Here is a 144179-nt window from a genome sequence, read left to right on the forward strand (position 1 = left end):
ATCTTCTTGGGGGCTACTGTGAATGGTATTGATTTGGTTATTTCCTCTTCGGTGTTCTTTTTGTTGATGTAGAGGAATCCAAGTGATTTTTGTATGTTTATTTTATAACCTGAGACTCTGCCAAACTCTTCTATTAGTTTCAGTAGTTTTCTGCAGGATTCCTTAGGGTTTTCTGTGTATAAGATCATGTCATCTGCAAATAGTGATAACTTTACTTCCTCCTTGCCAATCTGGATACCCTTTATTTCTTTGTCTAGCCTAATTGCTCTGGCTAGGACTTCTAGTACGATGTTGAATAAGAGCGGTGATAAAGGGCATCCTTGTCTGGTTCCCGTTCTCAAGGGAAATGCTTTCAGGTTCTCTCCATTTACAGTGATATTGGCTGTTGGCTTTGCATAGATGCCCTTTATTATGTTGAGGAATTTTCCTTCAATTCCTATTTTGGTAAGAGTTTTTATCATAAATGGGTGTTGAACTTTGTCAAATGCCTTTTCTGCATCTATTGATAAGATCATGTGGTTTTTATCTTTTGTTTTATTTATGTGATGGATTACCTTAATGGTTTTTCTGATATTACACCAGCCTTGCATACCTGGTATAAATCCCACTTGATCAGGGTGAATTATTTTTTTGATGTGTTGTTGGATTCTATTGGCTAGAATTTTGTTGAGGATTTTTGCATCTATGTTCATGAGGGATATAGGTCTGTAATTTTCTTTTTCTGTAATGTCTTTACCTGGTTTTGGTATCAGGGAGATGGTAGCTTCATAGAATGAGTTGGATAGTATTCCGTCTTTTTCTATGCTTTGAAATACCTTCAGTAGTAGTGGTGTTAAGTCTTCTCTGAAGGTTTGGTAGAACTCTGCAGTGAAGCCATCTGGGCCAGGACTTTTTTTTGTTGGAAGTTTTTTGATTACCGTTTCAATCTCTTTTTTTGTTATGGGTCTATTTAGTTGTTCTACTTCTGAATGTGTTTAGGTAGGTAGTATTGTTCCAAGAATTTATCCATTTCTTCTAGGTTTTCAAATTTGTTAGAGTACAATTTTACATAGTAATCTGAAATGATTCTTTTAATTTCATTTGGCTCTGTTGTGATGTGGTCCTTCTCGTTTCTTATTTGGGTTATTTGTTTCCTTTCCTGTTTTTCTTTAGTCAGTCTAGCCAATGGTTTATCAATTTTGTTAATTTTTTCAAAGAACCAGCTTTTGGCTATGTTAATTCTTTCAATTGTTTTCCTGTTCTCTAGTTCAGCTCTAATTTTTATTATTTGTTTTCTTCTGGTGCCTGATGGATTCTTTTTTGCTCACTTTCTATTTCTTCAAGTTGTCGGGACAGTTCTCTGCTTTTGGCTCTTTCTTCTTTTTGTATGTGTGCATTTATCGATATAAATTGGCCTCTGAGCACTGCTTTTGCTGTGTCCCAGAGATTTTGATAGGAAGTATTTTCATTCTCGTTGCTTTCTAAGAATTTCCTTATTCCCTCCTTGATGTCTTCTATAACCCAGTCTTTTTTCAGGAGGGTATTGTTCATTTTCCAAGTATTTGATTTCTTTTCCCTAGTTTTTCTGTTATTGATTTCTATTTTTATTGCCTTGTGGTCTGAGAAGATGCTTTGTAATATTTCGATGGTTTGGACTCTGCAAAGATTTGTTTTATGACCTAATATGTGGTCTATTCTAGAGAATGTTCCATGTGCACTAGAAAAAAAAGTATATTTTGCAGCAGTTGGGTGGAGAGTTCTGTATAAGTCAATGAGGTCAAGTTGGTTGATTGTTGCAAGTAGGTCTTCCGTGTCTCTATTGAGCTTCTTACTGGATGTCCTGTCGTTCTCCGAAAGTGGTGTGTTGAAGTCTCCTACTATAAATGTGGAGGTGCCTATCCCACTTTTCAATTCTGTTAAAATTTGATTTATGTATCTTGCAGCCCTGTCATTGGGTGCATAAATATTTAATACGGTTATGTCTTCCTGATCAATTGTCCCTTTTATCATTATATAGTGTCCTTCTTTATCCTTTGTGGTGGATTTAAGTCTAAAGTCTATTTTGTCAGAAATTAATATTGCTACTCTTCTTTTTTGCTTATTATTTGCTTGATATATTTTTTTCCATCCTTTGAGTTTTTGTTTGTGTCTCTAAGTCTAAGGTGTGTCTCTTGTAGGCAGCATATAGATGGATCGTGTTTCTTTATCCAGTCCGCGACTCTCTGTCTCTTTATTGGTGCATTTAGTCCATTTACATTCAGTGTAATTATAGATAAATAAGTTTTTAGTGCTGTCATTTTGATGCCTTTTCATGTGTGTTGGCCATTTCATTTTTCCACATACTTTTTTGTGCTGAGACGTTTTTCTTAGTAGATTGTGAGATCCTCATTTTCATAATGTTTAACTTTATGTTAGTTGAGTCGTTACGTTTTTCTTGGCTTTTTTCTTGAGTTATGGAATTGATATTCCTTTTTGTGGTTACCTTATTATTTACCCCTATTTTTCTAAGTAAAAACCTAACTTGTATCATTCTATATCGCCTTGTATCACTCTCCATCTGGCAGTTCAATGCCTCCTATATTTAGTCCCTCTTTTTTTTTTTGATTATTGTGATTGTTTATCTATTGATTTCCATGATTTCCTGTTATGTGTATTATTTTGTTTATTTATTATTTTTTAGAATTAATCTTAATTTGTTTGTTTTTATGCTTTCCCTATTTGAGTTGCATTGATATCAGGACGTTCTGTTTTGTGACCTTGTATTGTGCTGGTACCTGATATTATTGGTCATCAGGCCAAACAATCTCCTTTAGCATTTCTTGCAGTCTTGGTTTAGTTTTTGCAAATTCTCTAAACTTGCGTTTATCTGTAAATATCTTAATTTCTCCTTCATATTTCAGAGAGAGTTTTGCTGGATATATGATCCTTGGTTGGCAGTTTTTCTCCTTCAGTGCTCTGTATATGTCGTCCCATTCCCTTCTTGCCTGCATGGTTTCTGCTGAGTAGTCTGAACTTATTCTTATTGATTCTTCCTTGAAGGAAACCTTTCTTTTCTCCCTGGCTGCTTTTAAAATTTTCTGTTTGTCTTTGGTTTTGGCAAGTTTGATGATAATATGTCTTGGTGTTTTTCTTTTTGGATCAATCTTAAATGGGGTTCAATGAGCGTCTTGGCTAGATATCCTTTCGTCTTTCATGATGTCAGGGAAGTTTTGTGTCAGGAGTTCTTCAACTATTTTCTCTGTGTTTTCTGTCCCCCCTCCCTGTTCTGGGACTCCAATCACCCACAGGTTATCCTTCTTGATAGAGTCCCACATGATTCCTAGGGTTTCTTCATTTTTTTTAATTCTTTTATCTTATTTTTTTTCAGCTATGTTGGTGTTGATTCCCTGGTCCTCCAGAAGTCCCAGTCTACATTCTAATTGCTCGAGTCTGCTCCTCTGACTTCCTATTGCGTTGTCTAATTCTGTAATTTTATTGTTAATCTTTTGGATTTCTACATGTTGTCTCTCTATGGATTCTTGCAACTTATTAATTTTTCCACTATGTTCTTGAATAATCTTTTTGAGTTCTTCAACTGTTTTATCAGTGTGTTCCTTGGCTTTTTCTGCAGTTAGCCTAATTTCATTTGTGATGTCTTTAAGCATTCTGTAAATTAGTTTTTTATATTCTGTATCTCATAATTCCAGGATTGTATCTTCATTTGGGAAAGATTTTGATTCTTTTGTTTGGGGGGTTGGAGAAGCTGTCATGGTCTGCTTCTTTATGTGGTTTGATATGGACTGCTGTCCCTGAGTCATCACTGGGAAACAAGTTTTTCCAGGTAATCAGCTAAAAAAAATGCAGTCAGATCCCTATCTGAATTCTCCCTCTGGCTCAGGCTATTCGGATGTTAATGGAGCCGCCTGGGGAGGGTGGGGGAGGGATCAGAGAGCTAGGAGTGTAGCACCTCAGAATACAGAGCTGATTCCCGCATTCACGCTCCACCCGCCCCCGCCAAAATCCCGGCGGGATGGCTCCCCGTCTGGGACGCTGCTCTCCCCGCTCTAAGACCAGTCACTTCCTCTCGGGGACTTCTCCCTCCGGCGCGCCGCTCCGCTCGCACGAACTGGGTGGGCGTCGCCCTCACGAACGGCAGGGCCCGCCCCTGGGGTCAATTCAGGGAAATATAACTGGTCCCCGCGCTCATGCCCCGGCCGTTCCCACCAAAATCCCAGTGGGACGGCTCCCCGGCTGGGATGCTGCTCTCCGTACTCCGAGACCAGTCACTTCCTCCCGGGGACTTCTTCCTCTGGTGCGCCACTCCGCTCGTGCGAACTGGGTGGGCGTCTGCCGCACGAACGGCTGGGCCCGCCCCCGGGTTCAATTCAGGGGAGTATAACTGATCCCCACGCTCATGCCCCGCCCGCTCCCGCCAAAATCCCAGCGGGACAGCTCCCCGGCTAGGACGCTGCTCTCCCTGCTCCAAGACCAGTCACTTCCTCCCGGGGACTTCTCCCTCCGGTGCGTCGTGCTGCATGTGCGAACTGGGTGGGTGTCACCCTCATGAATGTCTGGGCCGCCCCCGGGGTCGCTTTAGGGAAATATAGCTGATCCCCATGCTTGCGCCACGCCCGCTTCCCTACAAACTCCCGGCGGGATGGCTCCCCGGCTGGGACGCTGCTCTCCCTGCTCCAAGATCAGTCACTGCTTCCCAGGTGCTTCTCCCACCGCCTGCGCCGCTATGCCGCCCGCACCAACCGGCTAGGCTCCCTCCCAGGATAAGTTCGGGGGGTAGGGCTGGGCCCCTTGTCTGTGCCGCCTGCCCCCCTGGGCTCTGCCCCAGATCATTCTCCGAAGGTCACCTGCCTGGTACGCTGGCTCCTGGTTCTGAAAACGATCGCTGTCTGCCCGTATTTGTTCGTTCTCCGTCTCTAAGTCTGTGTTTGTTGTTCAGAGTTCGTAGATTGTTTGTATGTGATCGATTCACTTGTTTTTCCGAGTCTTTGCTGCAAGAGGGATCCGTAGTAGCGTCCACCTAGTCCGCCATCTTGGCCCCGCCTCCACCTGGCTCTGCTGTTTTGACTAAGGCAGATCATTAAAATATCTCCTATATCTGCCCCCACTTTTTTTTTTACTTAGCCTTTTATTTTTCTTCTGTCACAACTGAGATTTTCCCCAGTTAACAATCTACAACTAAACTGCTCTAAAAATAAAAGAAGAAAATATTTCAAAAGTCTCCATTTATCTCAGTTTCCTCTGCTTAATTATGTTTGGGAGAAAGTATTCTCCTTGTGCATTCAGGTCTATTATGCTCATGGTTCTTTGAGCATCTTGGGTTCTTGTAATTCTCCTTTTTGTATTTGGCTTGCTTTTTTGTTTGTTTTGTTTTGTTTTTCAAGTAATAAAGTCCCTCAAGGTACACCACCATTCGAGGTCTTGCCAAAATTCAGTTAAATCTATGTAACTCATAGCACTGTGGCAGTGATGATCTGGTTATAGAACAAGAACACAAGAATATACACAGAATTCACCACAAGAAATAATGAAGCTCTTCTCTCACTTGGAACCACAGATCTGAACAAACTGAAATACCTCAATACCAGCTTCAGTGGAGTAACCATATAATTACCTCATCTTCACACCCACAAAATGCTAAGTGTCATAGCCAATGAAGGGCTTAAAGAAGAGAGGAGAGTTCTTTGATACCAAATTTGTAGCTAAGTCAAACTGCATACTGTGTACCTCTAGAAGAATAATAGGACTCCCAGGTGAACAGAGTTCTGTATACTGAAACTCCTCAAATTCCAGAAGAATCATATTGTAACCAGATGAATGGTTTTTCTAGACACTGAACTACTGTTTCTGATTTTCTTTTTTGTTTTTAATGATTAAGCTTTCCAATATATTAGGTGGAGTTTATAAAGAAATGTTTTTCAGCTTAACATGGGTAAAAATAGACAAGAAATAAGAAAGCAATATTTCTCTCTTGCAGGTACTGCTGTATACAAAAACAAAAAACAAACCCGTTGCCATCGAGTCAATTCCAACTCATGGTGACCCTACAGGACCGAGGAAAACTCCCCATAGGGTTTCCAAGGTGTGGCTGGTGGATTGGAACTACAGAGTTGAGCTCTTAACCATTATACAGAGCCTGGATTCTTATCCAATGTGGTCAATATAGGAAAATTCAATTCCTTGTTTACTAATTGTCTAACCTAGTTTCATTATCAACTTAGATATATGAAGTGATAGTAACTAGTAGTTGGAGGAAATTATTTAATATCAGTTATAAGTAATATCATATCATGGAATACTTTTCTCCAAAATAGTTATGTGATAAAACTATAATATGTATTAGGGAATACCTCTGCCCAACACAGATATGAAAAAAAAAAAAGGAAAAAGAAAAAAAATCTACACATACTTCTCAGGTACTATTAACCACGCCTGTATATGTGGCTGTACTGCCTTTTCCCCTTTTCATTTCATGGGCAAAGCAGAATTGATAGCTCAAAGACAACTACCAGAAAACCTAACAAAGACTAATAAAATTGGAGAGTGATTCCCTAGTTTTCCTTGAAACAAAGGAATTAAATGTTTTGCCCAAATTATATTTTTCTTTAAAAACTTCTTTTTTGTGTGTGAAAGATAGGTATGTACTAAATACTGGATCTGTTTTGCTTGCAAGTTACTGAAAACTCACATGAAATTGTCACTGAAAATCCCCCCAGTGGGACCCCTCCACTCAGTGACGTCCCCTGGCCAGGTCCCTCTCAGCCTTCAGCTCTGCTGTTTCCCATTTGGCTCCAGGTGATAGTAAGATGCCTGGAACAGCTCCAAATCTGTATTTTCCCAAGTTTAATTCTAACAGACAATAAAATGTGTCTCTCGCAAAAGCCTAAGCATTGTTACATTTGATTGTCTCTGATGTGGTCTCTTACCCATTCTAGTATTTGTGGCCAGACAGTTAAATGCTTTCATTAGCCAGAGGAGAATCACCTACCCAACGGTGAAGGTAGAGGTGATGTTAACCATAACCACAGGATATGGCCTGAAATTTGGGGGTGGAATTGATCCTACAGAAAAATGAGTCCATGTTAAGTGAAGCCAGGTGACTAGATGCTAAAGGTCCCAAAACAACAAGTATCCACTAAGCTTTATAAAGCAAATTGAGTGTTGTCTCCCCCAAAATATTTTAATTTTGTAAGTTTTTCTTTGGTAGAGATCTTTATACAGGTTTTATATCTCCTGATCTCAGATGAATGAATTATTCTAATAAAAAAGGGAATTTCCCCTGGTTTTTATCATCTTGGATTAATGACTATTTAGCCTATCACATTGGCCTACTTATCTTGTGTATATGTGGTTGTGCATGTTTATATGTGTAAAGGGATGTATGTGTATGTGTGTTTTTATAGAGTACACATGACAAAAATGGTTGAGTATATTTCCTTCTGCTTAAAAGTGAGATTTATCTTCAGGTTATAAGCCAATTTGAAAAAAAACAAAAAAAACAAAAAACCTCTTTGTATTGTTATGGAGAAATGGAGAACACTGATTACAGAATAGAATATTTGGAACATAAAGAAACAAAGACACAAAGCAAAACATAGCCGTTCTTGGGTAAACACGGAATTAGCAAACATTTTGCAGCGAATGTGAAGAGAAAATATACAAAATAATGATTTGCCATAGGCTTAATGATGAAAGAAATTGAGCTATATCGTTGGCATACACTGAGAATAACTTGAATCCATGGATAAAGTCCTTAACACAAGATGCAAAGATACTTTAAGCCCAGTACAAACAAATTTAAACAAGAGGAGCAACAGGATCTAAGTAGAAAGCTACTAGCCCAGATCATAACATGACAATTCCCTTAGCTATGTGAGCTAAGTATAACCACCAGGTCCTTAATGTGGACTGGTTTGAAGGTTAATTCAGGAGCTTGCATGCCCTCTTATTTGGGCCTTTGCCATCATTTCCAGAGCACACGAAACTTTGCTGAACATGGATTCTCTTGGGCTCACCAGCAATCTTCAATCCTTCCTGGAAATTCTATCTCTAACCCAGGGTACTCTGAGTAGTAGACACACAGATCGTAAAGCCCACAGCCTCAGTTTTCATCCAAGTGTCTCTCCCTCAGAACTACCCCCCAACCTGAAACACATGGAATAATCTGACAAAACAGGTGGTTTTCAAGAAATTTTTTTCCCTCAAAGAGGTACAAACATTACCAGAAGAAAAGGAGTACAATGGGATGTTGAAACACAATTTTGCCATCTGGAGCCCTGAATCCAGGCAAAATTATTATTTCAAATTCCCAGTCTGGTTATGTCATCTCCTGCTACCACATTTACACTTGGTCTGTCTCTCCAGCCTGACAGGCTTCCTTTTAGGACGTGGGGCTCCCTACAGCCCCGGGGGGCCCCTTGCACTAATTCACTCTGTATGTTGTGCTCTTGTATAATTCTTTCCAGAAAATGATTTCCTCTCAGCTTTCTGATCTCATTCTGAATTGCCATTTGCCAGGATGAAGGTGCAACATGAATCCAACTCATTTGTAGCACTAACAGTCACAATTACAGACTTACTTGATGATTTGATTTGTTTCAGTCTTCTCTTTGACTATAAGCCTCATGAGGGCAGCTAGTGTCTGTCTTGCCAATCTGGCATCCCGTATTTACTCCTTCTGTGTCTGATATATACAGTAGATAAGCTATCTCAATGTGTATTCCAGCTGCCTGCTAGTTTTCCTTTTTGGAATACTAAATGTACATTTTCTGGACTCTCTTACAGCTAGCCAGCGCTCCAGATGTGATTTAGATGCTGCGAAAAAGATCTGCTTAAGCAAGGTCTGGATTAGGGGCTGATTTAAGTGGCCAGAAGCATGAGGAAGTTGTAGAGCTGGCAGGTCCAGTTCTGTTGGTTGCTCCAACCTCCAGGTCATGGTAGCTAAGGTGGAGTGATCATGGAGCCAGCAGTAGGAGCAGTGGCATCCTGACCTCATGTTCTCCTGATGCTGTCAGAGGACACCCATCCTCAGTTAGGCCTACTTGGTGGTAATCTAAAAAACAAAGTAGGACTTATTTTGGTATGGCCAATATAGAGCCCATGTCTCCAATATTTTCAAAGCATGTAATTCCTTCTACTATATGGCTTTCTACTGTATCTATGTTCTGTTATCTACAACCAAATCCATTTATCTCTTGAATACTAAACAAATGAAAGAACAGATTCTTCTTGACTTTACATAAAATTTCTTATGCCTATAATAGATAAAATGAGGTAACTTGTCCCTTGTATTAAATTATGTCTTAGGATGTTCCACGTGTCCTTTGCGAGCTACATGAAATAAACAATGAGATGGACTACAGCATTTGAAAATTCATGCTGCCTACATCACAGAAAAAACACAAAATCCTTTTACCTCATTTTAAAAAAATATTAATTTATACTTCCATTACAACTGTTAAAACCAAAAAAGTGACTGAAATTGATTTTTTAAAAAAATGGATTACATGCTAGTAAGCAAAAAGTAGATAAGACAAATTTAAGGAGAAGGAATGCAAGAAGAATTCTTTATATGGTACAAGTCTGACTAATAAGTAGTGACTCATTCAAATATAAAGACTGGAAAACATTACAACTCTCTGGGAAGGATTCATTTAGATTTAAAAATTGTAAATCCAAATTTTCTTTTTTTCTCTTTATTGTCTATATAGGCAGAGGACACAGTACTACTTAGGAGACACTCAATTTTATGGTTGAAAAACATCATGTCAGCTATATTCACCCAAATTGCGCCAAATGTATAGTTTCTTTGGGAGGAATTGAATTAATTCTACCTGGTGTAAAGTAAGATAATTAATTTTAACTGGCGTAAGGTAGAATTAGTCTTGGAGTACAGACTCTGCCAGCTAATTATTTCTCCATATGCTACTGCTCCCCACACCTGCCTCATCTTGGCATTACAGATCACACATGTTACTGATCTTGCCCCGCGGTGCCAAGAACAATGGCACCACAATAACCGCCAACCTGCCTACAGTGCAAAGAGAACCACTAATGCAGTAGATTGGGAAATATATTTCAGATGTGATATTGGTTTGACTGTAACCAGGGAAACATCCTTGAAAACATATAATTTGAAATGACCATAAACAAAAAGTATTTATCCCACTCACTGTCCTCCCAAAAGTTTCACACACACACACACACACACACACACACACACTTCAATAATGTCAAATCAGACAGAAACTAATCATTTACAATTATTGCAATGGGTATTATGTGTATGCTGGGAACACTTGTGTTGATTTGTGGTTTTCCCAATTTTCATGCACATAAACATTAAGTAGGTACCTGTTTTTAAAAATATATATTCCTAGGTCCCAAGTTACATGTCTGCTAATTCAAAATCTTTATGTTCAGAAAGCACCCTATCTGGTACTGACAAGATTATGAGCCAACTTTAAGAAACATGGAGCTAGGAGATGAGAACATCTACTCAAAGCACACTGACTCTGTTTTTAAACTCCCTTTCTTCACCTGTAAAAGCAACCAAACACAGACAGAACAGCACAATTCTGGAATATACAAAAATAACTGAATATGACATATGAAACATGAATGTGACTTATAATTATTCTTTTGTTATTGACTGCCTATTCACTTTGCATTAAAACAGGACTATTGTCAAAGAAAAAGAAAATATGTGATGGAAAATTAAATCAAAATTATTTTTTAAAAAAACAGATGATTCTTGTTAGTTACTGGTGTACTGATGCTTCTTCTCCTCTGCTTTCCTAGAATTCAGAAAGAATTTGAAGGGTTGCCAAATGCTGTGGGGATTTGAATACCATTAAATTAAGCATAATAAAATGATGGAGAAACATAAAATAACGGCCAGGGGCAGAGAAAAATGAAATGAGAAATCTCTCAATTATGTCAATAGCCATATTAAATTTAACTGTGTGAATTAAAAAGAAATAAATTCAGCAAGTGGAAAGCATACATTAAGCTGTATCAAGAGCCAACAACCATTTTAGTGAAAATAAACTGAAATTCCAAAGAAATATTACTTTTTCCTCGTTAAGCCAAATTAGTGCCATTTATTTAAACCCAGTAACTATATTTTTTGGAAAAAATAATAGAATCATGGAATTTTGGTGCTGCGGGAATCTCAGCTTCTAGTCCAAATTCTTCTTTTAAAATTTTGCAAACTCAAGCACAAATAGTATCATTTGGCCAAAATCACTCACGTACAGGTAGCCCCTCATTTACAACGTAATCGAGTTATGACAAACCACACTTACAATGGTCTTTTTTTTTTTTTTTATCTTACTGTTAGTAATAGGTAGTATATTCAACGTTGCAGCGCATAGTGAAAGGATTAGCCTGAGTTTTTTCCGAACTAAATCAGGGGCTTCGGTTGTTTGAAAACATGGGCCCAAACACGGATCCCTTTGCTAACGTCGATAAGCAGATTCAGGAAGCAGTGACATGTTACCGCAAACTATATAGAGAGAAAAAAAGAAAAGGATCATAAGGACAACTCTCACTAATTTTCTGACTAGAAACACCATCCCGTTTCCAGTGATAAACCAGATGATCCAGAACCTTCCACAAGTGGAGTTACTACTGCAACTGACAAAATGTCAATGTTGTCCAAATCTTCACCAACACCAAAGTAAATTTTTATGAAATATGAATTTTTATGTATATATCTATGTATTGAAATATATATATGTTTATATGTTTCCAACCCATAAAGAAAATAAAGATCAGATTTATAAAGATAAAAAAAAAAAGATAAAATGCAATAATAATGAAAACTAAAAAAAAAAAAGGAGATATTCGACTTATTTCAGAACTGACTTAAGACACGGTCGTAGGAACAGAACCCCTTCACGAGTCGGGGGCTACCTGTATTGACTCTGCATCCAGGATAAGAACTTAATTCTTTCAGTTTCTAAATTCAGATCCCATTTCCCTGTTGTATATGAGTTGAACTACACATTGTCTAGGCACCATATTATATATGAGTTGAACTACATATTTACCAGACACCACTGTCATTGAAAAGGAGCCCGGCTGGCATGGTGGTTAAATGCTCAGCTGGTAATTTAAAGGTCAGAGGTCTAACCCACCAGCAGTTCTGGGAGAAAGATGTGGTGATTTGCTTCCATAAAGGTTAAATGAAACTTGTTGGATCAAGTCTATTCCAACTTATAGTAATGCTATATAACAGAGTAGGGTCGCTATGAGTTGGAACCGACTCAAGGGCACATAACAACAACTAGCAACAACACTGTTATTGAATAATATAACAAAACCAAACCCATTGCCATCAAGTCAATTCCTACTCATAGAGACCCAACAGGTCCAAGAAGAATTGCCCCACAGGATTTCCAAGGCTGTCATCTTTGCAGAAGTAGACTGCCACATCTTTCTCCCACAGAGCTGCTGGTGAGTTCCAACCAGCAACCTCTGGGTTAGCAGCCAACTGCTTAACCACTGTACTACCAGGGCTTCTTCAAATAGTATAAGAGCTACCACAAAATGGGTGAAGAGGATATTCAAGACCACTGTGCCAAATATGTTACATCCTTATAACAACCCTTGAGGTAAATGTTATTTTGTTCATTGTATTTTATAGTGGAGAAGATTTAAGTTCAGAAAAATTAAGATATTTTCCTACAACAAGGCAGTGAATTACAATTAGGGATTCAATTCCAAAAAGATAAAATAATAGCACTGAATTCAGTAGAATAAATTATAAAAGAAAAACTATTGATATTGTGGGTAGTATTCAAACGTGTGATTTCATGGGAAATTATATAACCATCCATTTCTTGTTCTAACTTAGTTACAACTATGCCTTCTGAAAATCAACAGAGCAGAAGAATATTTTGACTGCCCATAAAAACTTGTTGTTGTTAGGTACCAACAAGTTGGTTCCAGCTCACAGTGACCTTACGTACAACAGAATGAAACACTGATAGGCCCTATACCATCCTCACAATCATTGGTATGTTTGAGCCCATTGTTGCAGCCACTGTGTCAAGCCATCTCATTAACGCCTTCCCCTTTTTCACTGACCTTCTATCTTAAAAAGCATAATGTTCTTCAGGGATTAGTCTTTTCTAGTAACATGTCCAAAGTAAATGTGAAGAAGTCTCTCTATCCTTGCTTCTAAGGAGCACTCTGGCTGTTCTTTGCATAGTCAGTAAAACACAGGTAAACATCTTTCTGGCATTCACTGCTTTCAGCCAGGATCCATCTGACATCAGCAATGATATTCCTTGTTCCATGCCTTTTCAAATCTGGCTGGAATTTCTGGCAGTTCCCTGTGGATGTACTGCTGGAACCGCTTTTGAATGATCTTCAGCTAAATTTTCTTGTGCATGATATTAATGATATTGTTTGATAATTTCTGCATTCTGTTGGATCACCTTTCTTTGAAATGGGCACATATATGGATTTCTTCCAGTCTGTTGGGCAGGCAGCTGTCTTCCGAATTTCTTGGCATAGACAAACAAGTACCTCCAGTGCTACATCCACATAAAACGTGGCTCTCAATAAAACATCTCACCTCTGTAAGAATTACCTTTGCCAGGAACCTGTCTTGAGAAACCATATTGCCTTATCCGTAGAAGCACTTGTTTCCTTCCAAAATGATGCTGGCCATCAAAATGACCTTGGCCATGCCTCAGTACTCTTCATTGGACCATAGCAAGTTAATTCTGTTTATGTCTGATCTTTTGACAAGAAAAATCCAAAATTTTAGTATATCCTCTGAGAGAAAGTGAATGTTTCCTAGCTTGGTACTGGCAAATGTCTTGATAAACTGATTTTTTTTCCTATACTTCTAGCCCGTGATTAAAGGAATAATTGTTACCACAAAGGCCTTTTTTTTTTTTTGGTTAACTGGTTTTATCCTGAGCCGTAACATCTCAGAATATACAACACCCAGCTGTGTTTTTGTTAATTCATTGTATTCTTTGACATAGAATTTTTAAAAGCATGTTCATATTTTAATTTCATGGATTCCTTCACCTTAGTATTCTTGATCTCAAATTAATATATCAAAAGCCAAAACCAAATCCACCATCGTCAGTTCAAATTCCAACTCATAGCAACCCTGCAGGACAGAGTAGAATTGTTCCACAGGGTTTCCAAGGCTGAAAATCTTTATGGAAGAGACTGCTGCATCTTTCTCCCACAGGGCAGCTGGTGGGTTTGGCTAGCAGCAGAGTGATTAACCATTATGCCACCAGGGCTCCAAAATTAATATACGGTCATCATAAATATACTTCATATTCTAATACGGTGAAATACATGAAGACAGAAAAGCAGACCTCTGAATTTTAGTAATACACAGAGCTCTATCTGGAGCTTATCTGGAAACTCTGGTGGTACAGTGGTTAAACGCTGCACCTGCTAACCAAAAAGTCAGCAGCTCAAATTCACCAGGCGCTCCTTGGAAACCCTATGGGGCAGTTCTACGCTGTCCTATAGGATCCCTGTGAGTCAGAATCAACTCGACGAAAACAGGTTTGTTTTTTTGTTTTTTATCTAGAGCCTAGCGCTATTTTAGTGAAAAAAAAAAAAAGCAAAACTAAATTTCTAAAGAATTCCCATATTTTCCACATGAAATAAAATTACTGCCATTTATTCAAACCCAACAGATAAAATTTAGAAGGAAAAGAACACCATGGAATTTTGGAACTGAACACAGTTTTATATGAAAAGCAAGGAATTTATGAAGAATGAAAATCTAGGATGGGCAGCTGAGAGTGGGGTCAGTTAAGCAGAGAGTAACTAGGCTTCACTAGCTCCAAAGTTGCAGAGAAAGGAGTCTAGTGATTCAGCTCACAATGGAGACCAGATTTCAGGGAACTCTGAGGCCGAGCTGCTGTTCACCTGGTGCAGTTCTTGGTTTTACACTGAATCATCAAAGGAAACCCAAAGGCCCCATTGCTCATTGAAACAGATTTCAGGACTTGCCATAAGAAATGAGTGTGAGTCTGGCCTTGAATATCACCTCCCAATCATATTTAGTGGGGTGGCGTATGGTGCAGGTGGGTTAGTGTAGCATTTTACTTCCCTGGCCTCATTATGCCATATTTATTATTCCAAGATGGATTTAAAGCTATTTAAGTTATCTCTCAGGCCACTGAAGGAGCCCTGGTAGCACAACAGTTAGGGGCTTGACTGACAGAAATGTTGTCGGTTAGAATCTGCTCAGAGGCTCCGTGTAAAAATTACAGCCTGGAAAACCCTATGGGGCAGTTCTACTGTCACATAGGGCTGCTGTGGGTTGGAAGTGACTTCACAGCACTAACAAAACAGCTCAGGCTACTTTGGTATTTGAGATCTTAATCGTTGGTTTAGACTTTCCCTTTTCCTAATTATGCAACTGTTTTTGAGAATCACTTAAAATTTCTGACTTAGTATCTTCGTACATAAAATAGAAGTAACCATAATAATAGATGTCATAACTACTTACTGTGTCTATAAAAATTAAATAAGAGATGTATTTGCTAGTTATATCCATGAAAAAGTAAAATAAAATATGGTGGTTTCATTTGAGTTCACTTGAAATGCTAAAGTACTCCACAATTCTTAAGTGTTGTTAATCTTCTTTGCCTCATATGTGACACCTTTCTCAAATATTCTTAAATTTAATCTCATTTTTGAACAACTCTAATTAAGACATGCACAAATTTAACAAAAACTATGCTAGCTATAATTAGATTTCACTTTTATTTACCCTTTGACAGAACCCTTTCTGTATTAAATATTTGAATTTATTTGCCCTAAAAGTAAAGGGAAATGTTATAAAAGCAAATATTTTGATATGATGGGAAACATTCAGATTTCTCCTATCCTTACCATTCTTGATCTATAAAAAGGAATAAAAAGAAATTGATGCTATTTGAAGGGAAAATTGGTGTAATAGAATCTGGGTGGACACATTGTTGGCATACCCAAAAACCAAACCCACTGCCTTCAAATTAAATCCAACTCATAGTGACCCTAGAGGGAAGAGTAGAACTGGCCCATAACCTCTTCTGTAATTAAGTCATCTGATGAAGTAGGTTTAATCCATGTTCAATATGTTTGTTTTGACTTATTTAAACATTGTAATAAAAGACACCAAATAGAGAAGTAGTTTACTTTGGCTACGGTGTACTGGTGAGCAGAGACAAATTTTTTGATATTTTGTTATTTTTGACAGAAATTCCAATAAAAATTTGTAACAGGAATTGCAAGGTATGGGATTTTTTTCCCTTATTGTTTGTATTTTTTTTTTTATTTCCCTTGTGTTGTGACAGTATCTTAAGACCATTCTGAGAGGAACACCAAAAGGTGTTAAATCCTCAAGTCAGATGGAGCAGCGGTGAGGCACCACCAATCTGCCTGAGATTCAGTAACCTCAGGATTATGACTGTGGCTGGTAATTTCTCACTTTATTCTTACTGGGTCTCCACCAATGAACATGAGCAGAGGTGCTCCTGGATCCCTCAGGCTCCACCATATCAGTATTTCTAATCACATACACATACGTGACCATGAGTCCGACTTCCTGTTCCTATCGCAGCCACTGGTTTTTCATTTATTAGTTTTGTTTTTATTCTACCTCAGCTCTTAATCTCTTTGATTTTGATTCATGCATGGTGTCCAAGGCTCACTCCTTACTTCACCCTTAAAGAAAAAAATTTTTTTTCTTTTTTTTTTAATGTTTCTATTCCTAAATGGGAAACCCTGGTGGTGTAGTGGTTAAGTGCTACCGCTGCTAACCAAAAGGCTGGCAGTTCAAATCCACCAGTCACTTCTTGGAAACTCTGTGGGGCAGTTCTATTCTGTCCTGAATGCTACCCTGGAGCTGATGAATTCTGTTATATTGGCTTAGCAGAAATGATTCCCCGTAAAGCCATCCAAATCATCAAAACACCAAGAAATGTGTTGAAAAAATTAACTATCAATGGAGTTAAAATACATGATTATGATTTTTAAAGGCTAACAGTTTTCAATACAAAGCAAGACTGCTATAATAAGACCTTAAAAAATCAATTGGCCATATTTCTATAGGGATAAAGCTACTGTTAATATGCTTTTTATGTGAATCATATACTTTATTCATCCATATCTGTTGAATCTTCAAATCTTGATAAAATGGCATAAACAGGCTTAATGAAAATATATAGGCTAGAGCAGAGGTGAACAAATTTTAGAGGGTATCAGGTTCACCTGGAGAGCTTGTGAAAACAGATTCCTGGGCCCCACACCTGGAGTTTCTGATTCAGTAAGTCTAGGTAGAGTCTGAGAAATTGCATTTCTAACAAGCTTTCAGGTGATGCCAGTGCTGCTGGTACAGGCATCATATTTTGAGATACTGTAATTGTTACTTATTGAGTGAATAACATTAAGCAGAGCTTAAATGTTTTAACTTAAGTTTTCTTTTATATTTAATTTTACCACATCTATTCAATATTGTACTAGATGCTCTAGCTAGAGGAATTAGGCAAGGAAAAGAAATAAAAGGCATCCAAATAGTAAAGGAAGAGGTAAAACCATTGCTTTTAGCTGTAGACAAGGTATTATATAACAAAGATCCTAAGGAATCTACAAAAAGAAAAAAACTCTTAGAGCTAATAAATTCGGCAAATCTGCAGAATACAAGATCAACATAAAACTATCAGCTATATTTCTATACACTACCAATGAAGAATCCAAAGGAAATTTTAGAAACCATTCCATTTACAATAGAATCAAAGGAATAAAATACTTAGGAATAAATTTAACCAAGGAAGTGAAAGATGTGTACACTGAAAACTATAAAGCATTGCTGAAATAAAGAAAAGACTTAACTAAATGGCAAGACATCATGTGTTCATGGACTGGAAGACTTAAGATGTCACTATTCCCCAAAGTGATCTGCAGATTCAAAGCAATCCCTACCAAAACAGCAATTTTGCAGAAATCAGAAAGCTTATCCTCAAATTCATATAGAATTACAAGAGGTCCTGAATAGGCAAAACAATATTGAAAAAGAATAAAGTAGGAGGATTAAAGTTTGACAATTTCTTTGTAATACAGATAGAGTAAAAGCAATCTGTTAAAAATATAGTCACTGTGGATAGTCACCAGTTTAAGCATAAATTACCAATCATTACCTCATGCTTAGTGACTGCCAACCCAAGGACATATGTATATATTAAAACTTTGAAGTTTAGCGCCAGTTCAACACAATTACAACTTAAAGAATAATACACATTCACATATATATGTCTATAAATTCATGTGAGAGAGTAAAAAATAAACACACACATCAAACCAAAAACAAAACCCACTGCCATCGAGTCAATTCCGACTCACAGTGACTCTACAGGACAGAGTAGAACTCCCCATAGGGTTTCCAAGGAGCGACTGGTGGATTTGAACTGCTGACCTTTTGGTTGTACATTATGAAAGCAGCTGATCTAAAATGTCAAAAATTTATCTTTGTTTTAAATGGACATGGGATAAAATATAATTTATCTGATACACATGAGGGAGAATTTAAAGTATAATATAAATCTCCAATAACCTTAGGGGTCATGTTGACCTCTACATTTACCTCGTTGATAAAATAAAAGGGAGAATGTAAGAATTACAGATGAATCAAAAATAATGAAATTTAAATAATAGAAATGCAAGTATTAATGCATAAATTTATCCATTTGATGCATTTATGGGATGTGCCAAGAACTATAAAAAGGACTGAGATACTTTGTTTGCTTTTAACAATACTTGACAATATACCTACCCCTCACTTATCAATTATCTCATTATCCAACATTTTACATTTACAGTAGTAAAAAATCTATCCTATTTTGCATATTAGTGATGTATGTCCGGCAATAATGAACGCTGAGGTGCGAGGCAAGAGTAATGCTTGCTGGCTGTGAAAGTTATGTGTCACCTTGGCTGGGCCATGATTCTCAGTGGTTTGGCAGTTATGTAATGATGTAATTTGGCAGTTGTGTAATAATATAGTCATCCTCTTAGTCATCTAGTGCTGCTATAACAGAAATACCACAAGTGGCTGGCTTTAGTAAAAAGAAATTTATTCTCTCACAGTCTAGTAAGCTAGAAGTCCAAATTCAGGGCATCAGCTCCAGGGAAAGGCTTTCTCTCTCTGTCGGTCTGGAAGATGGTTCTTGTCATCAATCTTCCTCTAGACTAAGAGCTTCTCAGTGCAGGGGCACCAGGTTCAAAGGACACACTATACCCCTGGTGCTTCTTTCTTAGTGGTATGAGGTCCCCATGTCTCTCTGCTTGCTTCTCTCTTTTATATCTCAAAAGAGATTGGCTTAAGACACAATCTAGGATCTTGTAGATCTCATTAACATAGCTGCTGCTAATCCATCTCATTAACATCATAGTGATAGGATTTACAACACAAAGGAAAATCACATCAGATGACAAAATGGTAGACAATCACACAATACTGGCAATCAAGGCCTAGCCAATTTTGATACACATATTTTGGGGGACACGATTCAGTCTATGACATCCTCCATTTTGCGATCTGATGTGACAATCCTCCAATTTTGTATAACACTGATTTTCATATAACAACCTTGTCTTTGGAACCTAACCATGTTGTTAAGTGAGTGAGTGTATTTACTGTTTTAGTAAAGAAATGTGAAACTTCATCCTAAACTAATTTATTCCTAGAAATAAAGTTTATATACATAAAATCTTAATTTTGGACCTCTGGTTCAGTAGAGGAGACTTGGTGCGCAGTGGTTAAGAGCTCAGGCTGTTAACGAAAAGACTGGCAGTTCAAATCCACTAGCTGCTCCTTGGAAACTCTATAGGGCAGTTCTACCCCATCATAGAGGGTCGATATGAGTTGGAATCGATTTGATGGCAACGGATTTAATGGGGGTTCAGTGGAGAACCAAAAAACAGTAAGAAAAACATATCTTCTCCTATTTTAGAATTACATTTGTAAAAATTAATTGATTCTCTGTATGCATGAGTGTGTGTATTTGAGAGTGGGTGTGAGCAATCATATTAAGTTAGAGTAAATGTCACACTATTTTGGAGTATAGTGATTATTTCAACTCAGTGGAAAACTTTCCTGAGATCCCCTCCCTGGAACACTATAAACAGTCATTTAAACCTAACAGTCTGTATCTCCAGTACCTTCAGAAATTCTTGGACAAAAAAGATTGTTCAACTCAGCCCACATAATCCCTTTCACTTTTGTCAAAATTTATACAAAATCATGGGTGCAACCTAGGTTTTAAAAAATAACTGAATTATCAGTTTACAGAAGACACCCATGTGTAGCCTATTTTACTACAAACAAGTCATTGTTCAAAAATAATTTGAATTTGTATCAACAAAATATCACGGACTTCATATACAACAGGGTTAAATTTTCCCGTTTTTAAAAGTCTCTAGATAACAAATTTTTTATTAATAACTATATTAAAAATACAATTTCTAGTGTATTACAGGTAGCAAAGCTATGTAAGAGCAATTTAAAAAAGACATGAAATGACCCAATCTAATAACATCAAATTATGTTATTCTTGTATTAAGTTATTGCTATTTCACAACAGCAAAATAACAGATGTAATTATTATTTATCCCTAAATTATTTAACATTTTTATGAATAAAAGGGTTGGGAAGAAAATTAATGAATGAGGAAAACTTAACAAATCCAGAAGTCTGCATGCTAAACAACTAATATGGAAAAAAAAAATACGTATTTTGAAGCCAAAGTTACTAAACAAAATGAATGTAATGTCATTCCTTGAGTCTGGACCACTGTCAGGAAAGAAAATTCATTAGGAATTGACTTTGATGGCCTTTCAACCTTCAGATTAATTCATCATTTTCCTGAGACACATTAATTACCACCCTGTCACATTAACTTTCTGAAAGTGACCCATTATGTGACCTGAATGAATGGATTCAATTGCCAGAGTGATTTAAGAAAACAAGCTTCCAAAACATTTCACGAGGGGCATGTTGACTAGTTCATGGGGCTTTATCCAATAGAATATAGACAGCTTTTTTCAGTAACTTCTAATTTGGAAAAGTGTTTGTGATGGAAAACGCATATGTTACACATCAATAGCAGAGGGACTAATATTTTACAAACACAAGAATCTGGGCCATACATTGAATTAAACAAACTGGCATTTATAAAATAAATATCATTAAAAAAATAAATGGTTGCAAATGGATATTCTAGCTTTCTCCATTACAGAAAAATCGACTTATTTTGATAAATATTAGGTTATGTGTGTTTGTTCCTTGTTTGGTTAATATATCTTCTCACACTGCGGTGGGTACAAACTCCACTTTTCTTTTTCTCTCATTTATCTCCTCTTATTGTCAAAAAAAATTTTTTTTTTTATTGTCTGTCCTTCAGAAAGGTCATAGAAGTGAACAAAGGTAAGATAAAGTAAGAATACAGAAAGGGCTTAGAATCAGTGAAGTACTTACAGTTCTTATTTTCACTAGCCACCAGGGAAAATGTCATTTCTTAATCCCAGGATTACCTTTTAAATTGAAACCTCCTTCTCTCCTTGCCTCTCCTATACAAATTCCCACCTCTTAATATGTTAATTTTAGAAATTTGTTTATATTCATTTCTTGAGTCTCTAGCTCTCCCTCTCTTAAACGTGTATCTATGGAAAACTCAATCACCCTTAATTCCCTGGTAATATGATTCATGATTCCCATGGAGTTCCTGAGTAATGCAAATGGTAATGTGCTTGACTGTTAATGAAAGATTGGAGGATTGAGTCCACCCAGAGGTAACTTTGAAGTAAGGCCTAGAGATCTAATTCTGAAAAATCAGTTATTGAAAACCCTAATGGGCCCAGCTCTACTCAGACACACATGGGGTCACCATGAGGCAGAACTGACTCAAAGGTAGCTGTGTGTGTGTGTACAAATCATAATAAAATAAAAAAATAAGAAAGCATTTTCTAGTGGTTTCTTTCTACACCCAAGTGTAACATGTGCAATTTACTTTTGATTCTACTAGAAGTTGGAATACTCTTCAACTTTTTACTTTCCTTGACCTTGTGAATGAAAACTAAGAACAGTTTCTAACAAATATTTCAGATAATTGAATTCAAGTTTAATGAATGAAATAAAAGTATATACAAAATTTATTAAATTTTAACCAGTGTATTCACAATTATAGGTGAACTTTTTTTTAATCTTGGCTGGAAATATAGACTAATATGTTCAAGCATCACTGGTGTATAATTTACTATGGGCTGTGGAATCACAGCTTCAAATGTTGCTCCATTTTTCTCTTCTTTAAAACACACACTTTCATTGATTTATATTTTTACAAAGCTGGTTCTCAAATGTATTTGTCATCACTTAAAATGCAGGATTCATTCTGAGAAGAACACTCAATACTGCCACGGAAGATACTTTCCCTGATATCAGCTGTTTTGCCAATTATGCTGATTCAAGGAACCATGAAACAGTGCCACTACTGCCAAAAACAACAACCAACCAAAAGAACCACATGTGGAGGTTGTTCTAGAAAAGTCTATGATAGTATCTGATGGTTTTAAAACTATTTGTTACAACCACAGTACTAATTTTCCAAAGTAGCCATTAAAGTTCAGATGTATTGTTGTTTGTTTTTTAAGTTGTAAAAGATTGATACACACGTATGCTTAAATATACTACATAAGAGCAACTTCCAGATAGAGATTTATATGATGAGATCACTCATGTGAAGATCGGTCTTTGTCTCTGAATTAATAGTGCAATTTAAGTTGAAAGACATCTTCTTTAAAAACATATCCCCTGTCAATAAAGTACAAGAAAAATATGCAAAACTATGTCAAAAGTCCCCCCTTCTTGTGTAAGTTGAGAATAATTTTACTGAAAAATAAGATTATTTAAATCCAAGATATTAATAGCATCTACTGACATGAGGATTTCTATAAGTTGCAGGTAGTTACTACAAACATTTGCTAAAATAGATGTACATGTCATGTGGTAAAATCTTACATCTCTTTTAGAGGCTGATGATTTATATGGTGTTTAGAGTTGTGTCTGTTATATCCCAGCAACTATCCCCACTGTCTCATATGTCTAACTTAATGCTTATTGAAAATGTTAAACGATGTTAAAACTACAATCGGGTTTGGAGTTATGATAAAATCTACACTGTTCCATGGACTTTGGCATCTTCTGTACACCAACTCACATTCAGTTGGCACTTGGGGGCCTCTGAATCCTGATATTTTCAGCTTTTGTGGGGATCTTTATGGAACCAAGGAGTTTAACCTGAAGCTGCTCCATGATAAGTAATTATTTTAGTTCAAGTTAGAGATGCCTGAATCTCAGTGAAGAGGGTAAACATAGCCAATACCTTATCCCTCATGAAAATAATACACAGTCAAGGAATCTTAGTCTTCTGATGCTTGAGGACATGCACATATTTTGTCGGACCTTCTGGAATCCTCCCAGTTTCCACTGTGTCTAGTACTAGGCCAAGGAGCTACATTGGTCCCAAAGATCCCAGGTCTAGACTTGGTGTATCCTGTTGATGGGACACTTTAGTTGGCACTTATGCCAGCCCCAAACAGACCCAATAAGCCCTCATATTTCCCAATTTATGTACTTTATGTTATGACATTTTCATGTAACTATAAAGGTGTCAAACAGAACAAATTATTTTTTTTCATCTGTACTCCTATTCTACTCTATTCTTAGAAATTATTGCAATGAATCATTCATAATATTTTATGTCTCCCTGTGCAGACTCTAAGACCATGATGGTCAGGGAGAATGATTCATTAGTACTCATATCGTGAGCATCTGGAGCAGTGACTGACACAGAGTGTTATATAAGTAAATGTCCTGTTCCAGTGAATCAAATGGAAACAGCTATTTGGATAAGCAAACTGTGTTCCATAATTAGAGATATTTCTGTGCCTCCACAAGTAGAAATTGGCAAAAAATTCTCTACAGGTTTATCAAGTGTATATATGTCAGGGTCAAATACACCACAATAGATGGTTTATGAATCTATAAAATAGAAAATTATAATCAATGACTATAACATTTAACTTTAGATATCTGTATGGTCGAATCAGAAACCATTAATCTGTTTGCAATAAATCCCTAGGATCAAAAAAGTAATGAAAAGTGATATGGAATTATATTTTTCTTACCATTTAGTTTTTAGAGCTCAAAGGAATATGAACTAGTTCTAGAATTTAAAAAAATATGAACTTACCCAACTAACTTTTCACAACAGTTAACGGAATTGAGTGAAAAAACAATATTTTGTATTAAGATGCTACTGATAACTTTACTAGATAAAAAAAAGAAACAAGATGCATACTAACACTAAAATATATCCATTACAACTATAAAACTGTCACTAAGAGCAATATGAAAATCTGAAACCTATTTACCAAAAAAATCCTATCCATAACAGTAACTATGTCTATTGCCTTGAAGATAAAACAATTCCAAAACAAGCTAGATTTCCCAAAGTTGAATTTTGAATTTAAATCTGGTTTTAACGTTTATGCTGCAGCCTATAAAAGCTGTTTGTAATTAACTCAAAAATAATTGTTCTGAGACTGACTAAAAATAAACTAGAGAACAGTAAGCTTTGGCTAAATTTAAATGTTTGTGAGATATTTACCATAGTTACAGACGAAGTGCTTATTGTGTAATTGCTCAAGTTAATTAGGAAAGATACTTACTGAAAGTAAGATCCATTTCTTGGAAAACACTGAGACAAAAACCATAACAAGGAGCAAAAGCACAAAGGTCTGTCCTGTACTTCATTTTTTAGCTCCTTTCACAAAATTTTGAAACTGTCAGAAGATGTGTCATAATCTAACACTTCTAGCCGAAAGTTGTCACACTCTGTTTTGAAATGCATGAACGACATTATTTTATGTCACAGTGGGAGAAATAATGAGTTCTCAGATATTAGACAGCACAAAAGGAAATACGCAGGTCTGGAAGTGTGTAGAAGTTGAGGAAGCTCAGCAGCGGCCTGGGCATCAGGAAGAGAAGATACAGCTAAAAGAACACGCGCTCACAAGGGGAACCCATACCTCGGATTGTTCCTGCAGTTCGATTTCTGGTGTTTTGAAACCAGGATCTTGAGAGTTTGCGCTTAATTTATTTCTCCTGTCCAACAGTTCTTCCAGTTCTCTCACCTGGACCTTTAGCCTTCTATTTTCTCTCTCCAGTCCTTGTTTTTCTGTTTCAAGCATTTCCCTCTGGTCCCACTCTGAGGTATTTTCAGCCTGCAACCTCTCCAGCTAAACAAAGAACACAAAGAAGGAGTATGCAGCCTTCGTAACTGCCAAAGACAAGGCACCCAGCAAAGAGGCCCTGAACCAGAAAGGTTCGCAGATAATTCTATCTGTATTTTAAAAAGGACACTCTATTTGTTTGGAAAGTTAAGAATAACACAAAAGTCCTAAGACTAGGCTATCCTTTGATAAACGCACATATTTCCTCTTGGTCCATGTGAACTGTCCCCATAATTGCACTGACCATAGTTATGAAATAAGTGAGTTAAGTGAAATATTGCTGATTTTTTTCACCAACAATCTCCACTCAGTTGATGAACAGCTATCAGTTGAGAAGACATAAAATAATTTCTTGGCAGTTTTGACTGGATATAGTTCATTCATTTATTTACTCATTCATTTGTCTGGTTATCTGGGTTAGATAGGCAGGCAGACCAAGAGACAGACAGATAGAGGTAGAGATTTCTAATTCCAGATTTGATGCTAGCTTTTTTTTTTTTTTTTTAGACACTGTGGATAAAGTGGATAAAGACAAATGTAATACAATATTGTAAATTCTGTGATTAAAGTGAAAAAAAAAAAACTGCCTTCGAGTCGTGGAGTGATTAAAAAAAAAAAAAAGAATACTACAAAATAAAGCCATTCATATGAGTGGCTAATTTGATTTTCAGAGAACAGGGATTGTATTTTTTATGTGCTTTTATTTGTCCTACAAGCTAAGAATGGTTTTCGTATTTTTAAATCACTGAAAAAAATCAAATGAAGAACACTTTATGACACATGAACATTATATGAAATTAAAATTCCAGTGCCCATAAATAATACCTTCTTTGGACCACAGTCATGCTCACTTGTTTATGCATTTGTCTGACTGCTTTTACACTACAGTGGCAGAGTTGAGCACTTATGTTAAATCCATATGGCCAACAAAGCTGAAAATATTTACTTTCTGGCCCCTTACAGAAAAAATATGCCAACCTCTGCCCTAGACCCATGGTTTTCAACCAAGGCTGCATGTTAGATTCAGTTAGGGAGGTTTTCATAATTATCAGTGACCAGAACCCCCCTGTAGAAATTCTGATTTAATTGGTTTAGGTTCATTTTAATACTTCCTTTGATCAATTTTTATTATTTTATTTTTTTTATGTTTAAGTTTTAAAGAGGCAATATCAAATGTATTTATTTTCAACTTTTATTCTGTTTAAATGTTTGTTCATTACTATCTTGAGTTTGAATCATATTCGCCTTTTATATTTTTTTTTTCTGGACGTTGAAAGGAGAAATGATTATTAGCTTTTGGCTTTTAAGTCTAATCCTGGCCTCACCATTTATTTTCTAGATAATTTAGGTAACTTCATCTCCCCTATGTGGACAGTTTATTCTCTAATTTGACAAAGTTTGTAAGACGTAAAATTAAAATAATTGGAAAGCACTTTGCATAAGCAATGTACTTCCTAGAGAAGAAACAAGGAGACATTATCTCAGAAAAAGAATTATGCATGTCTAAAAAAAATTTTTTTTTTATCTCCCATATGGCCATATGTATATCCAAATGTCGAAGAAACTCATGGCATAAATCTGTGGATTGGAGCAACTCTTTGTAGTGAAAAACTATCATACTCTAATCCTGGGTCTGTCACTTGCTCATTCTCTGATTCTAACAAGCCACTTACTCTGTTATACTGTTTCCTCAGTTGTAAAATAAGGATGAGGATAGTAGCCCCCAAAATTTGTGGAGTTACTGTAAGGGATGAATAAGATCAATTATTCGGAATGCTTTCTAATCTGTGTAAGATGGCTAAAATAGAAGGTATTTTGAAAGTATCTGTTAAGGTTAAAAATTGGAAATTACTGATATTTTTTAATTGTTAATTTTGAATAGTATGATCACAAAGTATTGTATCATTGCTGTGTGCCCTCAAGTTGATCCCAACTCATAGGGACCTTACTGTATAGTATTATACTCTCAAGAACTTTTTTTTAATGCCATTTTTAATTCTAAATAAAAATCATCTTAGTCAACATTAAGAAAAATGTTAGAGTTCACTAATAGCCTTGGAAATGAAATTTGATATAAAATCTAAAAACGGCTTTTTTATATGCATGAAATCATACACTATTGTAGGAAATGTTCTTTTCCCAAATCTAAGAGACACGTTAGCTTCTAAAAAACAGGAAACCAAAATTGCATTCTTGGCATTAGACCTCATTTATCAATTAAATATAATAAACTTTAATGGATCAAATTTTAGATAATGTGGTTTGACATTTGGGGTGCCTGTTTGGGAATATGAGGTGAAAATAGTATTTCATAGTGCAATAAGTTCATGACATTTCTTTAATTATTCAGATGAATGCTGAAACATTTTGTCTATCATTGTAACACTTATCAGAATGGATATAACAAAGCTGCAACAAAAAGTCAGCAAGTTAGTGATGGAAAATTGATTTTAGGAGAATAAATATGTTTTTGGCCAATGACAAATATAATGATATCATGTCACAGCTTTATTAAATTGTAGACATTTAAAATAAATTGCTGAAGTCAAATAAATTGATAATATCAGATAACAGATAAAACAAGGCATTTAATGTTATAGTGTTAATGAATAAACTCTGTATCTTAAAAAGTAAATTTAAAAAGGAATGATTTCCAAAGTAGTAACAATAAAGATTAAATAACAGAGCCTGAGCTTTTATCATCTGCAGTTTTAACTGACATACCGATTAATGGATAAAATTATGTATGTGACAAACATAAAAAAATTAAAGCTCCTATACGAAAGTTGGAATATCATAAAAATTATAAGGAATTTTATTTTACTTTTCATTTTGCTAAATTATCCCTTATCAGATTGTTTTCTATGAATCGTATGAAGATCCATTACCTTAAAAATCATTCACTTGAATGTAAATTAAAGCAATAAGACAAAAACAAAGTAATATTTTAAATTTGGACAAAAGAAGTCTGCCAATAGAGTACTTGTGATGTGTTTCCAATTATATGAAGTTCTAGAATGGGCAAAATTAATCTATGGGGCCTCTGGGTTAGGGAGTTGACTGGGAAGGGGCATGAATAAACCTGGGAACTTGCTGCGGTGATGGAAATGTTCCGTACCTTGATAGGAGTGTGCATTATACAGATGCTCGCATTTTCCAAGACTCATTGACCAGTATCCTTTTATATTTATGCCTTAACTTGTGTGTAAATTATACCTTAGTAAAAAAGTTAATAAATATTTAATTCTAAATTTAAACTCGAAGTAGGGTTGTGGGTGTACCTATTTCTAGCTCTGTCTGCTGAAAGGACATGGAAGCAATCACATTGTCAGGGAAATAAGCATGCCTAACACTCAGGTAGGAAGGAGCCCTGCTGGCACAGTGGTGAAGCACTTGGTTGCTAACAAAAAGGTCAGTGCTTTGAACCCACCAGTCACTCCACGGGAGAAAGACATGGCAGTCTGATCCCATAAGGATTACAGCCTTGGAAGCCCTGTGGGGCAGATCTACTCTGTCCTGTTGGGTTGTTATATGAGTCAGAATCAATTCAGTGGCAAGTGTTTTTTCTTTTTTTTTGGAACACCCAGATCTTTCCAATAAGATAAACCAGCTATTTGCAGTAAAGCTTGATTGCAGACCTGGAGCAAGAAAAGTATTTGGCAATCCCAGAACATAATGGTGCCTGAAAACATGCTTTTCTTCTATATACTATGCATATTTAAGGATTTTTGAGGTGTTTCAATGCTTTTATTCACTTGGTAATGTTTAAAGTTTAAGATGTTTGACAAAAATATTATTTTGATAGCAATGTTGAAGGTGCGTTTAAGTGCAGCTTTACATTTGTACTTTGAGTTTTTTCTGCTGGAAGAGGAAAAATATTTTTCAAGGGCGAGTCAGTTAAAAGGATCAATTACTCAAATATGTCAGTGAGCCAAAGTCTAACATGAACACTTGTCCAAATTCAAAAACAAATGTCAACGCCTATGGATCGGTTATGTAAGAATCTTCAACTCACCTGACCTTTTTACTGAAGAATTCTTAGACATTTATGGTAGAGGAAAGAATCTCCCAAAAGGTTTTAAAAAGGTCAAAGTATAGACTTGAGTAGTATTTGAATTTAGTTTCCAGTAAGTTTTTATGAACAGAATTCAAAATCATTTGTGAAAAATATTTTAAGTGACTTTTATCTCTGAGGCAAATATCCTTTGGGTTCCCTGATACACACGTTTTCACCTCAACACTCCACCTCACCACCTCCATGAGGGATAAAGAGATTGGAGAAGGGTCTCTTTCCTTCTCTCACTAGCACAGGAGTAGTCACACTATCAAAGTGAAGGAGGAGTTCGGAAAGGTAAGGATTTCCATTAAACTTGAATTAATGGATACAGCCCACAAGAGGGGAAATCTGAGCGGAGGCCAAGGTTTTTGACTCCACAAAGAAGAAAAAATGTAGAACGAATGTAGGGAAGTTAAAGAAATCCAGAGGCTTTAAAAAAAAAAAAAATACAGGAACATAGGATAACCTTATAGGAATAACTGGGGGAAAAAAAATGTAATAGAGGCTTGAAACTTAAATGTCAGGAAAATTATCAGCTTCTAGCAAATGTTGCCTTCTACGGGCATAACTTATTTTATTGCGCTTCACAGATACTGCATTTTTTACAAATTGAAGGTTTGCGGCAACCCTGTGTCAAGCAAGTCCATCGGTGCCATTTTTTACAATAGCATGTGCTCACTTCGTGTCTCTATGTCACATTTCGGTAATTCTCGCAATACTTCAAACTTTTTCATTATTTTTATATCTGTTATAGTGATCTGTGATCAGTGATCTTTGATGTTACTGCTGTAATTGTTTTGGGGCAACACAAACCGCGCCCATATAAGATGGTGAACTTAATTGATAAATGTTGTGTGTGAGCCATTCTCTCTCCCTCTCCTCCTGCCTCCCTACTACTGAAGACACAGCAATATTGAAATTAGGCCAATTAATAACCCTATAACAGCCTCTGAATGTTCAAGTAAAAGGAAGAGCTGCATGTCTCTCACTTTAAATCAAAAGTTAGAAATAATTAAGCTCAGTGAGGAAGGCATGAAAGCCGAGATAGGCCAAAAACCAGGCCTCTTGGGTCAAAGAGCTAGCCAAGCTGTGAATGCAAAGGAAAAGCTTCTGAAGGAAATTAAAAGTGCTACTTCAGTGAACATATGAATGATAAGAAATCAAAACAGCCTTATTGCTGATGTACAGAAGGTTTTAGTAGTCTGGATAGAAGATGGAATCAGCCGCAACATTCCCTTAAGCCAAATCCTAATACAGAGCAAGGCTCTAACTCTCTCCAATTCTGTGAAGGCTGAGGGAGGTGAGCAAGCTGCAGAAGAAACATTTGAAGCTAGCAGCGGTTGGCTCATGAGGTTTAAGGAAAGAAGCCATCTCCATAACATAAAAGTGCAAGCTTAAGCAGCAGGTACAGCTGGAGAAGCTGCAGCAAGTTATCCAGGAGATCTCGCTAAGAAAACTGATGAAGGTGGCAACACTAAACAGCAAATTTTCAATGTAGATGAAACGGCTTTACATTGGAAGAAGATTCTATCTGGGACTTCCTTAGTTAGAGAGGAGAAGTCAATGCCTGGCTTCAAAGCGTCAAAGGACAGGCTGCCTCTCTTGTTAGGGGCTAATGCAGCTGCTGACTTCAGTTATGCTGAAGCCAATGTTCATTTACCATTCCCCAAATCCTAGGGCCCTTAAGAATTATGCTAAGTGTACTCTGCCTGTGCTCTACAAATGGAACAACAAAGCCTGGATGACAGCGCATTTGTTTACAACATGGTTTACTGAAGATTTTAAGCCTACTGTTGAGACCTACTGCTCAGGAAAAAAAGAAAAGATTCCTTTCAAAATATCATTGCTCACTGACAATGCACCTGGCCACCCAAGAACTCTCATGGAGTTGTATGAGGAGACTAGCATTGTCTCCATGACTGCCAACACAACATCCATTCTGCAGCCCACGGACCAAGGAGTAATTTTGACTTGCAAGTCTTATTATTTACAAAATACATTTTGTAAGGCTCTATCTGCCATGGATAGTAATTCCTCTGATGGATCTGGGCAAAGAAAATTGAAACCTTCTGGAAAGAATTTATCATTCTAGATGCCATTAAGAACATTTGTGATTTATGGGAGGAAGTCAAAATATTAATATTAATTTAAAAAAGGAGTTTGGAAAAAGCTGATTTCAACCCTCTTGGATGACTTTGAGAGGTTCAAGACTTCAGTGGAGAAAGTAACTTCGAATGCAGTGGAAACTGCAAGAGAACCAGAATTAGAAGCGGAGCCTGAGGATGTGACTGAATTGCTGCGATTTCATGATAAAACGTTAACAAATGAGGAGTTGCTTCTTATGGAGGAGCAAAGAAACTGGTTTCTTGAGATGGAATCTACTCCTGGGGAAGATGCTGTGAACACTGTTGAAATGACAACAAACGATTTTGAATATTACACAAACTTAGTTGATAAAACAGTGGCAAGCTTTGAGATGATTGATTCCACTTTTGAAAGAAGTTCTACTGTGAATAAAATGCTATCTTCACGAAATGAAGATCCAATTGATGCAGCAAACTTCATTGTTGTCTTATTTTAAGAAATTGCCACAGCCACTCCAACCTTCAGCAGCCACTTCCCTGGTCAGTCAGCAGCCATGAACACCGAGGCAAGATCCTCCACCAGCAAAACTATACAACTCACTGAAGGCTCAGATGATGGTTAGCAATTTTTAGCAATAAAGTGTTTTTTAATGTCTTTACATATAATGCTGTTGCACACTTAATAGACTACAATATAGTGTAAACGTAACTATTATATGCCCCTGGAACCCAAAACTTTATGTGATTCACTTTATTGCAATATTTGTTTTATGATGGTCTGGAGCCAAACCCACAATATCTCCGAAGTATGCTTGTCTATATTTTTGGCACAATAAAAAAAAAAAAAAGAGTATAGAGTCATTTTGCAGAAGTCCATGTGAAATGAGTGAATATCAAACTAGCTAAGAGGAATAAATATCTGCATCAATAAGCAGGGTAGATAAGGAAGCTGCTATTTGTAATACACAGCAAGTGACAGTCTATAAGTAACATAAACAACTTCTCCTTCAATGTTTATTAGCTACTTGGAACACTTTCTAGAACAAAAGTTTCTATAGACTGATAAAAAATGAATGCATTCACTATATTTGAAAAACAATCATTGAACATGTAAAATCGTTCAATCATATTTTAAAAATAAATTGGGAATAGCTTTTTTAAATCCTATAATATAATAATAATAATAATATAGGTCGCCATTAAACAAGGTTCAACTGAAGATTTTCTTCCTTAATTTTAATCCTAGATACATGGTCACTTATTTTGGTCAGTATTATGTTTTCAATATCCATTGTAAAATATGAGGGATATATCTTACATTTCCATTTTATAGGAAAAATTTCCCTGGTCACTTGCATGTACACTTGCCTATCATTGCTATTAATGAAGAAAGCAATTCTTTATTTATAGTTAATTACCAGTTCTAATGTTTCCCCCAATAAAATGAATAAAGAAAAGTAATTTTTTTCCAAAATAAATACATGATCCTTTAATGAAAATGTAATGTCTGTATACGATTTCTGGAATCATTATACTTCTCTTAATATGAAGACATAGCCTCTCTAGACCATAGCTGAGCATAAAATATGGCATTATGGTTTGTGCTCTGACTGTACTGTTTATTAATGGTGATTGCTAATATTTGTTAGCAATTTATATCCAATGGGATAGGCACTACTCTGATTTCCCTTCATTATTTCACATACTCCTCCCCAAAACTTATAGAACAGGTACTATTATTCATGTTTTCAGATGAAGAAAAAAGTACTCATTGGTTGGCTAATTTAATACCATGATTAAAGTCAGAATCCTAAACAAAACACTGGAAAATCCACAAACATCTGACTTAACAAGGTATATTCGTTACAAAACATATTGTGAACTGAAAGATAATGACAATTATGTCAACGAAAATTTGGCAAATACATACTATAACATTAAAATATGTAATATACTTGGAATTTTTTCTTAAAGCAGCCAACCAATTTAAAGACTTCACTCTCCCCACTTTTTTTCTCTTTATTAATACCAGAGTAAAAAGGTTGTTAAAACTAGCATACTACTCCATGGCACACACATGGGAGTAACACATTCTGAAATTAGTTAAGAAATGCAATTCAAGCACCATAAAAATATCCATAGCCTTAGAAACATTTTCTAGTTTCTTTTCAGTAATTCATCCAGAAGATCTAATTTAAAAAGAATTAGATATTAAAAAAAAAAAAAAAAATTCTTTTAAAGGTGATCTATAATAGTGAAGGGCTGAAAATTGACTAATTGACAACAGTAATGTTTATGGGATTTGATGCATTTTTAAAATAATAGTCAAAGAAGTTATAGGAGATATTAAAATTCTATCCATACGTTGAAACATGGCATAGTGGTTGGGAAATATCTGCAGTCTGGTTTCAAATCCCAGCTTCACATGTACTAGATTTGTGGCATTTGGAAAGCTCCCAAACATTTTTTGCCTCAGTTTCCTGGTAAAGTAACATAAAACTTACACATACAATTTTTGTTTTCCTCTGATAGAGTATATTTGTTATTAATGACTGACAAACAACACACTGCATCAGGCAAATCTGTTGCAAAAGACCTCTTTAAAGTGTTAAAAAGCAAAAATGTCACTTTGAGGACTAAGACACCTCTGACCCAGGCCATGGTATTTTCAATTACCTAATATGCATGCTGGTGGCATAGTAGTTGAGTGCTATGGCTGCTAGCCTACAGGTCGGCAGTTCGAATCTGCCTGGCGCTCCTTGGAAGCTCTACGGGGCAGTTCTACCCTGTCCTGTAGGATTGCTATGAGTCGGAATCGACTCGATGGCACTGGGTTTGGTTTTGTTTTTTTTTTTGGCTTAATATGCATGCGGAAACCCTAGTGGTGTAGTGGCTAAGAGCTACAGCTGCTAACCAAAAGGTCGGCTGTTCAAATCCACCAGGCACTCCTTGGAAACCCTATGGAGCAGTTCTGCTCTGTCCTATACGGTCACTATGAGTCAGAATCAACTCCACAGCAATGGATTTTAGGGGTTTAATATGCACTCAAAAGCTGAACAATGAATAAGGAAGATGGAAAAAGAATTGACGCATTTGAATTAGGGTGTTGGTGAAGACTACTGAATATGCCACGGACTTCCAGAAGAACGAACATATCGTCTTGGAAGAAGTACAGCCAGAATTCTCCTCAGAAGCGAGAATGATGAAATTTAATCTCACGTACTTTGGACATGTTATCAGGAGGGATCACTCCCTGGAGACGGACATCATGCTTTGTAAAGTAGAGGGTCAGTGAAACAGAGCAAGACCCTCAATGAAATTGACAGTGGCTGTAACAATGGGCTCAAACCTAACTACTATTGTGAGGATGGCACAGGACTGGGCAACATTTTCTTCTGTTATACATGGAGTTGTTATGAGTCAGAATCAACTCAAGGGCACATAACAACAATAATTTACTGGGTTTCTACTCTATTTCCAATCAAAAAAGGCTAAAAAATTATCTGCTTTAGGGTACCTGGGACTAGTTAGTTACCAGCCACTTAAGATATGGTTTGAACTAAATTTATTCTTGCAGGAATGATGAGAAAAGGTGAACAGAAATGGAAAGGCAGGGAAAGGAAAGGAAGGAGTTTACTCTGACTTGCCTTCAAAGCACTTACTTCCTATTAGGTATTCAGAGTTCCAATTTGTGCTCAATGAGCCAAGTTATTTTGAGCTCATTTATGTACAACTCTCTGTTGATGGAATGAGATTTCTCAGTCATCAGCTTAACCATTAGGCGGCTTAAAACTACTGAATTCTGCTATGTGTCACAGAACTTTCCAGATGTCAACTTTCTTATCTGTAAAGTTAAGGTCTTGAAAACTTGGGCTGGTTGATTTCTTTTTTTAGGGTTTTTCTTTTTTCAGTGTTCTCCTGTAACTTATCTATGGTATTTTATTTTTTTAGTAAAGTTATGTACATGTAAATATACATGCTTTTAAATGTCAAAATATTAATATTTAAACAAAAGCAGCATTTGGCTCCAGACTTGGCTGACTTCTGTTCCCCAGAAACTTTTGACTTTCCTAGTTTTTTTCCTCCTAAATGCATATGAACACTACTGTTTCCAGTTGTATATATTAGTTTTAAAATTCTACAGTGGAAGGTTTAGCTATTTTACACTGTTTCCCTCTCCCTGGTGCCCAAGTGGTACAACATTTAAGGGCTCAACTGCTAACCAAAAGGTCAGCAGTTCAAACTCATCCCGTGGCTCTGTAGGAGAAAGACCTGGCTATCTAGCTCCTTCCATAAAGATTCCAGCCATGGAAATCCTATGGCGCAGTTCTATTCTGTCACATAAGGTCACTAGAAGATGAAAATCGACTCAAGGCACCCAGCAACAGCAACACTGACATGAGGATTTCAACCTCTCCTTACCCCCCGTACACATACAAACTCTCCCAGCTTCTAAATACAGAACACAATAATATTCTGTCTTAATACTGTAAAAATAAATACATTTTATTTACAGCTGACTTATGCAGTATGCTATAACTGTATTTAAGGTATTATATATATTTTTGTGTTTCCTGGAGTTACTATGCGATTCACATTTTCTTTTGCTTAATTTTTCACATGCTTATCTCTAACCTGGAACATACTAACTTAAGCATAATTCTCCTGGAAATACTAACAAACACAGCAGATAATCTATGGAAATCACTTGTATTAAATTAATTTTTTTTTTAGAGATATCTTTTTACTATTCTTTGGTTGCAGTCTGGAATGGTTGTTCTACATGAATGAGGCACTACTATCAACCTGGCATCAACCTTCATCATAATCCTGGAAACTCTAGTCTAGCCTTTTCTAATTTAGTTCTCCTATTTTCTAACTGTACCTTTTTAGATAAGTTTGTAAGGTAGTGTCTTAGTCATCTAGCACTGTTACAACAGATATACAAGTGGATAGCTTTAACAAGGAGAAATTTATTCTCTCACAGTCAGTAGTTTACAAGTCCAAATCAAGGGCATCAGCTCCAGGGGAAGGCTTTTTCACTCTGTTGCCTTTGGAAGAAAGTATTTGTCCTCAGTCGTCCCCTGGTCGAGGAGCTTCTCAACCACAGTGACCCTAGGTCTAAAGGATGTGCTCTGGTCCTGGAGCTGCTTTCTTGGTGGTATGAGGTCCCCAACTCTCTGTTTGCTTCCCTTTTATCTCTTGAAAGATAAAGGGTGGTGCAGGCCACACCCCGGGGAAACTCCCTCCAAGTTGGATCAGGGAGGTGACCTGATTAAGGTGGTATTACCATCCCACTCTAATCCTCTTAACATGAAACTACAATTACAAAACGGAGGACAACCACACAACACTGGGAATCATGGCCTAACCAAGTTGATACACACATTTTTGGGGGGATATAATTCAACCCATGACAAGTAGTAACAGGTTACAACAATGACAATATTTTCATATTTTGCATGTGTTCAAATGCATTACTCTCAATTTATTGAAAATTGTTTACAAATAGGCTTCTAATATGTAAATCATTTCCCCCCCAATTTTTTTTCTTTTAAATTTTTACTGTGCTTTAAGTGAAAGTTTACAAATCAAGTCAGTCTCCCATTCAAAAATTTATATACACCTTGCTATATACTCCTAATTGGTCTCCCCCAGTGAGACAGACTGCTCCTTCCCTCCTCTCTCTCTTTTCATGTCCATTCCACCAGCTTCTGACCCCCTCTGCCCTCTCACCTCCTCTCCAGATAGGAGATGCCAACATAGGCTCAAGTGTCTACTTGATCCAAGAAGCTCATTCTTCACCAGCATGTTTTTTCTATCCCAGCGTCCAGTCCAATCCCTGTTGAAGAGTTGGCTTTGGGAATGGTTCCTGTCTTCGGCTAACATAAGGTCTGGGGTCCAGGACCACCGGGGTCCTTCTACTCTCAGTCAGATCATTAAGTCTGGTCATTTTACAAGAATTTGGGGTCTGCATCCCACTGCTCTCCTGCTCCCTCAGGGGTTCTCTGTTGTGTTCCCTGTCAGGGCAGTCATCACTTGTAGCTAGGCACCATCTAGTTGTTCTGGTCTCAGGCTGATGTAGTCTCTGGTTTTATGTGGCCCTTTCTGTCTCTTGGGCTCATAATTACCTTGGGTCTTTGGCATTCTTCATTCTCCTTTGATCCAGGTGGGTTGAGATCAATTGATGCATATTAGATGGCCGCTTGCTAGCATTTAAGGCCCCAGACACCACTCTCCAAAATGGAATGCAGAATGTTTTCTTAATAGATTTTATTATGTCAATTGACTTAGATGTCCCCTGAAACCATGGTCCCCAAATCCCCGCCCCTGCTATACTGGCTTTCAAAGTGTTCAGTTTATTCAGGAAACTTCTTTGCTTTTGGTTTAGTCCAGTTGTGCTGACCTTCCCCGGTATTGTGTGCTGTCTTTCCCTTCACCTAAAGTAGTTCTTAACTACTATCTAATTAGTGAATCCCCCTCTCCCTCTCCGTCCCCCCTCTTGTAACTATCAAAGAATATTCTCTGTTTAAACAATTCCTCGAGTTCTTATAATAGTGGTCTTATACAACATTTGTCCTTTTGCAACTGACTGATTTCACTCAGCATGATGCCTTCCAGATTCCTCCATGTTATGAAATGTTTCACAGATTCATCACTGTTCTTTACTGATGCATAGTATTCCATTGTGTGAATATACCATAATTTATTTATCCATTCATCTGCTGATGGGCACCTTGGTTGCTTCCACCTTTTCAGTATTGTAAAAAGTGCTTCAATGAACATGGGTGTGCATATATCTGTTCATGTAAAGGCTCTTATTTCTCTAGGATACATTCCAAGGAGTGGGACTGCTGGATCATATGGTAGTTCTAGTTCTAGCTTTTTAAGTAAGCGCCAAATCAATTTCCAAAGTGTTTGTACCATTTTACATTCCCACCAGCAGTGTATAAGTGTTCCAGTTTCTCCACAGCCTCTCCAACATTTATTATTTTGTGATTTTTGAATTTATGCCAGCCCTGTTGGAGTGAGATGGAATCTCATTGTAGTTTTGATTTGCATTTCTCTAATGGCTAATGATCGTGAGCATTTCCTCATGTATCTGTTAGCTACCTGAATGTCTTCTTTAGTGAAGTGTCTGTTCACATCTTTTGCCCATTTTTTAATTGGGTTGTCTTTTTGTAGTTGAGTTTTTTCAGTATCATGTAGATTTTAGAGATCAGGCACTGATCAGAAATGTCGTAGCTAAAACTTTTTCCCAGTCTATAGGTAATTTTTTTACTCTTTTGGTGAAGTCTTTGGATGAGCATGTTTGATTTTTAGGAATTCCCAGTTATCTAGTTTTTCTTCTGCATTGTTAGTAATGTTTTGTATACTGTTTATGCCATTAGGGCTCCTTATGTTGTCCCCATTTTTTCTTCTATGATCTTTTTTGTTTTAGACTTTATATTTAAGTCTTTGATCCATTTTGAGTTCATTTTTGTGCTTGGTGTGTGGCATGGGTCTTGTTTCATTTTTTTTGCAGATGGATATCCAGTTATGCCAGCACCATTTGTTAAAGACTGTCTTTTCCCCGTTTAACTGATTTGGAGACGTTACCAAATGTCAACTGCTCATATGTGGTCCCCCCAAATTTTGAAAATCTATTCTTCATTGTTTTCTAGGTTCTATAGTTGTTTATTGAGAAGTCTGATACTATTACGATTTCTGATCATCTCCACCAGTTGCCACTGAGTCCATTCTGACTCACACCAACCCTAGAGGACAGAGTACAACTGCCCCATAGGGCTTCCAAGGCTGTAATCTTTATGGAAGCATACTGCCACATCTTTCTCCCAGGGAGTGGCTGGTGAGTTGAAAGGACTAACCATTCAGTTAGAGTCTGAGGACTTAACCACTGCACCACCACGGATCCTTTGCTCATCTCTGTGTCTATTAATTTCTCCACAGTTGTTTTTAGGCACTTTGATTTATTCCTGTGTTCTCAAATTTTATGGAAATGGGCTTTGTTCTGTGTATTTTGTCTATTATTATGCTAAGTTCTTGGATAGATCTTTCTATCTGGAAACTATCTAGAATTCAAAGACTAAGTGAGTATAAAGTACATGGAACCTACAAAGCATTCATAAACACTAACAGTAAATACCTAGTGACACTCAATCTGAAAGAAATGTATTTAATAGATATTTATGCACCTTCCATTACTTGTCAATATTTAAAGTAAGGCTGCATGACTTGTCTTCTTCCTTTCTCTTTGTCTCCTTCCACCTCAGCTTTTCTTTAATTTCTGTGCCTGCTAATCTCCAAATGACAGCCTCTACTTTGTATAAGGCATACTCTTATTGATTGATAAATTAATTGAGAAGAATATTTGTCCTGGTTTTTCACCCGTCTGATTTATTTCTTTAGTAAATCAATTATTGTTGTGGTGATTACTAGAAAGCCTAAAATCAGAGACTTAAATATGAACTAAAGAGAATTTTTCTCTTTTTCCAGCGTAAGTGAATCTTTGCTAACTATACAGAAGAAAAAAAAAAAAAAAGCCTCAGGTTACAAGACTCAATTCCAGAACATCTGTTCTGAACCTGAAGTGTTTTAAAAAGATAAATACTGAAAATAAAAATCAATATGGTACATTACTGTTCAAAATAATTGTTCCAACAGCCACCTGTGCTTACCACAATTGAAAAATAAATAGAAGCAAAGTTTTACTTATTGAAAACTTATAGAAGCTACCTTATTATCAACATTCTCCACAGAATAATTTCTAATAATATTTGAGAGAAACATCTTCAGTACTTCATTAAAAAAAAAAAAAAAAATTTCAAAGGCCACAGAATTCCTTCAATTAACTCCTGAAAGTAGAGTTGTTATAAAATGGAGCTTATCTTTATGACTTAAGTGACCAGCCACTAGTTTTCTTGAAATTTTTGTCCCTTAAAACAATGCACCCAACAATCTATATTGATGGGCATTTATAAAGACTAATTGTTTTGAGTATATCAAAATCATATTCTAAATAAGTATAAACAGCTCCACAGTCACTCCATTTTGATTTTATATTTTCTTTCAACCTCATAATGGGAGGCTCTCTCTTCTACTTAATATGTGTTTTATCTTTCCCCTTATTTATTCAATCAGTAGCCACTTATTGAACACCTACTATGCGCTAGAAACTACTGCAGAATGAAGCTAAGAACTCTGTTTCACTGGATGTCTCTTTTTTAACCTTTTCATGATATTTATATTGATCAGGAATATGGGCAGAAAAAGAGAAGTGCAGTTGCTCATTTGGTTTAAGGCATCATGTTCCCAGAAGGCCTCTATTCGTGTTTCTAAGAGAAACATTTTCAGTATGATAATAAGAAAATTCTACAGCAAATGTCTCTAATGTAAAACAGAACAATTCTCTTCACTGGGGATTTGTATCCTTGTTAATCATAACTAGTGTCTAACAGTTCTAGTAAAGCAGTTTTTAATTCAGAACATTGAAAGTAAAGATGATATGTTAAATAAAAATTGTAAATAGCATATTAATATGAATTTGCTAAGTTTACCCAACCCCCCTTGGAAAGCAGTAAAAAAGATCCTGAAAGAATTGCACAGAACAAAGGGCCAGGAAAAGTCCCAAATGTATGTGTCTGTATCCCAAAGGTGACAAGACCTGTAGATGTAACAGCTGAGGTCTAAGTAGCCTGACGGCATTAAGGAAATACTAGATGCTACCACCTGTCGGTTCATCACACTGTGATGGCTTCTGCGTTGCTGTGATGGTGGAAGTTATGCCACCAGTATTTCAAGTACCAGCAGGGTCACGTATGGTGGACAGGTTTCACAGGAGCTTTCAGATTAAGACAGGCTAAAAACAGGCCTGGTGATCAACTTCTAAAAATTAGTCAATGAAATCCCTATGGATCACAACAGAATATTGTTTAATATTGTGCTGGAAGATATGCCTCTATGGCAGAAGGCACTCAAAATATACAGTGGCTTCAACAATGGACTAGAGCATACCGGTGGTCATAGAATGTGCAACATTTTGTTCTGTTGTACGTGGGGTCACCATGAGTAAGAGCCAACTTGATGACAACTAACAACAAAAGGTGTCTTTGGGGTTAGGACTAAAATGTGCAGGGATTTCTGATGAAGAGAGGTGAGGCAACTAACATTTAACAGTTTTAATTAATGGGGTCTCCTCTATCCCCTCTCACATAAAAATCTTCATTAGATGGTCCTCCATTCAAAAGAAGATAGTAAGAAAAACGTACTGTTAAAGAAAATAAACCTCAGATTGTAACTAAACTATCAACCTAAGTGACCTAGAAAGCTTTTCTGAAGAACCGGCCAGCAGGAAAAGCTACTACTGGTGGATTATCCTAACAGAGGAATTTGGATTTCTTCGTTTCATCCAAAATTTAATTCAAAACCTATTTTGAAGGATTTTTCTGTGACTCAAAGTACTCAGTACTTCCTGGATAACTGATCACAGGTTTTCGTCCGTTATTAAATTTTATTCTCATCAGACTTTTGTAAATGCAGGACAAGTGAGAGTTTTAGGCTTGGAAAATTAAAGCATTTAGACTTACATTTGTCTGAGTGATCAGAATAAAAATCTACCTGTGACAATCTGAATCACAGCTTTCCCAGGATGTTATTTTTCTCTACTGCCTTTACTGACATCAAATACCCTTTTATAGATTCTGTTTACCGAGTTTTGTCAATATGAACCCAGCGTATGCCAGAATGCTTACATAGATATCACTAACAGACTTCTCAGTTGACCTGCTTGCAGCCCCCAATATCATGTTTCAAAATTATATGACCATTTTTGATACATTCATAGTATTATCAGCCATCTAAATCTCTTTGTTAGAATGTGTAAAACCAATAAAAGCTGTTGAGACACACGAGATTTAAATCAATTCAATCAACATCTATCACGGCAATATCAGAAAATTTAATTATGATGCCACTGGATTTCTAAATACACTACACCCTTCCTAGTCAAAGATGATACTTTTAAACTATATCAGTAAGAAAATCTCAGATATCTCCTCTGAGTAGGTCAACCAACCCAAGCATGATGTACATCTGCTATGTAGCTCCCATATACTTGAAAACATGAACTTAACATTATGATTTTTGATGAATAGTGTCCCTAACTGAACACAGCTCTTAGAGGGCAGGTCCATTTCTACACTGCATACTATTAAAAACTAGGTTCTAGCACAATAAGAAGGAGCCTTGGTAGTGCAGTGGTTAAGCACTCAGATGCTCACCAAAAGGTTGGTGGTTCCAGCTGCTCCATGGGAAGAATGTGGCAGTCTGGTTCCATAAAGATTTACAGCCTTGGAAGCTCTATGGAGCAGTTCTATTCTATCTTAGAGGGTCACTAAGAGTTGGAATGAATTGGACAGCAACAGATTTGAGTTTTTTTTTTTTTTTTTTTTGGTAGCACAGTAGGTAATATACACTCAAAACGTTCACAGCTGAGAGACAGAACACATATATACCATTGACACTTGCCTGGGGGGACTCTCTTACTGTTTGGTGAAGATGGAATTTCCAGCTCCTCCTTGGCCTCTGCTGATATGTCCCTGGCTGAGAGGGATGTGAACATCTTGTAACTGCTCCCTGCGTAGGCTCCATTAACACCATGGGGAGGTGGTCTTGATATTATGGAGTGGTGGTGCAAGTCTGGACTCTCCACTGGGCCTCCTCTGACATCACTGTACTGGGAAGAGGGTGGGGGTGGAAATCCAGGCTCCCTACATGGTTTCCACTGACACTGTGGGAATTGGGGGCCTCATTATGGCCCAAAGGGGGAGAAGGTCCTGGCTCCTCTTCAACCTTCTCTGCCAAACTCTCAGCATTGAGGGTTGGGATCCTCTTCATAGCCTAGTGATGGAAAATATCAGATTCTGACTCATTCTCTGCTAGCTGGGATGGAGCTGGGGCTGTAATTGGCTGCATTAGAGCAGTTAATGTCTAAAAATTTCTTGGTAATTGGCTGGATTAGGGCAGTTATTGTCCGTGGTAATTGGCAAGATTGGAGGGTTTTTGTTTAGAAGTTTCTGTGTTGCTATTCTTCCCCTTTCCTAGTCCTTTGGCTAGAACAAGCAGGCTTTGGTCTGGGCTGTTTTTTGACCATGCCCAGAGGCATTTCCAGATTGCCAGCTTCTTCAACTCCAAGTCTGGGATATAGGAGGCAAAAAAAAAAAAAATACAGGGAGCTTGCCACCTTGTTGTTCCTTGAATCTCAATGTCCTAAGTCAGCTGGCCTTCTCTTCAACTTTCAGAGTCTTATGTTTGTTTTAAGGAGCCTTGGTGGCACAGTGGTTAAGAGCTCAGATGCTAACCAAAAGGTTGGAGTTTTGAACCCACCAGCTGTTCCATGGGAGAAAGAGGTGGCAGTTTGCTTCTGTAAAGATTACAGCCTTGGAAACCCTATTGGCAGTTCTACTCTGCCCTGTAGTGTCACTATGAGTAAGAATCACCTCAACGGCACACAGCAAATATTTGTTTTATACAAAATGTTCAGTTTTTGTTGCACTTAGTGGGTTACAGAGGGACAAGTATGTGTATTTCATCTTCCCAAAAGTGGAACAGGAATAGGATTTAAATATGTAGAAAAGCAAGAAGAAAGAACAATTGAGCTAAGAAAACAAATTTTGGAACTGAAATGTTGCTGATGTATTCTTGGAATAATACTAGAGAAAAGAATAGTTTTCCTTTGAAAAAGTTTATCCCATACTGTTTGGACTCTAAAAAAGGAGTGTTTCCTGATAATGAGTTTGCTTTTAAGCAGCCAGGCCAACTGTAAAAAGAAGTAATTATTTTCTGACTCAAATGTCCCTTGATTTCTATTCTAAATCAACTTCTCATTTCCAGTCCAAGGGGTCCTGATCTTAAATCTGCAGAAGAGATTAACTGTTACTGATACACATACGTATACACGCATAGACTGTGACATATGCATTTATCCAGCATCCTCAGAGTTCAGAGACCTCATCATTACACACGTGACAAAAGATTCAAAGGTTCTGGAGGCTTTTTTGTCAGGATCTACATTTTGAATGTCTTGGACTAATCTGATTCTCAAAGTAGGAAGATCATCAAACTACTTCTGAAAGAAACTGGGTAGATTAACTTATGTTTGAATGGCCAAGTGCTATCCCTGGCACGTATAGGCATACTTTGGAGATATTGTGGGTTCAGTTAAAGACCAGTGCAATGAAGAGAATATCATAATAAAGCGAGTCACACAAATTTTTTGGTTTCCAGTGCATATAAAAGTTATGTTTACACTATACTGTATTCTATTAAGTACATAATAACATTATGTCCAAAAAAAAGTACATATCTAAAATAAAAAATACTTTATTGCTAAAAATTGCTAACCATCATCTGAGCCTTCCGTAAGTCATAGTCTTTTTGCTGGTGCAGAGTCTTGCCTCAAAGTTGACGGATGCTGACTGATCAGGGTGGTGGCTGCTGAAGGTTGGAGTGGCTGTGGCAATTTCTTAAAATCAGACAACAAAGCAGTCTGCTGCATCAGTTGACCCTTCCTTTCACGAAAGGTTTCTCTGTAGCATGTGATGCTGTTGGATAGCATTTTACCCATGGTAGAACTTTCAAAATTGGAGTCAATCCTCCCAAACTCTGCCAGTGTTTTATCAAAATGGCTTACATAATATTCTAAATCCTCTGTGGTCATTTCAACAATGCTCACCGTATCTTCATCAGGAGTAGTTTCCATCGCAAGAAACCACTTTCTTTCCTCATCCCTGTGAAGCAACTCCTCATCCATTAAAGTTTTATCACAAGATTACAGCAGTTCAGTCACATCTTCAAGCTCCACTTCTAATTGTAGTTCTCTAGCTGTTTCCACCACTTCTGAACTTACTTCCTCCACTGAAGTATTGTAACCCTTAAAGTCGTCCATGAGGGTTGGAAGCAGCTTCTTCCAAAGGCCTGTTCATGTCGCTATTTTGACCTCCTCCCATGAATCGTGAATGGGATCTTTGCTAGATCTTCTGGATAACTTGCTGCAGCTTCTACATCTGTGCTTGCGGCTTCACCTTGCACTTTTATGTGACAGAGATAGCTTCTTCCCCTAAACCTCATGAACCAGTCTCTGCTAGCTTCAGACTTTAATTCTGTAGCTTCCTCACCTCTTTCAGCCTTCGCAGAATTGAAGAGAGTTAGGGCCTTGCTCTGTACTAGGCTTTGGCTTAAGGGAATGTTGTGGCTGATTTGATCTTCTATCCAGACCACTAAAACTTTCTCTGTATTAGCAATAAAGCTGTTTCACTTTCTTATCATTCGTATGTTCACTGAAGTAGCACTTTCAATTTTCTTCAAGAAGTTTTCCTTTGCATTCACAACTTGACTGGCTATTTGGCGCAAGAGGCCTAGCTTTTGGCCCATCTCAGCTTTCATGCCTTCCTCACTAAGCTTAATCATTTCTAACTTTTTGATTTAAAGCGAGAGACATGAAACTCTTCCTTTTACTTGAACACTTAAAGGCTATCATTGGGTTAATAATTGGCCTAATTTCAATATTGTCATGCCTTAAGGAATAGGGAGGCCTGAGGAGAGGGTGAGAGACGGGGAATGGCCAGTCAGTGGAGCAGTCAGAACACACACAAAATTTATCAGTTAAGTTCGTCATCTTATATGGGCATGGTTTGAGGCACCTCAAACAATTACAATAGTAGCATCAAAGATCACTGATCACAGATCACCATACCAAACACAATAATCATAAAAAAGTTTAAAATACTACAAGAATTACCAAAATGTGACATAGAGACACGAAGTGAGCATATGTTGTTAGAAAAATGGTGCTGACCGACTTGCTTGATACAGACTTGCCAGAAACCAATTTGGAAAAAATGCCATATCTGCACAATAAAATGAAGTGCAATAAAACGAGGCATGCAGCAGTAAGTTCTCAGTAAATGGCAGCTGTTATAATAAACATTATATCAAGTAGAAAATGTCAAAGGTCACCTAGAAAATTTGTAAGTTAAGATCAATCAAATGCAAATTAAAATGAGATATATTGGCTTATCAGCTAGGCAAATATTAAAAAGAATGATATCTAGTGTTAGCTATAGAATAATGAAATGTGCATGTTTACACACTAAAGGCAAGTGAGGCTGTAAACGGAAACAATTTTTCTAATGGACAATTTGGCAATGTGTATAAAAGGTTTAAAAACTAAACTTTTTCTTGACCAAGCCACACCATTTCTAGGAATTTACTTTATGCCAAAGATAAATGTCCAAAGATATACCTATATATGCATATTTATTGTAGTATTGATTATACACTAAATATAAAAGCTAACATTTTCAAAATTAGAGTTTTTTAATTAAATTATGTTATTATCACACAATGACTTTTACACAAACATAAATTATATATTTTAAATAGATACAGGTTGCAAAAAATTATATTTATATATAGTGTAAGTTGTATTTAAAAAATAAGTAGAAAACAATAATTGGGAAAAGAATATACCAAGATGTTAAAAAAATTAGAAGTGGTATTTTTTTTAATCTTTCCTTAGCTACAGTTTCTTATTATTTCTTCAATGAATTCCTATTACATATGTAAATTTTAAAAATCAATAAAATAAGAAAAAAAATAATATCCCTTTAGAAAGAAGTACTATCACAGGTAACTTATTTGGTCAAAAACTGTTAATTTTTAAATATATTACAAATCCTAAAATATTTGATGCCTATTGTTATGGATCAGAATTGACACAACAGCAACAGGTTTGGTTTTTTGGTATTACCTTATTACATATGTAACCTTAAAATCGCAAGCATTATAAGGAAATCCTTGATTTTTAATTATGTAATTGAGAAATAACAATATTGAAAGGAACTTGAATTGTCATCGAATCCAAGTAGCTCAATCCTACAAAGGCAAGAACTGAGACTTAGAGAAATTCAGTGACTTCCAACAAACCAAGCAATCGTGTCTAGAATCAAATAGCCAGGCTCCCAGCTGATGGCCCTATGAAAAAATTGCTTTTCAGAAATGTAAAGACCAGACGGCCCAAGATAGTGGCTTAGCCACATTCCCTGCTATCCCCCTACAGCAAAGACCTGAGAAATCAAGCAAAACAGATACAGATGACAATCCTGGAACCCTGAGCACCAAAAGGATACAGAATTAGATAGAACACCAATTAGAAGGAGAAACTGAACAAAAACAGTGAACAAGGAGAGGTCTGGATCAGAGGAACCCTTCCATTTGGCCCAGCACAGCATGTACATCTTGCAACAAAAGGAGCAGAAACCCCAGGTAAGGAGCAGTAAGACAACTTCACAGAATTCCCAACAGGAGACAGAAAAACTGTGTAGACAAATCTGGAGCGAAGCAAGGTGAATAGGACATGAACCAGATCTAAGATGGGAAAGTACAGGAAGCCAAATGAGAGTTCCAAGGATCTTGATGACCACAAAGCAGAAAGGGAGCCAGGAACCAGAGAAAGGACCACTTACTAGCAGCGGTGCCTGAAAATTAGGATGGTGGCACACAGAGAAAAGCAGATCTGTAGAGTATCAAAAGGAGGTCCCCCACCAGACAAGATCCAAGCAGCAGCTCATCCTCACATTTGGTCAGGGCCTGGTTATAATAAACATTATATCAAGTAGAAAATGTCAAAGGTCACCTAGAAAATTAAAGGCTATCATTGGGTTAATAATTGGCCTAATTTCAATATTGTCATGCCTTAAGGAATAGGGAGGCCTGAGGAGAGGGTGAGAGACGGGGAATGGCCAGTCAGTGGAGCAGTCAGAACACACACAAGGAGTGCCCTGGCATCCATGCCCAGAACTAGGAATTTACTGGGAATGGGAAGAACAAGTTCCCATTCCATCCCACTACCCTCCCAGTGATCAGTGCTTGGGCCACCCACCCCTGCCTTTCTGTCTGACTAGGCAGTAGAAGTCCCTTGCTCACTGCCCCACCCAGCCTGATCCCTCCCACAATCAATGAAGCATGTTTGCTCCTCCCACCGAGCAAGTGGCAGCGCATACTCCCACACTGCCAGGCCAACGATCGATGGCAGTGCACACCTGCCCATCTTCCCCTCATCACTCCATCCACCCGATGAATGGCAGCACGCATTCCCACGCCACCAGGCCACTGGTGGGGGTGTGTACCCGCTCTGCCAACCCCACACCATTGCTCTGCCCACTTGGTGACTGGGAGCAAGTGCCTGATCTGTCTGCCCCACCCCAGCCAATGCCACCCCACCAACTTGCAATAGGTGGCCAGCACTCCTTTGCCACCAGATTAGTGATCAGCAGAGCATGCCCACCCTCCCCATCCTGATATATCAAAACTAAACAAAAAAATCAGAACAAAACAAACATACAACCAATCAATAAATATATAAATAAATAACACCTTAACGTCTTAGATTAAGGTGTTACATCAGACAGTAACAAATCATATGAAGAAACAGGATCAGATGGCTCAAACAAGTGAACAAAGGAAAAGGAAAGAAAACCTTCCTGAGGAAGAAATGATGATAGAAATACATGATAAAGAATTCAAAAGACTTATATTTAGAATCCTCAAAGAGACTGAGGAAAACACAGAAAAAAAACCTAAAAGAATTCAGGAAAACAATACAAGAACAAAATGCCAGACTCAATAAACAACCATTGGGAGGAAAAAATTTTCAGAAGATTAACAATAAAATATCAAAATAGATAACAATGGAAAGACACAGAAGTAGAATCACAGGAAGAAAGAATCGGCGAGATACAGGACAAATCACTTGATACTAATTTGTTTGAGGAACAATCAGAATAAGGAATAAAGAAAGCCTAAGAGGTATGTGGGACAGCACCAAGAAGAATAATTTACATGTAATATGAATTCCAGAAGAGGAGGGAAAAAGGAAAAGTACAGAGAGGATTTTTGAAGATTTATTGGCAGAAAACTTCCCAAATATCATGAAAGACGAGATGGTTTCCATCCAAGAAGCTCAACGAATTCCATACAGAATAGACTCCAAAAGAAATTCACCAAGACATATCATAATCAAACTTTCCAAAACCAAAGAAAGAATTCTGAAGCAGTTCATGAAAAACAAAATATCATTTACAATGGGGCACCAATAAGACTAAGTGCTGATTTTTCAACAGAAATCACACAGGCAAAAAGGCAGTAGGATGACATATATAAAATCCTGAAAGAAAAGAATTTTCTACCAAGAATCACATATCCAGCAAAACTGGTTTTCAAAAACAATGGCAAAACTAAGACATACTCGGATAAATAGAAATCAAGGGATTTCATAAAAACCAGACCACCTGTTATGGACTGAATGGTGTCTTCCAAACACACTTATCAATTTGGTTAGGCCATGATTCCTAGTATTGTGTGATTGTCCACAATTTTGTCATCTGATGTGATTTTCCTATGGGTTGTAAATACTACCCTCCAAGACGTTAATCAGGTGGGATTAGCAGCAGTTATGTTAATGAGTCAGGACTCAATCTACAAGATCAGATTGTGTTTTATGCCAATTTCTTTTTAGATATAAAATAGAGAAGTGAGCAGAGAGACAAAGGGGACCTCACATCATCAAGAAGCAAGAGCCAGGAGAATAGTGCATCCTTTGGACCCAGGGTCCCTGCACTGAGAAGCTCCTCGGCTGGGGAACAACAACAATTGATAGGAAAAGAAAATCCATATACAAAAAAGAACTCAGCATAGAAAATTAAGAGAAACAAAGGAAACGTTACCATCACAAAAAAAAAGTATAACAAAGTTACAGCAAAGAATTCATACGTATTGTTAATCACACTGAATGTAAATAGATTAATTGTACCAGTCAAGAAACAGAGTAGAAGATACATTAAAAAAAAAAAATGACTCATCAATAGATTAACCGACAAGAGATACACCTTAGACACAAAGACATTAATAAGTTAAAACTCAAAGGATGGAAAATATATATATATATCAAACAAACAGTAACCAAAAAAGAAGAGTAGTAGCAATAATAACTTCAAATAAAATAGACTTTTAAGTCAAAATGCATTATAAGAGACAAAGAAGGGCATTATATAAGGATTAAAGGGTCAATTCACCAAGAAGACATAACAATATTCATTGTTTATGCACCCAATGACAGAGCTCCAAAATATATAAAACAAACGCTAAGAGAATTGAAAAAGAGAAACAGACAGTTCTACAGTAACGGTAGGAGACATTAACACACTACTTTGATGATGGACAGAACTACAAAGAAACTCAATAAACATACAGATCTAAACAATGCAATTAAACAACTCAACCTCGTTGACATATACAGAACACATACCACACAATAGTAGCACAGTACACATTCTTCTCCAAAGCCCATGGATCATTGTCCTAAACAGATTATATTCTAGGCCACAAAGCAAGCCTCAATAAATTGAAAAACACTGACATGATACAAAGTACCTTCTCTGATCATAACGTTATAAAACTAGAAATCAATAACAGAAAGAGCAAGGAAAAAATTAAATCCATGGAAACTAAACACCTTACTTTAAAACTATTGGGTCATGGAAGAAATTAAAAATGATATTAAAAATTCTTAGGATGAAATAAGAATGAAGACACAACACACTAAAACCCCTGGCACATAGCAAAAGCAGTGCTCAGAAGAAAATTTACAGCAAAAAATGCACACATCAAAAAAGAAGGGTCAAAATAAATAACTTAATCGGACAACTTGAACAAATAAAGAAGGACCAGAAAAAAAAGGTCCAGTCACCAGGAGAAAGGAAAATAAAGATCAGAGAGGAGAAATAAATGAAATGGAAAAACAATAGAATCAACAAAACTAGAAGTTGGTTCTTTGAAGGAGTCAATAAAATTGACAAACCATTGACCAAATTGATAAATGAAAAAAATGAGAAGAAGGAAATAACCAAAATAATAAATGAAATGGGCAACATTACAACAGAACCAACTGAGATAAAGAGGATAATAGTATATTATGAAAAATTGTACTGCAAAAAATTGAAAACCTAAAAGAAACGGACAAATTTCTAGAAACACACCACCTACCTAAACTAACAAATAGAGGTAGAAAATCTAAATAGACCCATAACAAAAGAAGAAATTAAAGATGTCATAAAAAAAACTTCCAACAAAAAAAGCCCCATCCCAGATAGCTTCACTGGAGAATTCTACCAAAGATTCAAAGAAGAGTTGACACCAATTCTACTCACACTATTCAAGTTCATAGAAAAGAAAGGAATACTCCTTAATCCATTCTATGAAGCCAGCATAACCCTGATACCAAAGCCAGGCAAAGACACCACAAAAAAAGAAAATTACAGGCCCATATCCCTCATGAATATCGACGTAAAAATTCTCAGTAAAATTCTACCCAACAGACTACAACAGCATATCAAGTATACATATATATATACATATATATATATATATATATATATAAAAATCATAATCAGGAAGGTTTCATACCAGGGATGTAAGGGTGGTTAAATATTAGAAAATCAATCAACGTAATTCACCGCATAAATAAAATAAAGAAAAATAATCACATGATCATCTTAATCAATGTAGAAAAGGCATCTGGTAAATTCCAAAACCTTTTCCTGATAAAAACTCACAGCAAAATAGGAATAGAAGGGAAATTGCTCAGTTTAATTAAAGGCATATATGTAAAACCAAACCAAACCCATTGCCATAGAGTCAATCCTGACTCATAGCAGCCCTAGGACAAAGTATAACTGCCCCATAGGGTTTCCATGGAGTGGCTGGTGGATTCGAACTGCTGACCTTTTGATTAGCAGCCAAGCTCTTAATCACTATGCCACCAGGGTTTCCTATGGAGCCCTGCTGGTGCAGTGGTTAAGAGCTCGGCTGCTAACCAAAAGGTTAGCAGTTCGAATCCACCAGGTGCTCCCTGGAAACCTTATGGAGCAGTTCTACCCTGTCCTAGGGCCACTATGAGTCAGGATCTACTCAACGACAAAGAGTAACAGGTATGTAAAACCAACAGGTAACATTATTCTCAATGGAGAGAGATTGAAAGCATTCCCCTTGAGAATGGGAATGAGACAAGGATGCCCATTATCACCACTCTTATTTAATATTGTGCTATAAGTCCTAGCCTGAGAAATAAGGCAAGAAAAGGAAATAAAGGGTATCCAAATTGGTAAACAAGAAGTAAAACTATCCTTATTCACAGATGACATAATTCTATGCATAGAAAATCCCAGAGATTCCACAAGAAAGTTACTGGAACTAATAGTAGGGTTCACCAAAGTAGCAGGGTACACGATCAACATACAAAAGTAGGTTCCATTACACTAACAAGGAGAACTCCGAAAAGGAAATTAAGAAAACAATACCACTTACAATAGCCCCCCAAAGGGTAAAATACCTAGGAATAAATCTAACCAGGGATGTAAAAGACTTATAAAATTATAAGACACTACTGTAAGAAACCAAAAGAGACTTATATAAATGGAAAAATATTCCATGCTTATTGATTTTAAGACAACATTGTGGAAATGTCAATACTACCCAAAGCTATTTATAAATATAATCCAATTCCAATCCAAATCCTAACAACATTCTTCAATGAAATGGGTAAACTAATCTCCAACTTTATATGGAAAGGAAAGGGACCCAAAATAGCTAAAGCAATATTGAAGAAAAGAGTAGGAATCCTCGTACTTCCCGATCTCAGAACTTACTCTACAGCCAGAGTAATCAAAACAGCCTGGTACTGGTACAAGGACAGACAGACCAATGGAATAGACTTGAGAACCCAGAAGTAAATCCATCAATCTATGTATGAACTGATCTTCAACAAAAGGTCAAAGTTCATTCATATGGGAAAAGACAGTCTCTAACAAATGGTGCTGGCAAAATTGGATATCCATTTGCAGAAAAATGAAACAGGATCCATACACAAAAACTAAATCAAAATAGATCAAAAAACCTAAATGTTAAAGCTAAAACTGTTTAAAGTTCCTGGAAGAAACATGGGGACAAAGCTAGGGGTCCTAATTTTGGGCATAACACATTACCAAACACAACTAAAAATGCATGAACAAAAGATATACTAGATAACTGGGACCTCCTAAAAATTAAATATTTGTGCTTCACCAAAAAAGTAAAATAAGAACCTACAGCCTGGAAAAAAAATTTTGGTAATGACACATCTGACAAAACTCTAAAATATATAGAAAACTTCAGCAGCTCAACAACAAAAAGATAAACAATCCAATTAAAAAAATGGATAAAGAACATGAACAGACACTTTACCAGTGAGGACATTCGGGCAGCTAACAAATGCATGAAGAGATGCTTGTGATCAGTAGCCATTAAAAAAAAAAAAAAAATTGCTGTTGAGTTGATTCCAATTCATAGCAACCCAACAGGACATGGTAAAACTGCCCCAAAGGGTTTCCAAGGCTGTAAATCTTTACAGAAGCAAACTGCCACATATTTCTCCCCTGGAGCCACTGGTTGGTTTGAACCACCAATCATTTAAGTAGCCAAGTACTTAACCACTGCACCACCAGGGCTTCCATTAGCTATTAAAAAACCCACTGTTGTCAAGTCGATTCCGACACATAGCGACCCTATAGGACAGAGTAGAACTGCCCCATAGAGTTTCCAAGGAGCACTTGGTAGATTCGAACTGCTGACCTCTTGGTTAACAGCTATAGCACTTAACCACTCCGCCACCAGAGTTTCCCCATTAGCTATTAGAGAGATGCAAATCAAAACCACAATAAGCTACCATCTTAGTCCTGCAAAAATGGCACTGATCAAAAAAAAAAAAAAAACAGAAAACAATAAATGTTGGCAAAGTTGTGGGGAGATTGGAACTGTTATGGACTGCTAGTGGGATTGTAAAATAGTAAAATTACTATGGAAAATGATATGACACTTCCTCAAAAAGCTAGAAATAGAAATACTTTATCATCCAGAAATCCCATTCATAGGTATAAAGGTCTGTAAGTACAGTGATACGGATAGGCATACGCACGTACCTTCATTGCAGCATCATTCACTGATAACTACATAAAAACAAATTGTGGTACATACATAGAGTAGAATACTGCAAAATGATAAAGAATAACGAGTTTGCAAAACATCTTATATCGTGGATGAATCTGGAAGACATTTTGCCAACTGACATAAGTCAAACACAAAAGGACAAATATTGCATGACATTTTTATAAAAAGTCAAGGCTAGGTATACACACAGAAAACAGCATTCTTTGATGGTTACCAGGGATGGGAGGGAGAGGAGGGAGAGGTGGGAGAATCACTTACTAGATAGTAGACATGTGATAGTCCTGGTGATGGGAAAGGCAATATACAATATGGGTGAAGTCAGCACAACTTGACCAAGGTAAATGAAAGCACTGAGAGGTATGCAAGAATAAAGGATAACTACAGTAAATGCTATAACATATACAACCTTGCAATAACAGTAATAAGCAAAAAATAGTGAGTTATTACGTGAGTAGATATGTACTATAAGGATGTGGGATGGTGTATGGGAGTACATGCACATGCATATATACATATATTTGTTGGCATACACATATGCATGCCTGTAGGTACTGCATATATATTCATACATATAGTAAAGCACACAGGGGGCACAATTAGGGATACTTCCTAGACACATTTAAATACCTCGCGGGGTTGATTTACTGGGTTTGAAGGCTCAGGACCATTGTCTTATGGGACAACTAGGTCAATTAGCAAAATTCAGTTCATAAAGATAATGTTCTACGTTCTAGTTTGGTAAGTAGTGTCTGGGTCTTAAAAGCTTGCAAGTGGCCATCTAAGACAGCTATTGGTCTCTTCCCATCTGGAGCAAAGGATAGTGAAGGAAACCAAAGACTCAAGGAAGTAATCAGACTACAGGACTAATGGCCCATGCAAACCATGGCATGTCCTAGCCTGAGACCAAAAGAACCAGATGGTGTGTGGCTATCACCACCGACCTTTCTGACCAGGGACACAACAGCAGGTCCTGGTTAGAATGGGAGAATAACATAGAATAAAACTCAAATTCATAAAAAAGACCAGACTTAGTGGACTGATAGAGACTAGAGGAACTCCAGGTACTATCCCCTTAAGATATCCTTTCAACCTGGAACTGAAGCTACTCCTGGAGGTCACCTTTCAGCTAAATAATTAACCAGCTTATAAAATGAACAGTAACACTGTGAGGAATGTGCTTCTTTAAAAATCAACCATATGAGCCCAAAGGTCAACATTTACTCAAAAGTAAAGGTAAGAAGGCAAGTTGGCGCAGGGCAAGTGGATGGATGGAGACTGGGTAGGTGGGGTGGAAATGGTGAGAGTGATGACACATTGCACAGATTGAAATTAAAATCACACAAAAAAATCTGTGTATAAACTGTCGAATGGGAATCTAATTTGCTGTGTAAACTTTTATCTAAAACACAATAAAACATTAAAAAATATAAGGCCCACTATAATGTACATACAAAAATAGATTTAGGTGTACATATGTACTCACAAACATTTTTTACTACGGTCCTGTAGAATAGGAAAGCTTCAATAACATCCCTAATAGGAAGTATCAATTAAAGAAAGTACAATACTTAGGAATTCCTGTAAGGCTTTATTTTATTTACCCTAGGGAAAGAGTCTTTTGGCTTTTATTTTAGCCATTCTACATGTGTTCTTACATGTGTTTCTTTAAGATGAGTGAGTGCCATACAAAAGACAAGCAAAATTATATAAAGCACATGACAGGGGTAGACTACACGACTCTAGGTAGTTATGCCACAATTTCCTTCAACATTATCCCTGTCATATAACAAGAGCAACCTTGATAACAGTACAAAATATGAGCTTTCCAAGCTGGTAGCACAGAAACTACACCTGTGCTTTAAATAGACAGCTCCCTTCCAGGGTTTTTTTTTTTTTTTTAATAATATTTTATTGTGTTTTCTGTGAAGTTTTACACAGAAGTCTAGGTTCCCATTCAACAATTTCTCCACAAGTTGTTCTGTGACATTGATTATATTCTTCACAATGCATGAACATTCTCATTATTTCTGTTCTGGTTGTTCCATTTCCACCAATCTAGTTTCCCTTCCCCCTTACATTCTCGCTTGTTTAAAGTAATTGTTGACTCTTTGGACTCTTATAGGTGATTTTTTTTAAGGAGCATAGTGCTCACGGGAAATATTCATTATTTTTTGATCCAGTATATTATTTAGCTACAAGGTGACCTCAGGGCTTAGTTTTGGCTTAAGGTTTGAACAGTATCTTGGGGCAATAGTCTCAGGGAATCCTCTAGTCTCAATCAGTCTAGGAGGTCTGTTTTTTGCTTGTTTTTTTTGTTTTGATTTGAGAAATTTGAAGCTCTCTTCTACATTTTCTCCCATTCTATCAAGGTCCATTTATTGTGGCCCTGATTAGAACAGCAGGCTGTGGTAGCTGGGAACCATCTAGTTTTTCTGGTCCCAGGGTAGGTGAGACCATGGTTCATGTAGTCTATTTGTCCTGTAGACTAGTTTCTTCTTTGCACCTCTGGTTTCCTTCTTTCTCTTTTGCTACAGATAAGTAGTGGCCAATAGTTGTATCTCCCCTCCAGGGGTTTTAAGAATAAATACGCTGTTATGGTTGTATGCCATTGAGTGAGTCCAACTCATAGCAACTCTATAGGACAGAGTAGAACTGCCCCATAGGGTTTCCTAGGCTGTAATCTATGGGTGCAGATTGCCAGGTCTTTTCTCCCATGGAGCATCTGCTGGGTTCAAACTGCTGACCTTTCAGTTAGCAGCCAAGCACTGTAACCACTGCACCACCAGGGCTCCTTATCTAAACATACACTTTGTGGAAAATAAAGGCACCAAAGAGTGGCTGTCTGTCTTCTTTTCTTGGGAGACGACATGGCTTCCATCCTAATTTACATCTTAAATTCACACATATATGCCCACATATACCACATACAAAAACTCTTGTTTCTAAAATAATCAGTTCCATCTTTTGTTTTCCTTTGACCAAAGCCTTCTTCCTGCATTTCCAGTCGATTGAATACACCACTCAAGTGCATGTAGTAAAAGACAGCCTTAGTTCATGTCTACATTTGCTTTTAGTTTTGAATGCTTTCTAAAAAAAAAATTTGCTTTTAGTTTTAAATGCTTTCTAAGGATTTTTAAACCATAAAATCATGTATCACAGTACTTGAATTCTTTGTAGGAGATTGCCTTTAGGTAGGTAAAATGTTTTCATCCATATTGTAAGGGACACAATTGATATCTATAAAATATCTTAACCAAGGCCACATAACTAATAAACAGATCTTAGAGCTTTTTATTAAATCAAAGTATAAAAGGTGCACATCAGAAGCCCTATATTGCTATGGCTCCCAATGTACCCTGAAAACAACAATAAAACACCTTAGGATTTGCTGAGAGTTACAGTAAACAGCCATATATGCCTTCCTCTGTTTTTATCCTATGTGCTAAATAAGCTTTTAGGCAATACGCTGTGAAATGCCCCTTAATCAAAGATACTTCTTAGTGCTCAGGCCCAAGAAAACGTGTTACCTATCCTGATGGTATAATTCCTCTTAGAAAACAAAACATATGAAAGCTATCATTTTCCCTCCTTTGGCTTCGCTGCTAGGAACATTTGTTTTTTGACAATTTCAGCATTTCTCATCAAGGATCTCTTGATACTCTTCCCTTACCCCATATCCCTCTACATGACTTGGAGAAGAGGTGGCGAGGGATGGCACTGATGCAATGAGAAGCAACACAGAGAGGAACTAATTCTCCTGCACAACACTAATTCCCAACATTACAGCACTCTATTTTTATCCTGGGCGAGTTTTCCCTTGTAGCATGCAACCTTTTTAAAAAATCCTGTGTGGTAACTTTTATTATTATCTCCATTATTTCAGTCTGGAAACTGAGACTTCAAGAGTTTTAATGAGTTGGCAAGAATAAAGTAATCAGTAAGCAATGAAGTCCCTTCTGCCTTAACATTCTATGCCTTTGGCATTTTACTGTGTTTAGCTGATATAAAATATACTCTGGTGTGAGTTCAATCTTTGAAGAGTTTTATAAGCAAAAAACACTGAATACAAATCACCTTCCTCCCTCACCACCTATATTTCCACTAACTTCATTCAATTTCCTGAATGTTCCTACATTTTTGTATCTGAGACATTTTTCCAAAATTACCTGTTGCAAAATAAATAAACCCATTTTTAATGCAGTAACATAATTTTCTATGAAGTGCAAATAATTTAATATGCCCTTCTATATCTAAGGAACATAATTTCTCCTTTATCATCAAGACAGGAAAAACACTCGGGGTTTACAATCAGTGGAATTCATTTGTTAGAGCTGGTGGTAAGAGTGGAAAATAGATGTTTCAACCATTTTAAATATAAAAAATTAAAAATTTTTTATATTTAAAATGGTTGAAACATCTATTTTACTTAGCATATATATCTAAGACATGAATTAACTATAACAAAAGTTATAGTTAATAACTATATTAACTATAGCCTGTTTACTATTACTAATTGCCAATAGTAGCTCATCTTGTACATCATTGATTCTGACACTAACTTGGCATATTAGACAATGAAGCTCATTGAACTTTTAAGCGTTTATCACAGGAAGATATACTGACCACGCAATGGTTTTTTAATTAAATATTCTGTCTTTGTAATATTCATATATTTCAGATCTAGTTATGAAGTCAGTATGAACAAATCTGTCTTGGAAGAAGTACAATCAGAACGCTCCTTAGAAGAAAGGTTGGCAAGACTGCATCTTACATACTTTAGACATGTTGTCAGGAGGGTTCCGTCCCTGGAGAAGGATATCATGTTTGGTAAAGTACAGCAACAGCAGAAAAGAGGAAGACCCTCAACAAAATGGATTAACACCGTGGCTGCAACAATGGGCTGAAGCATAGCAATGATTGTAAGGATAGCACAGGACTGGGCAGTGTTTCATTCTGTGATACACAGGATCGCTATGAGTCAGAACTGACTTAACAGCACCTAACAACAACAATCATTTCACAGTATTTTAAATAACATATAAACTCATCATATTATTTTGTTGGATTTTCAGCCATATTTTTCATAAAGTAACCAAGGATGCCTCAGCTATACTACTTAAAATAGCATATTATTTAATAACCTTCTGGGTATGTTTTACTGTGTATTATACTCTTGATGCAGTCAATGTCTTACCTCTCTTCTTAGCTCATGGATCTCTCTATCTTTGCTGTTTTGAGATTTTGGTCCTTCTTTTACATCTTTTGATTTTCCTTCCACTTCATTTTCATGTTGACCATGAAAAAGGCTAATCTGGAGAAAAAATAAAAAGGTTAAATCTATAATCACACAATGCCACAATGACTGGTCCAGTATAACCTACGTTAGACTATCTTTTTTTTTTTTTTCCTTTTCATTTTAGGTCATTTTTTCTTTCTGTGTGGATTCTGGCAGGTTGTGTTGTTGATGGTTTTTTTTATTGTTGTTGAACCATTTATTTTTATACTTGTAATTGAAGAACCATGACATATTAGAAAGCAAACCAGCAAATCCAAAATCACCGAATGAAAAATAAGCGAATTCCAGTTACCTCCACAAACTCCTGAGCAATTTACCAATTGGCTTCTTACAATAATCCAATTAGTATTTATCTTTTAGTCCTGATTATAAGCATTTAGCATCCTACTTATGTCTATTATTTGTAAAGTATAAATAATATATTGATTGAAACAGACAAATTTGGAAATGAAAACACATAAATCAATACATAGGAAAGTCAGAAAAGATATTGAAAATTTATACAGTGAATTTTTTCCATAACTATTTTTACAATCAGAGGTTCTCAGCAGAACAGCCAAATTTGATAAGCATATAAAATGTGTAAACACACACGGTATTTTGTTTTATTAACATATTTTTCACTAAAATACTCAGTACATCTTTCCATCATTTGTATTATATAAGTTGTATGCAGTCCTATGATAAATTAAAAAATTAAATCTAACATCATACCATTTATTTAAAAAATTAAAGAATGCGATCAGTAATAGTGTCATTGTTAATAATAATATTAAGCACGTAAAAGTTGTCTTATAATGACCCTACAAGACGGAGGAGAACTGCCCTATAGGGTTTCCAAGGAGCGACTGGTACATTCGAACTGCTGACCTTTTGGTTAGCAGCCAAGCTCTTAACCACTGTGCCACCAGGGCTCCAAGCATGTACTAGTCTCCTGGAATTGAACTGGACATGTACTGCCTTAGTTAACGCTAGTAGTAATCCCATGTGTGCATTAGACATTGTTACTATCCCTAACTTACATTTATATCACTGGTTCTGTTTATCTGGAAAACACTGAAAAGACACGTTGAAATAATTTTCTGAAAAGCAATAAGTAGATAGAAGTAGAATAAAGGCAGAAACAGCAGAAGGTGCCATAGCCCAATCACACTTGAAATGGACTGCAGTGAAGGTGGGAGCTGATTGATCAACAAACCAAAGAGAAGTTCCATGTTCAGAGCTGGTATCATGGAAAGGGTATCATGGAAGGTAGAACTGAAAACAGGAGATAATGGCATGAAGTTCACTGAAAGTCTCTTTAGGCAAGTTTCTCCCACTTTTATGCAAATTAGATAGCTTGGCATTAACCCCTGGCCAAAATAAAGCAAAATTAAAGTCATTTAATGAAGAAAATGAGTTGCAGGGGTAAAATGAAAGCAACTGGTTGTGGTTTAGATTCACCAAACCATAATCTAACTCATTCTGGTAGCTGGATGCCCCTAGCTTAAAACCTAAAATCTTGGTCTCTAATCCAGAGGGAATTAAATCAATCAATAAATCCTTCCTTGTCGGCAGAACTTTCAGTCAGCCTTACCACTGAAGGTGGGGATGAGGCAGGAAACTCAACAGCAGAGGAAACCGACACCAGTTACCTAAAATAATTCCATTTTCATTCTTAAGTATGAGAGGAAAATCAAGGATCTTTGGGCATATGAAGAACCCAGTGTCACAAAAAAAAAAAAAAAATTGGTCAAGATTAAGAATTAGGATGTCTGATAGAAAAAAAAGAAAAAGGTACAATTTAAAATATGAAGTAAAATATTATGAAAAAACTAATCACTATCTTGAGAAATAAATCGACACTATATTGCATTCTTATATTTTTTTTTTATATATAAGTAAGGGACACTGAACAATTCTAAAGAATAATAAAGGACATCCGCTGGGAAATTAAAAAATGCATCTAATCATCTTTCCTTTATAAACATTAACTAAAAAAAGTTGGAAGAGTTGAATGTGGAAGGCCCCGAAGTTCAGTCCTTTTACCTCCTGTCCCTAGGCTTTCATTCCTTTGGGGAGCCCGTGTGTTCCCATGGAATTACATACTAAGCAAAATGCTGACAATCACCAAGCATCCATCTCTGACCTGTAGTTCTCTTCTGAACCGTGGGTCCATATGCCCACATCCTATTTATTACCCTGTAGGTATCTCAGACAACATACTGGGAAGCAAAGCTCAGGACTTTGCCCCTAAACCCGTTTCTCCATCAGTCTTTGCCATCTCAATAAATGGAAACTCCATTCTTCCTTTGATCAGGCCAAAAAGTATGGATTTATTCTTAGCTCCTTTCTCTCACATGCAACATCCAAACTAAAAGCAAATTGATTTAGCTTAACCTTTAAAGAATACAATAAGCCCAAGCATTTGTTTCCAACTACACCAGTGACACACCCTGATCAAAATCCACCAACATCTCTCGCTACAGTTATTTTAATGACCGCCCCAATCCTTGCTCCTATGCTTGGCTTCATACCCCTTTCTCAACACAGCAACCAAATGAACTTTCCTAAAAAGCAATTCAGATAGTCTCACTGCTCTGCACAAAATCCTTCAGTGGCTTCCCACTCTATTCAGAGTTTAAGTCAAAGACATTACTATCTACTTGGTCCTATCACCTCTCTGCTCTAATTTCCTACCACACTCCCCCACCCTTCTGCACCCCCCCCCCCCCGCTCATTCCACTCTAGTCAATTTGGCCTTCGTGCTCCTTGCATACACCAAGCATGCAAAAGCCTAACAGAAAATAGAAATAATAAATGAGATATTGTACAGATAATGTAATTAAAATAATATATCAGGGAAAAAATGACTACAGATTAATGAAACTCCCTTAAAAATGGATTATTTTGATCATTTTAAAATTATACTTTGGACCCAAAATAACCTTGCTTTTACCACTTACTGTTTCAACTTTGGGTTTAGATTAATGGAGTTGTATTCAAAATCTACTAGCAGCTGAAAAGTTGAAAGCAGTACACTTGTAGACGCTAAAGATTATTAATTTAGCAGAATTATGCCATCCACAAATGATATATCTCCACAGTTAAATTAAAAGTGACAAAAATAGAAGGTACCTGACTCATTTCTAATGAGTCAGCATTAAAAAGCTTTTTCCAAGTTCATGTCCTTTCATTTAATATTTATTTAGTGTTTTGTCTTATAAGGCTCTCCCCTCCCCAAGAGGTTGCATCGTAATATGACCATAGCAAAATTACTCTTTAAAAATCAGCTTTTCAAACTGCAATATTTCTGAAAGGTTAAACCAGGCAACTTGCCACATGTCTGGTTTCAGGAATATCTGTCATAATTTGGCTCTGGAGAATTAGCAACATTTTCTGTAAATATATATTCTAGTACATTCAGATTTGCATGCAGTAGAAAATCTTTCTGAAGATGATGTCTAGGAAAAAAATTATATAACTTATAAAGAGAAATATTTTCTTTTACAGATATTATAGGAAAAGAAAAATTCATTTCAAAAGGAACACATAAATGTATCTAAAACACTGTTATTTTCATTTTGCCTCACATTTCAGCCTCCGAAGTAATCTAAAAGGTCTAAGTAGTTAATGCAGGCTTCAAAGGCCTAGTCTTGGTGAGATAATGTGTTGACTATTTATGTCAACATTATTAACAATACAACGTTAATTCAGTCTCCACTAAATATCAAACTCACCATTTCTCCTCTACCTTTCACAAATGACCTTGCCGCTTCCTTCACAGGAAAACAGAAGCTGCATATAAGAAAGACGTTCGAATTCCTGGAACAAAATCTATGAATTTGCATGGCATCTACACAAATCTTTTCCTTCTTCCTACTACTAAGGAACTAAAATGTACCTCCTTGAGTCAAAGGCTAATACCTCCACTTGTGTTCAGGATGTGATACCTTTGGAGTACTTGGAGAACTCAGTCTATGAATTATTCCTCTCCCGTACCTGTAAGTGTCTCATCTTTTACATCTCCCTTTCTTGGTTTCTCCCTCATCCATATTAAATTGGTCAATATTTTCCATTTAGTTTGGGGAGGGAGGTGATGTGAGACAGTAAGGTTAGAGACTCCCCTTTTGTCTCTATTCCTAAAGCTTCCATTTCAGCTGTTTGTTTCCTTTCACTATAAAGTGCCTTAAAAGAGTGGCTTGATTCACATTTCCCACATCTTTCCCTCTTGTTTACTCCTCCACTCTCTGGCTTCTGCTGCCACCATTCTCTAGACTCTCCAACTCAGAATATTCAGCCTTCACCTTACTTGAATCCTTGGCAGAATTTGACATTATTGATAATGCCCTTCTTCAAAAACTCTCTTCCCCTGGTTTATGCAAAGAAAGGGTTTCCTGTTCCCTTCCCCCCCAATCCTTCTACGACTTCTGTGGACTGTCCACTTCTCTATGATCTGCCTATTGCCAATCCTCCAAACCCTTTTTCACTTCATTTAATACTCCATCCGTTGGTGAATTCATCTTCTCCCATGGCTTCAACCACCATCTCTCTGCTCGTTCTTCATATTTACTTTCTGTGCTTATGAATTCAAAATCCTGCCAAACATTTCCACCTCTAACTCAACTTGTTCAGAACTGAACTCACTATCTTTTCTCCTCAAGTTTCTTTTCCTGCTGATATTCCCTCTTGCGTTAATGGCCATTCAGTTGATAAGGCCAGAAAACTGCAATTTCTCCTACTCTGTCACCTCCCTGCCTCCCCACACATTCACAGCCTTCAATTCATCACTAAGCATCTCCATTTCTCCCACCTACATATTTCTCAACTGTCCACATTTCGCCATCCCCACCAAACTTAGTATATTCTATAATTTCTTTGTGAATCATCATGCAGCCTCATAACAATTTCCTCGCCTCCCTCAATCTCTTCCTCACTCTGATGTTTGGTCATTTTCTTCACATTTTAATCTGATTATCTCACTCCCCTGGTCAATGCACTTCGAGGACTCTCCCCGTTGCTTTCATGTTGGTACACACATGTTTAATTTGGTTAAAAAATGAGTAAGAGACCAAGTGTTTAACAGACAGGTTCTGGTAACATCATCACATTCTTACAAAAAGTGAGGAACGTAACAAAGAAATGTGCCTTAATAGAAAGACCCCCAAACGCAGCTGACCCAGGGTTATCCAACAGCAAGATGAAGGTATCAAGTAATTTGAATTAACTTTAAGCACAAAGACAAGGCTCCAAAATTTCTTGCCTTAGATCATGGCTCCAAAAATGTTAGCCAAAGCTTTTTAACATAATTTTTACAAAAGACGCCCAGTTAGCCTTAAAGAATAATAGGAAAGGCACTAAAGAATGTCACCTTTGATTAAGTGAAATATTTATTGAATCCTTCAAGTCAAAATTCAAACGAAAACCTAAACCCATTGCTGCCCAGTTGATTCTGATTCATAGCAACCCTCTAAGGTGGAGCAGAACGGCCCCATAGGGTTCCCGAGGCTGTAATCTTTACGGAAACAGAATGCCACATCTTCCTCGTGTGGAGTGGCTGGTGAGCTCAAACCGCCGACCTTTCCGTTAGCAGTTGAGTACTTAACCACTGTACCACCAGCACTCCTTCAAGTCAAAATAATAACTCATCTTTGCTCTCTTGCTAATGTAGGCTTTACATTTTAAAAGTTTGTCTTAAAATAGTAATAATACATTTATTTAGATTCAAAAAATAAAATGTATAGTACATTTTAAACATTGACATTTTAAACAAAATGGTTACATTGAGCTTTACTGTATCCAATGATATCCAAGAACCATATACATTCCATATTCACCTTTTCAATTTATATCATTAATTTTATTTTAAATTTTTATTTCTATTCCACCTCTTCAAGATTATCATACTGAAACTATGTTTATACTTAAAAATACTTTCACTGTATAGTATACAACAAAACCTGTATATATTTTTTATATCATGACTGTAAGTCTTCAAATGCTAAAAACTTTCTTATGAATTGAATTATTTTAATAATTATGAACGGTAAACAGTTGCTTAAAAATAAAACAAGAGTATAAATTTTGATAATTATTAAGTATAAAAGAATCATTCACTGGAAATGCATCTCTTAATGAGATGAATGGATAAATTTTTTTTCTCAATTAATTTGTGTATCTACAGATGAAATTACTTACTGACAGAATGAGATAGGAATTAGCTTCAGTTTTATTCCTTTTGCGTTAATGTGGGCCTGAGAAAGCCGGGCACACTGGTTAGACAGACATTCATACAATAGATTATATATATATAAAATATCCTTCTAAGTTAAATCACAAAACCCCACTCTGAGGAGAACTGGGGGAGAAGTGATCAGGAGGGAGGAGAATTGTAAACTTATTAAGTTTAAACCTGCAAAGATTAAATTTTCTGCAGTAAACTAGCATGAAATCTTTAGTCAGACATTAAACTGTGTTATTGAAAAAAAGACTAAAAATTAAAGCATCAATGTATAAGGATATATGTACAAGTTTGCTTATTGTAGGACTTCTCACAGGGGCAAAAGTCTGGAATTAGACAATGTCTATCATTAGGGGAATAGCTGAATAAATTGTGGGACTACCACATTACGGAATATTCAAAATATGGATTTACACTATATCAGTTTACTTAGAGTTTATCCTACTAGGTGTTGAGTAAGCAAAGAAAGCTCCAGAAAAATGTTTATAATATTATCTAAAAAAGCATAGAACAATTACAAAAATACTATAAATGTGTACACATATATATGTTTTATGTACACATGTGTATGTGGGTTTGTATATAAGTATACACATATACATATATACGTGTATATGTGTTTGTATATAAACCTGTAGGAAAATAACAGCCTTGAGGTGAGTGATGTAGGATAAGGGGTCTGGGAAGGGGAGGGAAGACAAAAACTGTACATGCAAAACTAAATTCTACACTAAAATTAAAAATAATATAGGATAGCATTTGTGTTCATAAATTCATATGCATATATTTATATGTAATTATTAAAAGGGATAATAAAACAAAAAAGAAACAATTTCTTACATGTAGAATGAAAATGTGTACCTAGCACACAAGGACCAGCTAGTTTTGTTCTAATCCTCGGTTCATTTCTCAATAACTGCTTTTCAAAGCTGTGGGTCGGTGCTTCTTTGGCGATAGAGGTAAGCTGCTCTGTTCTGCATATTCAATGGGAACCTCTGCAATCTTCTACTTGCAAAGAGGAGATATGGGCTCATTAATTTCTCAAATAACCAACAATAAGAGAAATACTTTGAAAAGACTATAGGTCACTCTTCCTCAAATACTCATACTAAATATGCTTAGAAAATGAGAATGGGTCCAAAGGTAATAAACAGAACAGATATTCCATACAAGGTGTTCTTTATTTTCATTTATACTAAATCTTTTAAATCAATTTCAGGTACAAAAACAAATACATCATTATTGTAATTTTAGGAAAACACCATGTAAAAGCATCTTCAAGATACAATTTTGAAAGTAATATCTTTTAAATATATTACTTATTTTTAATATATCTTAATATATTCCTTACAAGCCTTTTAAACTTCATCGAACAATGTTCTCTAAGGTCCCTTCTCCCACCCCCTCCATAATTCTGAGTCCTTTAGCTCAGAAAAAAAATTAAAATTATAGGACATCAAATTTCTCAGGGGGAAAAAAACTGTGTTTTAGATTTTTACTTGTATATAAGTAGGTTTTTAAAGGATTCCAAGCCAAAAAAACCATTGCTGTCAAGTGAATCCTGACTCACAGAGACCTTATAGGACAGAATAGAACCACTCCACATGGTTTCTAAAGAGCACCTGGTGGATTTGAACTGTTAACCTTTTGGCTAGCAGCCCAGCTTTTAATCACTGTGCCACCATGGCTCCTTTAAGGGATTAGTATGATTTCATTCTTAATTAAATATTGCATAAAGCTGCACATAATTGTTGCTGTTGTTGTTAGGTGCCATCTAGATAGTTCGGACTCACAGAGAGTATAAAACTAAGAAACACTAAATTATCATATTTGAGTATATTTTATAGGAGCCAAGCTATGTGATTTAACTTCACCAAGTAAAAAATGAGTGCCAACTTTAGAAATCATAAAGGAAAATCTTACATTTCTACAAAGCCGTAAAATGTAAAGTGTTCTCCTTTGTTTTCAGACTTACTCATTTTCTATTAAGCACGAGATAGTGGTCTCTACTACTGTCAAAACCAAAGTTTTCATGTAAGGAAAAGAGTATTTCAAATTTTTTCATCTCTTGACACGGACATCCATGTTAATATTTTCTTATGAGAAACAGAAAATTATACCTCGTGATTTTTTTTTTTTCTAAATGTGGTCTCATTAAAATTAGCATGATGTTTATGCTTTTTGTCCGGTTGTGACAGAAAAAAACTGCTAGGATAGTGGATTACGGAAATATTTTAAAAACTGACATAAAGTGAAAGAAGCCAATCACAAAATACCACCTATTGTATGAGTCCGTTTATATGAAATGCCCAGAATAGGCAAATCTTAGAGATAAAATTAGAGTAGTGCTTGCTTAGGGTTTCTGGGGCTTATTTTGGGGTTGATGAAAATGTTCCAAAGTTGATTCTAGTAATGTTTGAACCAAAAAAACCAAACCCGTTGCCGTCGAGTCAATTCCGACTCATAGCGACCCCATAGGTCAGAGTAGAACTGCCCCGTAGAGTTTCCAAGGAGCACCTGGTGGATTTGAACTGCTGACCTTTTGGTTAGCAGCTGTAGCACTTAACCACTATGCCACCAGGGTTTCCAATGTTTGAACAACTCTGTGGACATATTAAAAGCACTGAACTGTATACTTTAAATGGGGGGAATTGTAGGGTATCTGAATTATATCTCAATAAAGCTGTTTAAAAAAGAGCTTTGTAAACAGCAAAGATTATTTTTGTCACAAGGATTACAGTAATTATTCCTTCTATTTTAATTTTAAATCTTGAATAGCTTCCATTAGGAGCATTCTTAATTAAAGGACCTATAAGTGTTCACCTCTTAATTTGTCTCACTGGCTCCCTATCTTAGGAAGAATCAAAAGAATACCCATTCCCTTCTCTCTATATTTTGCATTTTAACATTGAGGATGTGGCTCACAAGTGGTGAATTTCACACTTCTCAAACTCTTTTTCTCTCTCTACAATATTGAAATGACAGTTAAACTTCTATGTAGGATAGTACTTACTTTTTATGTAAGTTAAGTTATTCTCAGGGGCACTCCACCTTATATGATTTTTCTCTAATTTGGTGACTTGCTGTTTGTTAATATATTCCTCCTTTCTGCTAACATATGGCTCTCCTGATATCTTTGGGGATAGGAGTCTGAGCTGTGCAAATCTTTCCCACAACCAAATAGCTGACAAAACTACTTTTCTTCTTTGGGACTTTGTGTCTTTTTATGTAAACAATGCTGATATCTAGAGTCAGCAAAAGTCACCTCATGCAGTGCAAAGAAAAAAAAGTCAGATAAATAATAAAGAGGCCAAAAGTTAAGGAGTCACAACACAATCCTCCAACAACTCCATGCATTCATTCTCCACCTCCATTAAGCCCACTTGTAAGTATCTGCTGATCATCTCTCCAGGGTGGCTGTCCTGAAAGTGCCCATGCAATAGAGGGGCCGTGGACAAAAGCCTCTTCAGCTTTTCTATCCCCATGGAGGAGGTAGCTTGTCTTTTCTCCTTTATAGAATCAAAGTGGTTTAGTTCAAAGTTATCTAAATCAACTGTCTCGAGTATCTTTATGTTAGTGCAATCTTTCTTGTACATCTACAAATTCTTTTTAAGTCATACCTACAAACAGACATGAAGAGTGAGTTAAATAAAGTATATATTTCATCTCAAAGTTGAAGTTACTAATTAGGAGCCCATAATTCTGTTGATACCAACACAATTGGCAAAGGAAGGGACAATTGCTGAGTGGGAAACAGCAGGACTTGCAGTGAGTAGACCTAGGTTAAGTAACGGCTCTTTCAGCAAGTGAGGTTGGTCTTTGGGAATATCCACGGTTCTCTCCTGCTCTGTGATTGAGTATTTAAAAGCAGTAGATCAAAAATGGGGGTGAACATTAGAACAATGAGCTTTCAAAACACAGATATCTGAGAAGCACTACTAACCTACTAAAGCAAAACCTTCAAGGAGGAATCTGGACATACACATTAAAGAAAATAAAAATGCTTTCTACATGAGTCTGATAGATTTGGATAATTCAGTACAACTGAATTATTTAATGTTTTATAATATTCCAATTATCCACATGAGAACTTTTAAGAGATTGCACCTGCATCTCATTTTCTGTATCACAGATGTTTTAATATAAATATGGAATTATATATTGTATTGGCTTTGATCATAGCTTCAGAAGGGAAAACATCTCCTCAAGATGATCTAAAATGATAATTAAATCAAACAAAACCCACGGCCATCAAGTTGATTCCAACTCACAGTGACTCTATGTGATAGATTAGAACTGCTCCATATGGTTTCCAAGGCTGTAATCTTTAAGAAAGCAGACTGCCATATCTTTTTCTCGTGGCGCAGCTGGTGGGTTCAAACCACTGACCTTTCTGTTAGCAGCTGAGTGCCTAACCACTGCACCAATAGGGCTCCATAAATGACAATTAAAACCAAGAAAATCAAACCTGTTGCCATTGAGTCAATTCCGACTCAGCCACCCTCAAGGGCAGAGCAGAACTTCCCCATAGAGTTTCCAAGGAGCGCCTGGTAGATTTGAACTGCTGATCTTTTGGTTAGCAGCTGCACATTCTAAAATGCATTTCATAGCTGTTCTAGTATGCAGTCTTTGTGTCTTAATTCCTTCCATACAATCCCTGTAGAAATACCAGCCAAAGGAGCCCTCTGTCTGAGAGTTCTTAACTCCTGTTGAAACACTGCTCCACTGCCTGGAGAAGAATGATGCTGAGTCTCCGCTAAGCCCACCACCTCTTCTGACCAACTGAGCCCCTTCCATCCAACTTGCCATACTTTGTCCTGCAATCCTGCCACAATTCTGATAGTGGCCAATTTAAATGCTGCTATTTTTTTATCTGGAGGGTGGCCACTGGGCTATGAAAGAGTCTGAGGCAAGAATTCAGCTCAGCAGGGTGTGATTAGGAAATAAAGAGAGACTATAAAAATCTGACAGAGGATTTGAATCACAAGCAAATCCGCTGACTGGAGTGCTGATGTGACATGACTATTCTCTTATTCTAAGAACCCATGCTGGGCTACAAAGACAGTTACTTGTTTTCTGTTTATTTTCTGCTTTGTTTTGTTTTGGTTTTGGTTGCTGTTTCTTTGTGCTTGTTGTTGTTCACTTTCCTGAGTGTTTTTACCATGAGCCCCTCCACCAGAGGGAATATGAAGATTTCTCTGTTCCTTGCCACATGCTTCATTTCCATTACTACTCCCACGTAATTCAGTGCCTAGACAAACACTATCTCAGGATACACTAGTGACCTACCCACACAGAAGTTGTTTCACATTTTGTACTTTATCTATCCTATGTAAAACTAATGCCATTTTTATTGGTGATTTTGTTAAGTATGTATTTTGGTGGTTTAGCCAAGCGGATTTGGGTTTTCTTGGGTTTCCAAATGACTTGGAAGGCAGTTAGGCTCTAAGTACAAAGGCAAGTCACTGACGTGTTTTAAGCAAGGGGGTAATACAAATGAATTTATGTTTTTAGAACTATCACCCTTGTTGCTGGAATAAAAAATGAATTAAAGTAGGTCAGCAGTGGTGGTGAAGAGACCTGGTAGGAGGGCACAAGTAAGAGCTTATGATGGCTCTGTTTGGGGAAGTAGCAATGATAGATGAAATGGCATGAGACAGGATTTGGAGGCAGAAATGACAAGATAATACATGAATGTTTAGCCCAAGAATAGCAATAAGAGACAGTGTTTTAAAATGAGCTTTGAGTTCACAACTACACTAATTCTCCACCATATACCTATTTCTAATAAGTACCTTCAAGGACTCTCTACAGATGTGTGCAGAATATGTCCCATCTGCCATGATCTTTTTAAAAGTGAAGTATCAATGTAGTTAACTACATATAACTAGCACTGCTATTCTCCTAAATCCCCCAACTCAGAACGGTCTTCTGAGGGTTAAATGCGCTAATGCTTCAATATAAGCTATAAGCACCATAAGGGAGCCGGTAATGCCTGTGCCTCTATAAATATTTATTTAATGGATGATTAAAGGTCACTGTAAATTGTAAACTACTAGACACATTGTGGAAACTCTGGTGGTGTGGTGGTTAAGAGCTAGGGCTGCTAACCAACGGGTCGGCAGTTCGAATTCACGAGGTGCTCCTTGGAAACCCTATGGGGCAGTTCCACTCTGTCCAATAGTGTTGCTATGAGTCGGAACCAACTCAATGGCAATGGGTTTGGTTTTTAACGGAGTCACACTGTTATGATCACAAAAAGATAAATATCAGAGTAAAATCCATAAAAAGACATCAGGTAAAAAAAAAAACATGATTTTCAAAGAAAGTTGAAAAAGTTATTTTCCATTTTTTAGCATGAGGCCAGTTTTAAAATGTTAGCAGTTTCTCCACACCTGGCGAAGGATGTCTTCCATATAAGGCATCAAATTCACTGATTGTTAAAGCAACGTATCATAATTATTTGTAATCAATATTATTTACATGACCATTTTTTTACTAGACCATGAGATTTAATAGCAACGACAGTTTCAGCATCCTTGGAATTTATAATCTAATTCCAAATCAGTACATACAGACTTGCAAAGGAAAAGCTGAATAAGAATTAAAATCAGCATACAGACAGCATTTTTACCATAATTACCTCTACTACTCATTGTCTTGACTGCATGTAAAATACTTACTTAGATTATATGATTAAAGTGTTATACTTTCTCTATTCTAAATGCCAGTAGCTTAAGAATGATTTCTCTCTAAAATGCGTACCAGACTTTCAAATACATTTTTTAAAATCTTGATCTATTAAGCACATCTGTTTCCATCTCTAAAAATTGCTAATCTTTCCATCAGCACTTCTTACCCAGGCATGTGCTTGCTTTTAACAGTTTCAGACATCTAAAAAAGAATTACAGTTTTATCCAAAATCTTTTAGAGATAGAGAGCTACAGTCAAGGCTAAGGTGAGTTATCAAAATTGTAGGGGAGAGGAGTAAGGGAGAACTCTTATAAAATTTAAAATAATGTATCATGACACTACTTTCTTTCTGATTGTTGATCAGCTACATGAGGATTTGAATATTTTGTTCTTATAGTTATTCGTTATTGCCATATTTAAATATAGCATAAAATCCTGTTATAATCCATTATAAAAGAGACTCAAGACAAGTGTATAATAATAATTACATGTGGCTAAGTACGGCAATGGGGTTTTTTTAAGTATTCTTATTTTTTTAACCTTTAAGCATTTTCAAATTTATATTTTATAAAAATAAATATATGTGCATATCACATTTCTCCAAAAAAAGAAAACAAATTCCTTGTTAGGAAGTAGAAAGAGGTATATCTATATATTTTTTTAATCCAACTTAAATAATTCAAACAATGTTTTATCTTTATCTCTGTTTATAATGTTTCATCATGTATAATAAAAAATTTTTTTCATTTATTGTCATTTATTAGAGACATCCAGCTTTGTCGTTCATCTAACTGAAACATTCACTCAACAGTTTAAATATCTGGACAATTTTTCCACAAAGACGTTGAAGTGCCCTGTTCTGAAACCCTATCAGCGGGTTATCTATTAAACATTATACTTGTATTAATATATATATCTACAAGAACATCAAAGTATGAACACAGTTTACACTGTATAACGCTATTTTGTTATATTTCTTTCTCACCTATAAAATTATATTAAGCATGTTCCCATTTGCTACCAAAAATAAGACTGTTCTTGTATAAAAAGCATCAAACATCTTATAATATACATACTGCTTTGTAAACCATTTCAGAATATGACCTTTTCCAAAACAGTTGCTACATACATGCTAAATAACAGGAATAAAGAGATGCACAGGAGACTGAGTAATATTATCAAGTCTGCACTGCACACTGGTGGCAATATACAGTAAATGCATGTTTCTTTTTTAGTTAAAGTTAAGATCAATGCTGTCTTAAATGTTAGATTTCTTAGTTATGTTTAAAGCCCATTATATCACAGAGCATATACATACACGCTCCAAGCATAGTATGGTTTTTGTGTTGTGAGCCATTTTTCCTGCATATTAACTTACTGTCAATGTTCATGCCTAAAGAAGTCATGTTCAGTTAGGCACCTGTGACTACAAGTACTGTGAATCCATATATGCGTATGTGTGTGTGTCTGTGTCTGTTAGAAAGAAGAGAGATACCTCCAAAGTTTAAGATAGAAACAAAGCCACTTTGACAACCTAGCATATGAACCCATAAAGAAGAAATAAACTTAACTTAGATTGTATGATTTTAATTTACTCCTCATTGAGATATGCTACATTTTCCACACTCCAACTAAATTTTTGCTGTTCTCACTGAAATTGTCTCATTTATGAATGATTTGTAAACATGACATATTTATTTGAGGGTATCAGGAAAAGTTGTTCTTCTACATCTCATTGATCCAGAGGGTTAATATAACTACTTCTGCACCTGTGCAAGATGATAACTATGCTCTAATGGACGTTGGGACACCTGCACATGGCCCAGGATTAAGGCATACACTGGCAGCAAAAGTGTGTTAACATTCCATCATATGATTTCACTAAACTTAGGTAAAGACTGCAAACATTATCACTTGTTAGACACAAACATTAAACAACATTCATATGGGATTTCATATGCAGAGGAATGGTACCACTTTTTAAACAACTGATGGGAGAATAATGAAGGCAGCTCCAGGGATGGTTAAAAAAACACAAAAAATCCAGGGATGGTTACATAATAGATTTAGATAGTCAGCTTCTTTACACAGATATTATCACACTGCCACTAAGTGTTACCTCATTTGCGAGCATTTAGTTTGTCTTACTTATTGTTCTATACCACATACTTAGCTAGCTCAGTATTTTACACAAAGAACATGTACAATAAATGTTTTATATAATAAATATTAATAAGTCATTTCATCTGAAAGATTCCACAACAGCATTTTACTGATAAAGGTGCAAAGGAAACTTATAAAGGCAAGTAGCTGATCCTAAGTAACTATGATGCCAAATATGAAAACAATGTCAATAGGCATGAGATAAGTTGATATTTTCAAAACGTGTCATAAGAGAGTAAAATAACTTTGTCTATGTTAGAGGATAAGGAGCCCTGGTTGCTCAGTGGTTAAGCGTTTGGCTGCTATCCAAAACAGTTAGCAGTTCAAATCTACCACCTGCCCCTGGGGAGGAAGATATGACAATCTGCTTCCTTAAAAATTGTAGCCTTGGAAACCCTATGGGGAAGTTCTACTCTGTCCTATAGGGTCGCTAGGAGTCAGAATCGACTCAGTGGCAATAGGTTTGGTTTTGGTTTAGTTAGGCTGATCATTAAAATATAAGTTATTTAGAACAAGATGTCTTATGACGAGTTTGACAATGTCCACTACTGATGTGAGTTCAAATATTCATCTTATACACGGAAGTCCAGTTTTTTAACCTCTTCAGCTTTTCTGTAGAAGATCTGCCTTATGCCTGCTCTACTACACATTCAAACAGAGAAAACATTCTGTGTCATTTCTTCTTTTACATCTTACGTCTCCATACCTCTTTTGGATTTTTTAACTTCAATTCTCTCAGTTCTTCATACTTCCATTTCCATAAAGACAAAGCTGATTCCAATTGTTCTATTTCTTTTTCCAAAGATGAGCGTATTCTAAATCATTTAAGAAATAAAAGAAAGCAGATTAGATTTATAATGTAAAAATAACTTATAAATGCATTCAATTTTAGCTTTTTTATATTCTTAATTTTTGATATTTGTATATGATTATTGTAATGAGAAAAAAATTTCCAACTTATTTAAAATTACAAATATTGAATAAAACTTGATTTATCTTGTTATTCTGTCAATTAACTCTACAGTAAAATAAGCATATTTAATTTGGCTTTGCCCATATCACAATAATTGATTTCCTGGCTACTTTCTTATACGTTATTAATACATTTCTCTACAATGCCTATTATTCATATTTCCTTATAGAGGAGGATAGTATAAGTTTCTAACTTTAACATGGTTTTCTGTCTTCATAGCGTGACTGCATATGAACAAAGAAATCTTTGAAATGACAGAGAATGCCAAAGAGCCTACCAAACATTTTTAAAAAACTAACCATTTATTGGGAATATAAAAGTAATTTAAAAATATTTGTAACTTTGTTTTAATGAAGCAATTTCACTGGAGTTTCTGCTATACTCAAAATAACAGAAATTAATTTCATAATTTGTAGAATTACTGACAGAACTAGGAATAAAATCTGATCCTTTAATATCTCTGTCATTGATTATTTTTCCTATGCCCACAAAGTCCATTAGAGTGAGTCATTGAAAATAATTGTTTCATTTCTGACTGTAATAAGCAAATATTGACATCTGCAATCAGCTTGTCCTCAGTTCAAACATATTCCTTTTTCCTCTACTTCCATGGACAGAATCGATTTCCCCATTCCTCAATCCTAGGTTTTGGCAACAAGATACTAGCAGATGTAACACAAGTAGAGATTTAAAAATAACTTGTGGGTTTGGGCTTCCTCTCGCATGCGTCTGTCAGGGTTGTGAGAAGAGTTTCCCCAGGTAGCTGCTGTTCCAGAAGAAGCAGACATGGGCGGATCTTAGCCAACCTCACCAAGGATCTGAGCCCTGTTAGATTCAAAGCTTGAAACAGAGATGGGCGGATCTTAGCCAACCTCACCAAGGATCTGAGCCCTGTTAGATCCAAAGCTTGAAACAGAGCCACCTAGCAGAGCCCAGCTGAGATCAGTTGATGCCAGTCTCCTTGCATCCACAGGGGCAAAGTAAATAATGGGTGCTTCAAGTCACTGAATTTCAAGTTGTTGTTGTCGTTGTTAATGCAGCAAAATATAACTGATATAGAAATTGATATCTAAAAGTGGGGTGCATCAATAACAAAAACAAAAGTATGCAGATTACACTTTGGGATCAGATGGTGACCAAAGGCTGGAAATGGTGATAAAATGTATAGGAGGCTGGAAAAATAGTGACCTATGTCACTTAGTGGTGGAGCATGTGGTAAAATTGTCATCTGCAGTATCTTAGAAAATGGAAAATATGCCTGACATTACCAACGGAATGCTAGTGGCACATGGTGGCCATACACTTGAAAAGTGCTTATGCAACTGGGCTGGCTCTCCTGTGTTTCATACAGGACTGTGAGAAGTACCTGCAGGTGCTGGCCCACTGTTCCCAGAAGGAGGATAAGAGACACTGGGCATAACCAAGTCTCCCTTGCAGAGCCCAGCCCCCATCAGCCAATCCCCAGCTGGCTGACAGACTCTAGCTAACAAATGCTGATTGTCGTATGCCACTGAGACTTTGTTAGCTGTACAACCTTATCGTACATGTAATTAACTGATATTCACACATGAGTCTATTTCAGTGATGTTAAACGTCATTAGAAAGCTTAGAAACGTTCACGGCACCATAAAATATATGCACAATCCAAATGGAATATCATTTACATATCTATAAGAATTATGACTCTTCCAGGTAGCAAAACTATGAAAATAATTCAAAGTAGAAATTAGCCTGTAAATATACTAATTTAATCCAATCAAATAATTAAGTTGTCTATTAAAGAGTTACATCATTTTATAACACCAAGCCAAAAAAATTGAAAGAGGTCACAAAAGAATTAGTTTTTAACCTCGAAGCACTCAGGCTGCAAAAACAGCACCATTTATAGGACTTTGATTTGGAAACCCTGATTATTGGCACAGCAAATATATCAAACAAAATCTAACTAACAAAAAGTCTCACTGTAGAAATCTGGGTCTTAAAAACACAGCCTATGAATGTCCACAGCTCAAAATTAAAAAAAAAAAATCCAAAATTTCTGATAGCTAAGCAAACCGAGCCAGCTGATGACATCCAAGTTCCCATTTATAATGTAAATTTTGTCCCTAGTGTCTGCTTTTAGGATACCAAGAAGAATATAATTAGGTACAGAAATAATCAGCAAATCACCAACTATTAATATTTTTTGTTAAGTTTAGAAGGAATGTGCACAAATCATTAAAATACATTAAATATTTGGCATTTGAATACTTTTAAACTTTCACATGATAAAGCATATTTGAATATTTAAGGGGAACTGGGTATTGACTTAAAAAATCTAAATTTCTTGAAAAGTATGATAAAATTGTACTAAGTTTGTAACTTTGCTAAAATATTGTAGATATTTTTATCTAAAGTTTAGATCTTGCTTAAACAAATTTTTACAATTTTATGGATAAGTATTTGAAATTAGCTGATTTTGTACTATAGTTTTTTAATTTTTAAAAATTTACAGAAGACATATGGAATGCTTTATATTCTAACATTCAATAAAAATATGAACAGAAATCTGGCCCTCTAGAACCATGGAAAAAAAAATTTTATTAAAACCATGGAGCAACTATCAAAATAATATTAAAATGAAGGATTTTTTTTGAGGGGGGTAAGTTCAACATTACCAAGTATTAGAGATTCTTCTATCACCACTAGATGCATCGGTCAGGTGTCTGAGGTGGCATTTCAACTGACATTGGAAATTTATCCAGTAGAATATTACAGTGTCCTACCAGGCATGGGAAATTCTGTCTGGTACCTTCATCTCATATACGTTCAACACTTAATATGCACCAGACATGCTAGGTCCTAAAGACAGCAAAAAAAAACCCAAAAGGTCCATGTATATTATGGAGGGAAATTCAAGACATTAAATAGATATATTCATTTTTAAAAAGAATACTGATGATAAGAATCACCATATTTATAATTTTAATTGATTAGATTTATATGAGTATTTAAGAACTTGGAAACATTTCTTGTCAGCAGTTGAAAGACATAGGGATGAAACAGGATATATGAAACTAATAAAGTATTTTATTAAAAGAAATTAATTAATACTGGGTAACAGAGCATATAGAAGCCCTGGTAGTGCAGTAGCTAAAGCGCTCAACTGCCAACCAAAATGTCACTTATCAAAAGGAACCCACCAGCAGCTCCACGGAAGAGAGATGTGGCAGTCTGCTTCTGTAAAGAATGACAGCTTTGGAAACCCTACGGGGCAATTCTACTCTGTCCTATAGGGTCACTATGAGTCAGAATTGACTCAATGGCAAAGGCGTTGGTTTGGTAATAGAGCACATGGAGTCCCTGGGTGGTACCAATGGTTTAGGACTTAGCTACTAACTGAAAAGTTGGCAGATTGAAAAAGTCCTGGGAATCTACTTCCAAAGGATCACAAACATTGAAAACCTCATGGAGCAGAGTTCCACTCTGAAACATATAGGGTCGCCATGAGTCAGCATCTAGTCAGTGGCAACTGCTATCCTGGTGGTACTATGGAGCATATATTTATCAATTGATTCCTTAAGGATAACTTCGAGAATTATTTTATTTATAAACAGAATAATACATAAAAATTGTACTTGAAAATTTGAGAAAGATCTAGATTTTTTAATTTATAAATTTAAAATTATACATGTTAAGAAACCAAATGTCAGGTTTTTTTTTTAATTAAAAACTAAAAAAAATTTTTTTTTTTTTTTTTTTTTAGTTTTTACACGGTAGTAAATCAAATGCTAATTTGAAAAAATCAAAATAAACACAACTTTTTCAGGGTAAAAAAGTTCACATTAACATAAAAACAATTTATAACTACTACAGGCTAAATGCTCATCCTCCAAAATGTCATCGAAATTACCGGGAAACTGTTCCTTCCAGGGTTTTACAAATAGTTCAAGAACATTTCAAACTACATACTAAGTATGCTTTTAATCTCCATTTTATGCAATATGGATATAATCTAAATATAAAGTTACAACTATCTATATCATATCTAAACCTAGAGTAAATATTCAAAAGACATTTTATAAAAAAATTTTTTTTTACCAAAGTATTCATATTCCTTACTTAAAGCAAATTAATAACATTTCAAGGATAGTAATATTTTAGAAATGATATTTTAGATTACCTTTATCTCTTTAGATATACATCTTAAAATAATTGGTAATATTTTTCAAAATTATATATTTTGATTATGTAAAAAAGTTACAATTTGGTCAGGAAATAAGGGACAAGAAATTCATGAAAAAGCATTTAATAAGATGTTTGGATATTGTTAGAATGGCCTATCAAAGAACGTAACTCTATACACCCATGAAGGACAGTGCATACCTAAATTTATGCAGCAGAGGGCACTCCATAAAGCCTTAATTTTCTGACCTAGTTATTTATTTTAGATTTCAGAGAGATTTTTCAAAATTGGTTAATTCTATAGTCAAATTTATAATTGAAATTTAAATCATCATCATGCTATTTAAACAATAAAGCAAAAAACACACTCTAATCTTTATTCCAAAGGATACTGTATATTTTACACATAAATTCTGTAAAATAAACTTAAGCCCAAGCTCAGTAAAAATATAGTATCTTTAAAATGATGTTATGAACTTTAAAAAATCAAATTACTGAACTATATAGAATTTTCAGGGTCTTTTTTTTTTTTTTAAAAGATAAAGTAGGAACCAAAGTTATTTTTATAGAAAGATGTGATTACACTTTATGCAATCTTCTTACACTTTATTAACTATTATGACCTCATAATTGGGCATAAAAATTGGATACGTAGACAGGAATATTAATAAAAATATTTCTCAGGAGTGAAATACCCTGAAATGATAATATCTGGGAATAAATATTAATCATTTTTGAACTGTGGGAAATTCCATAGTAAAAAAATACCTAATTAGTCTTTCTGAAAGAGTCCAATTAATGTCAAAATGTTTTTGCCAGACCAAAATAATTAACTTGTAATAATGTTTGGCTGCCCATAGTTATTTTACCACAAAATGCAGAGGTAGTGTTGAACTATGAATAATAAAGTTTATACAGATTTATTTTTAATGAGCAATGTATCTGTCATTCTGTGACTGCACTTCCAACTATTTATCATTACATCTGGCAGAAGTAAATGTTCTTAGCTGCAAACAGTTCAAGCCACACAGTGTTAATTTAATTAGAAAAGATATGTATTTAAAGAATGCTGTTAAGTTTGGAAATCTTCAGGAGAGCCAGAGAGGAAGGAGATGTAGCCAGGAACGAGGTCCACCTGCATGCCACAGGATTGGTCCTAAGAAGACCCCACTATCTGTCCTTTCCTATCTGTCACCAGTATATTCTTCTGGTAACAATTATATTTCTGGCAAGCAAACATGTCCAAAATTAGCTAGTTTAAGTAGGGAAAGGCATTAGTTGCTCAAATAATCTCTGAGGAAGCAAGAGAAGCAAACTATAAACTTGTGCAATCAGAAAAATCCTCCCCAAAAAATCATGAGGCAGCACCAGGGCCACCACTGACGTCCAGCATCACAGCATGACCTCAATGCCACCAATGCAAGACACTGGGTGGTGTCACCAGAGTTCAGAGACCACTGCTGCCTCTGAAAACCAGAGGTCACTACAGCCATTACTTTCCCTTTACCAGACTGGACGCTGGATACGCTCTTCTTCCCTGTAGCGTTAGCTACTGCTTAAAAGACTAGGGGGCTTCATCTGAATTACTGCCCCAGGCCAAGGTCTGCAACCTAATTGCAAGGGAGACTGTGGTAGACACTTATGTATTAGGATTTGTATAATCTACACACAGCAATAGGTTAGGCCTCATAAGGTGGCTGTTACTGTGTGCCATCAAGTCAACTCCAACGCATAGCGAGCCAATATGCCCACTGGCTTTTCTACACTGTAATCTTTATGGGAGCAGATTGCTGAGCAGATTGCCTGGTCTTTTCCCCATGAGGCCACTGGTGGATTTGAACCACCAACCTCTTGGTCAGGAGCCATCGCGCCACCAGGCTCCTAGCGGACAGTCCATATCTAGAATAAGCAAGTGTATAGAGAGCAAAGTTTATGAGTAGTTACCAGGAGTGGGTGGGAAGGAGGAGGAAAGGAAAACTCAATGCTTAGGGCACACTGAGCTTCTCTGAAGGGTGATAGCATAATCTGGGAACAAATCAGGGTGATGCCTGAACAACATGCTAAGCGTAATTAGTATCACTGAACTGTACATATGAAGATTTTTGAAATGTCAAATACACATTTACCATAATAGAGAAAAATATGAAAAAAAAGACAAAGGCTTATTGTATATCCCACTACTAACAGTGAATAAGTAAAGTAGGCATTTCTAATTTTTAACAATATTACACTGAACGATATTAACCATGTCTATGTGCCAATTTGGAAACCCAGGTGGCATAGCGGTTAAGAGCTACAGCTGCTAACCAAAAGGTCAGCAGTTTGAACCCACCAGGTGCTCCTTGAAAACTCTATGGGGCAGTTCTACTCTGTCCTATAGGGTCGCTATGAGTCGGAATCAACTTGACAGCAGCGGGTTTAGTGTTTTTATGCACCAATTTATTCACTGTGTTAATACAGTAATTAAAAAACCCATGTTTCTATTTGCATGGTAATCTTTGAACCATTTTTAATTTCCTGTAACTTCTCACCAGGATTTTAAATTCATTTTACTAAGGAAAAAATTCAACATTTAGCAAAGCAAAGAAAAACAATTGAGGCATATTTCTCTTCTTATCAAGAAAAACAATTCAGAAAATAAAACCAAGAGAAAGGACTTAAGTTCAGTTTAAATGACACAAAGCAGACAATTTTATAAGGCATACAGTAGTTTAATATGAAGACTAGTTCTGAATGCTAAAACAGTTCATCGTAACATTCTACATCATATTCTCCCTTAAGATTTTCACAAAAATCCTCCTTACTGTTTAGGTGAACCTAGCTCTTAACTGAATCAGATTTCCCATCTTAATCCCAAATATTCTGCCTGGGCAATTTTATATCTAAGTGATCAAAAATATACAAATACTCAAGAGTATGAGAGGTTTCCAGATACTGGATAATTATGCATAAGGCTGAAACAGTACACAGAGTACAAACAATACAATAACTCTTATTTTATTCGACGGGGAGGGTCTAGTCCATGACAACAGTGGAAATGATTCCCTGGCTTCCCTCAGTTTAATCCCGTGCCCCAGTCAAGAGAATGTTCCCACTAGCTGGGAACATAGAAAAATCACATTCACATTTCCTCAACTCACGCCACCCACTTGCTGAGATTCCAGAAGGAAGACTTTAAAAGTTTAGACAGATTTATAGTAATAACACATACTATATCCTTGAGAAACATTCCTTTGTGATGGAAAAAAAGGCTTTTCAGTTGCCTCATGTGGATTGCATGTTGATTCATGGACACGTACACCCTGACTTACAATGTCCGTGGGATCGTTTCTTAAAGAAGAGAGTAGGAAGATAAAGCTGAACCAAAGGCTCCCTTTTCCCCTTATTTTTTTGGCCTATCTATGGTTTCTGTATTGCAGTTTCTGGAACTTGAAAGCTTACTATTTATGGAGATTGTTCATGTATTCCAGGGAAGTTGAAAATGGAAAATACATGTGCATATATGTGTGAGTGTGTAATGAATGTTACATGCGCAGAGCATTAAAACTGGCACCTTAGAGGAAGGTCTATCTAGGACACAGCAGTTTCTAATTACTCCTACTACTCTAGATTAGTGAAGTAAGTAAATGTGTTTGAGAACATTCTATAACCACTAAAAAGTTAATTCCTTCAAAAAATAAAAACACAGAGGTTTGAATGTGATTGTGACATATAGGTGCAGGTAAAATTAATTTTTAGTATGTGTACAGGTCTAAAGATACAGTGGCTGCAACAATGGACTCAAACTTAGCAATGATGGTGAGGACAGCACAAGGCCGGGCAGCACTTCATTCTATTAATACTTATTGTGTTCTTATTACCAGTCACTTTCTCAGACATAATTTGTGATTGATCCTTACAAGAACTCAGTGAAGAAGGCTGTGGCAGGTTGTAGTTTCCAAAGATGGCCACCACAGTTATCCTATTCTTAATGTTCTTCTTATAATATGATTTTGACACTCCTTCCATTGAGCAGTACAGTTTATATCCCCTTGCCCTTGAACCTGAGCAGGCCTTAGAAACTGCTTCGACCAGTAAGTTTGGCAGAAGTGATGCCATGTGACTTTTGAGGCAAGATCATAAAAATGTCCTGTACTTCTGTCTATTCCCTTAAGATGCTCACCCACAAACTGGCCATGATGCTGTGAAAAAGCTAAGTGGCCATACTAAGGGGCCACCTGTAGGTGTCCCAGCTGAGGCCCCAGCTGAAAAACAAAGTCAACCACCAGATACATAAGTGAGCAGGGCTTACATATGGTCTCAACTCTAGCCCTCAAGTCACCCCCAGCCACCGAGCCAGCCCAGCTAAGCCACTTACAGCTGTCGCTGACAAGGCATACTTAAGATTCATGAACAGATTATATGGTTGTTGTTTAAACAACTACCACTATTTGGGAAGGTTTGTTACGCAACAATAAACCAAAAAACCAAACCCACTGCTGTCGCGTCAATTCTGACTCATAGCGACTATATACAACAGAGGAGAACTGCCTCATAGAGTTTCCAAGGTTGTAATCTTTACAGAAGCCAACTGCATATCTTTCTTTCACGGAACGGCTAGTACATTTGAACCACTGACCTTTTGGTTAGCAGCTGAACTCTTAACCACTACGCCACCAGGGCTACTTAGAAAACTAGATAATAGGCATAGCTGCTCCTAAGTCTACAAAGGAAAGCACAGTCTTCCTAACCAATGTCACATGGCTAGAACTTGTCAAAACCAAGGTGCCTGTTCAGGTTTCTGAATCACAAGTCTAGTGTTCTTTCCTCTATACACACGTGATCAGTGTCCAAGACATCTTTTTCTGTGATCAATAGCTCACGACATTATGAGTTGTCTGTTACTAATAATAACATGGTTGTTCACTTTTACCGACTCATCTGAGTCCAAGAATGTTGCAAAAATAGATAATACATTTGATATTTTAACCATATACGTTAGGAATTCAAATACAGTTGAGGTGAATATGCTGGAGGTGACAAGAACATGGTTATAATTAAAGTCATGTAAAAGAAAGATAAGAACTAACAAGTTTTCCATTACTTTTTGAAAAAAAAGTAAATATTTATCAAACTCAGTTTTAAAATCTTAAAACTTAATGACTATTTGTGGGTAAAATACATTCTCAAGTGACCATTCCATCAGGGTGAACAATTTTAAGAAGTTTAAAACCCAGACTTGGTGAAGGGGGACAATGATTAGCACTTACTCTCTTTCTTTCCATAAGACTTTTTTGAGGTCATCTGAAGGCACCTGCAAAGCGGACATTTCAGGCGCTTCACTCTCCAAAGGTGGATTTATCGCATGCGGTCTTAGTTTAGGCTTTGTTGCAAAGTTTCCAGAACCACCATTATTGAATAAATCAGAAAAATCAAGATTGAGCTTCATATTCTCATTTAATCCTAATGGATCAATAATCACACCTTCTTCCTGAAAGGAAAAAATAATAAAACAAAATAATTATTGGTGAATTTTTAAACCTTTCATGAGAAAAATCAGGGGGAAAAAAGACACAATTTGAAAGGAAATAAATGTATTGATGTAGAATCAAGTCCTTATTTTCATTTCATTATCATAAGACTGTTACATCGCCAAACTTCAACTACATTCTTCTTCAAAGTGGTTTTTCTTTTCTATGTTCCATCTTACTATGATGAAATTATTTTCTCAAAAGTTCTGCTTTAACTTTTAGTTTAAGTTTTCTTTTTCTAATAATATCTAAAAATAACCCTGACTAAACTTAAATATCAGTAAAGAGTTATTTAATGAGCTGAATTGCTCTTTAAAGTTTTGTCACAAGTTTGAAAGTGAAGTCAACTGATTATTTTTTAACAACTTTGGAGGACAAGGTAAAAAGAATTTTCAGGAAACTCTTGAATATTTTAACAGGCATGTGCATTGAGCTATTTAAGTTCGCTAGTTGAATCGCAAGTAGAATTTAATTGGACCTTTTAATATATATGGACATCAATTACCAGAGAAGCACACTGTTTCAATCATCCTTTATCATAATTCCAAAACTGCACTGAACTCATGATATAGATATCTGTCTATAATTTAAATTTGCCATGATGTATGGGCTTTAAATGAGATAATGCAATTTATAGTAGCCAAGTTCAAATAAAATCTCAATGACACATCATTATTAGTGTTTTATTTTTAAAATAGTACGCGTGTACTGGGCTATGTAGTATAATTTGCCTCTCCTTTTTCTCAAAAAGTTAGTATTTTTATTATTTATACCATTTTGAAAAACAATAAGACATACATAGTTCTACATGAAAAATACAGTGGTCAAGCAATCCATACATCCATGAATATTTTTCTCATTAGGCCTAGAGTTGGCAGGGAAATTGGTCAAAATAAAAAACAGCGGATTGAAGCTTCTTCAACATTCAAATATTAACTCCCCTATCATCAGAAGGGATTTTTACTATATTTTTTCCTAAATAAAAAAAAAAAAACTTTTAATAAATACTCGCCATCCTGGTGGCTCAGTGGTTAAGAGCTACAGCTGCTAACCAAAACGTTAGCAGTTTAAATCCACCAGCCACTCCTTGGAAACCCTATGGGGTGGTTCTAGTCTGTCCTATAGGGTCACTATGAGTTGGAATTGACTCAGTGGCAATGGGTTTGGTATGCGTGATTTGTTCTTGACATTGATGATACAAAAGATATTCCAAGTGAAATCCCAAGATACTGAGAATTTCCTAGCATAACAAATGTGAAGGGAAGCCTTCACATTTTCAAATGTGATGTCCAGTGACTCGTACATAATAAAGACCTTTTTTTATTCAGTGCACATCATGTTAGCTACATTTCCTCATCCCAATCACTAGATTCAAATACACACAATTAACACGACTGAATTTTGGTAATATGTAACATTTACCCAAAGATGCACACAAAGAGAATATAGATACTATGGCCTAGATTCTCAAGATTCCAAAAAAAAAAAAAAGGCACACTTACACACACACAAAACCAAGACCAAATAAGCAGAAGTAATTGTGTTCATGTAATCTTTTTAAGACTTTTCTTTTACGATTGATTCTAGATTATATCTACCATACGGTCCATGCTTCATACAAAGGCTAAAAAATTTTAGATAGAATTATAAAGGTATAAGACATTAACATGATTTTACATTTTGAAAGATGGAATTAAATAGAAAAGGATAACAATATAAATTGAAACTGTGATATGACATAACGTGATTACCTACAGTTTCTCAAAGTATTTTCCATGGGACGTTAATTGTATTTACCAGGTTAAAGAAAAGGGGGTGGGTCCATGGGTAAATAAGTATGTATGAACTGCTAGATTAAATAAAATTTAAATAGTTTCTTTGTTAGAGCATTCTCACTAACTTCACGATTCTAAACTATACCAAGAAGTTCCAAGAGCAGGTAGTGTGACCTGTTTCCTAAAAGTATTTGCATATGGAACCCATTTTGCAAGGAGTTAACTGTCAGACCAGAGTTTCACATCTTGGGAAGTGTAAAACTACTCTACGGATCCCTTATTATTCATATAGCAAGGATAATGAGAGAATTATCATCAAAATTTTCTTTTTTATAAACACTGGCTTAATTTTCACTAAAAATACCAGCATGGTCACTGTTCAGCTTGCCACATATCCCTGCTTCCCTATCACTATTAAAAAAAAACCGACTGCCATCAAGTCGATTCCAACTCATAGAGACCTTACACGATAGAGTAGAACTGCCCCATAAGTTTACCAAGGCTGTAATCTTTAGGGGAACAGATCTTCAGGTCTTTCTCCCACATCCTCTGGTGGGTTCTAACAGCAACCTTTCAGTTAGCAGCCAAACACTTAATCATCATGCCACCAGGGCTCCTTCCCATCACTCTATACAGCATTAACACATTTACATAATCTCTAGGACCCTCTGTGGATTTTTTTTTTTTACCTTGCTATTTGTGTTCTCTTTTGCAGAAGATTGATTTTTTACCAAACACTCTCTTGTTTGTGAATGAACTTGAAATTGTTCTTCTTGTGCATAGGCTTCTAAGAAATAAGGACGCTCCAGGTCCTGGGTAACTTTAACTTCTAGAGCTTCTTTCTCATGGGGCAATCTTTGCTTCTTTTTCAGTGTACTTAATTCTTTCAGTGCCATCTCTAACCTTATTCTTAGCTGTCTTCCTTCCTCCCTGGCACTGTTTCTTTCGGCTCGAACTTTACTCCATTTTTCTCTCCAGTTGGCAGTGCAGTCTGACCACCACCGCATGGTCTTTTCCATCTGAGCAGCTCTGGCCTTCACCTCTTCAAGTTCCCGCAGACGAAGCTCTTCACTGATGTCCCATTCATTGGTGCTGTGTGAGTGTGCACAGACATTTTGGGTGGCATGAGACTGGAGCCCATAAAGTGGCAAATAGGAGTGGCAGGCTTCCCTGCGGGGTGAGGCAGGCACTACTGAGTCACAAGGTGATTTCAGTGATGACTGCTGCATCTGGAAGATTTGTGCTTCCGCAATTAATCGATGAATGGAATCTAAATTCATACCTTTTCAGGCCTAAGGAAGACAAGGAACATAATTACACATTTGAATTTCCCTTGCAATTACAAGAGCAAGACCTAGTTGGGTTTTTGTTTGTTCATTTGTTTTTTAAGTTGATGAAAACAATGCATATTTTCCATATTGCATAAATGCGCGTTGTCTTTTCCAGTGTAACCAAAAAATATACAGGATTTTGTGAAATCGTAATTATCCTCAAAGAAAGAAAAATTTCTCACATTAAATCTTGCCAAAAATATAAAGAAACAATTGGGAGTAGTATATGACATCAATAATTTATTTCAACAAATAAGATTATATTTAGATAATGTTTACTGTCATGTGTATTGTCCATTAACTACACAATAGTCCCTTTCTTCCCTGCTAACTAAATCCCGATTTGTTCAAGTGGAATACAGAATTCATTAATCTCTGGGAAGATAAATCCCCATTGCCATCCCAGGTGCTAAATCATAATTGGTCTAAATCTGCCATGTTGACCGCATCTCATTGACCATCCACTAGTTTCAAGGCACAAATATGGCCTGGTTCTGGCTGATGAGATATAAAGAGACATCCACTGGGAAAGGCTTCTCTTCCAGGAAAATATGAAAACCGCAGAATGAGACACCCCCTTTCCTCTGTTTTCTTCCTACCTGAATGAGGGCATGAGTATGGAAGAAGAAAGTGTACCAGTCATCTGGTAGCATTTAGGTTGGTGGAGTCAAGTGGGGAAAAGATCCTGATTTAATGATGACGTTACTGCATCAACTCTGGAGTACCTATCTCTGGTCTCGTTCCTACGTAAGAGTGATTACCGGTATTTATTTAAGCTATAATAGGAGCCCTGGTTGTACACGGGTTAAGCACTCAGCTACTAACTGAAAGGCTGGTGGTTTGAACCCAACCAGTGGCTCCGAGGGAGAAAAGACCTGGAACCTGTTCTCATAAAGATTATACAGCCTACGCGTACCACTATAGGGGTAGTTCTACTCTGTCACATGGGGTTGCTATGAATCAGAATCCACTTGATGGCACATAATAACAGCAGTTGGTTTTTCTGTTACTTACAGTCAAAAACATATCTAACTGATACATCAATTAATTTAGTATTATTTAGTATTTAGTACTAATACTGTTATAAGCTCTGAAAATTGGTTATTATAAGACATGGCCCTTTTCCTCAAAGATTTTACAATCTAATGGATGAGGCAAGCAGGTATAAATAAAAAAATATATTATATTTACTGTAACAAAAATATTTATTGATTCACCCCGTCTTTTTTTTGTATGCGTTATGGGCCAAGTTGGTGTTAGGTTCCTTGGTGCTCTGAGGAGTAGAGCTCCTTATAGGAGTGATGAACTCTGTCTCCTAGAAATGAGGAGGTTTCACACAGCAGATGACACTCGAACAGAATCTTAGCAATTTCAAAGCTTTTAAGACAGCTTTTCCTATAAATGGTAAAAGGCAGATTCATTTATAAATGCAAAGCTTTCTTAACAATATGTACACCCATTACTTTATTCAGTGTAAATGTAACCACAGAGCTATTTTGACAACAAACCAAGTAGAATTTCTTCTTCAAAATAATTGAGTTAAAATATACAGTTCAATAATCAAATCAATATGGTTCTGTGGCTGTATAAAATTACTCATTATTATTACCAGGTAAGTTTTTATGGTGTAAATAATCATAGGTGACATTTTATGTGGATGACATTAATTTCTTTCACTTTTTTCATTTTTAATAATTATAGATCATAAGCTGCCTCCTTATACCCCATCTATTTTATCGACTGTGTTTCATTATACCAACTAATTTGCAAAATAAGCCTTTACTTATTTTTTTTTAAAAAGGACTATATAATACTAAGTGTATATTGTTTTCAGGTGTGAAAAAAAATTTTTTAACAAGTGTCCTGTAGAGAGCCCAAACCAATATACTCATTATAATCCTTATTATAATAATACAGACTCATGATTGTAATTACTTTTATTAGCATTGGTATATGGCCGATCATATTTGAATTAGTGCTGATTTGGAGTAAACAATCCTTCATTTTCTGTAATTCAGAGGGCAATAATAATAAACTGACCAAATTTCTTGGACCATTACTAAACCAAAATCAATGTATATATAGAGTTTTAACATAGACTCTTAAAAGAAGAAAAGAACAAAAGAAACTCTTAATTAGAAGCACACTAAATATTTTATATCTATTTTTTTCCTTTTGGTTAGAATTCTAAAATGAAGACAGATTTTTTTTTTTAGCACATTAAAGTTAAATTTATCCTTTCCATTTTTCAAAATAAATCAGAATCATGAAATTGCAATGACTTTAAAAATCTCTTATTAACTTTTATCTCACTAGCATTTTGAAGACTCTGTAATTGGATTCTGGTACATTGGGATCTTGCCTACCAATTTACTATGTATTTTTCTACATCTGATTAAACAAAAGTGAGTTGGGTTTAATCATTCAGTCCTTGAACTTGAATAGTATTTCCTGTTCTGAGGAGTTTTCTCAATCAAGGGTAAATGGGAATATTTAATACATATGTATATTTACTGAAGCAATCCCTTACACATATGTGCATTCTCTTCAGGGTTTATTTCATACAACTATGAAAGTCTTTGCCAATGGTTGTAACACAAGGCCTTTGATGCATGCAGAAAATATTTTAATGCCATTGACTTTTGGTTTCTTACACTGAATTTTTGCTTTGAGAAAAATGCTTATATAATCAGACTAAAATAATTCTTGCAAATAGTTTTGAATATAGGATGCAACCAAATAAATAAAATGTTACAGCTTTATAACGTATATATAAGATTGCTAAACATATTGCTTCTTGCCAAAGAGGAGCTTGATGTGTAAAACTGTGACCTCCAGAACCACACTCTATTGTTCAAGTCCTGAGTGTGACACTTTCTAGAGAGATGACTTGGAAAAATTATATAAACTGTCTTTGACTCAAAATCCTTATATGTGAAGGGGAACAGAAATAGCAAGTACCTCATTGAATTGTGAGCATTAAATGGGAAAATGCCTGCATACTGGCTGTCTTAGTCTGTCTCTTAGACAAGGAGACAGTTTTTCTCAGCAATTGAAGTCTCTATTATGTCACATTGGGCTAATGTGTCATTTAATTTTTTTTTTTTCGTTTTTCTCTCTTTTTTTAAATCAGGAATGGTGTACTTAAACAGGGAGAGTATAAGAATAAATGATATTTACAAAAATGCTTTGAGTTTTATGTGATAAAAGTACAGTATTAATTTTTATATAGTACTAATATTAAAAAAAACTAATATTATTCAGTATAAATTCAAAATAGGTTACAGGTTTCAAAGCAAGCAAGCATAGGAGGCATGGATTTCACCAATCACAAACTCAGATATTCACAAAATAAAATATACTTAATTTTCCTATAACTAAATTTATTTTCTAAATTGATCCCTGACATCCTTGATCACGGACACTTCTCATCTTTTAATTTGCTGTTTATTCTCTACTTTTCTATAAGGTACCATATGAGGCCCCATACAGGAAGGACAAAGAGGGAAGAGAGCACCAAACTGACAAGTGCTCCTTGTTCTACTATATTTTTAAGTGCCTTGAATGTGGAAGCTCAAAGGTCAAGCATTTTGTGTGCGTGTGTGTGTGTGTGTGTGTGTTTGGAATGGTGGTCTTTACATTTAAATTTTTCAATATTTCATTGTGTTTTCAGTGAAGGTTTACCCAGAAGTTTAGGTTCCCCTTCAAACAATCTATACACAAGTTGTTTAGTAACACTGGTTACATTCTTTACAATGCATGAACATTCTCATTATTTTCCTTCTGATTGTTCCATTTCCACTAATCTAGTCTCTCCTTCTTTTTAAAATAATTGTTGGCCATTTGGTTTCATATAGATGATTTTTTAAAGGAGCACAGTATTCGTGGGTGATATTCATTGTTTTGTAAGCCAATTGGTTATTTAGCTACAAGGTTACCTCAGGGGTTAGTTTCAGTTCAAGATTTAAAAAACATTGTAGGGCAATAGTCTCAGGGAGTACTCCAAGTCTCAACTAGCCCAGTAAGCCTATTTTTTGTTTTGTTTTGTTTTGTTTTGTTTTAGGAATTTGAAGTTCTGTTCCACATTTTTCTCCCCCCCATCAGGGTCCATCTAATGTGGCCCTGATTAGAACAGTTAATAGTGGTAGCCAGGTACCATCTAGTTTTTCTGGTCTCAGGGTAGATGAGTCTTTACACTTCTTTTTACTAACCTTACTTTGACTTCAAAAAAAAGTGAAAATAATCTTTTTGTTTGTTTGTTTGTTCTCTAGACAAAGGGGTAATTTCAATTACTGACATTCATTGAATGCTTTCTAGGTGCCGGGAATTTTGCTAAGTGCTTTTCATTAATTAACCTGCCCTGTGAATTATTTACCATTATTCCCTCATCCTGAAGTCAAGAAACTACGACTCTGAGTGCTAATGCAACCAGCCCAGGTGTACCATGAGAGGTGGCCAATCTACTTTTGGAATTACGGAAATTTGAATCCAGAGCCACTGCCTCCCCATATCAAAAATATACCACTCCCAGATATCATCTATTTTCATTTGCAGTGAGATACCTTTCCTATTACTTGAGAAATACATTTGGTAGAATCTCATTTTGGATATTTCTATGCTCAAATATTCTCTATGTATCACACCATTATCAGTCCCCCAATTCTGACATCGCTGTTCGAGTTAATTCAATCCCCTTATCTTGGTTTAAATGAACTACAGGGTCTGGTGTCTGTCCATCCTTCTGGCCTCCTCTATTTGTCATTCCAGCTTTCCCATCCAGACTTGAGCCACAGTGGGTGTATCACTGCCTTGTGTGGGCCTTACCTCTGTTTTCCTTTGCGCAATCTGATTGCTATGCAGGAGCACGCTTCCCTCTGTCCACATGCCCTTCTTCCCCTGGCTTCTTATCCTTCAGGCAGCACCTTATACCGCCCCGCTAAGGGGCCCATCCCCTGACTCTCCTAGGTAAGTAAGAGGCTCTTCCTCTGAGAGGTACGCCTACTCTGTGTTTGTCTCTTCTGTGGTTGTAAACAACATAGACATGGGCCCTTGCTAACATCTGCTATCACAAAACCTTGCTAATAACCATAAACAATAAATAAAACTAATGATCAACAATTTCAATTAAGCCTTCAAAAGGAGCAACAGTGTGCTGTGATCTAAAACATACCTATTTACTTGAAACAGGGAAGGTTTGCTCAGCTGATATTTTATGTATTATTCAAAAAATGAAGGGGAACAAAAGAAAAGCATTTTTTCGCAAAAGTAACACAATCACGGCAGAAAAATAGAGAGACTGGAAGGATTTTTTGTTTTATTGTTTATACTTATTGCTTTCCCTTAACCTATAGGAAATGCTTTCTAAATGAAACCCTGCTTGCATTTTTTCCTAAGAAGCTTAGGATCTCTAATGCATAAAAAAAATGCATACGCAACAATAATAGCAAAAGCCATATGCAAAGAGAAAATAGATTAATGCCGATTTGTAGCACAATGTTAAGAAACAATTGTAACTATAGATAAGATGTCACACATTCTGATAGAAAAAGAGAAGAGCAACAACTAGTTTTTAATATTCAGGAAAGAAAAACATCATACTGTACTATATAATGTGGCCTGTCCATCAAGCACGCACAAATGATCTGCATAAAACTTAAACGTTTTGTTATGAGTCTGACGCAGATAAAGTCATGTGCTTCGGGGGAGTGTTTCACAGAGAAAATACAGAATCATTAACGTGAAAAGACCAGTTGTGACAGTGAGATAAGTGAAACAATTACAGTGGAGGGTCACGTGACATCACTTCTATATAGTCTGTTTTGCCAATTAAAAAAAAAAAGAAAACCACTGTTGTCGAGTTAATTCCAACTCATAGTGACCCTATAGAACAGAGTAGAACTGTCGCATACAGTTTCCAAAGAGTGGCTGGTGGATTTGAACTGCCAACCTTTTGATTAGCAGTCGAACTCTTAACCACCGTGCCACCAGGGCAATGGTTAAATATTATATTTTTTAAATCCAGGCACTCTGGCAAGTTAAATGGACAGTTACAGTTTACATTTGTTGATGCTGAATTGAGATTTTGAAACTGCATAACGGCAGGAAATACTTGCACGGAACAGGCAATTAAATAATGTCAAATAAATCTGTACAAACTGCCAATTAGTTAAAGCTTAGATCTTTTACTTTCCAAAAGTATTATAGTATAAAATAAACACAAACTTAACATTTTAAAAGCCTATATTTTTTTTGGTGGGTTACATATTTATGTTTGGCCAAATTCATTGTTTAATTATAAAGTACATTATCTGGTCCGATAGAAATTCTTTTTTTTTTTTTTTTTAACTGGCATGGAGTTCATATGATAAGCCCTACCTTTTATTAGTGGGATCTTCATTGCTTGTGCTAGTTGCCACCAGGTCAGTTCTGATACACAGGGACCCCATGTACAACACAGTGAAACATTGCTAGGTCCTGTGCCATCTTCATAATCATTGGTATGCTTGAGTCCCTGGTGGTGGCCACAGTGTATTTTGAGTGCCTTCCAGGCCAAGGGGCCTTCCAGCACTGTATCAGACAATGCTCTGTTGTGATCAATAGAGTTTTTATCAGCTAATTTTCAGAATTAGATCGCGAGATCTTTCTTCCCAGTCTTCTCTTTGTCTGGAAGTTCACTGAAACCTGTCCACCATGGGTGACCCTGCTGATATTTGAAATACCGGTGGCATAGCTTCCAGTATCATAGCAATACACAAGTGGCCACAGTACGACAAACTGACGGACTACCTCGTTAAACTCTTACTATTGCTTAGTATTGTTGAAGCTATGTATCACTGTTTCAAATCAATATCATGTTTTTATTGAGTCTAGGTTTTAAGCTAAAGATTATTGGAAAAAAAAGAAAAATAATATGTTTCTTAGAAAAAGCTCAGTGACAGATAAAATGAATTCAATTTCTTTTAAAATCAACTATTTCAGAATAATCTCTCCACATAATAGCTTGTTGTTATCGCTACCATACTCAGACATTACCAATGTTTTACAAGCTTTAAGAGGAAAAAACTTCAACATTAAAATAATAACCTACTTATAGGTTAGACAAAAAGTAACCATTCTGATCTGATTTGGAATATGAATAGAAGAATAAAGAGAGATCCAAAATCCACAATCCATTTTATAAAGTGTCAATGCATCATTTGTAGTGGGTCTTAGAAAAATAAAATTCCTGTTTTCTGGCAGGCCTTGAAATCTTTGTAGTGGTTTGCCTGCCAAGTACAAATTTAGGTTCAGACAATCTAGAATTTCTTGGTGGATATAACATAACTATTCTTATGTATTACTTCAGGTACCAAACAAGTTCAAGGAAGTGCTGTATTAAAATATTCCTGAAATTTCTCACCAGCATGTGAATTTTGAGAAAGGTATTTTAACTAAAATTTGAGTTTAGAAGCTTAATTGTTTCTTGCAGCAGTTTATAAAAATGTATACTTCTTTTTGCCTCTTTGTATGAAACCTGACACTTGTTGAATTCATCCACATTTTCCAATAGTTGTGCTCATTTCAAGGTTTCAGTGAACAAAACCACAAACTGTCCCAATTTTCCTATGCAATCTAATCCAACTTAATAGTGCCAAATAAATAAGCCAGAATATCTGCTGAGAACTTAAGCCAACCCTGAAAGTACTATTACTAGTGATGGAACTGTACAGCCTTGCTGAGTCTAAGAATTCCCTTACCGCTAGTTCCAGGTGGCTAACAGTCACACTAGGCACTCTTTTTTGGAAAGAACGCTGCTACAGCCTGGTAATGTCAAGGATTCTATCACTTCCCAAAGTTAGACATGGGACCCTGAATCTGGTAATTTCATAGCTATGTTAATATCAGTATATATAATCCCATACAAACTAAATAATGCGTAACCAGTTGTCATCAGGTGGCTTCCTACTCATAGTGATCCCACCTGTGTCAGAGTAGAACTGCAGGTTTTCAATAGCTGTGATCTTCTAGAAGTAGATCACCAGGCTTTTCTTCTGAGGTGCCTCTGGGCAAACTCGAACTGCCAACCTTTCAGTTAGCAGGTGAGGATGTTTGCACCACGCAGGTACTGCTAAATAAGGCCTAGAACAAAATTTCTGTGGATTCTAGTTTAACAGAAATTAAAATAAAATCCAAAGAACACATAGTAAACTACTTTAAATTAGTATTATTATTAATTTATAATGTGAGAGTTGATTACTGTATGAAATAATTCCCTTCATAGTTCCACTACTAACTACGTGGTGGTAAGAGCAGAGGGTCATTTTTTTCAAAGTCATAAGTTTTTTAAATTTAAAAGCAATTTGTTTTTTATAACTTAGTATACATAAATGTTTAATAGAAATAATAATAATTTAAGGTTGATTCATGAACATTTTCCAATATCTATGTTTATTTCAAGGTACCAGTGAACAAAACCACATGCTATTTCAATTTTCCTATGTATTTCCTAAGCAAAATTCTTAAGCCATTTACCCCATTCACACTGGCTTGCAGAGAATGTATGAGGCTAAGTCAGAAATTCTTCACAGATCTAGTGACACTTCTTAGTGAATGAGAAAGCTTTTCATGTCAGTGTGATTCAGTGATATTTTCTCACACCTATTTGATGGAATGTATATAGCTGCCAAATCACTTTATATTAGCTGACTAGAAAGCTTTCTCAGGCTTAAATAATGAAGTTTAAAGAGCACACAGTCCAAGTGATTGTCACGTTTATTTTTGAACAACAGTCATAATTTTTTTTTAATCAAAACAACATTTATTCTCAAAGTCTGTTTCATTTCCCCAAGAGGGCCTCCTTAGATTAATCACCTAGATTGGCTAAAATGTATCCCACATCAAAAAGCTAAGAGCAAAAATGTGATCTAATGTATTTTGGTATTTATGAACTATACTTATGTATAATATTTCCAAATACTTTGTTTCGTCCACCCTACTTCTCACTCAAGCGAAGCAATGTTTATATATAAAAGCATGTCTGATGATGCTTGTTACTCAAGCTTCATTTCCTAAGTATGATCTGGAATTTAATTTTCAGTGTAAACAGCAATAACCATATTGGTACCAGAGAGCAAATTCACTCTTCTGAAATATAAAGCAGATGAAGAAAAAGTGATTTAAGAACCCTAGCTCCCCCCAAAATCATAGGATCACTGGTTGCCCAAATGCTGTAGAGAGCATCTGGAAAAGATTGGGCAAGTCAGGCTGTTCTCTGGACAGTCAAAAGACCAGGTTGACAGAATCTTCATCCCCCAGAGTTCAAGACTTCGGAACCCAGGAAGGCAACTGCCAAATACAAGCAGCCTATGGATTTGCAGCTACTGTTTGTCAAGGGCTATGGAGAGCCTGGTGACAAAATATCTGCCAGAGGACATCAAGATTTCAGTCAATCTTCAGAAGTTTCACAAATACGCCTAAGAGGTTGGGTAAGACTGTCATCACCATCTTGGTGGTCAAGTGAAGCAGTATTTAAAAATTATAGAAGTTGGCTTTTAATTTATTTATTCATATGTTCATTGGACACTACCATGATGGAACATATTTAACTTAGGCTAAGGGGTTTTTAAAGAGCAATGGAGCTCTGGTGGCACAGTGGTTAAGAGCTTAGCTGCTAACAAAAAGGCTGGCAGTTCAAATCCAGCAGCCGCTCCTCAGAAACCCTATGGGGCAGTTCTACTCTGTCCTACAAGGTCACTATGAGTCAGAGTCAACTCGATGTCAACAGGTTTGGTTTTGATTTTGACGAGCAATACACAATCTTGTGGATAATTAACCAAACTAGTAAAGATAGTGTACTAGTGTCCTATTGCTGTAACAAATTACCACAAAGTTAGTGGCTTAAAACAGCACAAATTTATTATCTTCCAATTCTGGAAGGCAGAAGTCCACAGTCAGTCTCACTGAGATAAAGGCGTCAGTACAACTGGTTTCTTCTGGAGCCTCTGAGAGAAGAATCAATTTCCTTGCCTTTTCCACCTTCCAGAGGCTGCCTACACCCCTTGGCTCATGGCCCCTTCCTTGCATCACTCCAACTCAGCTGATATCCTCACATCTCGGACTACTAACTAATCTTTCTACCTCCTCTTAACAGGGCCCCTGATACTACATTGGGCCTGTTCAGATAACACAGGATAATCTCTTCTCAAGATTCTTAATCATATCTGCAAAATCCTTTTTACTATGTAATTTATTCACAGGTTCCCAGGATTAGGGTGTGGACATCTCTGAGGGCCCACTGTTCAGCCTGCCATAGGTGGCATAGCGAAAGCAGATTAGACTTTGAAACCACTTTAATTTCTTGCTTTCTCATTTAGCATCTATGTGACCTTAGCAACTTAATTTACATTAAAAGGCTTCCTCATCTATAAATGGGAATGTTAGTAACTCTGTAATGTGCTTGTTTCAGGAGCACCACATCAATTTTCCTTCTTCACTGGATCATCCCCTTCAGCGTAACAACTCATTGTGTCGTTACAAACCGGCCCCACCAAGTAATACCCCACTTCTCTCCTCCCACCACAACAGAGACAACCTATTCAAAGTGTTTAATTTCACTGCTTTCATTTTTTCACTCCCCATTCTCTCATCAGCCCATACCACGTGGAAATCTGCACACTCCATTTCACGGAAATCACACTTGTCAAGAACACAAATGACCTCCTTATTGCCAAAGCAAATGTGCACTATTTTATCCTTACCTTACTCGAACTCAGCAATACTCAAAACAGGTGAAAATTCCCTCCATTCTTTTGCTTTCCTCATCATGACATTCTCCTGACTACCCTCTGCCTCCTCCTTCCTGGTCTCCTTCATTCCTCCCTGCTGCTTGTCTCTAAACGTCACAGAGTCCAAGCTCAATGGCACTAAATGTAATGTCTCTGTCACTGACTGCCAAATTCATATCTCCAGCCCTTTTTAATCTCCCAAACTCTAGACTCACTTATTGTAATATTTTCTCAGTATCTTCACTTGGGTGTCTAATAGATATCTTAGACTCAACATTGATCAGATTGAACTCTTGATCCCTAGCCCCCTGCAAAGCTGTTTTTCCCAATTTGAATAACACAGTAAATGGCACCGCTATGCAATCAAACTGCTCAGGTGAAAAACCTAGCTTCTTTTAACCCCATATTTAGTCAGCAAGTCCTAGTTCCTCATTCCTTCAAATTACTTCCTAGATCCATGTACTTCTTTCCACCTTCACTGCTTCTACCCTGTGGAAACAAACCACCATCTCTCAAACATTGCTGTTGTTGGCTGCCATGGAGTCAGCCCCGATTCATGGAACCCCATGAACAACTCAATGAAATGCTGCCCAGTCCCGTGCTATTCGCATGATCATTTGCAGATCAGACTGTTGTGATCCACAGGGTTATATTTCCAGGCCTTTCTTCCCCCTCTGAATTATACTACTAGTAAAATATCTACTACTTCTCTATATCTAGATATCTATATCTAGGAGCCAAAGAATCTTTTTAAAATTTAAACCACATTACTTCACTCCCAAATTAAAGCCCATCAATGCCTCCACATTTAGAATCAAATTTTTAAACATTTATAATTTATTTTATTTTGTTTTTGTTGTTGAGAAATACACAGAACATACACTAATTCAACAGTTTCTACATGTACAATTCAGTGACCTTGACTACATTGAGCTGTTCAACCATTCTTACCCTCCTTTTTTTTTGAGTTGTTCCTATACCCTGAACATAAACTCACTGCATCTTAAGTTTCTTATCCAATCTTTCGATTTCCTGTTGTCACTTGGATCCCTTATGGATAGATCTTAAAAGAGTACAATGCTCAAGGCAGACATTCTTTACTAGTTTAGCTAAACTGTTGTTTGGTTTTAAGATTTCTGGGAATATTTTTGATTGAAGGTTTAAAGACTATCTCCAGGCTCCAGAAAATCTGGATTCCATGAGAATTGGAAATTGTTTTGCATTTTCTCCCTAAAACAAAAGCTTTTAATCACAGCCTCAGTTTCCGAATGTCTCCCTGACCTCCAACCTACCTACTAATCTGTCTTCACCAGCTCCAGCCATGTTGGTTGTCTCCTGTTCTTTGAACAGGCCACGTGCATTCTTGCTGCAAGACCTTGTGTGGACAATGCTCTTTCCTCAGATCTTCATTCTCCTCTCCTTCAGGTCAATCTGGCCTCAGCCCATCTGCCATTTTTCCCAGGCAACCTCCCTAATGATTCATTCACTTTTCTTACGACCATTCACCATTACTTTATAATACCACAATTATTTAATAGATTGCTTTTTTTTTTTTGTCTCCTACTAAAATATGAGAATAAGGATCTTGTCTGTCCTGAATTGCACATGCAAAAAGTTGAATTGGTAAGTTTTTGCTGTGTATATTCTCAGCTACAAAATGATTTTCAAAAATAAGGATCTTGTCTAATATTTTAACATTGCATGCCTCCAATACTGCATGGACTATACTAGCTCAATAAATATTTGTTAAACCTATAATTAACATTTGTAAAAAAGTTCTAGGAATAAAATAAATGCTTGCTGATACGAGTCACAAAAACTAACATTTATTATTTACTATATTCCATACAGTATATTAATTACTTTAAAACATGGTTGATGTAAATACTCACAAAAAATATTTTAATATAGATTTTACTATCCCATCAAACAAATAAGAAATCTAGACTGAGAGAGTTTAAGCACCTTTCTCAAAGGTCATATCTAATGAATGTTGGAAACAAGATTTTAATCAAAGAACTTATCTAATCACAAAGTTTTAAATTCTGTGCTTTTTACATAGTTAGAATAAAAGAAACGGTATCTTTTATTAACTGCTGAAATAAATGGCTCATTTATCTTATGATGGAAGTAAAGGGAAAACAATAATTAATTCAGTCCACAGGGGGAAAAAAGAGAGCCAAAAAAGGCTTCATGGATGAGGAGAATTTTAGCATGTTGAAATCCGGAGAAAAACACAGTATCAGCATAAATGAAGGCCCAAAGGAATGAAAGTATGTGGAATGTTCAAAACACAATAATGATATAATCTCCCCTCCTCTCTAAGCAAGGACGGGGGTGGTCCAGTGTTGCTAGGGTAGAAATATGATCCTACCTGCCCTTCTCTGTTAGTTTCCTATTGCTGCTATAACAACAACAACCCGTTGCTGTAGAGTCGATTCCGACCCGTAGTGACCCTATAGGACAGAGTGGAACTACCCCACAGGGTTTCTGCTATAACAAATTCCCGGAAAATCAATGGTTAAAAACAACACAAAAGTATTCTCTTATACTTCTGAAGCTCAAAAATCTAAAATGGACCTGAGGGTGATCAGGCTCTAGAAGCCCCAGAGTCTAGGGAAGAGTCTGTTTCCTTGCATTTTCAAGCTTCTAGAGGCATCCCACATTTCTTGTCTTATGGCCTCCTCCTCCATCTTTTAAGCCAACAGCATCGCATCTTCTCTCTGACCTTCTGCCTCCCTCTTATACAGACCTTTGTGATTCCATTGGACCCACCCAAATAATCTAGGATAATCTCCCATCTCAACATCCTTTGCCTAATCACACCTGGAAGGTACCTTTTGAACATAAGGTAATATTTTCACAAATTCTTGGGGTTCATACGTGGATATCTTTGTGGGGAGTATTATTCTGCCTACCATAACCTCTACTGCTGTTTAAACTTTTCTTATACATCTCCTCCACCACACTCCTGTCCTATACTTCTTGTTGTTGCTAGGTGCCATCAAGTCGGTTCCAACTCATAGTGACCCTATGTACAACAAAACAAAACACTGCCTGGTTCGGCCCCATCCTCATGATCGAGCCCATTGTTGCAGCCACTGCGTCATTCCATCTCTGTCTTAGTCATCTAGTGCTGCTATAACAGAAATACCACAAGTGGAGGGCTTTAACAAAGAGAAGTTTATTTTCTCACAGTAAAGTAGGCTAAAAGTTCAAATTCAGGGCGTCGGCTCTAGGAGAAGGCTTTCTCTCTCTGTTGGCTCTGGAGGAAAGTCTTTCTCTTCAATCTTCCCCTAGACTAGGAACTTCTCTGAGCAGGAACCCCAGGTCGAAAGGACACACTCTGCTCCCAGCGCTTCTTTCTTGGTGGCATGAGGTCCTCAACTATCTGCTTGCTTCCCTTTCCTTTTTATCTCTTGAGTGATAAAAGGTGGTGCAGGCCACAACCCAGGGGAACGCCCTTTATATTGGACGAGGGGTGTGACCTGAGTAAGGATGGTGTTATAATCCCACCCTAATCCTTTTTAACATAAAATTACAATCACAAAATGGAGGACAACCACACAATGCTGTAAATCATGGCCTAGCCAAATTGATATACACATTTTTGGGAGGACATCATTCAATCCATGACAATCACATCGTGGGTGTTCCTCTTTTTCACTGACCCTCTATTTTACCAAGCATGATGTCCTTTTCCAGGGACAGGTCCCTCCAGGTAACATGTCCAAAGTACACGAGACAAAGTCTCGCCATCCTCGCTTCTAAGGAGCATTCTGACTGTACTTCTTCCAAGACAGATTTGTTTGTTCTTTTGGCAGTCCATGGTATATTCAACATTCTTCAACATCATAACTCAAAGGCATTGATTCTTCTTCAGTCTTCTTTATTCACTATCCAGTTTCACTTGAATATGAGGCGAATAAAAACACCATGGCTTGGGTTTAGGTGCACCTCAGTCCTTAAAATGACATCTCTGCTTTTTAACACTTAAAGATGTCTTTGCAGCAGATTTGCCCAGTGCAATGCGTCATTTGATTTCTTGACTGCTGCTTAAGCTTAGTTTAAAGCAAACTAAGAGTTTAGGGATCTTTGAGTCTTAAAGTTTAATAATAGGGAAGAAACATGTGTAAGGTCCAAATTCTGAACACTTCTCTTTCAATAATGTCTCCTTTTGCTGATCTATGTATGAAAACAACATATAGTTATACTAAGGTCCTTCAAGTTTTCTTCCCTTAAATCCATATAAAAACTGGTTTTCAGATTTCTATTCCCCCAAAAAAGTACAGAACGTCTAAGAATTCAATATGTTTCCTTACCTAAAATTCTAACAGTAGCATTTCAAGCATCACCTTCAAGATGTAATAACTAAATTTGTATAATAAACTTTCATTTGTAAAATGCTTTCAAATGTATGTTTTGTATGATGCTCTCAGCAATTCTACCAAGTAGATATGGGTGCCTGGACTAACATCAGAAAACCTGATTAAGTGACAAAAACAGGACTTAATTCAGATCTTTCACCTCAAAGATCAAAGTTATTGCCACTATATGAAATTGTTTCTTTACCAACCGTACAGGAGGAATATCAATACCCTGACCAAAATAGCAGAACATTGTGTGGTCCCACTGAAACTTAGAATGAGGGCCAAGGAAAAGAATTTAATTACAACCCCAGCTCATCCATTAAAACTAAAGAATTTAACAGCCACCACTACATTCTTATTTTTCTTATAAAAAACAAAAGGCCAAGTAAATTGGACAAAGCAGAAAGCAGTGGCACAGTAGTTAAGCACTTGGCTGCTAACTGAAAGGTGGGCAGTTCAAACCTACTGGCCGCTCCATGGAAGTAAGATGTGGGTCTGTTTCTGTAAAGATTACAGCCTAGAAAACCCAACAGGGCAGTTATACTCTGTCCTGTAGGGTTACCATAAGACAGAATTCGACTACATGGCAATGGGTTTGGTTTTTGATTTTCAGTAAACAGTGGCACCAACACTCCATGGTCCCTCCATTCTTACATACTTTTGGCCTCAGAGCAAGATACTCTTAGGGCCCAGATGCCATTAAATTACTTGTTCTAAGGGAGAAAATAAATAAATAAAGGTCTCAGTACTCCTACACTGTCTTCCTCAAGCCACCTTAAATACATATATACCCATAAAAATGTACCATGTTTTAAAAAGGATTATATATTTAAATCAGGGATTAAAAATAAACCATGTCTGCCTTGAGCATTATGCTTCTTAAGATTTATCTATATGGGATCAAACTGACAACAGCTACTTGAAAGATTAGATGGGAACCTTTGGGGCAGTGAGTTTGTTAATCGGGGATGAACAACTCAGAAAAGGACGGTGAGAATGGTTACATCACTTGAAGAGTGCAATCAATGTAACTAAATTACAATTAGAAACTGTTGAATTGGTGTGTGTTCTGCTGTGTATATTCTCAACAACAAATACAATTATAAAAAATAAAAAAGATTCACACATATGTATATGTGTATATATATTATTTTTAACTGAGTTGTATATGATTTTTATACTGTTAAGCAGATTGAGCTGATATTTTGTGCATATTTAGGGATGTCAGCAGTACTTGGAGAAAATACATCCCTAATCTAAAAATTACTTTTCCTTTCAACTGATTTCACCACAATTACATATGTGCAAAGACTTAAAGTAAAATAATAATTACTTATTAATGTATTTTGAACATGTATTTCCAATATTTCTTTATGGTTTCCAAGGTTCATGTCACATGCTTATAAAGTCTTTTTTAAATTCAAAAAATATACAGCTTCTGTGTATATTATCAGTTATCGATAAATGTTAGATTCAAACTACACATTATAATAATAAATTACCAAAGAACATTAAGATCATATTTTTACATTCAAATCATGTACATTTACCAAGAAGATTTTAAACCATGATAGAAAAAAGCAGGGATTAAAGGTTAGACGTTTAAAAATGTTAAACAAATCTGGTCTAGTAAATTGAAATGTGCTGTTGAAATAGTTGAGTGTTCATGTAAAAAGTAAATATTAATAAATTTAAAAAATATTTATATTAACATTTTCCATGATTAAGTATTTATACAATTTAAAAATAATTTTGTTGACTCTGGGTTAACATTAACCAGAATTACCTTCAATATCCTTCAGTGCTTTTTTAGTAATATTTAACTCTATAGTTACTTTCTGGCATTTAGATTCAGAATGAAAAGACTTCTTAGGGTAATTCAGAATCTACATCTTATTGATGTATGCGAATTCCAAACTAAAACTTTTCATTTGTGACCCAGTCTAATCTTGCCAAAACATTCCTGAAAGATGTGACTCAAGAGAGTTGTTGGACATCAAATAGCAAAAAGAAAAAATAAAAAGCCTAACATATTAAATTATAAACATATGTATGGAATTTTCTTTGAATTACTCTTGGGTCTAAATCTTATGGGTAAAGAATTTAACAAACACATTTGAGGTTTCCATAACACAAACCATTTCAAAAGTTACATAGGGAATTGAACTACTCCAACAATCAGATGAGATTTACAATCTAAGACTGAGTAAACTGAACATTATTCCATATTATTTTGAATTATCTGTCCCCCTACAATCAAAATATCAATCTTTATAGTCTACTTTGTAATAAGTAGTCATGAAGCTATAAATTGGGTAGGTGAGAAGAATTTTTTTTTAAATGCTTTTTTATATTTTGGAGTCATTTTTAAAAATCAAAAGAAAACACAAAATAAAAGTGGTATATACAGAAAAAGCAGTTTTCCTAGTGCTTTGACCTCTCTCTCACCTAAACCATATGAAATTTTTCAAGTGATTATGCTTTTGACTAGTGAATACTTTCTAGTTTGTGGGTAGAAAACAGGGGAGATCGAAATATTATAAGACGAAATAGAAAATTTTGAGTTCTAGTCCACTGACTCATGATGAATTATTTTTTAGCATTATCCTGAAAACAACCATAGTTTTAAAAAATATCACATACCAATTTGTATTAATAATCTAATTTTCAATGTTAAAAAATATAAATATTAATGTATAAAAGCTGCATAAAATATATTTTCATCTAATATTTAAAAGTTAGGACTGCAGTAAGGCCAAACTTGAATATTTAAAAGAGATTATATCTAGATTGTGTAATTTTCTTCTTAATACTGATGCCCAGGATATAGTGCATTTTTCATACATACATATAAATATGCATATTATATATGACCATTCAATGACAACATCATTAAAATACAACATAGACATTTTTTAATCAAATTCTAATTGTGTGTACATATACATGCATCCAAAGCACTTAACCAATGGTCGAGTTGAGGTATACTGTGAGAATCATCAAGAAGGACCATAAATATGAGAAGATACAGATATTAGACATTGCAAATCAATGATATATCATAAATGAATACCATGATAAGAAAACATACAGCAACATAATGAATGAGTACTATAGAAATAAAAGCGAGGCTAGATCAAATGTAAATCTGCTCTATTTCCTAAATTCTCTTTGGGTTAGAACATTTTTTTCTATAGAAAACTTACTATGAGCCTCACTGATGGTGAGGCAACAGGACTAAGTATGGGTATATATGTATGTGGCAGTATTCCAGACACTCATGGACTATGTGGGATTTCCAGCTCTACCACTGTGAGCTTTATATAGACCACATTTTCATTTTTATTTGGATAACAGTAACCATTTTATTTCCTGGTCATTGAATAGAGCACTTTTTTCTTGTATAATTACATCAGAGGCTTTAATTATTTCAATAGCAAAACTAACACTCATTAAGACCTAACAAGTGTTGATTTTAGTGTGCTTACAATTGGATTTTTTTTTAAGTTAATTGTATATTCACATGCAGTTTTAGGAAATAATACCAAGATATCCCATGTACCCTTCACCTAGTTTCCCCCAATGATAACAACTTCTGAAACTTATAGTACAATATCACAACCAGGATATCTGGTCTCACACCAGGATATCTGAGTAAGATTGGAGAATTGGATCAATACAATATTTTCATGATGTCCAATATTTTAATTTTTCCTTCATGAATTGTACTTTTGGTGTCAAGTTTAAGAATATTACTAGTCCTAGATCCTGAATATTTTCTTCTAATTTTTTTTCTAAAAGTTTCATAGTGTTACATTTTACAATTAAGTCATATACATCAAAAAAAATCGCCATTTTAACCATTTTTAAGTGTACAATTAACTGTCATTAATTATATCCACCATGTTGTATAACCATCAATTCTATCTAGTTCCAAAAGTTTTTCATAACCCTTAACAGAAACTCAGTTGTCTTAAATCATAAATTCAAATTTCTTTAACGGTTACAGGACTATTTAGATTATTTCATCTTGGTTGAGTTTTAGTAGTTCCTGATTTCGAGAAATTGATCCATTTCTTCTATGTTGTAGAATTTACAAGCATAAGGTTATTTAAAGTATTCCCCTATATTTCTTTTAATGGTTACAGGATCTGTAGTGATATCCCCTTTTTCAATCCTGATATTGATGATTTATATCTACTCTTTTTTTTCTTTGATCAGTCTTGCTCTAAGTTTAAACCACTTTTTTTTTTAAGAACATACTTTTGTTTCATTGATTTTCTCTTTTCAATTTAATCAATTTCTGTTCTTACCTTCATTATTTCCTTCCTCTCTCCTCTCTTTGGGTTTATTTTACTCTTATTTTTCTAGTTTCTTGAATAGAAACTTCTTCAGAAATGTGACAGAAAATATAAACCAGTCTGTGAAAATGCCTCTAACAACTGAAAATTAGAAAATAAGAATTTACAGATTCACTTCCCTAAAATGTTTCTAAATTGTATAAGACTACATATAGCTGTTATAGTATATAATACATTTAATTCATTGCATACGATTTTCCTCTCTAGCGATATGTAAAGAATACTAAATGCATGCTTATTTTTACATTTTGTTATTCTAATGAATTAATAAAATATTTTGAATGCAAAAAAGTATTTTTACATTCAAAATACATGATCCTGTTTTGCTTTTGGGAAGATAAACCTTTTAACTAATTATTTAGACTTTTTTCACATTTTTGAACATCAATTACAACAGTATAAGAAAATCTTTTTATTCAAACATCATTTAAGTTCAGTAGTGTTAATTTTTAACACTGAAAGTGGAATTAAAATTATAAAGCTCTTCAGTTTCATCAAAGTCAATTTCATTTACTAGGATAATTAGTTTGTTTTAATGCTTCTTAATACATTTGTCATCTTTTCCTTTCTTCGTATAAAAATAATTTTTGCAAATCAAATGGCAGATTAACTGCACTGTTTGGCACTTTACAATAAAATCTGGGAAGACACAGAGAGTGAGGGAAATTATCAGGAATATTTGTGAACATTTCACATATATTAATCTATTTTTTTCTCACCATAACCCAAAAGGTATACCTGATTTTATTTCTCTCTCTATCCCTCTCTGCTTTTTGTCTATCCTAATTTTTTTTTTCTTAAAAACATGTGTGTGAGTGGATGAGGGTGTGTGTATGTATAACAAATAATTTCTTCAGATCACGCAAAGTCCATTCCAATTATTTTATTATAAACATTTTCATTACTCAACTGAAATTTCCAGAGCCTTTGTCCTAAATAAAAGTTTTCCAAATATTTATAATGTCATTTTAATCTGGCCATTCTGTATTATTGTGATGAATTGTATACATTTCAGTATTTTCATTTCTCTGGCAATATTTATCCCAATGAAATCTACTGGAGGAATGTGATTATATTACCATAGTTTTTAATTTCCTAGTTCAAATGAACAATTGGACACGTTAAATGTTTTTCCATTTGTGTCTGTAATATTCCAGTCTTAAACAAACAAACAAAAATTCCATAGATGTTTTAAAATTTCATAGCAGGTGTTCATTATAATGGAGTCCAAATTCATAGCTTTATAAGTTTCTAGCCCAAAGTGATGCTTAACCTTGTACATTTTGTAAACCCTCCACACTTGTTATGTCTCAAAAAGGATACAAATCTTGAAACTCTTTGACAGTTGTTTCCTAAGGGAATTTTGAAATTATTTTGAATATTGTATTTTTTTCCTGCAGTTACAGCGAATGATATTTGTATCCTTTACTCAAAATGTTTATTTTGTGTTTTCTAAAAATATTTATTTCATTTTCCCATTAAATACTGATTTTTTCCTAGAAGATTTTTAACTAAAAGAACTTAGCAACATATTGCATATATTGTCCTGCTGCCTACATTTGGCATGATTTAATATTGCATGAGCTAGCTTCTCAGATAAAATAAAACTCAGTATGTTTCATTACAGAGAAGAACTTCAAGGATTCAGGGTTTGTTTTCTTTCTCTGGCATTCAATTGTTGGATTTGAGCACAATAAAAGAATTAGGGAACAAACTGTAATAGCATACCCCAATGACATTTAAGCAAAGTTAAGGAAAGAAAAAGTTTATAAAACATCCAGAAACATACAAACTTTCATATATTTTCAAACAAGTAAAAATGGTAAGATAAACGACTGCAATGAATTTAAGACCAGCAGCAAGTATTTATTTTAGTCACTGCTATTATGGCCCCAGGAAGGTTTATTTTCAGTGTTTTTCTTTTTTGACTCAAATATTTAGTTTCTGAGCCAGATTTTCACGTAGTGTGAAGGATATGACATTCTCTATAAAATGTATACAAGTAAACCGGACAGCCAGTTATCCTCATTTAAACATTCAACCAAAAACTCAGATGTTAGTTCAAATAAGAGAAAGGAAATTAACTGATCTATTTCTGACTACTGGCTTCCTCAGGGAAGCCTCCATAATCCTCTCTTAGCTCAGGTTCCCCTGCTGTGGTCTCTGACAATGATGACCATCCTTCATAAATTTTTATTAGCATTAGTTCCATGTTTTAAAATCATTGGATTACTGTCTATCTTACTCACTGACTACCCTTTAAGCCTAATGGAGAAGGCCCATATCTACTTCTGCTCATCTTCCCATGCCCATGGATGAGCACTGTGTATGTGTTACAGTACACACTAAGTAAATATTTGTTGTATGAACCAAAAAAATTGAGAGTCTCTCAAATCCGGCAAATATTATTTATAAAGCATTTAGAAAGAACATACTTTCATACCAGGAAGAAATAATTCAATTACTCACAAACTTTTCCATGTTAGAGAAAAAGAACGAACACACCCCAACTCATTTTATGAAATGATCTTAACCTTGATACCAAGACCTGATGAGGACTTCATGACAAATCTCTCTCATTTATACAGACGTAAAACCATAACAGAAGCATTAGCAAGAAAAACCTCTTGATTAAAAAGATTCAGATAACATAAAGTTGAATATATTCCAAGAATATATATTTGCTTCAGCATTTGATTATCAGTCAGTGTAATTTACCTACTTCACCTCATTAGCAAAACAAAGGAAAAATTCTCATTAAATAAACTTCAATACCAGCGTATAACAAAAAAAAAATTTTTTTAATCAAAAATGGAAGGAAAATTACTCAATATGGTAAAAGGCGTCTGTAGAAAACCTAAAGCAATATTCCTTAATGAACAAGTGCCTGCTAATATCACTACTGTTTGATATTATACAAGAGAGGTCCCAGCCAGTGCAATATGACAAGGCAGGGAAATAAAAATAATAGAAATAGAAATGAAAAAATAAACCTGTCATTCTCAGACAACCTGACTGTGTAATTCAAACCAATCTACAAACTGTGAGAATAAGTAAATTTAGTAAGGTTGCTAACTATAACGTCAATATAAAGAATCATATGTATTTCTATGTTCTAGAAACAAATACTCAGACATCAGATTTTGATAGCCAATATCATTTTATAACAGCATTAAATATATCAAAATGCTTGGGAATAAATATAGATGTGTAAACTTAAGCTCTATAAACTAGGATATGTTAGTGAGAGATACTGAAGAGTATCTAAATAAATGGATAACTCAATTATGCTTATGGATTATAAAGTCCAAACAGTAAAGATGACAGTTTTCTACAAATCAACCTCTACATTCAAAACCTCAGGCTTATTTTGTGGAAATTGACAAGTTGATTTTAACATTCATTTGGAAATGCCAAGAGTCAAAAACAGTCAAGATAATCTTTAATAAGATTAAAGAAGAACTACACTACTGGATATAAAGACAATATTAAGTTACAATAATTGAGGCAATGAGATATTAGGACAAGGAGAGATAGATTAATGGTAGACAATAGAGAGTTCAAATGCAGACCTAACCTCTATGGCACCTGATTTACGACAATGCAGTAAGGCAAAGTATTTTTACTTTTGTCAACAGATGGAGCAGGCTTACCTGTTTTATCTATATGGATCTGCTACCTCACACTATATTATAAACAAATAAATAAATCAGTTCCAAATAGAGCACTGACCTGAAAGTGAAAGTTATTTTCAGAACCTTGCAGTAAGGAAAGATTTCCTAAATGGGATACTAAACATTACCCAAAGTAAAATATTTATAAACGGAACTTCATTAAAATTAAGAATTTCTATTCATGAGAAGATATTATCAAAAGAATAGAAATGCAAACAACGGCATGGGAGAGGATATTGGCCATACATATATTTATTGAGTACTGATACCTGGAATGTACAAAGAATGAGTACAGATTGACAAAATCTTTGCAGTAACTATGTGGAATGTTCTCAACATTATTAGTTATCAAGGAAATGCAAATTAAAACCACAACATGAAACCACTATTCATAAAAATTATCATATCCACATTATTTCTAACAGCTCAAAACTGAGAGTATCCATTACCCATAAACTGAAGAATGGATAAGTAAATTTTTCAGTAGTCATACAATGAAATACTATGCTGCAATAACAATGGATGAACTATTGCTATAAAAAATAGATAGATGAATTCGTAAACATAATGTTAAGCGAAAGAAGCTGGCACAAAATAACACATCCTTTATGATCCCATCTATAACAAGTTCAAAAATAAGCATGATAGAGGTCAGAACAGTGGCTACTCTTTGATAAAGTGGCAATAACTTGGAGAAGGCATGAGAGGGCCTTCTTGAGTGCTAACAAGATTCTATTATTTGACCTGGGTGGCGGCTATGTGGGTGATCTGTAAATGTTCACAATTCGTTCACTTTATGGGGAGTCTTCAACATTGAACATCATCCTTTAAATAACTGGAAAACTGCCAATGGCCAGGTACCGTCTTTACAAACACTAAATGGTTCTAGATTTCTGTATGTCAAGAAGCTTCCAGATTTGGCAGGAGAATGGACATGATGAACGGAACATTGTCACAATGTAGCAATGTGTGTTGTAATGGAGGTACAATCAGAGTGCAATGGCAACAGGAGAGGGAAAATGTTCTTCTGCTTAATGGATAAGGGGATACCAAAAAAAACCAAACCTATTGCCATCGAGTTGATTCTGACTCATAGAGAACCTACAGGACAGAGTAGGACTTCCCCATAAGGTTTCCAAGGAGAAGCTGCTGGATTTGAACTGCCGACCTTTTGGTTAGCAATCGATCTCTTAACCACTATACCACTAGGGCTCCAGATAAGGGGATAGATATCCTCAAAGAGTGAGTAAGAATCTTTCAGTCATGCGAAAAGGAGAACCACATGATAGGTTGTACTGGGGTCTACGCAGCTCAGAGTCCTCGGCAAATTATATACAATCAGCTCTGCTTGAAAGGAGGTATATTCCCCAAAGGTCATTATCTTGATTGAACTCAATGAGTCTCAGTTAGTTTTAGTGAGATAATGTGGCTTATTATGGATATTATAAATGGGCCTAAAATGTAAAAATTATCAGTGATTTCTGTGTGTTTAATTATATTAGGAATGATGAAATTTATATATGATAAAAAAAAAAAATAAAGCTTTAGCTTTTTCTAATCACGTCTAATACAAGGGAAAACCAGTTGCCATGAAGTTGATTCCAACTGATGGTGGTCCTCATGTGTGTCGGAATAGAACTGTGCTTCATAGGGTTTTCAATGGCTGGTTTTTTAGAAGTATTTCACCAGGCCTCTCTTCCAAGGTGCCTCTGGGTGGGACTGCAAACTCCAGCTTTTCAGTTAGCAGTCAAGCACATTAACTGCTTGCACCACCCTGGGACTCCAATAATACAAGGGAGCCTACCATAACATAGCAGGCTAGTTGATTCGTGTTTTAGTTATTCAAACACCCAGATTGAATTTTTCAGATACTTCCTTGTCCAGTGGAAGTAATGCTTATTAAAATAATGTTCAAATTATCAATTTCATGACCAGGTATAAATAACTCCTCTTGATGTAAAATAAGGCAGGAGTTTCAGCAAACGAATGGTTTGTAAAAAAGTTAACATGTCTCATGACAGGGTAATCAATTGTCCCACACTTCCCCTTACCTAAACACAACTAGAAACACAAGCACACTCTTAATTCTGTATCACTTGCTTAACAACACCTCCCTTCACAGTTATCTCTCATCTATAAAAGGAAGTAATTTACATAGACAAGCAACAAGGTGCTCTGGGTCTGCTTCAAACACTAAAAACACAAAGAGAATTGGACTTGGAAACAAAAAGCAACCTCAACCACTTCCTCCATCTCCTTTATATTTCCATTAGCAAAAAGCCAGAAGACAAAAAAACAGAATCGATAATAATTTTGCTATTGGAATGCTAAAATTCAAATTGAAAATGTAAAAAACAAAAAGGAACTGATATTTGGAATGAGACTAAATTCAAATATTGAGTTCTACTTGTTCAATTCGTTTTCAAAAGACAAATCTACTTCTCAATCTCTAACAATGTTTGGCAACAGGAACCATTTGACCTCAGAGGCTCAAGTCTCTCACTGACTTAAGTCGCATAAGACCTAAAACTCAATTTCAAATTTCTTTTATGCGTTAAAATAATCTGCATCCTTACAGGTCAAAATAATTCCCAGACAAAAAATAATCATCAGTTAATTAAACATTTCATAAAAGTAAATATAAAACCGAAAAACATGTAACATTTTATAACAGCAGATTTTCTTCCAAATAGTAAAAGAAAGTGAAGATAACAGAATCCTTTTTTTTCCCTCGTAAACAGCAAAAGCATTCTGTACCACCTTGGGACACTTACGACCTAAATACAGCTCCTGGCTTGCTTTCTCCCACAATGTAAAACAATAGAGTACACAAGAACATCTTATTAATCATAACACAAAGGCATTTTGCTTTATCATTTTACTATACATTAAAAGCAGAGAAATTAATCTTTTTTTTCTATTTAAATCAGCTCTCATTCACTATGACTGATTTTAAAATAACACTTCAAGAGAAAATATGTGCAAGCTTTCCATTTCCCCAAAAAGTGGAAGAAAAAAAAATTAGGCAGAAGCGTACGCTGAAGAGAGACTTGACTTAAATTCTAACCAGGCGTGAGACCTGGAAGAAGTTATTTAATTTTCCCAAACTCAGTTTTAACCATAATATTGGAATGATAATATCGACCTCATCAGTTTGCTGTGGGAATGCAATGCGATAAAGTACATAAAGATGCAGGCACACTGTAGACCTTAATAAATGGTAGTTATTACTTTATGATTCTTTTTACTACCTGAAATTCCCATCTGTACATCGTGAATTTGTGGCTGAAATTAAAATGCAGAGTATAAGACCAACGTTCACACATTTTTATTGCTATTACCAAACCTTCAGTGGAGGTAGAGGGTATTATCCAAAGGATCAGCTATCTGAACAACCTACTCTATTTTCTACTCCTCCTTTGGACAGTAAAAAATCTGCCAAAATGAAATCAGGAGAAAACAAGATTAATAAAATTTACAAGGCAAAAAAGCACTTAAAGATAAAACAAAGATATAGGAATGTAAACAATTCCACTTTCCAAGTTATCTAAAGCTAAAAACAGTACAATGACAAATTTTAAGTAAACAATTCAAACTGATTTTTTCCTTGGTACCTGTCCAAATGGAATATGCATTTCACAGAGCCCATATAAATAGAGGCAAGTTGCTGTATTATTCTACTCAAGTCATGTCATTAACTCTTAGCTTAAACTCAGAGTATATGAGGTTCGCCTTGTTGTGTTATTGTCAGGTGCTGTCAAGTGGGTTCCGTCTCATAGCGACCCCGTGTACAACAGAATGAAATGCTGCTAGGTCCTCACAATCATTGCTGAGTTTGAGCCCACTGTTGCAGCAACTGCATCAATCCACCTCATTAAGCGTCTTCCTCTTTTCACTGACCCTCTTTTTCACCAAGTATGAAGTCCTTCTCCAGGGGCTGGTCCCTCCCAATAACATGTCTAAAGTATGTGAGACAAAGTCTCACCATCTTTGCTTCTAAGGAGCATTCTGGCTATACTTCTTCCAAGACAGATTTGTTTGTTCTTTTGGCAGTCCACGGTATTCTCAATATTCTTTGCCAACACCATAATTCAAGCACATCAATTCTTCTTCGGTCTTCCGTATTCACTATTCAACATTCTCATGCACATGAGATGACTGAAAACACCATGGCTTGGGTCAGGTGCACCTTAGTCCTCAAAATGACATCTTTGTTTTTTAACACTTTAAAGAGGTCTTTTGCAACAGATTTGACCAATGCAATACTTGGTTTGATTTCTTGACTCCTGCTTCCATGGATTTTGATTGTGGATCCAAGTAAAATGAAATCCTTGACAACTTCAATATTTTCCTTTTATCATGATATTGCTTATAAGGTACACAGACCAGATAAAGAGACATAGATTTTACAACTATAAAATAATATTGGTGCAGAAATTATTTGAAAAGCAAAATAGAATTCAGTTGATGTATGTGTGGTATGTGGAACGGAGGTGGAAGATGGTTAGTGATGAAAGAAATCATGGATCTATACTCTGTTCTTCTTCCGTCATCTGTGGTCCCATCCATTGGTTAATTACTTTACTTGGACTTATGATGCTGCATAATAATTTTAATATCTCTTTCCACAAACAGTCTATGAGCCTCTAAGGGACAGAGCATGTATTTTATTTATCTTCATCCTCACAGTGACTAGAATATAGAAGATGCTTAATTAGTGAGTTAGAGGAAACTACAACTGCAATTCAATTACAACTGCCAAATGTATATGCATGACATCATGTATACGCTTATCCACTGAGATATAACAAGTGAATTTTATTTCTTCAATTTGGAATCTTCAGGCTTGTTGAAGATGAAAAGTATATTTAATGTGTATGTGTCTATGTGTGGAAATTTGAAAAAAAGAAAGAAAAAGTGAAAGAAGAGTAGGAAATTATCAGTAGCTTATAATATTTCAGGGCTGGTGACAAAGGAAGTTTTAGATTTTCTTGATTCAAAATCTCAGAACTAGTATGTGAAAAAAGCACATTTATCATAATATAAACTCACATGAAATAATACTTACCGCTTCAATATAGAGGAGTAAAGCACTGTCTATACTACTATGCAAAAAAAATCTGCATTTCTCTGTTTATTACAGTTTTTATTTACTCTGTTATTATTCTACTGAATACAATCTTAATGACAATCTGCAGTTGATTAGAGTTTATCAGCGATATAGGTTGTATCAGAAAAATAAAATCATTGTAATGTTTTTCTCATTAAAGCTAGTGTTTGATCATTAAACCTATAAATACACTGTAGGGTTTTTGTTGGGTTTTTTTCTCTCTTCAGCTTTCTTTCATTTCAAATGAAATATTCTGGAAAACACACCCATTGTTATTATCACTATTTCATATATCTCTGGGAATACTATGAGTTGGCACGGACTCAACGGCAGTGAGTTTGGTTTTTTGGTTTCCTGGGACTACTTACATTTTCAAAATGCAAGTGATCTTACAGATACCATTTTTTAAACATGAAAAGAAGAGCTTCCATGATGTGATAGTCTACCACTTATCGCTCTACCTTTAAACAATTTTAATAAATCACAAGAAATGTTTAAAGACATAAAATTGCTTTGTATTTTATCTTTGTTCAATTTTCCTTTGAAAAAATATGATTATACATGACATAACAGGGGAAAAAAGCCTCAGGTAACGTCTGCATATAAGTGGGTGTTCAATGAAGAACTAACATCTCCCTGGTCCAAAATTCTACGATTATGTTTCTAAGAAGGTAGAAGTAAGAATTACCAAAATCTCTCCATGTTATTTCCTAGTAAAACCAGTTTATTTCTATTTAAGTCGCTGATTTATTGTGAGTGATGCTCTAAATTGAGTAAACATATATTTTTTTGTAAGAGTGCCCACGCCTGTTACTAAGAGACAAAGCCTAGGGGAGAAAATTACTAAATTGCCAAACAATAATGTGCACAGCTAGAAAATTCCTCCCCCTCAAAGAGGGCGAGAGAAACATATTTTACTCCTTTCCAAGAAACTGGAATAGGGAAAATACTTCCTTTGTTTTCTAAAGGAAAACATGAATTTTGCTACTTCAGGGATTTGGGAGAAAGCTCTTTGTGATTACACTTCTCATTCTACAGAATATTAACCCTGGTTTTCTTCCATTTTTCCCTTAATAAAAGGCACCATCATCCTTTCAGTTTGTGTAAGCCAGAAATTTAGCAGCCTTCCCCTACTAATCATTCTTCATCATGCCCTTTAGCGAATCAACTGCCAAGCCCTGTTCATCTTAGTTTCTAAAACATTCTTGTCTGGGTTCACTTTTCTCCATCTCAGCCAACTTAGTCCAAGCACTCTCTCACTTCCCGACACTGAAGTACTCTTCCAGCTGTTCCCCCTTCCAGTACTACTCTCTACTCAACAACTGGAAATTTTTTTTATATATATTTTAATTTGATTATTTCTTCTTTCCTGAAACTCTATAAAAATGCAATTGTTCTTAGGATGAAGTTCAAAGTCCTTATCATGACTATAGGGCCCAGCTCTCATCCTCCCCTACTTCACCAGACCCACCTCCTAGACTTTCCCTTCCTTTCTTTTCCATCTCAGCATCTCCACTGTTTCCTCTGCCTGGACCACTGGATATCTCACCTCTGATTCTAGCTGAGCTTTTAGTCTTGGATTACCAAAATAATTCAGCTTCAATTGGCTGTCATTACTGAATTTATATTTGTTAATTCTTCAGAAGAAATATTTATTCTAAGAAAATACAGAAGTATCAGTTTCAGCCCAACTTTTCTCCCTTGTGATTTTCCTATGAGAATCAGATTGCTGTCTTTCACACTCATGCCACCCCCGGCTCATCACCTGTCATCCTTGCTACATCACCATGTTCCTGCCTTCCTAAATGCCTCTGCCTTTTAGTCTGTTAATTACCTTGCCTAGCTGTTTCAAACTCACCCTTTATTAAAACCTCTCCTTTCTGCCTAAATTGCTCACTTTAAGTTTGCATTTCATCATTATAGAACGGGAACCATTTTCTTGAATGTTTCCAAGGAGACCCTATATTGTTTTATATCTAGTCTTCCTAATTAGAAAAAATCTTTCAAAACAGGGTCTCCCTAAAAATCACTATATTTACTAATACCCAAGAGAGTAACTTGCACTTGGAAAGCATTTGAAATTGAGACAGACTAAGGCCCAGAAATAAGAGATTTTATTTTCTAGATTGTTAAGGCAGACGGGAGAAAATTTCCTTTGAATTTTTACTAATGACACTGTAGAACTGCAAAAACAAGTTACACTGAATTTTTGTTGTATTTATAATTTAATCAGATGGAAGTCATATGTGTGATACATTCCTACCTTGGCAGGGCTTGACCACCTAATGAGTATGTTTTTTGCAAATGATTATTTTATTAAAGTTCTTCACCAAGGCTTTCAAATAACTTCCTTGGTTAAAAAAGGAAAAGTAAAGATAAGAATCAAATCCATCTGAAAAAAGTTAGTTTTTATAAAACAGCTGTTCACTACCTCTTTCAAAACTTCGTTTCTATTAAGTTTTTTTGTTTGAGTGTTGTCTTTTTAAATAATATCTTTTAAACATAATGCACTCTTTTGAAAGGCGAGCACTCTCTTGCAAATACCCCTATAGATGTAAATTTGACTGAGAAATCATTATTCAACCTAAAATACACCTAATTAAAAATAAGTGGTAAAATACAATCATTTTTAATTGAGTACTCATATTTATCTCCCTTTGTCTTTACTTCTACTGGCATCCAGTTTAGAACATTTAAAAAAGATTTCAGCAACTCACGTGTAACAAAGGCAAAATTAAAGAACACACAAGCCAGTATATGCATGTAAAACCATGTATTTTGATGATCATTAAAAATATCCCTATTAGTTGCCATCAAATCAATTCCAATTCATGATGAACCCATGTGTGCAGAGAGCTGCTCATAAGGTTTTCAAGGCTAGGTGGTACAGTTTGAACCCGCACAGCAACACTGCAGAAGAAAGGTCTAGCAAACTGCTTCCATAAAGAAGCCAAGAAAATCGTGTGTACCAGGTCTTCTTTGTAGCACATGGGTTTGCCATGAGTCAGAACTGACTCAACGGCAATGGGTTTGGTTTTGGTTTTTATTAAATACGTGCATAAACATATACAATAACATGTACTATATATAATGCCTGCCCTCTGTGTTTGTTTGCTGGCCACGCCCTCCCCCCAGCAAGCCACCCTCACAAACACCATCATGCCAATCTCCTTCCACATGTTGCTTTAAAAAAATTAGCATAAGAGAACTTAGGAAAACACATCACAGAGGGAAGCGCACAGCCAGCAAACAAACATAGAAGGTGCACACCATTTGTGTAAAAACATCGTACACATTTCTGCATGATGTTAAAATACAATAAACATTTCTTCACTTCTGATGCTTAAATTTATTCATGTATTCATAAAACAAATACTAACTGGACATCTACCATGTTCCAGGCACAGTTCCAGGGGCTCAAGATACATCAAGGAATAAAACAGATGTGAAATGTCTGCCCTCATGGAACATACATTCTGATTATACATGAAATCTCACTCAGAGAAATACAAGTGTATATTCAAAAAAAGTTTTCCCAAAGATTCACTTGTAGCAAATTATGTAACTGTTTTAACATTTTTAAATGCAACAAAAAGTATGTTATGAAGGAATCAAAAAAAAAAGTAATTTTGAAAATATTGGAAGAACTGGAAATAATAGAATTGCATAAATTATAAACATACTTTATACAACTTAAAACAACCCTATTTTTGGACTTTGTCACATAGTCCTGATTAATCTCCTAAATATAAATACCTGCACATGTCAACTCTCCTTCCTTATGAAAAATGAAGGAAATCCTGGACTGAGAGAGAACTGAACTTTCTAAAAGTTCTCAAAATATTTTAAACAGTAATTCAGTGACCTCCACCTCTCCATGGCAATGTGTTCAAAGTACAATACCGCCGGAGCTCATTCAAGACCTTGAATGCTCCAAATTACTACATCTCTGATTTGGTCCTTGAATTATGTGCCTTTATGAGTGCGACTGCAAAGAACGTTGAGGAAATAAAATTATTGGTGAATATTGACCTTCACAAGTTTCATAATTATGTTTTTCTCTTAAAATACACAATTCATCTATTTTGAAATTACAAGGCTACTTATCTTTGAATAGGAATAGCATAAATTTCAGAAAACATATTGCAATTGTACTAGCTATTACATAAATGGAAAAAATATTAAACAAACATGTAAAATTGTGTATTTAATTAAAATTATATTCATTTATTTGCTGTACTACAAAGATATTAAATAATTTTTCTCTTGATGAAGAGTATTTTAATATGCAAATAACCTCTAAAATAAAAAGGTATAAAAAAGCAAAGGAGGAACAATGGATTGTTTGAAAATGAACATTCTTGTATTATGTAACAAAAAGGGTATACATATATATCACCACAAATAGTTATAATAGTACTTAGTTTTAGTAATATGTTGATGTCTAAACATATTTTGAATTCCGTATCTCAGTCACTGTCCATTTTATTCTCTGGAGTCTTCTAAGATGATTATAATTACATAAGACAACTAATCAATTGTCAGATACATCATTTAGAGGAAAATGCTTCAGTCCAGGCAAAAAAAAAATGTAGTATAATATTTAAGTTGAATGCTGAGTTTAATAATATTTAATAATGAGACCCAACTCAGTATCACTGGGAAATTTTCACCTATAAAGTATATAAGATACACTTAAGGAAGAAAAGATTTGAAATTTTCTTAAAAAAACATAAAGGTCAGATTTTGATCTGAAGATCAGTTGCTATAAATGCTAATAAACCTGTTTCCTGGTTTTGATCCCTGCCCATACTTGCTCCATTTTAGCAAAAATGAATTAGTAATTTGTTTAGACAGAGTTTCCCAGGCTCCAATCATCTTTTTACGTGTTGATGTTTCTGGCTTTTATCCTTTGGCTTAAGAGAAGATAACATTTTGAGAAAAACAATCTATAAATCAGAGTTCTTAACACAATTGCTAACTGATCTGGAATCAGTTTTCATCTGTTTTTACTGTAGGTGTAGTTGATTTTATTTTCCCAGTAAAGACAAGAAATTGGATTAAAAATCTCAAAATAACAGGAAATGAATAACCTGTATTTATATTTCTCAAAAGAACTAGCTTTCCTGTCCCCGAAATAGAAAGCTACAGAGAACCAAAGACCAGATTAACTCTTAACATTTTGAAAAACTTGCCTGGTTTTTATTTATCTTTCACATTATATAAACATTTTCTTCAATTTTCTCCCCATAATTCCTGTCTTAGGCTGGGTTCTGTAGAGGAGCAAAACCAGTGAAGTATATATATATATATATGTATATATATATATATACATATATATATATATACACATACATATATATGTATATATGTTTACGGACCACCACATGTCTGTCAGTTTGTCCTACTGTGGGGGCTTGTGTGTTGCTGTGATGCTGGAAGCTATGCCACCAATATTCAGATACCAGCAGGGTCACCCATGGAGGACAGGTTCTAAGACAGACGAGGAAGTCTACTTCTGAAAAGCATTAGCCAGTGAAAACCTTATGAACAGCAGCAGAGCATTCTCTGATATAGTGCTGGAAGATAAGCCCCCCAGGTTGGAAGGCACTCAAAAGATGACTGGGGAAGAGCTGCCTCCTCAAAGTAGAGTCGACCTTAATGACACGGATGGAGTAAAGCTTTCGGGACCTTCATTTGCTGATGTGGCACGACTCAAAATGAGAAGAAACAGCTGTAAACATCCATTAATAATTGGAACCTGGAATGTACGAAGTATGAATCTAGGAAAATTGGAAATCGTCAAAAATGAAATGGAATGCATAAACATCGATATCCTAGGCATCAGTGAGCTGAAATGGACTGGTATGGGCCATTTTGAATTGGACAATCATATAGTCTACTGTGCTGGGAATGACAACTCGAAGAGAAACGGTGTTGCATTCATCGTCGAAAAGAACATTTCAAGATCTATCCTGAAGTACAATGCCATCAGTGATAGGATAATATCCATACGCCTACAAGGAAGACCAGTTAATACGACCACTATTCAAATTTACGCACCAACCACTAGGGCCAAAGATGAAGAAACAAAAGATTTTTATCAGCTGCTGCAGTCTGAAATTGATGGAACATGCAATCAAGATGCATTGATAATTACTGGCAGTTGGAATGCAAAAGTTGGAAACAAAGAAGAAGGAATAGTAGTTGGAAAATATAGTCTTGGTGAAAGAAACAATGCCGGAGATCGAACGATAGAATTCTGCACGACCAATGACTTCTTCATTTCAAATACCTTCTTTCACCAACATAAACAGTGACTATACACATGGACCTCATCAGATGGAACACACAGAAATCAAATTGACTACATCTGTGGAAAGAGGCGATGGAAAACCTCAATATCATCAGTTAGAACAAGGCCAGGGGCCGACTGTGGAACAGACCATCAATTGCTCATATGCAAGTTCAGGCTGAAACTGAAGAAAATCAGAGCAAGTCCACGAGAGCCAAAATATGACCTTGAGTATATCCCACCTGAATTTAGAGACTACCTCAAGAATAGGTTTGACACATTGAACACTAGTGACCGAACACCAGGCGAGTTATGAATGACATCCAGGACATCATCCATGGAGAAAGCAAAAGGTCACTGAAAGACAGGAAAGAAAGACAAGACCAAGGTGGATGTCAGAGGAGATTCTGAAACTTGCTCTTGAGTGTCGAGCAGCTAAAGCAAAAGGAAGAATTGATGAAGTAAAAGAACTGAACAGAAGATTTCAAAGGGCCTCTCAAGAAAAAGTATTCTAATGACATGTGCAAAGAGCTGGAGATGGAAAACCAAAAGGGAAGAACACACTCAGCGTTTCTCAAGCTGAAAGAACCGAGGAAAAAATTCAAGCCTAGAGTTGCAATAGTGAAGGATTCCATGGGGAAAATATTAAATGATGCATGAAGCGTCAAAAGAAGATGGAAGGAGTACACAGAGTCATTATACCAAAAAGAATTAGTCGATATTCAACCATTTCAAGAGGTGGCATATGATCAGGAACCAATGGTACTGAAGGAAGAAGTCCAAGGTGAAAAACAAGGCTCCAGGAATTGATGGAATATCAATTGAGATGTTTCAACAAACAGATGCAGCGCTGGAGGTGCTCACTTGTCTATGCCAAGAAATATGGAAGACAGCTTCCTGGCCAACTGATTGGAAGAGATCCATATTTATGCCTATTCCCAGGAAAGGGGATCCAACTGAATGTGGAAATTATAGAACAATATCATTAATATCACATGCTAGCAAAATGACACATTGCATTGGGTAAATCTGCTGCAAAGGACCTCTTCAAAGTGTTGAAGAGCAAAGATGTCACACTGAACACTAAGGTGCACCTGACCCAAGCCATGGTATTTTCAATCGCATCATATGCATGTGAAAGCTGGACAATGAATAAGGAAGACCGAAGAAGAGTTGAGGCCTTTGAATTGTAGTATTGGTGAAGAATATTGAATATACCACGGACTGGCAAAAGAACGAACAAATTTGTCTTAGAAGAAGTACAACCAGAATGCTCCTTAAAAGCAAGGATGGCGAGACTGTGTCTTACATACTTTGGACAAGTTATCAGGAGGGATCAGTCCCTGGAGAAGGACATTATGCTTCGCAGAGTACGGGGTCAGCGGAAAAGAGGAAGATCCTCAACGAGGTAGATTGACACAGTGGCTGCAACAACGAGCTCAAGCATAGCAACGATTGTAAGGATGGCACAGGACCGGGCAGTGTTTCCTTCTGTTGTGCATAGGGTCACTATGAGTCGGAACCGACTCGATGGCACCTAACAACAACAGCAAGATTTATGGAAACCCTGGTGGCATAGTGGTTAAGTGCTACAGTTGCTAACCAAATGGCTGGCAGTTCAGTTCCACCAGGCGCTCCTTGGAAACTCGGTGGGGCAGTTCTACTCTGTCCTATAGGGTCGCTACGAGTCGGGATCGACTTGATGGCAGTGGGTTATATGCGTTTACGTTTATAATATTACAGAGAAAGAAGTTTATTTCAATAAAATGGCTCACGCAGTCATGAAGGCTGGCAGTCTTAAATCCGTGGTTCAGGCTTCTCCTGACTCAACGTGGTTGCAGGGGCTAGTGAACCCAAAATTGGCAGGTCAGACGGCAGGCTGCTGGTTTCATGGGGCTGTGGGAGCTGGCAAATCCCAAAATCTGCAGGTCAGTTGGCAGGCTGCTAGTTCATGTCCCAAGAACCAGAGCTCAGAGGATAAGTCAGATGCAGGATGCAGAAAGAGTGAGCTTTGCCAGAACATTCATATATACCAGATGCAGGCCATACTCCCAAGGAAATTTCCCTTTAAACTGATTGGCTGCTCACATCACATCATAAAAGGGAGGATGATTACATAACTATCTGCCAAACCACTGAGCCTAGCCAAGTTGACACATAACTTTAACTATCACATCCTACAACTCCACGATTTTAAATTTTCATCAAAAAACTCTATTTTTCACTTTTTGTCTCTTAAATATCTCATGCTTTCCCAGATTTGTATCATTAATTTATAAAAAAACAAAAATTAAGAGCTTTGTGGGTTCCTGAAATTGGAATTCATCATTTTCATCACTGTCTGCTTTTCACAGCAATTATATTTTCTTAAATTAGAGCAAGCAAATAATATATTGGTACAGATTATTTACCCTGGTCACCATATTTCACACACTTTTCACCATATAACACAAATATATGACTATAACAACATCAGAATGGTATGGTGGAGAAAACACTGTGTTAAGATTCAGAAAACCTATAGTGAAGCCCCAGACCTGTTCCTTATAAGGTCACCCAAACTTGTATGGCCTTATTTATAGTAAGGGATAAGTCCAATGCCTTCATCATGACCTATGGTTGTTATAAGAATACGTTGTAAATGTTTATACCCCGCGCTGTCCAATACGGTACACACTAGCCAGTGAGCACCGGAAATGTGCTACGTAAGTTGAGACAAAATGTAAGTGTAAAATAGGCAGTGTAAAAACTATAAAATATCTCATTAATAATTCTATAACAATTACATTTTGCAATAATATTTTTTACTTTCTGGGCTAAGTAAGATGTATTATTAAAATTATATCTGTTTCTTTTTTACTTCCTTAATATACCTGTTGCCATCGAGTCAATTCCGACTCTTAGCGACCCTATAGGACACAGCAGAACTGACCCATATGGTTTCCAAGGAGCGTCTGGTAGATCTGAACTGCCAACCTTTTGGTTAGCAGCCATAGCTCTTAACCACTACACAACCAGGGTTTCTTCTTTAATATAGCTACTATAAAATTTAAAATTGTAAACGTTGCTCAGATCATATTTGTCTTCAACAGCACTGCTCTAGAGCACCCCCCAAAATTTAAGAAGCTATTTTTTATTACTTTTCACAGAGATACAAATCTATGTTTTTTGTTTGTTTGTTTTTAACTTGTTCAGTATGGCTTGGCAGTGTTTCTGACTCTGTCTCTCAGAAGCTGATTATCAATACTTCAAATTAGGATGACTGCAATAACATTCATAACCATATGCTGAGAAAATTCGTTCTACTGATAATGAAAATACACACTGAAGTACCAGTGCCTGCTCTTCAAATATAACTAAAGGGGACATTTTCATTATCTGCCCCATGGTCACATCATGCCGAAGAGGTGATACTGCAACGGTCAAACCAAAACAAAATGTGCATCATTCAAAAAATTGATGTCTGCTCAACATCCTTTCCAAACTCTGAGTAATCCCATTTTGAAGCTATTCAGGAGGTAGCATAGGCTTTTAGACAGAATTATTACTAAAATAAAAAATACGTGTAATTTTTTAAATGTTATAAACAGAAACCCAAGAATATCATTAGTTTGTTTCCCAAATATAAATTCTAATTTTCTTCTATTTTTTATAACAAAAACCTTCAAAACACATTTCCACTCAACCCATTCTCAACTGAAAACACTGTATTTGTATCAGTGTTCAGCTTTTTTTTTTCCAGCTCTAGTATTCCATAAAAACACTGAATTCTACACTGCCAAATCTAATTAATGGTTAATTCTATATCATGTCTTATTTGATCAATCAGTAATATTTTATATAACTGGTTATTTCATTTTCCCAGAATCATTCCCTCACTTGGTTTCTGAGAAACTTCCTTCTCTAGGTCCTCCCCTTACTCCAACTGATTGCTCCTTCTCATCCTATTTTAATGGGTCAACTCCTCTCCCACTTCTTACAGTGGAAATGCTTCACCAGGGAGTCTTCAGATCTCTTGACTTCTCCAGTGGGAATCACTCTGGATGAACTCATTTAGTCCTTTGCCTTCAAACCCACTGATTTGCTGATGTTTCTCAAAATTGTATCTCCAGTCTGAGACCTTGCTTTATCTCCAGACACCACTTGGCCATCTAATCAGTATCTCAAACTTTCCACATCCAATAACAAACTCTTGAACCTGCCTCCCTCCACATCTAAACCTGCTTCTCTGAATCTTCCCTGAGTCAACAAGGGGATGGCAGGGAAATATGAAATTTATACAGTCTCAACAACTCCATCACTACTGTCTACTTCAAGTCACCTATCTCTCACCTGGGCTATTGTTAAGGCTTGGTAACCAGTCTCCCTGATTCCACCTTTCCTCTAATCTCTATACACAGCAGGAGTGATCCTTTTAAAACTACTGTCATTTCTAGGAGCAAAAGATTTAAATGGCTTCCCATTATACTCAAAAAAAAAAAAAAGGAAGAAAAAGAGAAAATTGTGACCGTGGCTTACAACAGTGTCACGATCTAGACACAGGCTATTTTTCCAAATTTTTCTCCAGGATCCAAGGTTTCTAGACCTAAGACTCATAGTGTTAGAATGATGTACAGGGAGAGAGGCACCTTTTTTAAATAAAAAAGTATCTTGCTGAATTAACTTCACAGGAAACCTGCCTTTGACTGTAGCTCTCAGTCTTGCTCACTTACCATTCTTTGAAGAGATACTCTCCTGACTCCAGGCTTGAACACTTGTTTCCTTTGCAGATAACTCTCCTCCCCTATATTCCTCATGAGTACATTCCTTACTTCATCAACCCTGATGGAGGGGAATTCCCTGATTTTATCATTGTATCCAATGGACACTCTCTCCTTCTTAGCCTGTCTTTTCTTCCTTCATAGAGCTTACCACTAGTTAATATATGCTATGATTATGATTAGATGCCACTGAGTCATTTTCAACTCACAGGAACCCCATGTGATAGAGTAGAACTGCCGCACAGGGTTTTCTAAGCTGTAATCTTTACAGGAGATTTCCAGATCTTTCTCCCATGGAGCCTCTGGGTGAGTTTCAACCACTAACCTTCCAGTGAACAGGCAAGCTCTTAACCATTGCACCGCCAGGTTTCCTTACTTAACATACAGTTATATAAAACTTGTGGATTCTATTGCTTTATCAGCTAGACTATATGGTTGATGAGAGCCAGACTTTTTAATTTCTTTCACATCCCTATTCCTCGTTCTAAACAGTTTCAGACATATTCATTGCTGAATGAGTAAAATCTGAATGAAAACAGGGTAACTTAGGCTTACTCTTTCTCTCCCAAAAGATCAAGTAATACAAGCTCTAATATATTTTTAAGGAGCCCTGGTGGTGCAGTGGTTAATAATCAACTGCTAGATGAAAGGTCGGTAGTTCAAACCCACCCTCTGAGGGAGAAAGATGTGGCAGTTTGCTTGCATAAAGATTACAGCCTCGGAAAGCCTATGGGGAAGTTCTACTCTGTCTTACAGGGTCGCTACGAGTCAAAATGGACTCGACAGCAATGGGTTTTTTTTTTTTTTCTTTTTTAATACATTTTTATTCAAATAATTCAGACTCCTTTAAAGAAGATGACTTTCTGAAAATTGTCTCACAGGCTTTTTAAATTACCCTAAAAGTCAGTTGTCAGTGAGATTCATTTCCATTTTAATTATATCAGGGACTTTATTCTTCCAAGTATCTAAATAACACATATGCATTTTTTTTTTATGCTTACAGTGAATATCTGTATCTACAAACATTTTCACTTATTTCACCACAGATATTCTGAAACAAAAGAGCCCTGGTGGCGCAGTGTTTAAAGCACTCAGCTGCTAACCAAAAGGTCAGCGGTTCAAACCTACCCTCTGTGGGAGAAAGATATGACCGTCTGCTTTTATGAAGATTCCAAAACCCAGTGGCCTCAAGTCAATTCCAACTCAGACCACCCCTACAGGGCAGAGTAGAATTGCCCCGCAGAGTTTCCAAGGCTGTAAATCTTTATGGAAGCAGACTGGCACATCTTTGTCCCGCAGAGCGGCTGGTGAGTTCCAATCGCTGACCTTTTGATTAGCAGACAAGCACTTAACCACTGCGCCACCAGGGATCCTTCCGTAAAGACTACAGCCTTGGAAACCCTAAGGGACAAGTTCTACTCTGTCCTATAGGGTTGCTACGAGTCAAAATTGACTTGACAGCAATGGGTTTTGTTTTTTTATTCTATTCTCAAACTGTGGAAAATGGATGGGCTATTAGACAGAAAAGAAGTATAAAAACTCCTTCCACAAGACGAGGCAACTGAAGAGCCTCAAAGGACTCAGAAGCAGAGGGTGGGGGTGAGTCCAGGGTATTGCCTCCTGCACTGTTTACACGTCTGATATTACCGATACCAGCTGCCTTCAAGTGATTCTGACTCATGGTGATCCCATGGGGGTCAGAGTAGAGCTGTGCTCCACAGGGTTTTCGATGACTAATTTTTCAGAAGAAGATCACCAGGCCATTTTTTTATGTGGCACCTCAGGGTGGATATGAACCCCCAAGCCAAAAACATGAGCCATTTGTTCCACCCAGGACGACTCAATGGTTGACTTCTGATATTAACTTTCCGATAAATGTCTAGGTTTCTAGAATGAGTCATCTTCATTAATTCAGATAGATAAACACCCTACTCAGTAACATGGACAATGACTACCCACCTCACGTGACTACGTTAATGCAGGATCAAGGAGAAGAGCTTTGGTTTCAGCCAGGCTTAGGCTGTGGCCCATGTGAGAAGCCTACGTCTGAGACAGCATTCCTGCTTCTAACCCTCTGAACACTCTAATTTCTCCTGTTAATTTGCACTATTAGGCCAAGTTTACAGTAAGGAAAACATCCCTTACAGATGGAGGTTTCACTGTATGCCCACTTCACAAGTTTAAATTCCAGAATATAGATTCACGTGGCATCAACACCTTTCAAGTCCACTATAACATGATGCAATTGCAACAATCAATATTTTCAATTCACACAATCATAAGTTTTATAAATTAAGCTTTGTCATTTAAAAATAATAATAAAATAAAGTGTCTGGGGCAGCAGCAGAAAATAGGGTTGAGGCAATTCTCAGCCGCCTGGCTTGGACCCAGCTCATTCCTGCCACTGACTGTACCCACAAGAAGGTTCTGGATTAAAGATGGATGAAGCAGACCTGAACCCTTAGAAAACCCTGGCATGCTCTGGCTCCTAATTTGTAACAGGTTTAAAGCTGTTGTAAATAGAAATCTCCAGGGCTACAGTGAACTTCAGCAGGTTACCTGGCAGTCCCTCTCCTCTCCTGTGCCACTGAGAGCTGTCACCCAACCCAGTGCTTATAGTCTTCCCTCTTCATGTGCAAATTACAATTTCCATCTCATCCAGAAGATGAGAAAACAGGGGATAGGAATCTTTGAATGTATGTTGAATAATAAGGTCATTGGGTCTTTTCAGCCACCATGCATTCAACTTTTGACATATCTTTATAACTCTAAATTCACTAAAGGAAGAAATGAAGGATTATATGAAAAAAACTAACACTATTTCCACATGAAAACTAAAGTTGATACAAGTTCTTCTATACTAAAATACTGACACATTACCTTGTGCTGTGTTTCTAAACAGTTACTCATTTTAGAAGCAGGTGCTCATTCCTGAGCTGGTGACTAAAAGACTCATTTTTATTTTTTTTTCAAAATCTTAATTTCCCAGATTAAAAGCAGACACTATGATAAGGTACCATTTTTAAGTTCTGCAATGAGCATATACTTTTTGACTTAACACTAAGGACATCTCTGTCTTCAACTACATTAAAAAAGAAAGGAGAGAAAGAAAGAAGGGGAATCTTTCAGAATTTTAGCATCAAATATCTTTCCTATCTTTGTAAAATACAACCAAAAACACTGAAATTTAAGACTTCTTTCCCTCAAAGAAAACTGCACATAACAGCAATTCTTAGGCTATACCACCAGATATAAATCAACCCAGACAATATTTAAGTATATAATAATATTAACAATCCTTTACAAAACTAAGACTTCAATGAAATGGGCTTAGGCACAGCCCCATTCTCTTTGCTGAGCAACAGTTTTTTTGCTGAGACACTTTCCTTCAGTGTAATCTCCAATTTTCCTTTTTACAACCGAGGTATCAAGCTCATACTCATCATGATGAGACCTTGTTGTGCATCTCCAGTGGGTCGGGGCACGGTGGACTGGACCCTGCATATACAAATTGCCCCCTGTGGTATATAGTCAAGGTCTGTTTAATTGTAATAAAATGTCAAAAGGTCAATACCAAAAGCATTTAAAATGCAAATGCATTCATCATTTTAATGATGATAAATTTAAAAGGATGAATCTTTGCATCTCGACCTCCTCATACGTTTGGATATATGGCAAAAATCTATTCCTCCAGTAAAGCCTACTTAAATGCGAGTAGGCTTATAAAATAGTAGACAGTAGGTTTCTAAAATGATAGCATAGATACTATCTACTGTATGAGCGTGTATGTATAACAAAAAAAAACTTGTGATAATATAAGGTAGTGTTTTTATTTCAGTGAAAACACTGAAAAACATAAAAGAAGAAAGTGAATACTATTCAAGACACTACTACTATTCTTCAAGAAGTAAAATCATCTGTCTAAGATTTGAATATGTGAAGAAGGCAGTGTTAATAAATGGGCTATACTTTCTTTTAACTTTGTGTACACTGTAATCTGTATTAGGTACTTGAAACATTAATTTTGGATATGCTCTTCACCCACTCAAATAAAACTGTATGATACTTGTTTTGATAACAATTTAATCTTTCCATAAGTAAAAAAAGGATGTGGTCACTAAGCATTCAGACACATCGTACATCAAAAAGAAACAAAGAAAGGCAAATATGTTCCCAATATAATTTCCAGTCACCTCATGTATTTTATTTGTGAAAAAATAATGTTCAGTGAAAATCAGCGACAGAATTTCTTTTGACTGGGGAAATCAAAAGATATATTCTTTGTCTATAATATTCAAGAAAATTAAAGAGAAAGTCATAAGAGTTGAACATAAGAACCCAGAAACCAACAGTTAATTTAAATGTAACAACTATTCCTCCTTGGCAGTATCAGTTTCTTTGCCCTCACTACCAAAAGAAAGGGTAGGACACCTGAGGGAATTATGATTAACTTGTACAGAATATTGGCACCAATCTTTGGATTGCTGTCTCACTGCCTGCAACCTTCTGCCTCCACACCCATATCAAATCATTCTGCTTAACTTCTGCCAGATTCACATTCCTAAGATACCAGTGCGATAGAGTGGAAACAGTTCTGAAGCCAGAAAGACATTGCTTTGAATACTGGCTTCAGCGCTTACTATATTTGTGCCTTTAAATAAATCATTCGATGCCTCTGAGCATCAGGTTCCTTCATGTGTAAAATGAAGATAATGCGTGTGACGAAGTTCATTGTACTACACAGCTATGGAAACTGCAGATCTGTATGTAAGTCATTCTGCACAGAGGAAATCTGTCGGCAGTGTGTTGATGACAGCGACGATGATGATACTCTATCTCTTCTCACGAACTCCCCATTCCCCCTGCCATACAATCTATAAAGACAAATTACTCTGCACGAATTTTAATATGCTCCACAACTTCGTCCCACTCTATCTAATTGGGCACAACATTTGCTACTTACAGAGATGTATTTTTTTCTGCTTCATCAGGCTGATGACTTACCGTTATCTTTCCCCACATTATGATAACTCAGGCCTCCAAACCCTTGGTTTCAACTTCTTCACTAAAGTAGAATACTCTTTTTTTTTTTCTCACCAACTATCCAATTTCCACTGATTTTTCAAGACTCAGTTCAGGAAGTCAGACATCTCTTTCAACGTTTCTCAAATTTCTCTAGCCCTAAAATTCCTTATAAAAAGGGAATTTTTGAAGATTCTGCATAATGGCAAAATTCAACTGACATTGTAAGGTCAGCATGGGAGATGTTTCTTTAAAAAGAGCTCGGTTGAGATTATTGTCTGTATTTTTAATAATTATTATTATCCTTGTGGCTCTAATGATTAGATGAAAAGTCTTGTAAGTTATTTTGAGGCCACATCCACAGTAAGGCCCCAAGAAGCTCTGTCCCAGTGGTCAGGGACTTACTGAATCCATTGAAGACATATGAAGAATGTACTATTTCACACGAATACTATTTCTTTAAATGTTTTTGAAAAAAATTAACATAAAGCATTTTTCTAAATGTCATTCAAACAGATTTACTAGTATTTCAAATCAATACACAAAATCATCCAAAATTTATATACATATCACTAGCCTCTCAAGATTCCTTTCTAATTTAATACCTTCATTAAAATATGGGGGGGGGAGTTAGAATTTATGAATTTTTATGTATATATGAGGATCTTTATTGACAGCAAAAGAATTTATGAACAACAAATCATTTAATCAGTAACTGTTACAACACCTTCTCCCACAAAAAGATTATCAGAAGTTATTAAAAAGATTTTAGAAAACAGAAAAACTAGTGTTGACATACATGAGAATAGCAAGAAATGTCTTTGTGTATTTCAATGCCATATGTTACATATTTCTAATTGCAATTTTTTGTTTTAAGAATTTTTTTATACTTCCATTGAATAGACTTACCTGCTCAACGTTCATGCCACAATTTATCTTTGCAAAAAACATAAGCAAATACTTCTCCATAATTTACAGCATTTTTCCTTCAGTTCTGTAATTGCCTTCTACATAGTTAAATGTTCATTTATTCCTTATTATGCATAGGGCTTTGTTCTGTGTCCTTGCCTCCTCCATACTACCCCAGAAATTTATGTAAAGAAATCAGTATTAGTACTAAGTCTGAAGTATCACTTTCTGTAACAGTGACAGGAATGCAGCATGAGGACAAGCAGAATAAAAATGCTAATTGCATGAGGCATACCTATGAGGGTTGCATAAAAATTTCACTTCTTTTTTTCTTTAAACTCTAAGAATATAGATTACTTAAAACATATTAGCACATATTCATTTGAAACTATAAGACAAGGTTTTAATAACAACGTCTTATTATCACTGTCTAGATTTAGAGTTGAAATTCTTACCTGAGTTTGTTTAGTACACAGTTATTTTTTAAAGACAGGAAATGTGTGACATGCTGTCAGGATAAATAACACCAACAGTGGAGAAATGGAAAGGGAAGGGCAGAAATCAAGTCCACTTGAAAAAGAACACCAAACCCTTCTGTTTCACAGACCTACAGTAGTTTTGCTCTGCATCTTACAAGCAACTGGCTTTTTCCCTGCTCTGAGAACAACATACACTCTGCCCCAGCAGGGAAGTATAAAAATTAAAAAGAAAACCACAAGGTTATTAAACACTCTTACCCTCTGGGCTTGCTGGGCGGCTCTAGCGGCTCACTGTTAGACACATGTGTAAACAACAGAATTTCCTGCATCCTTTTCTCATCTGTATAGCTCTGGGGCCCTGGCCAACAGGATTATTTGCAGCATTAAGGCCATTCCACACTAAATCCAAAAGGATTCCCATTGGTTCTAAAGTTTTATCAAAACCAATACCGCAACACCCTCTTTGGAACACAAGTGAGCGAACCAAAATAAAATCATTTTTAATGTCTCCCAACTAAGTATAAGTACAGCTATCCACAACTTTACATCCCAGCCCTCTAAAACTATGGGCAGTAAATGAAAAGGGAAGAAAACACCCATGACTTCATTCACAAATTTGCTTATGTTTAATAATGACAGGTATAACTTGCAATAACAGAAAAAAAATCAAAATGGCAAAACAAAAATACGATAAAGTACCTGTCTGCAAAAGATTTAAAGGAAGATTTTACTGCAGATCACAGGAACAATAGAAAATATCACCTGCCCGATCTAATTTTTATTAGATTGTCAAGAAAAAAACAAAACAGGTAGTGTTTAATACAAAACTTGAATACAGACACCATGGCTCAAAAACTGTATGTCAAAACGCTTGATCTCAGTCATGTTGGCAGGAACTGTGAGTTGCCGTCCCCAGGGCCCCAGTGGGAGTTCTCTGGCCCCTTTCCCCAGGGAAAAACACCAAGTGGCTTTCCAGCGACATGATTCAGCTGTCAGGAAGTGTTCTGACAAAAGGGTGATGGCAGACCACATAAAACAGCTTCCCTGGTTAAAACAGCACAAACGCCCAAAGTAAAAGGGAAAAGGGCAAAAGAAACACAATCAGTATGCTCCTTAATAATAGCATGAAGACAGCATTTCGAAGTTAGGGAGTAACCCAAACCAATCAACCAGTTGCTGTCCAGTCAATTTATTTTGTTCCTCAGTTTTAATTCGGAGGGTTGTTCTTAGCCCATTAGCAATTCTATCATCATCTATGTCTACTTAACAGTATCCTTACCTCACTTCTGATACAATTGGACAGGGTGAAAACTGTCACGTAAAAAGACGAACATTTTGAACTCAGGTTCTCTTTCTGCCTTATCTTTTCTAGAAACATGCTATATCAAGATTTTCTCTCCTATGTCCTTGAACGCACCCTCTTTTCTGGATCTTCCCCACGAGATTTCAGTCTCAGTAAGTGCTTCAGCCAAAAAAAAAAAACAGCAAAACAAGCTTCCCTCAATACCATATTCACTTCCAGGTGCCACTGTCCTCCCCTTCATGGTCAGATGATTCAAAGAGCTCTTCCCAGACAATAATTCCATTTCATCTGCCTTCCACTTCCTTCACTGCACCAAGTGACTCTCTCAGTAAACACACATGCACACACACAAACTCTTTGTTTTTTAAAGTCTGTAAGGGACTCTCAGTCCTCATTCTACTTGACCTCTACACAGCTTTGATGCTACCACCTCTATCAAGGCTCTTCTCTTGGCACAAAACTCTCTTGGTATTCCTCTCAGCCATTGTCATTGCCTCGCCTCACTGTCTGGTGGTACCCTTTTACTCCTCTCATCCCTTGGTAGACATCAGGGCCTTGTTCCTGTGTACAGTTATATCCTCTCTCTGGATTATGTCACACAACCTCGTGGTTTCAATTGCCATCTCTTTTTTCAGATGACTTCCAAATATCTACATTTGGGCTAAATCCTCTTCTTAATTCCCAACGCTGATACGTATCTACACACTACATCCTTCCACTAGAAAGCACTGCAGATACGTCCAAATCGACACATCTAAAACTGAAGCTATCATCTCTCCATGGGCCTGCTGTGTTGTTTATTTCAATAAATGCCAACCCAATCTTAATTTGCTAAAGAAAAATTCTAGAAATCATTCTTGACTCTTTCTATCCTATATCCAGTGAAGCACAACTTCCTTTTTATTTTAATTCAATAAATGACCCAGTCCTCTCTTTTCTCACTACTAATTACCCTTATTCAGACCACTGTCAGACTCCACCTGGATCACTGCTGTTAGTTGCCACTGAGTAGGCTCTGACTCGTGGTGAGCCCATGTAAAACAGAATAAAATGCTACCTGGTTCTGCACCATCTTCACAATCCACAGTATGCTTAAGTCCACTGTCACAGCCACAGTGTTTTCTGAGTGCCTTCCAACCTCAGGGGCCATTTTCCAGCACTACGTCAGATAATATTCTGTTGTGATCCATATGGTTTTCATTGACTATGTTTTGTAAGTTCAATTGCATGGATCATAAAAAATTATGGATAATACTGTGAAGAATGGGAATTCCAGAACATTTAATTGTGCTCATGAGGAACCTGTACATAGAACAAGACACAGTTTTTTGAACTGAACAAGGGGTAGTGCATGGTTTAAAATCAGGAAAAGTATGTGTCAGGGTTGTATCCATTTACCATATTTATTCAATCTGCATGCTGAGGAAATAATCCAAGAAGCTGGACTATATGACGAACACGGCATCAGGACTGATGGAATATTTATTAACAACCTACAATACACACATAACACAACCTTGCTTGTTTAAAGTGAAGAAGACTTGATGCATTTACTGAAGATCAAAAACTACAGCCTTCAATATGGATTACACCTCAACATAAAGAATACAAAAATCCTCACAAATTGACCAATAAAGCAACATAGAGTTAAATGGAGAAAATATTGAAATTATCGAGGATTTCATTGTACTGGGACCCACAACACCTATGGAAGCAGCAGTCAATGATGTACCGCATTGGGCAAATCTGCCACAAAAGACCTTCTTAAAGTGTTAAGAAAGCATAGATGCCACCTTGAGGACTAAGATGCCCCTGACCCAAGCCATGGTATTTTCAATTGCTTCATATGCATGCAAAAGCTGGACAACAAATAAGGAAGACAGAAGAATTGACACATTTGAATTACAGTGGTGGTGAAGAATACTGAATACACCATGTACTGCCAGAAGAATGAACAAATCTGTCTTGGAAAAAGTACAGTCAGAATGTTCCTTAGAAGCAAGGATGGTGAGACTTCATCTTACATACTCTGGACATGTTATTAGAGGGCCCAGTCCCTGGAGAAGGACATCATGCTTGATAGAGGGTCAGCAAAGAAAAGGATGACCCTCAACGAGATAGACTGACACACTGGATGCAACAGTGAGTTCAAACATAACAATGGTTCTGAGAATGGTACAGGGTCAGTCAGTGTTTCATTCTGTTGTACACAGGGTCGCTACAAGTCAGAACTGACTCAACAGCAACTAACAACAACAATTTTTGTAAGCGGATTGTCAAGCCTTTCTTCCTAGCCTATCTTAGTCTGGGAGCGCCACTGAAACCTGTCCACAATGGTGACCTTGCTGTTATTTGAAATACTGGTGGAACAGCTTCCAGCAACATGGAAGTCAGAACAGTACGACAAACCAATAGACAGGTGGTGGTTGGATCACTGCAGTGTCCTCCTGAATTACATGCCTGCCCGAAATTTGTTCCTCTCAGACTTCAGCAAGAGTTACAAAGTATTTCCAATCATAGATATCTGGTTCCATGCCCCATTTACAGTATTCACACTGCTTGAAATATCTGAAGGTTTTATCCTTCCTGACAAATATTTTCTTTGCAAAACATGCTCTTCTCGATCTTCGTAACACAACTTTCCTGGGTTTTTTTTTTTTTTTTTTTTTTCCTATTTTGCTGATAACTTCAAGTCCTTGACACCCTCCTTTACTTATTTCCCCTCCCATCAGTGGTGGAATACCTTCAAGGCTCTACCACTGGTCCATTTCTCACTCTGCATCTTCTGTCTCTGTGGCTTATTTTGCCATACATACAATTCCCAGGTACATATGATCAGCACACAGCAGTTTATCAAGCTTCAGATATGTATTTCTAACAGTCTTACAAAAATATTCACCAGGAGCCATTTAAATCCACAACAATATCCAAAAACTGGATGTATTAACATTTCTTCCAAAATCTCTACAGTATCTTGTATTCCCAATCTTAAATGATACTCTTTATCATTCCTGAATCTTTATTTCTCTTCACCCTTCAAATATAATAATTCACTTCTAGGGTCACTATGAGTCAGAATTGACTCGATGGCGCTGGCTGGCTGTAATACTTGAAAGAATTGGCTGTGTAGCTCTACTTTATCTCCTCTCATAACTTTTGAACCCACGCCCATCATGTTTTTGTCTTACCATGTCATTTTTTTGCTGGCAAGTTTATAAAATACTGATCAGTAAAACTTAGTATACATGGAGAGCTTTGTCTCACTGACAGCTTTCTCAAGAGAGCTTCCAGCTCTTTGTCCACCCATCACCCCACTTCCCTTAGAGTAAGATAGTGGAGTAAGTGTCCTGCCTGGTCTTTATTTTCAAGTCTGGCTCACAAATTGTTGATTGATTCATGGTACCTTCCGGCATCACAGAAACAAGATTAACCAGTGTCTCCATCTATTCAAAAGTTACACTAATAAACCAGGGCTTATACCATGTACATACACAAAAATCGTAATTATCTTAATGCTTCATATTTGATAACAAGCAATGAGGGGTGTTACGGGTTGAATTGTGACCCCCAAAAAGATATGTTGAAGCTGTAACCCCTAGTACCTGTGAACGTGACCTTGTTTGAAAATAGGATCTTTAAAGGCCTTATTAGTTAAAATGAGGTCATTCTGTCATCAGGTGGGCCCTAACCCAGTAAGACTAGTACCTTTATAAAAAGACCAGAACAGATAGAGACGGACACAGAGGGAAGACAATCACGTGAAGATGAAGGCATTCTCCAGCTGCCCATACCAATTAGCCACAAGTAGAAGTCTAAGGGGCATTTTTGGAAAAGTTTTACTTTCCTGATACAGACATCATTCCGTTCATTTTCACCTTTTTCTTCTTTTTCCTGCCTTGAACAAGGATGGGAGGCTGGAGGTGGAGAAGCCATCTTTAAATATGAGGTGGCCATGAGGATAGAAGCCACCCATTCAGAATGGCAGAAGGTGCTGTGGGCATTATTGGTCTGGTGATGCTGTTCCAGCCCTGGCCTGCATGGCTCTGGAGGCTTTTGGATATGGACGGAAAAGCACCTTAATCTGGTTAATCCCCTTTCTTCTGGTTTCTTCTTACTATTTAGAATGAAAGCTACAGGCTAATAAAAAAGCTGTAACACAACAGGAAAAACAAAAAAACTAGTTTTACTCCAGATCCCAAGCATGGATTGGAGGCATCCAGAAGAGGTCATGTAATTGAAGACTCCCACAGAAGACTTTACCTAATTCTACAGTTATCTCTCACCATCTCTGTTAGGAGGGTCCTAATTCCAAGAGAAGCAGTTTCTGCTACAGCCAAAGGCTATATTCATGCAATTATTTGTTTCCTCAACAAACTGTGCATTTCTTTAAAAATACTATCCTATTTGTCTCTGAATTCTCAGTTTTGCAAATAAGCAAGTAAATTAATGGATAAGTGAACGAAAGTATAGATGGATAAATAAAGGGTCTAGAAAAATATTGAATAAAATAATGAGAATACATCAGAATTGCATAAGTTGTAGAGAAAGTAAGTTGGAAAGATGTATCTTTAAAATATTGAATAATTGTATGGTGGTTACTAAATTACTCATAACACTGGTTTTTTTCCCCTACTTTTGCCAACATCAGACACATGAAACTCTTACTTGAATCCATAATACCCACAAAGACAAATAATTTTCTGTGAACCTTAGTAACTATTTGAGTTCAGATGTACTTTTAACCGCTACACTTTTGATGATTTTAACAATATTGTAGAATTATTCTAAAGCTACACATAACTGCCTAGGTAACTCAAAATTTCCATCAAGGCAATTTTGGTTTTGATTGAAACATACTAGGTGATTTGAAAGGACAGTACATACATAAAATCACTGAATACAGCTCTGACTTAACAAATACATCCTTCATTAACCAAGAGAGTCCCAGCTGGAAAAGTCAGTTTCTTTTATTAAACTAACTTATGCCTACCCACACACATCAGTCACATAAATCCAGACGTCAATGTATGAGTTTTATACGAATTATAGGAAGTTATATTTTCTTCCCTCTTACTATTACAGGAATTATTGTCTCCCAATGTCTTTACAACTTCTTTACAAACGTAACATATATTTCCTATTAAAATGTATAAATTGTAGCACAAAGTAAATTTTATTCATGTCAACTGAGGGAAAATTTCAGAGAAGTTTTTAAGAAAAATAAATCTGATCTACGATATAACATAGTGAGACAGAAGAGTCCCTGAGGTCAGATCTGGGTTCAAGCACCAGTTCTGCCTCTCACAGGTTATGTGCTCAGACAGATACATTTCTGAGCCTCAGTCCCTTCAATTATAAAATTAATATTATAACCTATGGAGATACTCAAAGTATTAAGGGGCAATGGATATAAAGTATCTACAACAGTGTTTAACACTGGCACTTAGCACTTATTGTTGGCGGTAATTATTTTTCAAAAAAGTTGCTATGTTGGCCTAACTATAATGCCTAGAAAATAGTTTAAAATCAGTTTTTCTTATTCTAAATATGAGCATTAAACAAATAGAAGCATGATGATATAGCTTATTTTATCACCTCTCTAAGTCACACAGCTTCATGGTTGAGATCTTGTCCTGGTATCTACCACTTAAAAAAACAAAAACCAAAGCTGTTACCATCAAGTAGATTCTGACTCAGAGCCACCCATAGGACAGTCTCATAACTGCCCCACAAGGCTTCCAAGGCTGTAATCTTTACAGAAGCAGACTGCCACATCTTTCCCCCGCAGAGCGGCTGGTAGGTTCGAACCACTGACCTTTTGGTCAGCAGCTGAGTGCTCAACCACTGCACAACCCAGGCTCCTTATCCACCACTTAGGCCCCAACAAAACCAATGTGACATATTGCTTAGGCTTACAAGCAGGTCTGTGAACTCAGCTTTCAACATGTCAGGAGCTTTACTTGGGAATACATACTTATGAGATAATGGCCCAGCAGAAAATGTTTTGTATTAACCGTAAGATATTTTACACAATTAGGGTTAAAAAAAATTAACCACTGGATTTCAATCCAGCTCATAGTAGAACTAAATGGTCAGCCATTTTTCCCTTAGTTAATAACAATATGATGTACTTCTCTTTTCGAAAGAGTTTCTCAAATCTCAGCACTCAGGTGTTTAGTACCATCCCTGGGCTCTACCCAGTAGGTGCTGGTAGTATCCGCCTCCCCACCCCACCCCACTGTTATAACCAAAAATGTTTTCAGGCATTGCCAAATGTCCCCCTCCATTTGAGAACCATACAAGTTGAGAATCACTATTTAGACTGATGGTGCAATGGAAAGATGAGACTAAGACATGGCTTAGCTTTGCTAATAACCAGCTGTCAGCTTTGTGATCCTGGGTAAGATGAAGTGACTCCATCTTTCCAAGCTGTATTTTCAGGAAATTGGACTAGACAATCTCTAAGATTTATCATGCTAAAACTAACTCTTTCTCTCTCACACACACACGCTCGCAACTCACGTCTTTCAAGCACAGTCACTCATGTAGTCTGTATGTATTAGCATATCAAATGCATAAGGAAATGTGAATACATCAGAAGTCGACAAGTTGCAGAGGAAGTTAAGTTGAAAGGTACTATCTTTAAAAGATTGAATAATTGTTTGGTGGCTTTTAAATTACTCCTAACATTTTTTTTTCTATTTTTTTGTTTTGTTTTTTTCCCCATTTTATAAATTCAGACAATAGTGCTGACATCAGACACACAGGCCTCTACAAAGCACATTTCAAATGCAGGGACGTAGTCTTTGATTTTTCTTAGTAACTGTAACTCCAGGATTAACACATACACAGAAACAAAAAGATCTCCTTGATACATATAAACTGATAAAAAGAAGCACTGTTTTATTTCTTCAAAAGAACACAATAGTCACTGAATTAATAAAAAGTGCTTTATGCTAGTCAAGAATAATATTAAATTGCAATTTTATTGTCATCACTAAGGAAAGACAATCTACATACTTATTACATAAAAAAATACTACAAATAAAAAAATTTATTGAGCTGATTTAGAAAACATCACATTTCTGAATCTTTACACTACAACCATTTAAACACCCTTTGCTAAATAATCTCTTTCAAAACAGAACTAATCCTTCTCAGTGCATACTTGTTCTGATTAATTTTAATAAATATTCTGGGTACCAATGTTAAACCACTACTTGCTAATGTTTATGAATTACTTTTTTCCACAAAGCACACAAGTTTTCTTTCACTTTTTTGCGTGTTCCCTGTTGTTTACTTGTCTATTTGAACTCTTATGAAACAGAATTTCCTATAATCTGTGAAAGAATAAAAATTCTTTCCCTTATATAGTAAGTCATTGTCATTTTTGGGTAATGTACTACAGCTATGGGCAGAACACAATAAAAGTTTCTAAAATAGTAATGCTTTATAGGGTCGCTATGAGTCAGAATTGACTCGACAGCACTGGGTTTGGTTTGGTTTGGTTTTATAGGGCAGTTCTACTCTGTCCTATAGGGTCACTATGAGTCGGAATGGACTTGATGGCAGTGGTTTTTTTTTTTTTTTTTTTTTACTGCTTTAAGGTAATGTGAACCAAGCTCTAAGAGATCCAAGCTTGGTCATGGCCCCAACATGTTACCCATGTTAGGCCATTTACTTAACTTCACTAAGATTAAAAAAAAAAATTTTTTTTTTTTTGGAAAATAAGACACATAATAATGAACGTAATAATTATAATAAAATTAGGAAATAATATTTTGCATGTTATAAGAATATAACTTTTTAATGACAAAATATACTCTTTAATAAAAATGGTATCAAGTCTGACATGAATTCTTAAATTACTGTATTCTATTAGCCTTTAATTTATTAGTAACTTGCATTATTATCAAGATATTACCCTTTAATTTATTAGTAATATGCATTATTATCAAGACATTAACCAGGCTTGAAGTTCCTTACTAAATATTAGAATTTTACAGTATATTCAGGGTAAATCAATGTAGCTCAAGGATTAAAAAAAAAATTTATAAATAAGACAGGAAAAAAAAAATCACAATTCAACGAAGCCCCATTAGAATAGCTATAAAATTTCCTTTGAGACAGAGCAAAAAAAAAAAATATTGTAATTTAGTTTTGAGTATCAGTTTTCGAACCCAAAACAAGGTATTACACAAAACTCATAAATGGTTTCAGTAGACTTCAGTTTAACATAGTAGGCTTGACATATACATTTTTCTCTCCTCACACCTCAATTCTCAATGACAAACATAAAAGTTTTATTGTTGTTATTTAAAAAATAAACCCCTAACAGGGCTAAAATCAAGAAAGAGTGCTTGTATCAGAGAAGGCATTTTTGGAAATTTCTAAACATCAAAAGCATTGGGTTTCTGTTTATGGTGACGGAAAATCTGGCAACAGATATTGGTGATGGTTGCACAACGTGATTA

General features: G+C 36.1%; 2 protein-coding genes across 2 annotated transcripts; both read right to left on the reverse strand.

The window, feature by feature from the left end:
* Positions 1-23717: 23717 nt before the first annotated feature.
* On the reverse strand, positions 23718-87163 carry LOC100658749 (coiled-coil domain-containing protein 102B). Its single transcript, XM_064293209.1, has 6 exons — positions 87152-87163; positions 85293-85513; positions 81892-81942; positions 75613-75721; positions 59729-59896; positions 23718-25302 (listed from the first exon to the last, which is right to left on the reverse strand). Exons 1-6 carry the CDS (start codon positions 87161-87163, stop codon positions 25039-25041), a joined length of 825 nt encoding a protein of 274 aa, XP_064149279.1. The 3' UTR covers positions 23718-25038.
* Positions 87164-87503: 340 nt separating this feature from the next.
* Positions 87504-88608, reverse strand: LOC111749584 (coiled-coil domain-containing protein 102B-like). The gene has a single exon (XM_023543737.2). The coding sequence runs from the start codon at positions 88606-88608 to the stop codon at positions 87976-87978; it is 633 nt and encodes a 210-aa protein (XP_023399505.1). The 3' UTR covers positions 87504-87975.
* Positions 88609-144179: the final 55571 nt, after the last annotated feature.

This window comes from Loxodonta africana, chromosome 11 (assembly GCF_030014295.1).
Source record: "Loxodonta africana isolate mLoxAfr1 chromosome 11, mLoxAfr1.hap2, whole genome shotgun sequence".
Lineage (NCBI taxonomy): Eukaryota > Metazoa > Chordata > Mammalia > Proboscidea > Elephantidae > Loxodonta > Loxodonta africana.

Bases quoted from the DNA above. Each gene is read 5' to 3' on its own strand.
- LOC100658749 (XM_064293209.1), bottom strand. The intron at 81,943-85,292 runs GTAAGTGCTAAT...TGCTTATTCTAG, and splicing joins GTCTTATGGAAAGAAAGAGA to ATATGGACTGTCCGCTAGGA. The intron at 59,897-75,612 runs GTATGGAGACGT...ATACTGGACCAG, and splicing joins AGTTAAAAAATCCAAAAGAG to TCATTGTGGCATTGTGTGAT.
- LOC111749584 (XM_023543737.2), bottom strand. From the start codon at position 88,608: ATGAATTTAGATTCCATTCATCGATTAATTGCGGAAGCACAAATCTTC.